Genomic DNA, 144,179 nt, shown 5'->3' with positions numbered 1-144,179 from the left:
TTACGATTTATGAATCTTAAAACATTTAAGATAATTTTCTGCTATCTTTCACATTTTCTTGCTGAGGACCCCACAATGCTTCAATATCATCTGCCATACTGTTGGTAAACTACTGCCATACGCAAATGTTTCTTTGTTGAGGATTAACCAGATAACCTTTAACATCAGAAAACGTTTGACCAAGCCCATTTCTCCCACTTGTATACCCTTGCACATAGGCACATGGACGCACAAACGCGCGCACACACATGCATGCGCACACACACACAAACACACACACACACGCACACGCACACACACAGAGCCTGAAGAAGTAAATCATCAGAACACACAGGTAGGAGGCACAGAGCCACACAACAAAGGACACAGTGACTTATGGATCACAGTGTATCGACCAAAATCTGAACCGTAACATTTTTCAGGACACCAAGGCCATAAGGTATATTTAAACATGGAATGAGAATCCCTGGAAGCTCCCAAATGGTATACCATAATAAAAATAAAAAAAACGATGATAATCCCCAAAAGAAATCCTATATTCTATTACACAGAGGTCCTACTGCATTGTTCTGAGGAGGTATGTGAGGAACACAAAAGCATTCCCTATTCTGTCCAGAGTAAGAGCAGCTCATGGTCACCAATCGGATGTGCAAAGGGTTTCCTGAACCTTGGTACCAGCAACACCCTAATCTCATTTTTACAATGGGCAATAAAACCCTCAATAAACCACTATCGGAGGCAGCGCAGAGCTGATCTGCCCAACTTATGTGCTTGAGTTTGGTTACATTTCCCTTCTGTGTTCAAGAAACCTGCTTACATCTACAAATGGAATCTACATTCATTCAGTGTTAGTCATGTAAATCAGGAGTACCTGGAGTCACAGCCAGACATAAACAGAGCCCACAGGAGCCCTGGCAGAGCAGTCAGTCAGAGATACACAGACAGACTGCTCACAAACCGCTTTAAAGGATTTGCAGCCAGACTAAACATGTACATATTAGGCTGGGGTAACATGGATATCATGTGCAGGTGTCCCAGTATGACAACATATTAGAGACAATACAATAAGTGAATGATAAACCAGACTGACCATTTAAGTGCCCTTTCCCTCAGTCCTACATCCCATCCCACTGTGGGTCCTTTGACTGGAATGGCCACAGAAACCCTACATACCGTGATACCCTTAAACTCATTAAACTCAGAGATGTCATACTTAAGAACGCATAACACTAATGCATAGTACAGGATCTCCCCCAGCCACTCCAGAGAAGATATTTCACTCCAACCAACAGATGGAGAACTGAGAACACAGGACACGATATAAAGTAACATTCAGAGTGAGGATGACGAGGAAAGCCTCTCCCTTCATCGTCTCCGCCCTACACGTTCTGACATCAGAGAGAGCACCTTACAGAAATCATCCCTTTGCATTTTCCCTCATTCTTCTCCCAGCACTCCAGGTTTTGTGCATTATGCCTGGCTCCAATACTGACCAGGATCCCTGGAGACGGGGGACGCCGATTGGCTCCCCTGACCGTCACTCAAAGTATCTCCCCTCGACCTCCACACTGCTATCAGGGTTGTCAGTTCTGCCAGCACTGCGTTAGAGGGGGTCTGGCTTCCCCCCAGAGCCATGAAGCCAGGGAAGGGGGTGGTGATGGAGGCAGCGAGGTGTGGAGAACGGGCAGGGTAGGATGGGTGGCACAGGAAGGGTCAGACAGGAAGTCCAAGGCGGTGCTTCTTCTTCTTCACGGGCTTGAGGTTGGTGAGCCTGCGCATGTCCTCCTCCATGTCGGACTCGTCCATCTCGTCATCGGCAGAGATCAGGACCTGAGGGGGCCGAGGGAACAGAAACGTGTTCCTCCAAAAACCAACCCTTTTCAGTACTTTGTGGACCCTCCCTTTGCCAGGATAACACAGTCGTCTTCTATGAGACTGGCGAACATTCGGGAGATCAAACGAATACATTTTCTACTACACGGTCTACGAATGTTTCAAACCTGTGGGCCCATGGTAAACTTGTGTATGCAAGTGCATCGTGTCCCAACAGTGAGGCACGCCCGAGTAAAGATTTATTTTTGCTGGATTTAATTTGAAGTCATTGTGTCAGTCAGTGTGAATAAGTGACACGACAGTTGTTCTCACCTCAGACTCAGACTCCTCGTGGGAGAGCGCCCGTCTGTAGCGCACCTTGCTGTTGCCACGGGAACTGTCCCCGCCCTCCCGCTCCTCCAGCTTGGCTTTTGTCCTGCCCTTCCTCATCAGGAAGTTATCCACCACCCAGAACATCAGAGCCTATGGACCATACACACAGTACTCAATGGGTCTTCATTTCATTACACATGTTATCCACCACCCAGAACATCAGAGCCTATGGACCATGCACACAGTATGTAATGGGTCTTCATTTCAGTCCACATACAGTTTACTCCTCAAGCACTGACACTTACAGGTACACATTTACATGCATACAATACCTCATCATTAACAGAAATTTGAACACCTTCATATAACCAATATGGCATTAATTCATCATTGCACCCAAAACACAAAGGATAATAGCCAAGGCACTCATCAGAAAATCAAATTTCATTTCACAAAGACAACATAATGACATTTTTTTTCACAAAAAAGAAAAATATGCACAGCAAAACATATGAATCACATGAAGCATAAGCAGACCGTTGCATGAGCGCAACAGAAAGAGCTAACAGCATTATATTGGACACACAGCTCTACACTGAGGATGATGATGGTCACTCACATTGACGAAGAAGGGGACGATGAGCATGACGATGGCCAGCTCCAACTCTGGGTTGTCTATAGGGTTAAGAAGAGCCAGCTGTAACACACACACACACACACACACACACACACACACACACACAGATGAGACATAAGACAAGAGAGTTCACTCAGACATTTCAGTTTTGAGAGCTGGAGGTTATAAAGGAATGCCAGCTATCATAGTCTGGGCACTTACTCTGAAACTTACAGGCTGCTCTAGGTTTGCCAGAAAGGTGAGCTTTATACACAAAGCTAAATTCTAAATCTAGCAGCCAGTGAGTCTGTTTAAATTTAACACCTCCATGAGACATTTTCCCCCTGTGCTGAATCAACACTTCTGCACCTTACCAGCAGCGACCCCCTTATTTCCAGCCACAAATTCCACAAGAAAAGAATGTGGACAAGGACAAGTAGCTAAAAACTCAAATGTAAATGAGTTAGCCTGCTAGCAACCTAAATCACTCGCACCATTAGACGGGGGGACTTGATTAATGTTAGACACATGAATAGAGTGAGTGAATGAGAGCGCTTTTCAGGACACAGCCTGAGTAAATCAGTTCAGCTCCCCCGGTTTTTAACACCTCTGAGTCAGCTGGCCTGACCTGCTCTTTTCCAGGGCACTCTCTGCTTTTCCCATCCTGCACCCTGGCTCACCTTCTTCCACTGTGGTATGAGCAGGACCAGGATGATGAAGACCTTCTCAAACATCATAATGAGAATGTAGAGGGCACACTGCCCTACCCAGGCACAGCACTGCACCGGCTCTCCTGGAGAGAGAGAGAGAGAGAGGGGGGGTGATACAATGAGATAACACTCTGCCTGATACAATGCTGCAGCATCACTCCAACAGGGCTGGTTATAAAATAGTCTGTTAGTGCTTGTGTAATGGCACAAGAGATTCTGTTTTATAATTATAGCATACAGCAAAGGACTTTGATGAGCTTCATTAAAACTGCTACTAAAGAGTATGGGAGCTTCAGAACTTGGGTTTGGGCCCGACCATTGTATTGGTTGTTAAATGTAATCTAGATTGATTCAAAATGCTTAACGTAGCTCCTGCTACACCTTTAGCTCCTGACCTTGCCCTTTGGTCCTGTGCCTATTTTTAGCAGCTCAGAACCTAGAAAGATAAAGCACACATTCTTTGTTGTAGTCTGCACTACTCAACAACAAAGCCTGGAACACTCAGGAAATGCTGCCACCTAGTGGCCATAGTAGGCACTAGGAATACAATTGAAATGGGGAAAGATGTTCACAAACACATTTTCTCTGCCCCTGCAATGTTATTGCATGTAAAAATACAAACTTTGTACCAAAGTAATTTCTATTAAGTCTAAAACCTCACATAATATCCAAGAACAACTGATAGTCTGACTGTTAACTTACTACAGGGAACTTCTTAGTCAGTACGCAGATATACAACTGATATCATTCATGAAAACAGATGGACAGGAGATAGAAAACAGCAATAATAGAACAGCTATAATTGGCATTTTGAAGAGGAAACAGACCACTTATGTGGCAATAACGATGACCTTTCAGAATCAATAATGAAAGTGAAAATCCACTGATTTCACAAGCTTATTTCCCATCGTGGACACACGCATTCCCTATTTCAAATTCCACGAATGAATGAAGAAGTCCATAAACATGATGCACTGACAGCAGTTAAAAAAAATAACTCAAGAAATAGGACAGTGAAGGGAGGGGACGGGTTAGTCCATGCCAATCCAGCAGAAAGGGGACTGAGCATATTTTAGAATTTGTATCCCTACAACAGCGCAGACAAATATGGTCCTGGATTAACACAGGTGACATATGACATGGAAAAGACTAAAACCTGTAGGCAACAAGACATCATTAACATACGATTTCACTGAGAGACATAGAAATTAAACTACACAACACAAGCAGAGAAAGTGACACAAGCAGTGGTCTGCTCCATGAGAGGGTAAATAAATGTTTCTTTGAAACTAAGAAATAGATCTGATGCGTTGAGAAATGCTCCTATAAACTGTTGCCCTAGATTCTCAACATTACACCATGCTTGAAAAGGTTAAAAACAAGATGCAACAGACCAAGACCAAAGGATCTGTTAATGGAAGGAATGCATGACCCTATCCTGGACAAAATCATTACAAATTACATTTCATGAAATTACAGATTAGAAGCCGAAGTGTAGATAAAGAACAATACATTTGTGTGCAAGGAGACAATAGCGGAGCGACTAAAAGCACCACTGAAGAATAGCTGCAAATCGTTTACAGAAGTAACCACAAATATAGAAATCGGATATCAATATCAATACCAAAGAAAGGCAGACAGTAAAAACAGGAGAGAAGCTCCTTTTATACCAGTCCACAGAAAAATAGTATGGAAACATCTTGATTTAATAAGCAGAGATGAAGTGGAATCAAATCTCAAGCAAACACACAGGTCCCAGAATGGTTAGGAGCAGAAACTAATATCATTTTCTGGGAAATATTACATAGCAGGCTTACAACAAGCAAACCTACATGTTGCTTTAAAGAACAGGCTAATCACATGGTGACAGTCTTTGGAAAATGAAGACCACTTCTGGAATACTAAGGGTGGTGCCCAAAATACATATAAAGACAACATGCACATTTGTTGAGAAGGAATACCGAAAGACTGGTTTAAAGGAATAATGGAAATGAAATAAGGTGATGAAGTATTAGATATCCTCCTCAATATAGACAGGGCCATGAAAACAACTCAACACAACAGGAGGTTAGGTGGAACCTGACCACTGAACTGAAACATTGCCATCACTATTTGAGCTCATATCAGCAAGTATATGTAAATTGAAAATCAATGTTCTTAGGAGCACAATCTGCAATAACAGCTGCATTCAGCAAACAAAAGTGCTTTGCCTCGTACTTGAAGAAACCTAGAAACTAGAAATTGTAATAACAAGAAATGCAGTAAAAAGCAAACCAAAGGCAAACTTAATGGATTCCTCCCCTACAGAGGCTATACTGTATCTCTGACTATCTTGTGTACATGGGCTCTGAAATAACGATCCTGAAAAAGGAAAAGCATGCAATATTGAAAGGATGCACTGTAGCTTTATGGAACGGTTGGTACGAACAGCGCTGGTAATGTAATTACAGTTAGCCAGTCATGCCAACTGGCCCAACATATGTGCATGTTGATTCTGTTCAATGCTATTATTGTATGCTTGAGAGTGGAACTCCACTGCCATCTGGAGATAGTGTAGTACAGCCATATGGACAGTCATTTAAATACAATTCAACTTGTAATACTACCTAAGTTTTGGAGAACAGTATTCACACTTCTGAAAGCAGAGAGAAAAACACGCTTGCCGGCTGTGTCTCGGTGCGTGGTCTTACCGTACTCCCCGAAACGCAGCGAGTCCCACTGCCTCCACTCCACCACCGCGCTGACCGCGCGCACGCCCGCGTAGATCACCAGCATGCCCAGAGACGCGTCCAGGAGGAAGTTGATGAGGTACCTGCGGACGCACAGCCAAACCCTTTGCAAATGATATCCAAATATAGCAGGTCAGCTTGTTGGATAACTCTGGCACATTTACATTCATGTGGAAACTGAGAAGTTGATTTAATCTGCATTGTCACGGTCAAACTGTAACATTCTACAGTGTCAAATGTACACCACTAAGGCCGTGGCAGGGACTCAAACTCTTTCTCCTTAAAACCTGCTCCTTAAAAACTGACTGACCTCATTTTGGAACTCATTAAACTCATTTTTAGTAACCCTTGAACGCTCTATGCTGCATTTATAAACAAGCAAAAATGCTTTTGGTAAGCATCGTAGGATTAAAATGAAGGAAACGTTTTGTGAATCCAGGAGTATCGTAGGTAACCGTGGTTGCGCGTGCTTACAGTGAGCAGGGGTCCTCCTTGGTAAGATCGGACAGGTAGACGTTGGCAAAGTGAATGAACAGCATCCCGATTGCTTGTTTAGAGGTGTCCAGGAACCTAAGAGAGGTGCAGCAGAGGGGTATATGCTCACACAGGGAAAAACAAGTGGGACATCCTGCTGCCTAAGAAACTTTTTAATTCTCACACACACATGCATGCATGCATGCGTACCCACACACAATCTCACACACACACGTGCACAAACAAAGAAGCACACACACATGCACGCATGCATGCACACACAAAAACAGATTTCATGAGTCGTAAAACAGACATGGTTAAATTATTGATGTATAACAAACATCCAATTTGAACCCCAGAAGGCAGCTTCTGTTTTGTTTGTGAATGTTAAACAGCGACGGAGATGGCAAATAAAGACATGATGAAGCTGTCCTTTTGGCGCAGTGGCTTTGATCCCGCGCCTCAGCGTGCGCGTATTGATGAACGGTGCCCCTCGCAGCGAATCCAAATGGGTTTGATCCGGCTACGCGTTACAAAGGCAGGGAATGAAAGGCTGCTCTTTACCATATCCTCCAGGGTCTTCGCTCATGTTTGGGCTCCCTGAAGCGCTTCACTGCCAAGGAGACAGAGACACCAGTCAATGTGTGCACAAGCAGGCCACAGGAGGATGGCTCCCTCTCTATACACACTCACATCTGGCTGCAGACCACACTCGACTTAACACTGACTGAAAGATCTGCGCCCGTCATCTCTGATCCTATCTCTAATTTAGGTTTTTGAAAGAATTCCACTTGCAGAGCTCAGATGAATTATTGAAATACCCAGAAAAAGGTTTCAAGAATAAGAACACTTTTTACACTTTTTGAAGTTTCTTTTGGTGGGAAACTTACAAGTGGAACTGAAAAACCAGGAAATGATTGGGGCTACATTGCCATATGTGACAAAACATGTTCCAACAGATCTGCAGATTTCGTTGGAAATGGTTAGATTTTTATGTTGCAGACCTGGATATTCCAGTTTTCAACTGACAAGGGGTACGTTAAGGCATGGAAACCTCCCGAAACACAAAGCCTGGCCTATAGTCTTCATTAACACTGCTTAAACGCACATCTCCAACCTCAGTGTATTTCCAAGCAAAGTGCAGGTCTACAAAGCAACTGCAATCGCAATGTCATACACACACAAGCGCATACGGCAAACACACAAACAGTAGGGGCTTAAAAGGCACAAGGAAAAGAGGCCATCTTTCAGTGTTCATTTTTCTCTCAGGCTCCAGGTGCAGTGAGACAGACAATAATTCTGCAGCAGTTGCCGTATGGATTTCCATCCAGGAGCAAAAACTGGAGGTAATTTTAACAGTACACTGCCTCGCAGAAAGGCCAAGCTATTGAGGGATTCTAAGACCAGCACATTATAGGACACAAAACGTCACAAATGTTTACTAAAAAAACATTTCCAAAAACCATCTCCATTCCCACGGGTACCGAGTTATCTCAAAGGCCTCTGGTTTTCGACATGATTGTGTTGTATCTTGCATCCTGCCAGCAAACTCCTGTTGTCTGAGGTGCTCTCTGGAGACACTGTGGTGCAGTCTGTAATAGGGGGCATGGAGCCTGACCACAACTGCCATCACTGCAGTGGCTCATTAGCTTTTACCTGCACACAGTCCCTTTATGGGGATAATGGAGCATGTGAGGATCAGCAGGAAGGATACAATATTACACAGGCCAGCTAGTACATACTAAATGCCTAAATGCATACTTTACATGGCTAATTGTCCATCGCATCAAAGTTTACAAAATCTGCTACAGGCAGAGATGCATCACAACAGCAATGCACAGAAATCAGAGGGCACACTCCATGTCAAGTAGTCGAAGCATGTTAACTTAAAGATTAATCTTGCTGTAAATAAGTAAGACAACACAGATCCCCTTCAGGGAAGACTTTAGCTGTGTTAGGAGAGCGAGGTTTCCTACCGACAGCACTCCAGTCTGTTGGTGCAGTCACAGGCAAGCTTCAGTAAAATACCGGGTAAAGACTCAAGTGAGGCGGGTGATGACAATGTCACACCACAATGCGTTTTCACTTTAGGCCAGGGCTGAGTTGGGTCTGCTCTGCTCTGTACTGACTCTCATGAAGCATGAAACTCCCATGCAGCCAGGGGAGAGCTAGAGCAGGGGAGAGTTAGCGCAGGGAAGAGTTAGCGCAGGGAAGAGTTAGCGCAGGGGAGAGCTAGCGCAGGGGAGAGCTAGCGCAGGGGAGAGTTAGCGCAGGGGAGAGCTAGCGCAGGGGAGAGCTAGCGCAGGGGAGAGTTAGCGCAGGGGAGAGCTAGCGCAGGGGAGAGCTAGCGCAGGGGAGAGCTAGCGCAGGGGAGAGTTAGCACCGTGGGGGATTTCAGACCCACGAGGGACATAGCACTCCATCTGCAGCGTTAATTCACATCACGTAAGCGATCGCCACAGGCCCGGCTGACCCGTTTCTTGGCTCTGGGGGAAGATGATGGGAGGGAAGCCGTTTATTCTGCCACTCGCTGCAGCGCAGTAGATTATTTTAAATGAACTATCCCGTAAATCCTTGGCTTAGAGGAGGGAATTCCACGGAATCCATTTACAGTCGTGGTTCCAGGAGGATGTAAATCTGAGGGCGGGGGGGATCGCGAGGCCGGTTACATCACCGGGCTGGCCGCGATCAACAGAGCGCTAGTGTCCTCCCTTCCCCATGACCTCAGCCCCATGACCCCTAGAGAATAGAGTCAAACATGCAGCGTGAAACACGCCCCAGCCACGGCCCTGCCTCCAGCCTGACCCACAACACAGGCCATGTTCCATTATCCTCACTTAATCAGACCTGACACCGCATACTTTCACTGGGCTCATATAACACACAAGAGACGTGGCGTGGCGCGCAATGTGCAAACAACGCAACCAACCATAACTCTCATCACCCGCCCAGCAAACAAGCCTTTTGTGTCACTCTCACGGGAGAGGCCACACCCTGCAGCCACCGCCTCTCAAGATTAGGGTGGTAAGTATGCGGCAGAGGGAAGGCAGACCAGGAGGGCCTTGCCTGACATTTCCATCCCTGTACGTCACACCAGAGCTGACCCGCCATCAGCCAGACACACGGCACTGGACAGACTGTTGCCCGGATACTTCCTGAAGCCATGTTTGGGGCGTATGGCCACCTGTGCTGGGATACAGCAGTCTTCCATGCCCCTGACCTGATGGTAATAAAACTTCATCACTTCCCCTTACCACCTTCCTGTTCCTCCGCAGTGCTGAACACATGACCAGCCCTGCTGCTGGGAAATAACAAGACTGGAAACTGCAGCGTCCAGCAAAGCTAGGGCACAACACAAAACAAATATCTGAGTATGTACACACTAAACCCTGTTCATTCAGAGCGATGCTTCAGCAGTGCGTGCCAAACGAATAAACCACAAAAACAAGTTGAGCTGGAAAAGCCAAATGATTGAAAGTTCAAACCAGGATGACTTCTGTTTGGCTCGAGATCGGTCAGAGGAAATTGAGCTGCATTTTTTAATATTGTTTGGAATAGCTTTTCCCCTGAACCGAAAGTGCTGCCTCACATTCTCCCCTGAACCAAGACCCTTATAAAAACGTATAAACATGCTTTTGCACCCTGGTACCTCAAGCGGGTTTACACAGGTGCTCAAAGCGCTGACTCCAGTAGAACTGTTTGTGAATACGTCAGTGAGAACTGACAAAAGGCAGGTTTTCCCCAAGTTTAGGAGGAGTGACCCACTGCACACCTCGCCCACCCCAAAATACACAGCAGAGCTCTTCTCATCCAGCAGATTTCTGTAAAAATGCCAAGGTCTGCTGTACGCTGCCTCGACACAGCGGAGGGAAGAGGGGGTGCTTGCGGAGCTCAACAGAGGTGGTGAGGAAAAAGCACAAAAGGTCGAGCGCACTGCTCACTGTAGTCCTGCCTCCTGTGGAGAGGTCACGCAGAGGGAGGGTGGAGGGCGGTGCAGTCTGAGTGGCAGTGCTGGTCAATGCGCATTACAGCCTGACAAGGCTCAGAGCTACATAATGTGTGAGTGCGGTGGGGTGTATGCTGGCATTAAGGAAGTAGCAGTCAATCACATGACTGCACATACTGTAAGAGGCCTGACAGAGGACTGCCATTGAAGTTGCTTTTGCCGTGTGCCTTATAAATGGTTAGCATTCATACAGAGCCTTTATTGAAAGCGCTGTACAATTTGTGCTTCTCATTCACCCGTTCATACACACACCAACGACGATTGGCTGCCATGCAGGGCACCAACCAGCTCGTCAGGAGCAGTTAGGTGTCATGCTCAAGGACACTTCGATACACCCAGGGCGGGATCGAACCGGCCAGATGACTGCTCTTATATATATAAGATATTTGGTATATTTGAAGCCAAGCCAAGAGGAATAGAAGCAGCTATGCCTACTCACAAGTAAAGCTGAACATCTCAGGCCAGCTAGCTTATTTACACATCATCTCGAGCACAGCTTCACGGCATGTGACTCAAACACTCCACACTTGTTGCGGTCAGCCTGATAAAAAAAGGTCAGGACCTTGTTCTCTGGCAGCTCCTGAGGCAAGGTCAGGAAATAGGCTGGCACGTCCCCAACCCTGTGCGAGTACGGGACAACATTTTCAATTTCACATTCAATATACAACATAACTGCACCTGTGGTAAAGTCCCAAACTCAGGTTTTACATGTGTAACTGAGCAATGCTTGTGTGCCCTTGAACATGTGCAAGTGTAGGTGAGCGTCAGCTCTTAGTAGAGTTCACCCCCGCTCACCCAACACACACACGGCCCTGACTGATCCCACTCCACCATCACTATCCCTTTCCCTTCTCACCTCTCTCATTCCTTTTCTCTCCCCTTTCAAAAAGCACACCTCCACTCTCTGAAGGTGGTGGAGCAGACAAGGAGGCGATAGATCTGGCTATTTAATTAGAGCAGCTCGGTGGATCTGCTTACAAAGCCCAATGTCTGCTGAGAGAGATGAGAATAATGCACAAGCAGAAAATGCAAAGTGCCAGGTTACACACACCATGTCTGGACTGATCTGGTGAGGTGGGGAGGATAATGCATGGCAATTCCACAGACCCTACCCAGAACAAATTACTGGATCAATAATACAGAACCTATCAACGTCGGCCCTGATCAATACACTGTCTGAAATCCACAACACTCCTGGTCAAAGAAACAGACCGACTGTAGAACAAAGATGCTAGACTCTGCTTTCGGTGCCACGTATTATTCTATAATGGGCTGACTCTGATCTATTAACTGCGCAGAACACAGAGAAGACCTTGAGCATATTCAACATCATGACTCCAGAGTTTCTATAGGGCCCACATAAAAGCTAATAAAGCATTAAAAATTCAATGCTGTATCCAGTTCCAGGCTGCGGTCAATCCAGGGGCGAGTTCAATAGGTAAACTTCCAGCAGTGTCTCAGATTTCCAGACTTTGCTTTCGGTCTTATTTTGCAACACCGCATTTGCAGAATACAGTTTAGCATTTGCCTCAAGTTGTTCCTCTGATCCCGAATAATTTTGACAGATTAACCATATTTTACAACCCTTCCTGTGCTGTGCCAGATCAAAATACATATCTGCATGAGGCCAAGACTATACAAACCACACTCATGAAGAGGTTGTTATTGCACAATTTAGAATATGGACAGCCAACAGGGGACCAACATCTTTGTTTCCTTTCCAAATTTGACAAGAAACTGAAGATAACGCAGGATAATTCTGTACTGTTACCAATATTTAAGACCAGGATTACATTCTTTATGAATCTTAAAGAATATGTATCCCAGGCATTAAATGCCTGCCAGGTTTGAAGCACGTAAGTACTCCATCCCCATTATCCATGTTGATGGTGGAATTGCATTGTTCCCAGTGTCTGGGCTCAGAGGTACATGGTTGAGCAGACAAATCACAGTGCTTGGACACAACGTTTCCTCCTGAGGCTATAACCACAACTAACATCTCTCCTCAGTTCAAGCATTTTTTGTTGAAGCTCTGCTCATTTGCGTGTCTCTACATCTTCACTGTTCTATAAAGTATTATACACATAATGGTTTCAATTAAGAACTGAATTCCCTTTGGCAAAGGCAATCTGATGGTAGGGAATGCATGGGGTTGCATAGCTAATCAGTCACTTCCCATATAAAGTGTAATACTGAACCAGTGACAGATACGAATAAGAGAATGGAACAATGCATCAACTGATTGTGTATGGTTCTTTGAGTATGTATTCATATCCCTTTCATGCCAGGTCAGTCACTCAGCACTTTTAACTGAACTGGCAGTATAAAGGGGGTCCAAAACATGCAACATTTGAAGTTTTGCATTTGCGTTTCTCCTAAGCCTAGGGCCAGTGACCTAGAAGTGACACCCTATGCTGACCTTGTGAACTCCACCCAATGACTTCTGGACTTGGCAAAAACCAATTGCAACAGATGGAAGCATTCTCTGAATTGGTCAGCTATGCAAACATTGATTTTACTACAAAGGGACATTTTTTTCCTAAAGCCTTCTAGTGCATTGTCGTATGCCTCCTAATGATTAAAGGGTTACTGAGCAAAGCAAACAGATGCAAGTCAGAATGATGTCGTTGACGTTCTCCTTTGAGACAATATAGCAATCTGACTGACAGAAAGTGAGTTGGTTTAAGGCATTCAATGAATTCGCAAAGCATGTTAATGTAGAATGTGGCGTTATACTCACACATCAGCGTGCTAAAGGCCACAACCGCCAGCAGTCCCTGAAGGAATATTCCGAAGGAGTCCATCAACGCACCATTCTTACAGCCACGGTAGTCAGCGTCAGGAGTGGGACTCACAGACAAGGACGAATTGTGGGGTGAAACGGCGGGGACCACTGCGCTGTGGGCACCCCCGTCCACAGATCGTAATAACATCTTGTCCCCGGTGTCCATCATGGTATCCAGAGAGGTCAGGCGAAAATTGCTGGACAATTCTCCGCTGTAATTGACAGCTGACAAGTAAAAGTTCATATGATGACCTCGTTCGGATGGAAAATACCCAGAAGTGCACCTTCGCCCTCCGTCTTGTGTACTTCTAACGATCCATAAGGCTGGTTGGAACGTAATCCAAGGGACTACACACATTGGATCCATGTTGACTTGTCGGACCCATCCTCACTGTAGTCAAAGGGGGATGATAATTTTAGCAAGCTTGCCAATCCCTAATGTTCACTAAAACTTTATCGAATTATTAGCATTCCTTTCAATATGACATGCTAGTCAACTGATTAAATAACGTTAGCTAACCAGCAAACACATTATGAGGCAACGAATCATCATGAGTAATATTATGATTGCTTGAAAAACCTGTCGTTTAGCTAGACCAACTGACGTTAGATTGCTAGCTACCACAAGGTACTTACTGTGATCCGGCAATGTAACAAGGAAGCTTTCTAGATAATGGTGAACAGGTTAGCATTACCATTTGCAAGCAGGCTTCACTCCGACCACATTGTCACGTCTGCCAATGCAATACGTGAAAGCGAATAGTCAGTTCTGTCAGGAAGTGCCTTGTTCCTTTGCTAGCTTGATTTTTTTGTTTTATCCGACTAGCTAGGAAGCTAGCTGTTTGACATAATCAAATCTACGCATAAATGTAAGCTAGCTAGCTCGCTTGTCCAATGTCGTTAGTTCCTTTCAAATATACCATTTAGCTATTTTTACTGATCACTAATCACTAACACCTAATCACAGCTACACTTGACTGGATTTTTTGATGAACGATAGATCAGCATAATACTAATAATAATACTAATAATAATACTAATAATACTACTAATAATAATAATAATAAGATAGATATCTATAGCAGCAACTTGCAGGCTGGCTGCGTTGCTTGTTTTTCACCTTCGTCTTTGCACACGAGGGTCCATGTAACCGATTCCAGCGGTCTTCTTCAGGCGTGAACGTTAACAGAAGGCTTGCAATTTTACCTCGTCAACCTAAGTTTTTTTTCCACCAGAAATGAATCAACATATTCTTCGTCATCCCTCTTTGCGTCTGCATGCGGACGTTTACTTGCTAACAAGCCAGCACACTGGAGTTTGGAGTTCAGTTAGCTGACTGGTTGGCTAGCCAGCTAGTCATGTCTAAGTTTTGTACCACGAGAGGCAGCAAATAAAGACAACAATAAAGAACAGCGCAAGAACAGCGATTTACACTCAACTTGCCAGAGGCATGGAGCTATCTAATTAAATCACGATAGAGTACAGGCAAGGTATCTACCCAGATTTCACTTTTTATGCTTTGCAGAGTTGAGACCAGTCGTTCTGGCCAGCTGCTCCTTCGTGTATTCCAAAATAAGAACGTCATGACGACATACGCTGTCCAGCATTATCGATTGAATTCTGGGAAATGTAGGAAAGAACGAGTATGGCTCGTTCTTAAAAACGTGATAATCGTCCATGTAGTACAGTATTAAATGGCCAGATTGATCACCACTTGGTAAAGCCATGCATTTTATTTAGCCTTTATATGGGAATATGCCATTCAGATTTACATGTAAAAAATCAGCTACAATGCATAAACTTCATAATTTTGTACATATGAATCTCAGTACTGTACCAGAGAGATCTGAAAGTGAAATGAGAATCCCCTGATTACCCATAATCCCAGCCCTATGGTCCCCTTGTGTTCAAACCCATTTTTATACAGTCTATAGTTCTAACATACAAGATCCCTGGCTATGTCAGTCCATGTTTATGATAATACATAAATCACTTATTGAAAATGAGATTCATTTTTATTGTCTTTTGGTTTTAAATATTAATTATATTCCACAAATGTATATACAATTTGCTTTACATACACAAACCAGTAACAACTGAATCACTGTTTCTCCATTCAGACTCCTTATCAACCTTAAATAACAGAACAGGAACATGAAGACAAACGGTGCCGGAATTAGAATTGTGTGAAAATAAAGCACATCACTGGAAAAAGAACAAGTAGTTCGCAAAAATAATAATAAAATAAAACAAATGTACAAATAAAACTCCACAAACCACTCAACAAGTGGGTGGAATGTAAAATTAGCAAACAGTCAGACACAACCTTGTGCATGTACTAATGGATTCATTAAAATAAAGAACCCTACCCCCGATGTTATTAAACCCAGATGAACTGAATGAAAACATAAATCATACTGCAAGTTGTATTGCATATTTGATTTGATTGTTTCTTTTGGCATCTCTTTTGCCGTCATATTTCTTCAGCAGAGAGAACATGCCACACACAGGTTATTCCCAAGGTTATCTCCAATTTCCTCATTCATTTTAATGGGGAAAACGAATAAGACTGCTCATACAATTTGGGAAATGTCATACCTCCCAAAGAGGTGCAAATATGAATTGCTAAAGTAATAGACAATGTATTTTGGAAAGGGCATTACATTAACTTGACACTAGTTCTGGATGGATTTGTGCCAAAGGGAGACCACAAATAAGAAATAGGGCTTCTTTGCTCTAAAGAAATACACAAACTTTTGAATCCGCCAGTACTTTACATGGGAGCCTCTCCCTTTTCACGCTTTAGGCCTGGACTCAAGCTGGAATCAGCCAAGCCAAAGCCTGCAGCATGGCAGAATCTCCAGTTACATCATGTACAACCAGGTCACTACTGCATTGCCACACCCAATGGTGCCATTTTCCCTGCTCAATGAAAATGCCTGGGCTTTGTCTGCTCTTAAAGGTTACCACCTAACACTCAATGAGTAACAACAAAAGCTGTCAGCACTGATACACAAATCAGTCCATATAACAAAAATTAGCAGGGGTATTCACTCCTGCCCCTGGAGAGTAGCAAGGTGGCTGGTTTTCTTTTAAAATAAAAACCTGCTAGACTCATGAAACCAGGTGAGGTGAGATAAATTACAGCAATTGCTTACCCAGTTATCAATTAAGTGCTAAATAACAACAAAAATCTGCTCTGTGCAGTGCTCAGAGTATAGTACATACTCTATAGTATAAACAGATCTCTGAAGTCGAAGGACAGACTGAACTCTGTCACAAGTATAGCAATTCTGCATTCAGAACACTTTCTAGTTCAGTCATTTCTTGCCCTTTCCGAAATGAACAAACAAAAGACAAATGTGAAATGCAACAAAAAAATCTATAAAATCCATGTGTCAATTATCAGATACACTTAGCCTTTTTCCTTCCAATCAATATTATTGCATTGCATGTATAGACATTAATGGCATTTCATAAGATAGAAAATCTATACAGAAGAGCTGTATGGAAAAGCTATTGTCATCCAAAGATCAACACTAGCTATTTTGATGTCAAGAGCATTTGTTCACATTAATTCTGATGTACGGTGGAAAAACACATTCTCATATCTGGTTAGGTTTTGACAGTGTTATTCTTAACTGAGTGTTCATGTCACAATTGTAGAAGTACAAATAGTGGATTGTGTGTTGGCTGTTTCAAATAAAAAAGGCCACACCTGGAACAATGCATATGAAGAAAAAATTCAAAGGACCAAATAGTTTGTGCTGAAATAAACAAATACCTTTCAAATGATAGAGCCATTACATGTAAAGCATATGTACAAGGAAAAAACACATAGAATTACACTATACATACCCTGCTCATCAAATACCCAATTTCCCCACTAACTTCCCTTCCTCATTTTCAGTCTTTGTGCTTAGTTTCTTGTATTTACCGTTTCACCTCCAAAGCTGATGAAGCAAAAAAGGAGAATAAATAAATAGGCAGTTCACACTGCAGCAGTAAGAAAAAATGAGACCCTAACAGAACTGCACTGATGAAGCTGTATGTCCCTCCAGAATCCGGGAGGAACTTGGATCGGTGCGAGTTCTGCCTCTGGCACTGGTACCGCTGTGGGTCGCAGGTCTCCCTGGCACCCTCAGCTTGCGAACTGCTGGTAGAATGCCAGCTTGACTCTCTCGATGTGGTGGCACAGCTTGATGGCTGGGCCCAACTTCAGGCCCATGCACTCCTGCACAGTCGGCAGGGTCAGCAGCAGCAGGGCCTGCCCATCAATCTCCTGACACAAGAGAGCACCGTCACAGGCAGGTAAATAGACATGGCTACAAATAGTACACTTTTACAGACGGGCTTCTCTGAAAGTACATTTCTGTATTACCAGATTCAATTTGCTGTCATAGTTCCCCAATGACAATGATAGGCACACATGCTTAATTAGTGCATACGCTGTCAGTATAATGAGGGACTGGATCTCAGCAAAGACCCTATATTCAATTTGAGTTAGAGTTAAATGCCTCAATTCATTGAAGGTTCAATGGTTCAAAATATTGGTTCAAAATATAACATTTTTATTTTCAATCTTAACATTAAATTGTAGCTAATAAAATGTATGTTGACAAACTCAATGGCTTTAAAAGTAATATTCAACCTGTATTCGATTCAACACGCTTGTGGCCAAATTAATCTGAAGGCTCATATTTCACATGGCTGAAAACAGTTCTCTCATAATCCTGCCCTCTGTTGCGCAGTTAACTCCCTGATAATGCCACGAGAGTGCAGTCATCCCTGTGTCCATAGCAGTTTCTGGTTCCACTGACCTACTTACTAAATATCATAAATGGAATTCTAAATAGAAATCGATATAGCTGTCCCATGTTTTTTTTTTTTTAAAGTGGACCATAAAAGGTCTGAAAGAAGAAAAGGCAAAGCAACTGAAACCACCATGTATGTTCTAGAGAGCGGAATGAGAGAGAACCAGAGATGGGAAAATGCTAAAACTGCGACCTCAGACTAGCCAGGATTCGCTCAGAGCGACATACAGTTGTGTCACGCAGGGAGTAAGGGTTTCGCTTGGCAGGGTATCTCCTGCTTCATTGCTCAATAGCACCATCTGTGAGGCAAGGACTAACTGCCTGCCTTTTGATGGATACACACCCGGAGGCAGCTGGTGCAGACAGATGTCTGGCTCTTAAAGTTTAATAAAGTTTCTTAGGCCAACACTAACATGAGTGTTTTTTGTGACTTTCATTCCCTTAAGGTCAACCAAGTAACTACTGCAAAAACCCTCATTGCTATAAGAGATCCACAAATATATATTTTACGCACAGTATCTGTGCTGACCCTCCTGAGCAGGAAGATGAAACAGTTCTCTGGAATGCTAGGTGTGATTTAAGTGCTTGGGTGCTAGACATAGCTAATTAAAGTAGCTAGCTTTGCGAACTTCACATTGTATGTTTATGCAAAACTTCTGCCCCATGAAATGCTGTGTAGCAAGTCATATTTGTTGTTTATAGCTACTGACAACCCTTGAAGCTGAGTCACAGTAATTCTGGTCTGTGCAGTCTCTGCTCAAGTTGCCAATGTTCACTCCATGTTAGTAAGTTGGTAGAATTGCCAGTACAAGTCTTCAACCAGTCAGTAAAGTTATGCAGGCCAGACTTCTGGGCCGTAGTTTGTTGACCCCTGCGTTCAGATCTCAGAACTCCCATTCCTATTATTGTCACATAAAAATTCCTATGAGCAGTATAATATTGAATTGACAGATTAGTACCTGGTCCAGGAATATGCGTGCCAAAGGGGAGCAGTCAGTGGTCCGTATGAAGCGCACCACATCTGCCACGGTCCACTCCAGAGGACTGCTGTCCAAGATCAGCTTCTCCGGCACCTCACCCCTAGGGCTCTGAAACAAGAGCAACATACAAAACACCAGTCACAACATTCACAGGCTTACAGATATACACAGGCACAATATACAACATTCACAGGCTTACAGATATGCACAGGCACAATATACAACATTCACAAGCTTACAGATATGCACAGGCACAATATACAACATTCATAGTATACACCAGGCACAGTCAGCACACACGGGTGCGAGCGGGTCACCTTTGGCGACGGGGGGCGGTTCTCGTTGTCGGAATAGGATGGGGAGTGGGGCTTGCGGCGACGGCGTGGGCGCCGGCCTGTCTCTGTGGGGGTGGGGGAGGGGGGCTGAGACTTCTTCTCAGACTGCTCCGAATCATCCAGCAGCTCATCCTGCGCCTCAGAGCCTGAATCCTCACTCAGGGAATCGTCCTCGTCCAAGTCCTCCTCCTCGCCACTCCCCTGAGAAATGAGAGTAGTGGAGTCAGGAACGGTCCCATTCCTTCCCAGAATGCAGCACGTTGGGTTTTTTGTTTAACTAGAGGCATTTGCCAGGCGGTTGGAGAGGTACCTGTGGGGAGCCAGCAGGAGTGTTGTCCAGCGAGGTGGAGCGCTTCTTTTTGTGGACGAAGAAATGCTTCCTCCTTTTCCTCCTCTTTCCTACCCTCTTCACCCCGCCCTCCAAGTTGGTGTGTCCGCCTGGCGGCCGTCCAATCCTCTTGCTCTTCTTTTTCCCATAATAATGAGCTGGAGAACAGACGTGTACACACACATAATCATACATACAGCACATTTACCTTCAGTCTCTCCCAGACAAAATGACTCTAAATCTCATAGCAGTGAGTTATAGAGAAAGCCAGTGACTGAGACCATGAAATATGGGGCCTGTTAAATGAATTTGCTGTGGCGAGTGAAAGGCAGACAGACAGGAGCTGAATGGCAGTACTGACTGTATTTGGTCTTGGTGAGCACAGAGCAGTTTTCTGAGCAGCGTTCCAGGACCATGCGCGGTCCGAACAGGTTGGGACAGCACTCCAGCCTGATGCAGGTCTTCCTGCAGAAGTCCGTCACTCGGTCCGCAGTGCGCACAATCTCCACGGTGGCCCGGTAGCTCTTCCCCTTGTACCTGCAGCCAGAACCGCAGAGTAGGTCAGCCAGGCCCAGCACTGCCCAACACGGGTCAACCAGGCCCAGCACTGCCCAACACAGGTCAACCAGGCCCAGCACTGCCCAACACGGGTCAACCAGGCCCAGCACTGCCCAACACAGGTCAACCAGGCCCAGCACTGCCCAACACAGGTCAACCAGGCCCAGCACTGCCCAACACGGGTCAACCAGGCCCAGCACTGCCCAATACGGGTCAACCAGGCCCAGCACTGCCCAATACGGGTCAACCAGGCCCAGCACTGCCCAATACGGGTCAACCAGGCCCAGTACTGCCCACGGTCACACTGCAAAAAAATACTGTCTTAACAACCGTTTAAGTCTCGTAAAATACAATTTTACTCTTTTCTCTGAAGTAGTAAATATTAGCTTGCTCATTTTCAACAAGAAAATTTCAAACTAAACAAGTGAAAAATGTCTAACTAGCTTAAATAATTGTCACAATGTTTGTCTGATTTAACGAAGAAGTCACAGAAATAAGATTAGGGATTGACTTATTCTTTGGTTTTTGCAGTGCGGGTGCGGTCACTCACTTGGCCTTGAGCGTCTCTCCATGGTCCTGCCAGCGAGACTCAGCGTCCAGCTGCAGCTCCCTCAGCACACGGCTGGGCTTGTAGGCCGCGTTAATCAGGAGAGTCAGCACCTGCACAAGGACACAGCCAGGGAGATAAGAATCAATTTAAGCCATAATAAAGGAGAGAACAATTCAAATCAGGAGACAGAGAAGGACAGAGCAAGTGATGAAGGAGAAAGAGAAAGATTGAGGGAATTAAGTAGGGAGAGAAAGGAGAACAAGCCAAGTGGAAATGGACAGGAAAAGTGAATGATTGTGATAGAAGGGAGAAAAGAGAAGGGGAATGAGAGAGATGGAGGGTGAGGGAGAGGGAGAAATCAGTGAAGTGTCTTGTGATACGTTCCGTGTTTAACGGTGATTGATTGAAATCGGCGTGTCTGGTATAGTCCAGCTGGGTTCTGACCTCTTTCAGAACCAACACGCAGTTTCCAGGTCCGACACTCTGAGGCAGCTCCGCAATGCGGCCCTTGTTCAGGTACGGCCCAGAAAAGCAGCGATGGTTGAAGTAGATTTTGGGGCAGCAGTACTTCCCATTGCCCTGTCCTGCTGGTGCAAAGACCAGAAAACAAAGTCACAGTGTCACTAAGGAGGCGGTGAACCACAGAATTCTACAGACTGTTTAGGGCACAGGCAAGGCATCAGTGCGACTGTCACCATTGGCTGAACACTCACCGCCATCTGATTGGCTGTTTTCCTGCTGCTTTATTGTGTCAGGAGGTGTGGCTCTGGGTGGAGCTCTGCTAAAAGGTCAAGCACACACAGGTCAGTGGGATAGGAGACCAAACCCAGGCTAAAATATCATTTAATGGCACTTCATGCAATCATTTTCACCCCCAAAACACTTACTGCTTTTCAGGCTGTACCACTGCTATGCGCCTCTGCTTCTGAACTGTAGAGAAAAAAATGAAAACCGAGATGAATAACTACAACTCTAGCACAAGGCTATGTGCAGAATCATTTATTCATCCTTCAGACTTCAAACTCTCACAATGATAAACAAAAACCGCACAACTCTTATCCCGGCCAGGATTTGTTAAGGCCCTTTTAAAATCGCTAATACTTTAAGTGGGAAGCAACGGGCCTAAACTTGGATCAACTCAGACTATTTTCAAATGGGCAAAGAACAGCCAACTGGCAGCAAAGCCCACAGATTTCCCATCAGGGTTGAGTACTGATGCCAGATAAAGAGACTGCTCTGAGGGACAGTGTGAAAGAGGAGGGGTGACACTCTCCAAATTACAGAATTACAGACAAAAGGTGTGTGTGTGGGGGGGTGGTTAATTTCATTGACAGATCTGAGCAATATAGGATTTCTTCAATTCACAAACAGTTAATTTCCTTTATATTTAAACAGAATTGACTCCGATCCAGTTCAATGTGTGTGTGTGTGCGTGTGTGCATGCTTGTGTGTGTGTGTGCATGCCACTGACCTTGCGGCTTGGAGGGATGTTGAAGCGAATAGCCGTTGGTCTCACACCAGCTGACGGGGAAGATGTCCATAGAGTCCACATGGACGATCAGCTCAGGAATGGCCTGCTTCACCCCTATAAAATGAGGTACACAGATACAGAAAATAAGCAAAACAGAAAGAATATATAACAAATGCCTTAAGAAAACAGCCAAACTGCAACACCACGTCTGAGACTCAATGTGCCACTGTTATCTCGGCTGGCCATTTCCCATAATCCTCAACCACACTGCCTGACCGAGTGCGAGAGGTGGATGGTAACACAGTGATATGGTAACACAGCTGGTGCAGATGAACAAAGTGGCAGTATTGAGAGCAGAAGGTTTGTTACCTTGGTGACTGTGGCGGGACTGATGCAGTAGGGGGAGGAGGGGTCCACCGAGTGCGACAGGTGGAAAGTACGTGTCTGAAGGAGTGCGCTCACCTTCTAGACGAAGCCAGATGTGCTGACCTCTGACCCTGGTGACCACCGCCACGTGAATGTGCTCGGGGGAGAGGGGGTTCACGGCCTCCAGCATCATGGACTCCCCGAGCTCGTGAGCCCCGTCCTCCTGGGGAAGAGGGACAGCGAGGGTGACACGGTGTCAGAGAGTACTGATGGAAGGTAAGCCATATGGATTTATTAAAACGCTTAAAACACTCAATCACACGTCCACACCGCTGGAGGAAAAGCGCTTGACGCAATGCAGAATTTACGACGCCAATCCGTGCGTGAACTGCAGACGCAGCTCCGTCTCAAGCTCCCACTGTATTCTGGCAAATGTTTCCTTTGATAAATGTGTCCTCTCTCGCTATGACATTCCAATTTTGTGCAATTCCAGATACGTGCGCGTTAATCAAACCGGGTAATGGTAATTATAATAGTCATCGGATGACAGTCTGGCATGGGGGATTCAAACAGGATTTACAGAAGGAGCATGAAACAGCCATCGAAGTTTCATTCTTTTGTCAGACAGAAAATACAGCCGTCCTCCCAAATGTTAGTCACAGGATGGTAAACGGGTCAGATGGCAACATTAGGCTCACTCACTGTGGGGAAGCAGTGCAGGGGGGCAGCCTCTGCACCACACTTTTTCAGGTAATCCGCCCAGTCAAAGTCCTGACCCTGGTACCCTGAGCACATGAACAGAGACACACACACACAGGCCATTAATTTACTCTCATTTACCACGAGCACCTTTCACCAGCACCCAAGGGCAGCCTGTTACAACACCAGCATTTTAACACCTAATGCGCACCTGGCAGAGACCTGGGACTATTCATATTTAAGCAATGTTTATGTCGTAGTCTGCAGTATTAGCACATTATAATGTGCACGATGATACATTTATCATTACGCTTTACTAATGGTATCTCCATATATAGAATAAATATGATGTGGATGGTTGCATTTTACATTTCCGTTCAGTCAGTTAGCAGATGCTCTCATCTATAGGGATTTACAAAGTGCACACAGAAAGGTTACATTCTTCTGTGCACACAAACATTTAATTCAGCTCTTTGTCTGCATATTCCGCTTCAAATAAATATGGGTGGCCATCAAAGGGAAGAGATGCAACAACATCCTAGTATTAGTCTGATGAATAATCAGCCATTGCAACAGGTTTAGGATTTTTCCATGTTATCATCTAAAGGGGGGCCACATACCACTTTAAACAATACATTTTTGTTCACACAGAATAGTGCTAGTATGTTCAATTCTGTAAGATGAAACTGAATTATTTTAACGCGCATTTTGACAAACACATTACACATTTTGCATTACTTGTCACTTCCAAATAAGTAAGCTAGACGTCTCCGAGGTAAACTGGAGAAAAAAAGCCTCTTAAAAAAACAAAAAAAAAACAACTCAACAATTAAATGAATGTAAGTGTGTAAAATACTATCAGAACTGACAGGAATGATGGAAAATACTAAGACGCAGACACAGGCTTATCCTTTTAGTAGTGGTGTGTACTATCATGACCCAGACGGGGTGCTCACCGGGCGGGGGACTGAGCTGCACTCCGTTCTTCAGGCTCCACTGCACAGGGAGGATCCCAGCGCTGCCATGGTGACACAGGAAGGAGGCGCCACGCCCTGCCCCGGCCTTCTCCCCCCGTAGATCATCCATTTCCACCAGGAAGAACTTGTCGCTGAACACCTGGACACGACACACGGTTACATCAACTGCTCAAACACCCAACACCACCCCAGGACCTGCACAGTGAGCTCCAACATTCAGACAAGGATTTATCAATCAACCACGCCAGCAACACTGATCTGTAGCTAAATGTTTAGTGCTCTTGCTGGATTCTGTGGTATGGCTTCATAATTCCCAAGGCCATAGGCCCACCTGTGTTACCAACTCAATAACTCCCTAGAGCCTCGGAAGTGATATGGTAACACAGCTGGTGCAGATGAACAAAGTGGCAGTATTGAGAGCAGAAGGTTTGTTACCTTGGTGACTGTGGCGGGACTGATGCAGTAGGGGGAGGAGGGGTCCACCGCCTCCAGTTTCATCCCTTCAGTGAAGCAGTGGGTGGTGATGGCTGGTCTGTCCTGCACATAGAGGGACACAGGCTGGCTAACAGGACTGTGCCGGATGCTTTAGTAAGCTGGCTAACAGGGCTGTGCCTGATGCTTTAGTAAACTGGCTAACAGGACTGTGCCTGATGCTTTAGTAAGCTGGCTAACAGGGCTGTGCCTGATGCTTTAGTAAGCTGGCTAACAGGGCTGTGTCTGATGCTTTAGTAAGCTGGCTAACAGGGCTGTGGCTGATGCTTTAGTAAGCTGGCTAACAGGGCTGTGGCTGATGCTTTAGTAAGCTGGCTAACAGGGCTGTGGCTGATGCTTTAGTAAGCTGGCTAACAGGACTGTGGCTGATGCTTTAATAAACTGGCTAACAGGGCTGTCCCCTGATGCTTTAGTCAGCTGGCTAACAGGGCTGTGCCTGATGCTTTAATAAACTGGCTAACAGGACTGCCTGATGGAAGGGAAAGGGGAAAACTACAAATTGCAAACAGAAAAAAATAGGGGAACCAGAACAGAGAACGGGACCAAATGAAGAAACAGGAAACCCCTGACAGGAAACTCGGAGGTTTAAAGCACCCAAGCCTGTGTCCGGTGGATTAAAAGGTCAAACAGAGGCCACAAAGGCACAGCGGAGTCTTCATATCCAGGATGTAGAAATGGACCTACATTTATAACCCGATGCAGAAAGCTCTGTGGGGGACAGAAGCGCTGCAGGGAAACGAAGACGGCTCTGCCTGAGATTGTTACCTTAAAGAGGTCCTCGGTGATGGCTGAGTCTTGCGGCTGTGCACTGATTCTCTGTCGAACCTCTTCCCACTCCTCCTCGCTGCGAAGGCCCCGCAGCGCTGCAACACACCACACCACAGCCGATCACATGGAGAACTAGGCAAACACTTAACACAGCATATGTACACAGCACACACAATAAACTGCACGGCCAAAGTACAGAGAGCCTAATATCTAATCAAATATATGACAGTTTCACACAGATGTCTAGTGAGGAACAATGGTTATTATGGCTGTCATACAGTTTTGTGATATAATATGCTGCTGGCTAATAGTCCATTCTATTGTAATCTCATTGCCATGGCATTGTTGTTTTATGGATTCTACTAGCATAAAAAAAGAAGTAATGTTCGTGAAGAAATTAATTATGAATTAGAATTTTTCAAAAGCATAAATGTGTTTACCACCTTGGCCTGGAAAGGCACTGATGGCTTTGCTTTTGAGGGAGTGGTCTATGGCCTCAGCATGATTTTTCTACCACAGAATTGGCACAAAAGGAATAACAAGGGAGATAATGTGACTGTCACTGACCAGCAGGTGGAGCCAGTGAGCAGCCGTGCTCTTGTGCCCAGCCGAGAGGGTGGAGGAAGGGGTGCAGGTAGAAGACCCAGCGCCGGGCGTGTTTTTGGGGTAGCCCCTCGGCGCCAGCGTAGCACAGACGCAGACGGCCCCCCACGTTCTCCTCGATCACCGCCACCCAAGCTGCCCCCGGGTCCTCCCCGTCCTGCAGCTCCACACTCGAACCCGAGGCCAGCAGGTCCAACGGGTTTTTACCTCGATGGGGCTGAGGCAAACAGAGAGACAAAGTGTTGATAATAATTACTACACCCATGCTTGGCTCAAAATAATGTTTGTTTAAGATCACAGAACAGGTCGTCTTCTGTGTCTATCGTGTTACATGCAGGTGCTATGCTCACTCACCCCCTCTAGCAGGTGGGCAGGGGCACTACAAGCCTCTGACAGAGCCGTCTCCAGGAGCGATTCCCAGTTCTCGTGCTTCTCCCGGACACCTAAAAGAAGGGCCAGCAAATCAGTGAAGCAGAGGTGTCATCTACTACTGTGCAAGAATCGGTTTTATCAATAGAAGTGGGACCCACATCAGACATTGCTGGGGTTTCCATCCTATTTTAATGCACATTTTGAATTCGCACATTGGTAAACCTGAGTGGAAACAACTGAAATCCAAAAAAGCAACAAAATATGTTGCATATGAATGAAAAGAAGATGGATCAAGGGTGATGGAAAGAGATTTTTAAAATAAATGATGACGAAACGGGGACCTAAGTACATGCTTCCGATCGAGAAAGCTCAGAAATGCAGGCTGGCACTTTGATTATGCAATCTTGTAGCACCCTCTGCAGAATATTTGCATAACAGTAGTTGATGGAAACACACACTGATTTGCATTTTGTTTTGCCGACTTTTTTGCCGAGAAATTTGCTTAACATGGGGAAACAGTTGGACGGAAACTTCGGGACACTTCTATGGAGAGCTTCCTGAAACCTTTGACATATCTAGCCAACACTTACAAGAGGTTCCTGCTCTCTTTGCTTTGCTGTGCTGCCTCCACTAGTATTTTAATGTATTTTTACTTAGAACTGGTACATAACAGCAGACTAAGGACAGCATGTTGTCAAAAGTACAGTGATGCCTGAAAACAAAAAGGCAAAAAGTGTAATATTTACTCCCATTAATTACATTTTTAGTATCAGTTATCCATGGCCATGAACATGACGTCTAACTGTACTGACTTGAGCATTGGCTAAGTCAATACAGTTATGGCAAGTCAAACTACAAGTGAAGCATGATTACAAGAGATATGATGGAGCCACAACAATCAAACATCAAAATGGAGATACGAGTGCAACAGGAAAGTGCTAGAAGTACAGGAAAAGCGATACTAGATTGGAGGCACCCTTGCAGTGGAGTAGCGTTAGAGCTAGTCGAAGTACGGAGATGCATCTTCACACTGCAGTGGAAAGAGTTCGTTCCACCACTGGGGAGCTAGGGTGGGGAAGCCCTGCGGTCAGGACCAGCACTGACCTTCGGGTGGTTTCAACGGTTGACCATGCTGTCGACTCCAGCCCACGGGGTGCAGGTCAGCGGTCATGATGTCGCACCAGAAGTCAGCACGGCGGTCGTCCAGGTAGCCCTCGTAGCGCAGGAGCAGCAGCTGGCTGCAGGTGGTGACGATGCTGGCGAGCCAGTAGCCCGCGTCAGCCTCTCCCCGAACCCGCACCTCCAGCTTCATGCCCGGGCTCAGGCCGGTCTGCAGGCTGAGGTCAACCTTGGGGGAGGGGTGGAGGGCACTGTTCACTCAGCACAGCAGTGGCCATGTGGCTGAACTGTCCCAGTGTGGGAACACAGGCCCAGGATTTCTCACATATAAGAACACCGAGGTGTTTTGACATTCTGGGTCAATGTTTTTAGTTACAATTACAATTTCACTTAAACTGTCACTGAAACTTAAAGGCACAATAGGTAAGATTTTTGTGTTAAAACATTGTTACAAGACCATTGTAAATCCCTTCCTATCATTGAAAAAAGGTCATTGACATGTTGACTCATCCTCTGCCTGTGTTTATAGTCCTAAAGATTTGGGTTTCAAAATATACAGCTGATGCTCCAACACTCTGTACCAAAACATTGTACAGTTGTACAATAATTCAAGCTCATAGGTTGAAAATTGGTTCTAATTGCCACAGCCAATGGCATTTCAACAGCAGTGCTTTCACAGAGAAGAGGGAGGGATAAACAGTATTGTGGTTTCTAGGGTGTTTGTTGCTGCAATTCCTCTCTTGACCATTAGGGGTTCGATACTACCTACTGTACTTTTAACTATTGGAGGATATAATGACTGAATCCAAGTTTAGCTCACACCTAGAGTGGCTTGAGCACAGGGTTTGGTAGGTTTTATTGTTCGTCAGCATTAAATACATTAATTAAACCAACTAACTATTCAGCAAACTGACTTACTTTAAAGAGTTGTTTATATTTGTTGTAAGACAAAACCAGCAAACAAAGTGGCTCACCTTGGCCAGAGTTGGCTATCCCTGGCTAAGAAGATATTGACATCTGAGGATAATGTAAAAAAACAAATGAAGAAAAGGCTTTTGCCTATTTTTGTAGACCTGTTTTTTCTGGTGTTTTCCTCAAACTAGAGTACATGTAAAGTGGATAGTTTGGGGAGGGACTCACATGTTTGAAGGCATGGTGGGGCACTGCCAACAAACTGTTCTCCTCCAGGAAATCATCCCAGTTGAAGTCCCCCTCATCCTGCCCGGAGCCCCCATCTGAAATGCGTAGTATTTATTATACCCTTATTGATCTGGTTGCACCACCAATCCAACATCACCTGCACACCCTCTCCTTACTCAGCAAATATACACACATTTACACTGACCCCACCCTCTGCTCATGAGTTCAAAGGTGATACATCAAGCACAGTAATACCTTGGTAACAAAAAGAACATCATACTGGTTTTCCAAACTCACCAGACTCCACTGGCTCACGGTTCATTTTGGCACCCCCTGGTGGCCACGTCCCAGTGTTGCAGGCCCAGCACTGTTCTCATACACCGGCCAGACCCTCTCACAGCTGTGCACTACAAAAGAGACAGGTGGGAAAGAGAAAGGAAGAGTGGTGGAAAAACCATTTAAATAATCTAAATGACCTTTACAATGGCTGTTTCAGCAAAACAATGGTTTCTCTGTTGTGCCCAAAAATTCTAATGTCATATCAACCCTACACTAACCCAGAAGGGCTTTGAATTAAACAGGGAAATATAACACATAAACAAACATGCCCATTCCCACAGGAAGCTCCTCTACTGTATCTCTTTAGCATTCCCCCTGGTTGGCAGCCTTTGGTTGGTACAGTAAATGTGTGCTGAAGTACAAGTGCGATGCGTCTGAAGTTCAAGGGTAACTCGTCTCCCTGCAATTTCACACTCACTCCCAGCGCCCGAAAATTCTTCCATCTGAGTGAACAAGGCCTTGCTGAAGTACTCCGTTACAGTTTGGTCAAAAGCTGTAGTAAATGTTTGATTTAGGGCAGGCCTGCGCGATGATCGGCGCTGAACACAGTGTTCACACTCTCTCTACCCCCTGTCAGAGACGATCAGCACTGAGCCCGTCTCTTGCGGGATTAGCGCCCAGCTTAGCCGGGACATCAGGGAGTGTGGCTGCAGGCCGCATCCACAGCACTGCGCAGGCCACATCCACTGCAGCGCGCTCAGACCGTCCCTCTCAGTGAGGTCTGTCCGGGGATGCTGGGGGGATGACGTCTAAGAGTGCAGCAGACACCGTCAAACGAAGGTTTTGTTTGGTGGGACTTTTGGAAGGGTGGGGAGTCCATTTGATTGACGTCATGAAAAATGGATAGCAGGTTGATAAGAGTGAGGGGGAAGGGGAAGAATGCATGCGGTCACATGAAGACGTTGATTGGAGGGGAACGGATAATTGAGATATATTTCATCAACACTATTGGTTTCAATTTTCATTTGCACCGATGATGTCATATTAAAAGTAAAGTAGTTTTCCAGGAAGTGGATGGAAAAAAACTTTAGTGTAAGAATACACAAGTCTTACAATTCTATGAATCTTATGGAATATATATTAAGACATGTTCATATGGTTACGAAGAATTGACCAAATTGAGGAAAAAGTGCATTTTGATTCAGTTTGTCTTTGACGGTTACTGCTGGAACCATGAAACACACGTCACCTCTCAGAGGGTAGGTATATGCTGAGAGAGACAAAGCAGAGAAGCACGCAGAACAGAGACTAGGAAACGCTCATGAGAAACACAAAAGACCTGCTAACTGTCATCCACCTGGTCACAGCGCACTACAGACTCAGCACAGAAACAAACATTAAGTAACAAAAAAACAAAACAAATAACATTCTTTCTCCTGCCAGAAGTGCTCACAACTGGGAGGTCAAAGTTTGTCAAAACAGACTTCTTTTACCGCATTAGTCACACTCCCACTCACGCTCTCCCGCCCTCGTTTTACATCTCTGACTATGGGACACAGGCACAAATGCACATTTAAAAGCCTTTTGAGAGATTAATGAGGCTTTTATTTCATGCTACTTGCAAAACAAAGCAAACTGCAGGAAATGCACACTGCGAAGGACAGCAAAAAGACGCAACAGGTGCGTGCTTCCAGCGGCACGCATGGGACTAATTGTGGAGAGAGTGTATGCGCACACGCACACACACACGCACACACAATATGCAGGCCCACATGGTGCGTACGGTCGGCATTCATGGACAGACCTGGACACTAAGTGCTCTGCTCTACAATCACTTTTTGAAAAGCTATTAGAGACTCAGCGAACAAAAGAACTACAGAACACGGGGAGGGCGAGTATTGGGGAGAGGGGGAAGAAGACAGAGAAAGGGGGTGAGAGGGAGAGAATATCAGACATTGGACCAAGGCTTGGAGTGGGAGCTGGGGAGGGCGATTGTTTTGATGTGGGGCTCTCATTTAAATGTGTAAGAGAGTTGTGGGGGTCCCGGGAAGCACAGAGAGCGAGCGAGGGGAGGCAGGATTAGGCAGGGTCTCCCCAGCCCGGACCCTCTGCTTGCACGCCCGTCCGGGGGGCTTTGTGCTACCACTCCAAACAACCAAAACCGGAGGGGTGCACCCTCCCCCTCCAATAAAAGAAGAGGGGACCCAAGCGCTCCGACTGGGAAAGGACATTTTCAACAAAGAGCACCCAGCCAGGCCCCAAACACATTCACTCTTTGGACTCTTGGGGGAATATGATGTCAAATGATTGCTAGCAGTGAAAATACCATGACCAGACCTCAACTAAATGAATAGACTACTGATATATGCTTTAAAAAGTCTCCCTTGCTCACTTCTTCACAGTTCAGAGAGAGATTCTACCAAGAATGAGCTGGATGTTAAAGCTGGAAGATCTAACAGAGTTACTGATATTCTACAAGGGGAGGTATGGAATACTGACTTGTAACATGCGCCATTCTTCAGAATGACACCTATACATTACCGTCTCTGTCTCTCCCAAAGTCTGAGGCAGCGACCATACCCATGAACCCATAATATTCCATAGAAAGGCAAGCACATATCCACACACAAAAAGCAGACAAAAACAAATCCAAGACAAAGTACAAGCACAACACATTCAAGGTTAGACCATACCCTTCAGAAAGAGGAGCCCATATGCATGTACACACACAGGGAAGACTAAACACACTCTCTCTCCACACACAAACACAATGGCTGTCTATTCAAACGGGCCGTCAGGTTGTCTTTGTGAGCACTGATATCTTTATTAATATTGAAATGAGTGTCCGGCAGCTCGGCTCATTCACCCTGCCCTTTCTGCACAATCAGTCAGGATCAGCCACAACAACACGTCCAGAGAACTTTCTTTGTGCCCGGCTTCAGCCTCCGCAGAGCCTCTTCTCAACACTACGGACAAAGGCCACTCATTGGCATCTGTGACTCCATCACATTGAAAATACCTATTTATCTCATTCATCTAGTTCTTGCAGCAAACAAAATGTTGCAGATCACATTAAGTACGTATATCTTTGATTACGATATTTGGGGATTACTTTAGTCCTACAAAATTGGAACAAAGCTATAGTGCTATATGCCTGGTTACAAAAAAAAAAAGCAAAGTTTATTTAACATTTATATTCAAAAACCACTTCGGTTGATATTCTATCATGCGATACACTGCAAAGTTCCAAAGAGACTGAGAACCCAGAACCCAAGAAAAGAAAATGGAAAAACCCCCAATTGCATCAGTGTTCAAGAATATCCAAAAATATTTTGACATCTAAAAAAGTACAGTATGAAGACGGTAGAAATACCAGAGCCAGTTCAAAGTCTGCCATCCCTGACTGAGTGGCTTTTGTATTGACAAGTTAGGAAAACCCGCAATTATTGACAGAAAGTAACAGACTGAACCGGGCAGGAGAAACACAACAGCGCAGCCTAGAGGTAAGGCTTCCCCGATAGCACACGGCACTCTTTAAACATGGCTGTTCTTTGCACACTGCAGTACCAGTGCAGCAGCAATACAGTGCACAGCACAGTGTTCTCTTAATGTGGAAAAGAGATGAACATCTCTGTAAAAGTCCCTCAGCTTCCTGATGTGTCAACAGCTCCTGAAGCTGGAAACACTCAAGCCATCCTTAGACATCCCATCCTTTCTGTAGGCTCTTTTCTTCAACACACAACAACAAAGTAATAATGCACTGAAAAAGATGGTGAAGCTTATCGTTGTATTAAACATTACAGACAGACTCAACACCTAAGACTCACCTCCTAAACAAGGCAGACTTTTACCATTTACCTTTTAGCTAGTTGAGGCTACAATCCTGGCCAACTACATTATAATAGAGAAACAAGCCTCACAACAAACTATATTGGAAGTGACTGGTCTAATCCGAGCCAGGGCTGCATGGAATAGACTAGCAGGAAGCAGACCTCACTTTCACTTTCATTCTCTTCTGTGTGCAAGTTTCTCTGAGCCTCCAGCACATTCCACTGCAAGAGCTAACAACATCCCATAACTGACAAGACAGCACACACTCAAACACATGAAAAGCCTTCAGACCCGTTGGCTCTTTCCTCAGGTAACAAGACTGGCAATCATCCTCCCACTCTCTGTAGGAAAATATGTAGGCTATAAAAAAAAAACAATTTGTGTTGTTATACCTGAATATTTTACTAGTTAACAATACAATTCTGAATTTAACAAACAATGTGTTTATATTTCCATATTGCCATTTCCAACAAAAGGATTTCAGCCCTTGTCCTAAAATGGGGTGAAATTTTAAACTATATTAAAAAGTGTTACATTCATATACTTAATCGTTATGCATAAACAGAACAAAAATCCAAAAGTAGCCTGCATAATTTTACACAATAAAATTATCAAACATCATTTTATGGCCAATCAGCATTTCTTCAGTTCACTCTCATTGCAATTCTCCAATTAAATGAAATGGCCCCTTCTTCAAAGATGATTTATGCATTAAACGTAGCCATTATTATACCCCCTGAACAATAGAAATCATGTAGCTGTGTCCTCGGTTTTCTGACCGAGTCCCGTTCGCGTGGAACGAGGCCAAGAGGGCGTATTTTCCATTTCTGCACACTAAATTGTTTTCAGATACCGGCCCATCGGCCGCTACATCCTAGAGTTTACACACAGGTGCTCCCGTTGTGTGCTCGCGGGCTTCTCAAAGGCCTCTGCAGAGACATCATCACGCAGAAACGGGAGTCAATCTGAACTTCGACCGTTGACGAGGACCCACGCGGGATTAGGACATCTCACGCCGACAAAGTGTGTTTGTTCATGAAGTTGCGGTCACGACAAAATATCGCAACCAGTAAACCTGGCAAGATAACTCGACAAAATGTAATGTTGGTTATGTCTAGAATGTTAATTAAAATTAAGAAGTCTAACTTGGAACGTTGTCTGACTTGGTCACAAACAATTTGGCTAACGTTAGCAAAGACTGCAGGACAGTCCTCGAGACTGCGAGCTTTATATTTGAGTTGCAACGTCAATGCAAAATAGTTTATTTTAAATTGATATTTGTAGCTGTAGAACAACATACTATTCTGGGTGATAACATTTACATGCCGTGGTTTAAGTGGACTTCAGGTTGACAGTCTTGTGATCCGAAGGAACAGGTTTTGAGTCGTTAGGCTATGCGGTCTACTTTGTACAGCAAGCTGGCTACCCGACTTGTCACCCTCGTGTTGATCACATCGTCTCGTGTAACGTTAACACACTAGGACGGAGCGTTCAGACGTATACTTTTCTATTAAAAATGGTCTGGACAAAAACATTAAATAGGTTATTTCAGATAATTTACATCTTGTACCGCCATTTTACGAGTAAACCACATTTGCTAAAGTTAGCACTTTAAAGTTGGAGAACCAGCTGCACAAATTATTGGTGTTATTTAACCACTAAGGTAAGCAATTAGCATGCTAGCTACAATTTCAAAATGGGTATAAAGTTAACGATGGGTACGGACATTATTATGGTTTGCTATTCAGCCATCTGCGTGGGCAGCATATCATTTTAAATACATGCAAATCTATATGAATGTCATTTATTTTGGTAAAACATGATTGGGATATTTGCAATGAATCTACAGAGTAGCTCAGTAATCAAGTAAATCAGGTACGAAATGGAGTTACAGTATGTTTAACCTTGATTTCGAACAGAAGCTTCCAGTCGCTGATGACTGATGACACAACATTCTAGCACTGTCCGTATATTCGGCTATCCACTTGATTTTAGCGATATACCGTAGCTAACACAATCGACGATCGTCCAACTTTAACACCCGAAGAAATGTCAGAATGAAAGGCATCGAACAATGAAAAGAAAAACAGAAATGTTCCATACATATATTTACATACATTTTCTATTCTTGCAGTTCGTGCAATGCATTTAAGAGAACTGTCCCTGTCGAGCGCGGCTGAGAAACTGCCTCAATTGACCGTGCTCAGTTAGCGCTTGTGACCAAGTTACTGAAACGTCAGAGCTTGTGCTTTAGCAATAGGGGCGCTTGCACTCTATTGAGCACAACCCAGGTTTTTAGAAACGGGAAAAAAGACACAGGAGCCACCAAAATGCACGAACTCGCATTCGCCCGTTAGCACAGGAGGTACTCTACTGAAGTAATTAGTCCCCAAATGTTTGTCTCACCTGTTCCGAGTTTTTCCAAGTCGATTTCAGATGCTGTGTCTCCGTCCGCCTCTCCGTTCACTGCCTCATTCCAATATGGCACAGTCTATGACTGCGCATGCTCAGCCGCCTAAATACACATCGACTTTCTCAAACTGGGGCTGCCAAAACCACACTCGGCTTCGCGCGCTGGAAAAGGACTTCGTCACGTTCACTTACGCACAATTTTTAAGAGCAAATCAGTAAGCCATATTTTAACAAAGGAAAAAAATATCCGCTGCAATTCATGGTGGATAGAGTTTGCAGTGAAGCATAATCTTTGTTTTCAACGCCGTTTATGATGGTAGCAGGCATTAAGCACATTGACCCACTCAGACGCCTTCAAGGATAAACCATTAATCATGTAACTACGTTTGATATAGGGATGCATTAATACAATATCATATTGGTTTTACTCTCGCAAAAATCACGCTAGAAAACAATAAACAACATGCATAAACCAATATAGTGAAAACGGTTTGTTATAGTCTTCTGAGATGTTTTGTGTGTTGCTGCTACGAATCCAATTTTTCCTACTTTTAATTCGCATTTTACAGAAGAACATCATTATGCATCAAAACGATTTTTTCTTTTTTTGTATTCATCAAATTATTATTTTTCTGCATCACAGACACCGCGGTTTAATTGTCTATTTTTAATTCATAATCTCCCCAAATATATAGGCTATCTAGGCTAATATCAGTCATGTGTTTTGTGTCATAAACAATTTTTAGGTGATGATAATGTACAGAAGCGCGTTGCACCTGCTTCATTCGTCTGCAAACGGTAGCCTCGTGTCAGGCTAGCTTAACGTTATGCAATATTTCCCCGAATTTAAAGTCAGGATTTGTTTGGTTTTGCAGTATAATAATCATCCAGACCTATGCGCAATTACAGGGCATTCGCGAAATTGGTGAGCGATTTGAAATGGCATCCCCAGTATGGACTGACTATTGGCCACAACACGTGTTTTATAATAAGACTGAACTCCTCCTTTCATTTTCACTATCAGGCTCTTGCGGTTTAGCCTATTCTCTTTTCCAGAACCTTCCTTTAGATTAAGGTCTAAAGGCGATTTTGTTTATTTTACCTGTCTAATAAAGTACACTAAGTATGTGTGGTCTTACAGACTGGTATATCTTGGTTATTGACGAGCAAAACTGACGTCCCATGTTCTGCCGCAGTTTAGTTTCCATTTTCGTTTCTTCCCCTTTGGAACGAAACCCCACCAAAATGTGGTGAATTTGTTTTCATTAAAATAAAAACGAGTCGTAATAACATGTGGCCTAACAAGGCAACACATTATAACAAATATTTCCATTTAGGCCACACAGTAGCTATGGTCGAAAAAAAAAAAAAATCAAGTATATGTATCATTTTTTACCGGAACTCATAACAGTTCGGATATGCATAATAACACAATAAAGAGCATTAACATGTCGAGCTTAAATTTAGTCCACCTATAGGACATTCTGAAGCGAAATTCTGTTCCACCACACCCCTTGCATTGATTGCAATTTCTCCTCAAGTCTATAAATGAGTGCTATAAGGTGTTTTTATTTATTTATTTATTTTTAAATATCATTTCAATACAATATTTTTTTTAATGTATATTGGCGACTTTTTAAGTTCCCTGTCTCCTCATATGTCAGTCACCATGCCCAATATTATAAAACAAAACAAAAATAAAACCAAAAAAACAGTGGCATATAGTGAAAAACTATTTGAAAAAATGGCTGGCATTGTAGTGCTTTCATTAATGCATTCTCACACTGTCTCACTTTATCACTGTGTACGATTCAGAGGTCAGTGTTCTGTAGAGCTCATTGAAGCTGAAAATCAAAACAGTCCACTGGAATTACGGCTTTCCATTTCTGTACATGAATCCGTGCGGGGAAAGCTCAAGCCAAGAATCATCCAGAAAGCTACCCGAGCTTCTTCCCACAACCATTTCAACCCATAACCATTACTCTAAGTATTCTAACCATATCCCACATATTTCATACATAAAATAATATTTCTGTTATTTCATGCATTATGTTCTTGTAGTATTAAAAAGTGTGTTTTACACTTGATTTTCTTTTCCATTTATTTAAAGCATTGTACATCAGTTTAAACAAGGGTACTCCTTGAAATACATCACTTTTTTAAACTCCAGTGCAGGAACAAAACTAGTGTAGGAGTATAAAGGAAAACAAAACAAAAAAGTACTGACTTGATAGTGCGAGTGGCAAAGGGGAATACAAGAAAGCTAAACAAACTGGCCCACAGCTTCTGGGTCTAACACTGAAAAGCATGTCTGCTGCTTTGTAACTCCAGTTGTTTAGCAGTTATTTGATGAAGTCTGAGATCTCAATCTCTGAATTGAATTATTCATGATATATTTAACTGCTGCAGCTCTTCTTCTTGCTTAAAAGATTCAAAGACCTATATACCCACTGGTGTAGCTCCTGAGGGCATGTGTGAACTTCTCCATTCATAGAGTCCGGCCCCCTTGCGGCGGAAGAGATAAGTCCTCACTGTGAATGATGTCTCTTCCTCGCAGTGATGCAAGGGAGATGTACTCCAGGGTGCAGGACCACGGCTCGGGCTCCTCCCCTGACAGAGCGCTCTGTGTGGCTGCATCCCATGATCATCCCAACACCAGAGAAAGAGAGGGAGAGAAAAACATCAGTGTTGCTCAGGTGGTGAAACGTGCCACCCCGCTGTGACTGACTATGAGCCTGATAATAATTCATGCTCAGTTCTTAGCATGCGCTGTAAAATAATAACTACAAAGCCTTCATAGTCTTCATATGTTTAGAAAAAAGGAGGAAGAGAGAGGTTTTCATTTGCTAGTCAACATATTAGTTACATATATACATTTTATTTTGTGAGTGTATGTTGCATTTGATTGCAGTAGTTATCATATTACATTTACCATCACGCCAATAAAGCATTTTGAATTTAAAAACTCAAGAGAGCAAAAGAGAGGAAATGGAATGACTTTCATTACATTACAAATCCATCTCTCTTCAAAATGCACTGGAAACACTTCCAAAAGAAGACATTTGCTTTGGGGTTGTTCACCTGCGTCCAATTGCATTCTCATTTTACATAAATTCAAAATGAAGAACTGTATGTGCAGAATATAAGGAATACCACAGCAGAAATTTTGAGATTTTGTGTTTTTATATGAATGGAGGGTTAGGGTATCAAAATCAGTCAAATACAGATCCATCAAGTAGAGTTATCCTGAGTTTACAGGATAGTGACTGTTAAACTCTTTCTACCTTGTTAATGAAAGCAAATGTATAATTCATGTCCATGAAATGTCTATAAAAGTAGAGAGCTATATGAACAAATTAATGTACTACAAAGACTACATATTTCTTCCCATTGATTTAGTACATATTTCATATTTAAATATTAAATGTATTTCTGCATGTTTAAATTGATTTATCTGTAGAAAAATATTTTTTGTTGTTGAAGGTGTGATCTAAAGGAGATCATTCTTAGCAACAGATGCATTTATTTATAGCTTTTGATGTTAATTACAAAGATTGTAGGCTCTTTGTCGAGTATTCTACACTGTCTTTTTGGGGGTGAGGGAATCTTAGGTCTGACCATTCGGTTTCTATGGCAACAACATCATGAAGAGTAGAATGTGTTGGGGGCGGGGGAGGCTGCACTGTAAATGACTTTGCTTTGTGGCTGGTTGAAGCTTCATTTTTACTCTATTGTATATTTTAACTTCAGATACCATATTCCATTAGATAAAATATGCACAACGCTTTTGTCCTGTTATTGAGTGCAGTTTTTCATGCTCAACAATACTTGAAACAGCCAAAAATAGTGTTGTGTAGTACATTGAATTACATTTCAGCATTTAGTAGATGCTCTTAGCCAGAGTAACTTAGTAAGATTTAAGTAAGATTACATTACATTACTCACAATCCATTTATAAGGCTGGATTGCTGAAGCAAGTGAGTATCAGTCGCTCACTCAAGGGTTCACTGGCAGCACCTCAGCTAAACCCACAACATTTGCGTTACAAGCCCAGTTCCCGAAATATTATAAAGCACTGTCATTCTAAATGGCTTGTTGTTGTTCAGACATTTTGTTGCTGCCATGTAATGACTGTTTACTCAGCCATAAGAAATGAACTATCCATGTATTTTATTGATCTATAATTGTGACCCATTCATTTGAGACATGTCCCATTCATTTAAATTTGACTCAAAATACCACTGCTGATTTATTCCTGCACTTCAGCATATTTATGAATGGGGCAAGTAAGATGGAGTATGACCCAGCATTCCATTATTCTGCAGTGACTCACACTCTTGTCTCTCATTTCAGCCAAGTAGTCATCTTCTATTTCCTTCCTCACTGGTCCCTCATTTTGCATTGCCACGCAAGGTCTGAGCCCTTAAGTGTCCTACAGCAATAATACAGTAAGTCCTCAACCTAAATCTCTATGTGATGCTACCAGGAATGACCATTCTCAGCATACCAGACAAAAGGCCACTGGAAGTATGTAGCATATCTATTCTTCCTGCTAAGGAGGCTCCTAGCCCAGTCTACCTGATTGAACTCATGTTGTCCAGTGGTTACCTCATTCCCTTGAAATTCCCTGGTTAAACCTGCAATGCTCACCTGCATACCCACATCTGCTGGCTAAAAGGACACACATATGCCTATACTTAAAAACAATGAGAAATGACAGAGAATAATAACAGTTAATAGATTTTCCTAATAATGTTTCTTAAATAGATGTTTTAACATGACATGTCTCAATCATCCAGTGGCCAATGACAGTGGACAATAACTGTAAGATAAAATAAATCCTGTATATCTGCAAGCAACGATTTCAGAGCTTTTTGCAGGCATTATGCGCTGCCTGTTGATGGCATGGACCACATTACCAACTTTGAGAATTATAAAATGCAGCAGTGATTTTTAGTGAATTAATTTAGTGCATGTATATGTATATCACCACCGTGTGTTTTGATTGGACCAACATCTTGACTGGACCAACAGGTTGGAGCCTTCATGTTATAGCTTTCACATTTCAGTATATCAAGTCAAACTCTTAAGGGATTATCAGCACTTTGCTATGCCACACCCACATGAAAGTTCACTGGTTTACATAGGTTTCTGGTGAAGACTCTATGGCTGGAGGTTGCTTAAGGTCTTAGAGTGTGCAGGACAAAATGAGTAATCAATGAGAAAATAGATGACTTAGAAATCTTGCTCAAATGTTTTCAGATGAAAAATGACTCAACATACCCACTGTACTTGCTGTATATTCTCATGCATGAATTAAGCATAATCTTTCATTTTGAATGAAAACGTTGTTGTTGAAGTTTGAATTTGTCTCACATTTGAACCTTATGTCCAGCGTCCAGTGCTCCAGTGCGTATGCTCAAATCTCACTATAGGACAGTTCAGCTAACATAATCCTACACAGCACTGGCCTGTCCTGTAGCTTGTTGCAAAGTGTGCACTTAAGACTGGAGATAAGCCTATTTCCCATCATAGATGGTCTGCCTCTTCCTCCCACTTCCTCTCTTTCTCTGTATCTCTATCTCTTTTACCCCCACTCCCTTCAACTCACTCCCTGCAGAGAATCCCAGGGGAATCACGGACAACAAGCAAACCAGATTCAGCTCACAAAGATCTGAAACACTTTGAACAGGGGGTTCTTTGGGGTTCCAACCAGAGGAATGTGTTTTATAGTCTGATGGTTGAAGGCTCATTGACAAAGTAAAGAGCAAATGGGGCGGGGGTCCCCAATGAAGTCCCAATTAAGTCTATTTATAATTCTGAAGTGCAGAGTTTGGAGCAACACACTTAGATCCCTACATATACATACTGTATTCACACACACACACACGTACGCACGCACACGCACACACACACACACACACACATACGTACAGGCACACACACGTACGCACACGCATGCACACACACACGCACGCACATCGTGTTGTATAATGAAGTGAGTGTTGCGTCTCCACAAGACATTTCTTACCACTCTCCAGTACAATCAAACGTTTCTGGAGTGTCCAATCAATACTGCAGGCAAAGCCTTTGTTTTCACTGAAACTTGCTGTAGCAGGAGGGTGATTGCTTCTCTTTCGCTGTTTAGCAGGAAATTGCATTGTGGGTCTGTGCAGCGTACTTGTACGATTGCCACGAGTGACCACACACATAACTGAGCTTCTGTTTAAACAGCAATGAGGAACGTGAGGTAATTGATACAATTATGAAATTATGACATCAGGCTTTGTTTTAATGAATTTATTTATTTGAAATTGAACTGGATGTTCATCCCAAAATTCAACCCATATTATGTGATATGAGTCTTGCTTTCAGTTAGCAAAGCCATCTTCTCATTTTCATTTATATATTATTTAATGAACCATGTTATTACTTGTATGCCTAATTCATTTGTGAATGATGAGGATTTTTTTGATTGATGTTTTCACACAGCTGTTACACCATTCCACTGCACTACTGATGCTGTAATTAAACTAGTTAACTCTCATACACTACATGTTTAACTATATACATATATATATATATTTTTAAATTGCATATTAATTCAATAATAATGTATGCTAGGAAATACATATTGATGTTGAACATCCACACCAGCAGCTTTTTTAACTCAGCATCCAGATTGGCCTGGGGATAGAAACTGTCCAACCCAGTTCCAGGAGATCCACTACCCTGTAGGTTTTCACTCCAACCCCAATACAACACCGCATTCAACATCTAGAGATCTTGTTGGTCTGCTAATTAGTAGTCAGATGTGACAAATTAGGTTTAAAAGGAAAACCTACAGGATGGTTGATCTCCAGAATGGTTGGTCACCACTACTGTAAGAGTTCCTGAAGACAGGTTAGGGCATTCCAAACTTTTTTTGAGGTTGAAAAGGTGGGCTTCCTCATCTGTGTCCACAAGCCAGGACCACTTCAGGTCCTCTGTGAAATGAACCCAGAGGAACCTGAAGCTCCACTGCAGCATATTAACTCGTGCTCACCTCTCTTCCTGAAGTCTAGGATGAGCTCCTTGGTTTTGCAGACATTGAGCTCAAGGCTGTTCACTTGACATCACGACGAAAGTGCCGTGTCATTATTAGCGATCAGGCCCACCGCTGTCAAGCTGAACTTGATTAAGGCACTGGAGCTGTACCTAGCCGCAGACTCAGAGATGGGATACAGGCAATCCTAAGTACACACCTGAGGGGGACACCTGTGTTGGTATTTAGCTAGGAAAAAATGTTGTTGCTTGCCTTTAGAGAGGACAGAGGTCTTCCCAATAACAAGTCCATAACCCAACTGCAGAGGGTGGCATTCACACATAAGACCAGTTTGGAGACGAGGATGGATAACAGTATGTTATATAATGCTGAACTGCAATCGATAAACAGCATTCTCACAGTTTCCCTTATTCGACCTTCAGATGAGAGAGTAAGAGTAGTAGCATTGTCTGTGTGAACTGCAGCAGGCCCAGCGTGTCCGGGAGGATGTTCCTTGATTGTCCGCTCAAAGCACTTGATGATGGGGGTAAGCGCTACGTGTCTGTAGGCATTAAGGCATGTAACTATGGGAATGGGGATGATAGTGGATAGTGGTCTTGAGGCATGTTGGATGGACAGCGGAGGTGAGGGAGAGGTTGAATGCCTCGGTTAACACAGGGACCAGCTGGAGTACACATGGCCTGAAGGCATGCCCAGGTATCCAGTCTGGGCCGCCTGACTTGTGTGAGGTTCGCTGACACCTCGCCTTTGTTCAGGTCCACAGGAGGGCTGTGGTGGGAGGTGGGGCGGCTAAACTGGGGAGGGGGTGTGGGGGTAGGCGGGGCTGTGACGCCGGGGATACAGGCAGAGATGATTTAGCCTCTGTACAGTCTGTTAAGAGCATTGAGATGGTTGGGAAGGGATGTGCCGTTTCGGAATGTGTCATCAGTGTTATAAAGTCGAAAACAATTGGGCTACAGAATTATGAAAAATGTGTTGATTGCAGGATTAATCATGATTCGTTGCAATGTTTTAATTTACTCAAAGTCAAATGAACTGTTGATTGTAAAAATATTAAATTGGATAAAAAAAAAAAAAAAAATCTTTATCTTGCAGTGTGACATCAGATTTCAGCAAGGACACCAGACACCAAAAGAAGCACCTGCAGAAACCTTTTTACAATGTGAGGAAGAGGTGTTATGATTCTTACTCTTTTACCTGCTAAAGCTGTGCAGATTTTTCCATCAGGATCTGTATCTCTTTCTCACACCCACACATACAGAGGTGTGTTTCCCACTCCCAGGTATGCTAATGCCAACAGCTGTTCCTCCACTACTCCTTTTAAGGCTTTAAATTATGCAGCCATTTGGCATTCCCTTTTACACAGGTCCTCTGCACCAGCATGGCAGTGTGGACACAAAGCCCTCAAGCCACGGGAAAGACTGGCTTACAAATACCAAACAAGAAACAAAACAGCTTCTTCAGACATTGCAAAAACACTGCATATTACACTCCTTCTCACCAAAATGAGTTTTCCACCACTCCACCTGTACTGTTTTCATGCTCGGTGGTTCCAGTCAGTTGAAAAAGATGGCTGCCGCGAGCAAGCTGAAGTGGAATTGAAGAAATGAAATGTTCCAAACCATTAACCCTTGTTTCTGGTGACAGCTTTTTTAAACCCACATCACCAACCCTCAACCCCCCCACCCTCCAGAACCCCAGAACCACAAACAGACAAAAATGCCAAACCAGATCCTTTTTCAGAGCTTCCATAACTTCATTTGTGGAAAAGCACAGTTACCACCTTATATTAGTTGAAACAGTGGCCCATTTATCCACAAAGGGAGTTTGTTTAGCCAGTTCCATCTCTTCTTGATTGGGATTACAATTCAGTTTCAGCCTATGCAAGCAGTAACTGAAATACCAGAATGTTCTTATGAAATGAAACAGCTCCATCCTTTGGAAAACTGAAGAAACTAATTCACAAACCTACAGTATTTCATTCATTATAAATGTACCAATTAGCATCTAGGTTGCTGGTCCAAAGTACATAAATCACCATCAACTAAAACTTCCAAAAAGATTACAGAAATACAGACCCATCTGTGTGATCTGAAATACTATTTCATCAAACAATTTCTTTAAAAAAATAATATTGTGTTCACAGGAAAATTATTTGACTGGTATCATTTACTGAATAAAAATATATAGTGAATAGATAATAAATTATATTCAGTGGTCCAATTACGACACCACGTATCACCGAATAACATTTAAGCCCAGTCTTAATCAGTGCGGGAATTACAGTCCAGGCCTGTGAATGTGGATGGGAGAATGGGCCGGGTGCAGCCCTCTGTAACAGCAGAACTCCTGGAACAAGCTCCTCCATCCCGGCTCTTCAGGCTCCACCCTCCAGCCCTGGTCTCTGGTGTGGGGTAGGTGACCACAGGGATATTTGGAGGTGGCAGACCGCTGCTGTGCATGGGGTCCTTTGATCTGCGACGGCCTTCCGAGCCTTTAATCTAAAACTCTCTCTGTTGCCTCGTTTCCTCACAAACTTTCTTCCCTAGGCCTCTTTCTTGGTGTACCGAGACAGCAGCTGTGTTCGGATGAAGTGAACGAGTTTGGTCTCTGTGAAGACGACCGTGGCCAGCACCGCCAGCAGGCAGACCGCGCCCACGCCCACGTGAGTCAGTCTCAACGCCCAGCCTCTGTCACAGCACAACGCCCCCTGTAACACACACACACACACACACACAGGGCTCTGAGCATCACCCCCTGTAACACACACACAGAGCTCTGAGCAACACCCCCTGTAACACACACACACACACACACATACACACAGCTCTGAGCAACACCCCCTGTAACACACACACACAGAGCTCTGAGCATCACCCCCTGTAACACACACACACACACACACACACACAGAGCTCTGAGCAACACCCCCAGTAAAACACACACACACACACGCAGCTCTGAGAAACACCCCCTGTAACACACACACAGAGCTCTGAACAACACCCCCTGTAACACACACACACACACACATACACACAGCTCTGAGAAACACCCCCTGTAACACACACACACACAAACACACACACACAGCTCTGAGAAACACCCCCTGTAACACACACACACACACACACACAGCTCTGAGCATCACCCCCTGTCACACACACACACACACACACACACACAGCTCTGAGAAACACCCCCTGTAACACACACACACACACACACACAGCTCTGAGAAACACCCCCTGTAACACACACACACACACACAGAGCTCTGAGCAACACCCCCTGTAAAACACACACACACACACACACACACGCAGCTCTGAGAAACACCCCCTGTAACACACACACAGAGCTCTGAGCAACACCCCCTATAACACACACACACACACACAGCTCTGAGCAACACCCCCTGTAACACACACACACACACACACACACACACACAGCTCTGAGAAACACCCCCTGTAACACACACACACACACACACACACACACAGAGCTCTGAGCATCACCCCCTGTAACACACACACACACACACACACACAGCTCTGAGAAACACCCCCTGTAACACACACACACACACAGAGCTCTGAGCATCACCCCCTGTAACACACACAGCTCTGAGCATCACCCCCTGTAACACACACACACAGCTCTGAGCATCACCCCCTGTAACACACACACACACACACACAGAGCTCTGAGCATCACCCCCTGTAACACACACACACACACACACAGCTCTGAACAACACCCCCTGTAACACACACACAGGGCTCTGAGACTGCACGGAGACACAAAGAACAGAAACCCAAAGGATATGCAGGAAGAGACATACGCTCAGTCAAATATTAATCCTGCAGGTGCGCAGCTAGAAATCAGCAATAGATAGAAAGAGCGGGGCGTGCACACACTGCAGAAAACCTCAGGGGTTTAGCAGTGAGGAGATTCACTGAAGTGTCCACTGCCATTTAAATTCCACACATGTGCACTTTGCACATTAAATTTTCACCATGTCAGCATCATAACATAAAGAATATTTTTGATACTGAAGATTTCTATGTTGGATTTTTCCTACAGTATGTGCAGGCAGGCCTGCTCCTTCTATTTCCGAAACTTATTTAAGAAGTGCTTTTCTCTCTGAGGCTGGCATCAAGGGTACTCTTAGCTCATGAAGACCCTGCTAAAATTGCTTTAGTGTTACAAATCAGGGCCATTAGTGAAATGCATTACTTCACTGTAAAAACAAATGAAAGACAGTTCAGTGAGACATACAGGAGACCACAGTGAGACATTTAGTTAAATGTACAGTACAACATACTAGGACCCCTAGACCACACTGAGACACACAAAACATGCTAACTGAAGGAGATAACTACTGAGACACAGAGGAGATCACACCACACTGAGACAAACAGAATAAGCAAATGGCATAAAGAAGTGTATTCCCTGCGTCTGATTGGCCCATTCCGACAGTGGGAAGCTCACCTCTGAGAGGGCGGTGAGGCCGGCGCTGAGGGCCAGGACGAGCAGCAGCACGGGGGAGGGGCTCAGGCCACGCAGCGGCGTCCAGGGGCTGTGCAGGAAGTAGCGGCGGATGAAGAACAGGCTGTGGCTGATGCGCAGGCCCATGTTCAGGCAGTTAGCCAGGATGAAGCCAACACTGCCCAGCCACCAGGTCAGGAAGTAGGACAGGGAGAGGAAGGACACGGACAGCCCCAGCATCACCAGGTTATACCTGTCCACAGGTAAACGGCACAGTCATACCCGTACACAGGTAAACAACAAAGTTATAACAGGAAAATGGCAGCCATATCTGTCCACAGGTGAATGGCGGTTATGCTCGTAAACAGGTAACTAACAATAATCACTTACCATAGATAAACAACAGACTTATATAGAGACAAATGGCTTTGTTATATATATCAACAAGTAACTGACATTAATTTGCAGCCCATGAAATACTTGGCACAACTATACTTAATTTGTTCTGTGACTTTGACTCAAGGAAAAATATTTTTCTTTGCTTATGATACTTTTTAATTGAAAATCCAGCCTTTTCAACTAGTTTATCGGGTGTGCTTTCAAAAAAAACATTCTCAGAATTCTCACAGTAATTCACTGGACCCAGGCAAAGTGAAAGAACAGGAGACAGATCAACAACCTTTTTTTTCAATTGAAAATTGATCCGATTCTGTGCCTGTGTGTGTGCGCATACGTTTTTCTGTGTGTGTGTGTATGTGTGTGTGCACATGGGTGTTTGTGTGTGTGCATGTTTGTGTGTATGCGTTGCCTGTGTGTGTGCATGTTTGTGTTTGTGTGCACACATGGGTGTTTGTGTGTGTACGTGTGTGTATGTGTATGCATGTTTTCTCCCAGCAGATTCTAACCTGTCCACCTCCTCTTTACTCATGGCAGCAAAGGTGAAGCACTCTGTCACTCCATTCACAGCAAGCAGGAGCACATAACCACTGTAGCAGCGCAGCAGACTGGGACCTGCACAGAGACACACACACACACACACACACACACACACACACACACACTTCTCTCAGTAACACACACCTGGTTATGCAACACTAGCCTCTAAAACATCTCAGTCTGTAAAACACACCCTCCCCAGTAATCTCCTGGTCTCTGTGACTGCTCCCTGACTCACCTGTTCCACTGCTCAGCAGAGATCCCCCGTATAAGTCCAGTGCCAGGTAAGAGTAGGCGTAGCCAAACACAGTGATGATCAGGCCAACCACAAGCACAAATTTTAGGAGACATTCCAACACCTCAGCTGCCATGGCAACCTCCTCCTGTAGACCAATCAAAACATTGTATAGTGCACAAGGCATGAAAGACATTACAAATACACATGAAATGTTGTTCTAAACATATAGTCATCATAAGTGCAATTATTATTATTTTTTTGGGGGGGTTAGACAAGAGGGATAGGGATATCAGAAAGGGGGGCGGGGGAAATAAATTCATCTAGCGAATGATTTTATCTAAACTGACATACAATAAGTGTAAACTGAAGATCAACGGAACAAGTCCAAACACAGGTCAGATAAAGTACAATTCTATCATAAAGTAGCAGCTATCCATAGTCATGAACATCAAGTCCTAAGGCTAGGACAATAATGCTGCGGCTAAAGACAGTCTAAAGACAGAAGTGACGCACAATTACAAAACACGTGATAAAAGAACTACAACTTCAAGATCAAGATGCAAGTACTACATGAAAGTGCTACTTGACTGCTGGGTAGCTCTGCAGAGAATTGTTGTATGAATGTCAGTCATGGTAGATTCTGAAGAGACCATGATGGAAAATAGGCAGTGACTGAGCAGTTTGTAGAGGAATGGAGAGTTGCACTGGAGAGGTAGGGTGGAAATGCTGTCAGGCAGTCAGGACAAGCAAGAACCATTCACACAAAAGGCAGGAAGTTGCCCTGCTGCAGTGGAGTGGACTGGTCGAGCTAGAGCTTAGTACTGACTTCCTGTTGGTGGGAAGTGGCTGTACTGTTGGCTGCAATGTAGGCCAGAGTCAGAACTTTGAACCACACCCTAATGGCGACTCGCAGCCAGTGGAGTGACCTCAGCAGAAGAGTGACGTGTGAGAACTTCAGAAGTTTGAGGACGGTAACCATGTTATACTGTACAATAAGCATCAACCTGGCTCTTGATTGGCTACATGTAAAAATCAGGCTTTTGATTGGTGGTCTCTTCTTCACTTACTCTCTTCTGGAGCTGGACCTCCTTTCCCCTCTCTAGCACCTTGGCGAAGAACACATAGAAGCTCTCCTCAATAGGCAGGAACACAAACCGAGCCACCATGGACCCTAGGTTGTTCACAATGTCATATATTCCTGTGAGGAGAGGACAGAGAGGGAGAGAGAGAAGGAGATTGAGGGAGATGAAGACGAGAAAGAAAAAGAGGCAGAAGACAGAATATCCTGCCATCATAAAATTCACAGATTCAAGGAAGACACAGTGTTCAAATTTACCAGGGCTCAGTTACTTACCCTGGTCCCCAAAGTTCAGCACGTTCAAGAAAGTCATTACGTAGCGCTCACCTGGAATATGGAAAGATGTGTGTCTGATGCATGACTGGAAAATTCAAAAATTCAGAGAGGGAATTTGAGGGAAGAAGATGCATTCATTGTACTTGTAGATTACAATGTGAATGTCTAAATCCCCTTGATAGGGGAAACTGTATGTGTAGACCATGACTGTTGACTATGTGCATGTATGTAGGACAGATGTATACAGCTGTATTCTGATACCTTCAGTGAGGATCTGCTTCAGAAAAGACTGCTTGAAAAAGCTCCAGGTCAGTCTGGCCAGTTTTGAGTTAACCACTGACTGTAGAGACAAGAACACAACATACTCAGCCACATACTGTACACACACTCACAACCCATTATATACTGTATATATATATATATATATATATATATATGTTTGGTGCCCTCTTGTTGAGAAAGTGAACGGGGTCAGCTGTAGGTGGAGGTCGATAGGTGCAGAATGTGATTGGTTGGACCAAGGCCTCACCTCCCCGCCTACTCTTGACGGCAGTAGATCACCCACGCGGCACAGGGGGAAGGCCTGTCTCTCAGCCTCCCCAGAGCTCAGAAAACGCAGGAAGAATACAGCATAGCACATCACCAGGAACCCAGTGTACACCAGCTGTGTGACCAAAGCAAGCAGCACATCAATACGTTCACCTGAGGGACGATGATCCTTACCACACAGCCTGCAATGCAGAATTAGAACTAGCATTGAAGTAATTAATTAGAATTAGCTCATTTTCAGGAAGGTACAGTATTTAAGCCATAAACACCTGACCCACATCGAAACTTGTTCTTCAGAAATAGCGTTAAATAGCTCCCATTCAAACCAAGAGTGAAAGAGCTAACATTAGACCCCCTGTTCCTCCTGACCTGGGCTGCAGAGAAGATGTAGAGCCCCCACTGCGGGGCCCACACCACCAGCACCATGGTCAGCACGCACCGTGCCACCATGGCCAAGCTCTCCGCCACCACCTGCAGAGAGAGAGAGTGCAAATACGTTCATCCTGGGGAAATATTCTTTATTTCTTTCTTCTGTGCACACTGGCATCCCATCCGAACACTCACTCACACACTCATACACACAAACACACACACAAAAAAGCACAAATTACCCAATCCATTATACAACTGACTGACTTCAGAGTCCCATATTACATTGAGGTGCCATAAACAGTCATGTCCCACACTACGTCACCTTGAGGCGCACGAACATGTGGGCCTGGGCCAGCACCCAGAGGGGCTCAGCCAGCAGCTCCTGCAGAGCGGCCAGGGCAAAGAGGCCCACGGCAGGGCCATAGTGGGGGATGGCCTGGGGATCCGGAGCCTCCAAGAGCCACAGCCACACACAGCCCAGCACAGACGCCCACAGCACACCCAGCGGCACCCTGGGAAGAGCAAGCATGGTGTGAGAGCTATGGATAGTGGGGCTACAAAGTGAACCTGCTGGATCTGTAACGGGTTCAAAGTGAGTAAACCAAAGACGTAAGGAGTAGTGTGAGCTTGTTGGATCACGAATAGGTGCTAAGAGAGTTCACTCTCACATTCACACCTTCCATAGGCACAGAGATACTATTTGGTCTTCAATTGGGCCCTCAGTATCTCTGTGGGCAGTACACTGGATATTTATAAGATGGGCAATGTCATAGCAAGTCACATCAAAACAAAAATATTTTGACCAGAATGCTTTCATGCTCACTGCTGATAATCTTTTTAAAAAACAACAAAGGCAGAAAAAAGTGAACCATTAAAACATCACAGTCATAATCTCCCAATGTGTAACTGCACTGTTCAGACAGGTGCATCCAGTGAAAAAACGTTTTGGTTTCCCTTTACAACAGCACCCTCTATTGGCCGCTCACACTCACGTCAGCCACAGCAGGTTGATGATCTGTCTCCAGTTGTGCTCAGTCTTGCTACTCAAGCAGGCCCTGCGGAAGGCCTCTCTGGACAGGAAGACCAAGGTTGAGTAGAGTAGCGTCAACCTGCACAGACAGGAACACAATGAGTATCGCTGGTACTTCACTTTCCCCTATAATCGCTTTATAGTTAGTTCACATTTACAGGAGACTAACATTATGATTAAAAAGGCATTTAAGAATGTCATTTCACATATAATGAACGCCAACTAATTGTACCCACATTAACTTTTTCTGAAACAGTACCAGTTGTAAAGGAAATATTGTAGCATCACTGATCGTGCCTGAAAGTTTTTGTTTTTGCAGCTATTCACAGCTGTGGCGCTGGTAAGAAATGGGATTCACCTGACATTAACCACACCGATCAGCTCCTTGGACACAAAGCGGAGGGTGAAGGCATTCAGAAGGAAGGTGAGAACACGAAACATCACCTGCCAAGACACATGGCCAATGTTGTTCATACACGGTGCAGATCTACGTATTCACAAACTTAATTACATTATATGTACACATTTATATATATATATATATATATATGCTATATATATATATATATATATATATATATATATACACGCTGAAGGTTAACAGAAAGTAACACAAACTCATCGCCATAACAACAGACGTCAATCTAGTCACTGATTCCATCACAAAACCTAGCATATAAACAGGATGAACAATAGTTCATAGATAATGAGGGATTAAAATAGTCTGCATGTGTGGTGCAATAAATTCCATCTAAATTAACGACAATAAAAGCATGCATTGGCACTGACAATTGACTTACTGCCTACTTACTGCTTCAGACAACACATTGATTGAAAAATGCAAGTCTGACCATTAGCCCAGGCAAACTATAAACAATGATCTGCTTTCCTTAAATTATTTATAAAAACATGCATGATGTTACATTTTGACTAATGGTTTTCTAAGCTCAGTTTTTGCTGTCCCTTGTTGTAAAAGGAAAACTGCATAAAACTATCGAATTCACTAGCCAGTTAACATTAGAAACATTGGAAATAATGTACTTAGCTATAGCTGGTTACTACTGTACCTGAAGCAAAACATTGTATGACGCGAGCGCTGTGGCATTTTCAAGCACATCTTTAGCTGTCATTGTGAATACTTCCTCGTCTGGCTAGCTAGCTAGCCCTACAAAACTACAGAACACGCGATATTCGGAGCGGCTTCAGCGCTGTCATAATTTTTAAGATATTGTTAAAAAAAGGCTAAGAGTATCGGCAGTATCTAGCAATAAAAGAAGGGGACCCGATCCACCACTTCACGTATTTGCACGGTATTTTGCGGTTTTCCTGAAATTGAATTCGCTTCACTTCCGTACACATGTCTAATGATGACAGTTCATTCGGACGCATAATAATGACGTCAAACAGGAGCTTTAAAAAATCCAATGACCGCAAGACGGCGCTGTGCTTTTACACTTATTTGGTGATTATTCAAAATGCATCATGAAAATGTGTCTAATGTGGTGACAAATAATTCATGAGGAACGACGTTTTATGAATCCGGTTTTCTTTCTACTAGGTTACGTCTCGTTATAACATTTGGATTTGAGGTATGCGTTTCACCAGATGCAATGAAAAGACTGAAAATAAATTATGTACTTGACCTGAATCGCTTCTGTCTCTATTGTCTTGGCAGGTGTCCTTGTCCTCTGTATGTTCATTCGAGGGCAATCTACGGATCACGAAAACATAACATAACATAACATAACATAACGAGGTGGACTAAATCTGTAGGGATAGATCTTAATCCAAATTCCTTTCAGGCTTTGCATTTTTTGTTTAGGCCCATACTTCTGCTTGCCTTTTTTTCCAATTCTCGCTCCATCCTGACTAGACTACTCTGGGAATCTCATATTCAGTGCTGTGCAAAAGTCTTAGGCACTTGTATAACATTCTGTACAGATAAGATTCTTTCAAAAATAATTCAATGAAAGGTCCTAAATAAACGTACTACACATTTTACATTACATTTTAGTGATTTGGCAGAATAGTTAAAAACTGAATCAATGTTTTTGTGACCACCCTTCGGTGTTAAAACTGCATTACTTTGAGATATAGAACTGTAGGAAAGCGTTGGCTAAGACAATCAGCAGGGAGTTGTTCCAAGCATGTTGGAGAACTTACCGCGGTTCTTCTGCACTTTGGTTCCTTTGGCTCCTTGCTTCTGATCTCAGACAGTCTTGATCAAGTTTTTATGTCAAAAGTAGTCAATTGCTTACAGTAATATGCCACTTTTAAAAAATAAATACAAAAATGTCTCAGTAAAATTAAATCTTTTGGAAAATGAATATTTGGAAATCTCAAATGTGTTTTTATACTAACACACACAAAAAAAAATATATATAATAAAGTCTAGGGTGCCTAAGACTTCTGCACAGTACTGTACCTCAAAATGTGTCACTGTCCAAATACTTCAGACTACATTAAACATTTGATTAAATTAATTAAAACACCCCCCTTAAATATCATACATTTGTCCCTATTGTCTCATTTTATCAGGAAAATGTCCCCTTTATTCTAAGATTTTGCACTTATTTTGTGGGTATAGCCTATATCCTCCCACAATAGGACATGGGACTGGGATTTACAGACTCCAGGCATTCCACGATTTAGAATCACATTACAATGGAAACGCTCCTTTTTCTACTTGCAACATTGCTGTGCCTTGTGTGCTTACATACATACCTCAGGAAGGCTTAGCAATACATCCTGTGCATAATATAGTCAGAGCCAGTGGAATGGGGAGTATAGTCTCCAGTCTGTATTTGGTTCTGGCAAATGTGTTATTCATCAGATATAATGTATCACTCTGGTCTGATGCTTTTGGAAGTATATGTATGTGGTGGTTATTATAATCTGTTTTTGGGTTTAAGAGGTCTTGTGGGTAGAGGGTGGGTCTCTGTTTTTTTTGGTCTGCGTCTTCATCGTTTAAGAACAAAAAGGCAAGTGTTTCTGTGGGGGCAAAGAAGGAATTATAAATCTTTCCAGCCACACACAATTAATGAGCCCCAGTATTTTCTGTGACCATAGCTTGGTACTTTGGGACCGACAGTGCAGGCCTGGAGTAACCATATTGTGATTTGTGTTTGCTGTGCTTTCTGTCACCTGTCATCACTTGTCATGATGAGTGACCCCATTACAGTCTGAATGTGGGGTGAAGACAGCCGAATGACCTGTCCCATCACTCCGCAGGATTCAGGATAATATTTCTGCACCATATTTATTCATGCACACCCAGAGGTTTCTCAATTGTACAACGAGCGCAGCACATTCAAATAAAATCAATCTAACATTGCAAACGAGCATTAATGAAGATTTTTATTAAGATGTAAAAGATGAAGACAGTAAAAAAGCACATCTTTAGCGCACCGATAATATGTTAGAACAAATATATATATACAGCATCTTACTGATTCTTGTTAAAATAATTACATTCAAGTAACATTACACACATTTACACTTATTTAACACAAGTGCAGGATTTGTCTCCAGCTCCCCTCCCCCCTTCAGAGTGTCATCATTTCCTGCAGCAGGGATTCCTGCCATATCCTATATTACACCAGCAATGCAGCGGAACATGCATCGTGTGGCAACAGGTCAGGGCTCAAACACAGAAGTGAAGTGAACTCCTAATGCCTAGATTTGAACCAGGACCGGACCACACAGGTGACAGACCCACGAGTGGGCTCAACTGGTGCACGCCAGACAGAATTACACACAGGAAATGACATACACAATGATACAGTTTTTTGTATTAATATATTTGTACCTGGGATGAGAACTATCAGGGCCTTTAAGACTAACATCTGTTCATAAAAATATATAAATAACTGCAGCTGTTCACAACAGCTGGACTCATTGATAGTTCAGCTGGACCAGAGAGCACTGGGTTGGACCAAACACCTGGGCAGAGGCTGCTAACTGAGATTTTCAGACACAAGGAGGACTTCAGCTTCTCCCTGCCTTGTGCTAGTAGTTTAAGTGTCTCATTAGGCCACTGGAAAAAGTGGGCCATCTCCGTCCAGCGACATTGGTCACTGACAGTCAGGTGATCTAGCATTGTGATGATGCAGGGTCCTGGGTAATGCCTGCAGAGGCCATGGCCTGAGACCTCAGCCATATTGATTGTGCTTCTTCACACAGCTGCTGTGGGCCCACCCCACCTAACCCTACCCCCCCGGTCCCCCTAACCTCCTGACCCAGAGGAACACTCCATCCCACGTGCCCCCCGGTAGCTTCGTGAGACATAACCACACCCGAACCCTGGATATCCTAGCATGCACATATGAACATCTAAACTGTACAATGTCCCATTTCTTTTTTTCTCTTCTTTATTTTTTTTCTTTTTTCTTTTTTTAAGTAGTAGGGTGGGTGTTCGTGCTTACACAAGGTACGTTACAATCACAATACAGTACATTAAATATTTCACTGATTTAAAGTTTGATCAAGAGATAAGGAAACCAAGGGTTTGAGAACGGTAATCTAACACTGGTGTCACCGTTTCCTCATTTTGCGAAGCTGCCTGTGGCCCTCACTTCTCCAGGAGGTGCTCCATGTTGGGGTTGATGAAGGAGAACCCGGCGAAGGCGGCCTGGTCCATGGAGTCGATGAAGGTCTTGTCGCTGTGCGAGAGGCGGGGCTTCTCGCTCAGGAACTCCCGGTCAAAATTGCTGCAGTCATTGGGGGCTTTCTGTGATTGGTAGAAATAACACGTCAGTCATGTCAGAGGCAGAGCTTGAGTGTGTAAGCAGTGACTGGATTGACTCAACCTGTAACTGCAGTGGCTATAAGACCAGAAGCTTGAAGACTGAGAGCTGACAAGCATTTCAGATGTGTATTACGCACAGAAAAGAGCAGGCTCTGCCGATGACACACTGAACACTACCGGAACGTACCACTTTGGGCTTGAAGGGGGGGTCCACTTCCCTCTTTTCCAGGGCGGTCCAGTTGATGGTCTTGAAGAAGGAGTGTGTGCGGATGTTGCCGATGACACCCAGCCTGCGGGTGGGGTCGCGCTCGAACAGCTGGGGGAAGAGGAGAGGAGACCACAGGGCTGAGTGAAGCTGTGGTTAAGATGGGGAACACCATTGACAGTTGGCTGGAAGGGCGGAACCCCGTCTGACACTGCTTTCTCACCCACGACCGCCAGCCAGAGACACACTAACTGTTGCATTGACAGACTGAAGCCAAGCAAAACACAGCCGGAACCAAAACACTGACAGACCGAGTGTCGTCTAGTATACACAGTGCATGCCGGGGAGCGTAGAGCGGACAGACTGGTGGACAGACCTTCTCCAGCAGGTCCTTGCACTCTTTGGTGATCCAGCGTGGGTAATGAGGGGTGTCCATGCGGATGGACTCGAACAGCTCGTCCTCGTCGTCGCCGTGGAAAGGCGACTGACCAATCAGCATCTCGTACAGCAGCACCCCGAACGACCACCAGTCCACTGAGAAGGTGTACTTCTGTCCCAACAGGATCTGAGGACAGGCACGCGGACATAAGCGCATAAGCACTCAGCGGAAACTGCCTATGTTTGCATACGTCCTCCCCAATTCCCCTGTGGCCAGGCGTGTTTACATTCTGCTCGTATCAGTCGCTGCAGTGACTCGCTCAACCACTGAACCGTAATAACAGAGCAGCTCAAAAGTCAAATGAACCAACAATCGTCAGTTCATGCGAACGCAATGTGAAAACACACATGGTTAACTTCAGAGAGACACCTGCACACACACCGCAGTGTTTTGCGCTTTATGAAAGGTTCTTTCCCTCATTATAGCTGTGGTGAACGCTTTCTGGGCATTTATACAGTGACCGTGCGTGCTTGTTGGGTGATGAGCTCACCACCTATATTTAACTGTACTGATCTTACCACATAATGACCAGTGTCGCAATAGTACAATCACACATCCAGAATATAAACAAAGTAATAGCAGTCACAACAAATTGTGAACACACAAACACCGACAAACAGACATAGGAGGAGTAGAAAAAAGATGAAAAGGACGTGAGGAAAGTGGTTGTTTCCTAGGAAACACCTTGCGCCTTCAAAGCTTGGAGACCTCTAAAAGCCATGCGGCTCTATGACAGACACACACCTCGGGTGCAATGTAATCTGGGGTCCCGCAGAAGGTTGTGGCGCGGTGCTCCCCGAACACGTTCTCTTTGCACATCCCGAAGTCGGCGATCTTGATGTGTCCATCGCGGTCCAGCATCACGTTATCCAGCTTCAGGTCCCTGAGGAGAGGGTGAAGGAAGAACGGGCGGAGGAAGAGCAGAAGGACAGGACGAGTGCGGCAGAGTTATTGATCCACGTGTCATATGGACGTATCAGTCTGTGTGAGGGCAGCTGGCTAGCGAAGCCACCTGGGCTTTCACGTAGCAGAGCGAGCCCCACTCAGTGCAGTGCAGCAATATAAATCAAACTTAAAACAAACCTAAAACCTAACCTGATTCTCTGGAGAAAATCACCCACAAAATTACCCTGTTATGATGTTTCGCTCTGCTCCAATACAGGTGGTAACCAACACTGGTGTGTATACAGCACTTTTGAGAATCAAGCCAGTCTAACCTGCAGACATGCACCCCAGTCCTACACCATTCCCTTGCTCAGTGTAACTGTGGGAGAGTCTAAACCAGTCCCACATTCCCCAGAGTAATCTAGCCATGAAAGAGTCCAGAGCAAGCTGAGGTTTGACATTCAGAGCGTGGAATAACATGTCATAGCTCATAATGTCCCAGAGGACAGCTGCACAGTGGAGAAACAGTAATTGCAGGGCTGCAATGAGGAGCAGGTCTTATGTGTATACTTATTTACATACAGTGCACAATTCTCAACGTGAAAGTCAGTATATGCCATATATTTACCTAGTCTACCTAGTCTCTGTGAATATTTGAACAACTCTACAGATATATTTCAAAGTTAAATAAAGACAAAAAAGAGGCTTCTCTGTGATTATAGCTGGCACTTGCTAATTACACGCAGCAGCACATTTAACATTCAAGTTGTTTGAGGAAGCGATAAAGGATGCCCTTGGGGTGTGTTTTACCTGTAGATAATTCCTTTGGAGTGGAGGAACTGTAGGCCACAGACTATCTCAGCTGAGTAGAACCTGTTAAGACAGAGGAGAGAGGGGTCAATCGCAGAGCGATGTCAGGACAGAGCAGAGAGGGGTCAATCACAGAGCAATGTCAGGACTGGAGAGAAGGATCAGTCACAGAGCGATGTCAGGACAGAGGAGAGAGAGATTAGTCACAGAGCAAAGTCAGGACAGAGCAGAGAGGGGGAACGCGCTCAGGCTGCTGAATAATTCAGAGGAACATTTCTCTCGCTAACGCGCAGCCTGCCGAAACCCAAGCCCGCCCGTCGCCAGCTGGCAGGGCTGCAGGCCATATTCCCATAACATAACAATATAAAAGACCAAAGGGGCTAAAAATGTAAACATTAGTGTGAATTTGTGGAGGTAGCCTCGCTAGAGGTTGAGCAGGGGAGTGGGGTGAGGGTAAATGCGGATGTCTTGTGGTGAGTTTCCTTTATTCATCAGCTGTTGGTGAACTAAGCTGAGGTTTTCGACGGAATCGATGGCGACCACCTTGTTCCTCATCCAGAGTTCAGCCAGCAGCGAGGGAAGCCAGGACACTCTCAGGACTGGCAAGTTTTCCCAATTCCTGAAACTCAATTCTGTAATTTAAATGACTCTGTAGAGCATTTTGGGCATTTTGACATTTAAGAGCCAAATTCATTTCCTGAATTGACTGAACTGAAAAGGAAGTGGGCCAGGTTACGAAGACGTCAGTGCAAGATGTTAAAAACTGTGTACCATAATCCACTGAGGTACCACATATTTCTTGTCAAAAAAAGACCAAAAGTTCTGCGGAAATGACTGAGTGAGCGTTTAATCTCAAATCCAGGGGGCAGGAGGGGGCAAACAGTTGGGCATGAGGAATGTGCCACGCCCCACGGTTGTGCCAACCGCCATGCACCACGGTTCTCCTCCACGCGTCCAGACACATCGCTGGGTTCGGCTGGCCAGTCCCGTCCCTCTGGGAAGCCTTGACTGATGATGACACGGCTGAGGAGGGGTGGGGGGCGAACCACAATCTCCTCTCTGTTTGAGCCGTTAGCAAAAGCGATCAATCGGGGTTTTTCTTCTTTGTTCTGCTCAATTTCCTCCGTCGTGTCGTGGCAGGTTTTTCGGTCTGTGGCCTCGTTGTTCTTCCTGAGTAAGTTTGGGAGCGGTGCCAGTCTCCCCCGCTCTCTCGGCGCAGACGGGGTCTATAAGGCGGACGAAGCGGAAGACCTGGAGCTGCGCTGAGAGACGGCCCAGCGCTGAACCCGCACGCCCCCCCCTTTGGCACGCCAGGTCACGTGACTGCATGGTTCAACCGTCTCCCCCGGCGACAGTGCGCCCTGCCTAAACGGAACGCTGAAGGAGGGGACGGTGGAAGTCCCGTAAAACACGCATGACAGTGGAAACAAACTCCCTCTCTTTACACAGCCGTCTGGTTTCCATCACGACGTGGCGAGAGGGTGTGGGAGGGAGAAGAACCGCCCCAAGATCCCAGATCACACCCTCCTTACTGCGGCGAGCCACAGACAGCTCCAGGGAGAGGGTTTGGTGTCTGGGGGGGCTGTGAGGGAGAAGCGGGTGTATTTGAAAGGGCAGGTTCAGAAAGCCTGTGTTTGTATATAGGCGGTTATGTTGTCACTTCCTGTGTGTACTGCCACACAGGGACACATTAACAGGAAAGGTAGTGTGCAGACTGAGACAGGAACTCACGTGGCTCTGTACAAGTCGAAGCGGCCCTTTTCCTGAATGTGGAACATCAGGTCTCCCCCATTGAGGTACTCCATCACAAAGAAGAGGTGTTCCTGTGGACACAGACGGCACCGTCACCACACACCCACAGCAGGACACCCGCTGGGAATACCTCTATAAGGATAGGGGTCGGAGGTTACCTTGGTCTGGAAGGTGGAGTACAGGTGTGTGAGGAAGGGGTTGTCCCAGGCCAGTGCCAGCACCCTCTTCTCCACCATGGTGCACTCCACGTCATCATCCATGAGAACCACATCCTTCTTCAGGGCCTTCACCGCAAAATACTCTCCCCGTCCCTTCAACTCCGCCAGCAGGACCTGGGAGGCAATTACAGACATGGAATAACGTTCAGGATCAAGGTAACCCAGAGCTGTGTTTGAAGGGCAAGACCAACAGCGGAGTAAGGGACGGCTACAACCATCGACTAACCGTAACCTACCTTGCCAAAGCTGCCTTTCCCCAGGACCTTGTGGAAGACGAAGTTGTCCACGTTGATGCGGCTGGGGGTGATGCGGGACACGGGCCGAGGAACAGTTCCATCCCACAGCTTCCCGTACGGGCTGCTGTCTGCTGAGCACACGCCATACGGCCAGACAAGTTACAGCACGGGCGCAAGCATTAGCAATCACTTTTTCCATTCGACTGCAAGTTCAGCTCGTGGCAGCGTACCAGTAACATCCAGTCCTGGCAGGGCTGGAGTCTTGAAGTCTTGGTAGATTCCAATGTCAGATAGGGAGCTGTCCGACTGCCTTGTGGATTTCTGTGGAAGTGTGGGAAGTATATAATGAGGAAAGGAGACTGAATACTGTAGAGGATCAACATATTCTCCATGGACACAATTGCAAATGTACTCCAGCTTAACGCCAACTCAGCACTGTTTAGTTAAGTAGGCCTAGAAATTGTAAAACACTGTACGGATTAGTGACAGAGAAATCACATGAATGCACCACATATAGATACGAAATGAACAGACTGGTCATGACCACAAATATAATCTGTGAAATGTCAGCTAGGCAGGCGGCCATATTGGACGGGTTTATTCTTAGATTTTACAAGACAAGATTTCAAGATTTTGCAGTGGTCACAAAGGGCCATATAAGAGAAGAATTTGAAATGCTCCTCAGAATACTGCTTCCAATCTAATCATTCTGTATCTATGGTGGTGACCTCACACAGGTTTTGGTCAGAGCACAGATGTGAAGCCCCACCCACATGCAGTGGGTAGGGGTCCAAAGGTCAAAGCAAGACAGCAGGGAACCTGTTGTACAGGTGAACACAGTGTGCTCTGATTGGAAGCCATTTTGAAGCTGCACACAGGGCTACTGAACACACTTTGCGAAGCCCTCTCAACACTCCCCTGCAGGGCGAGCTACACACGGACAGAGACAGACCAGCCAGCTGATCTGAACAATCACAAGTCTTACCGTCGATACAGTGTGCTTCTACCCCGTGCAATGGACATACAGGACAGCAGATACAAGAGAAAAGGTGAAAATGAATCATGTACACATACTTAAATGAAGAAATAAATAAATGTGGTGATTAGTAGGGGAAAACATAATTGCTGTGAATGTCTTTAGTGAAGATCCCACAACTTTTAATTATAATGCAACTCTTACACCATGAAACACAGATGAAACTAAAAATGAGTCAATTAAAGGAAAAAAACAAAAAAAAAACTACATTTTGGGAAATATACCTTTTTTCCAACATATATATTTGACAAGATGTGCGATTTCATTTTCATTTTTGTGCATTCACTGTCTTGGTTTCCATGTTATCATAATGGGCTAGGTTAACATAAAGACATGACACCTATAGGAGTCAGTAGCCTACCTCCTTCAAAGTGAAGAAATGAAGCAACTTCGAAGCAGTCTTATTTACACACATGTATCCAGCTCTGCCTGCAGAAGGTGTGTGGACCACTGCGCTCAACCAGCGGAAGACATCAGAAGATACATGTATGTTCAGAAGTTAGTCCAACCGTCTAACTTCTCCAAAAACAACGTCTCTCGTTTAAATTGTCACCTCGTGTAAACAAGGCAGCTTCAGAGTTGCTGTAAGGTGTATTAATTCACTTTGAAGGAGGTAGGCTACTGACGGTGGTTCTTTCGCGTGTATTCTCCTCACCTGGCTGACTTGGGTGAGGGCCTCCGCCAGCAGCTTCTGATTGATCCCACACAGGTTGGCCACTTTGGTCTGGCACTTGTGATGCACATTCATCGTACAGTCTGTGAGGAGGCAGAGAGATAGAGGGGTCAGAGATGAATCAGGATGAGGAACACAGTGAGCAGGGGGTAGAGAGGGACACAGAGAGACAGATAGAGGGGTCAGAGATGAATCAGTGAGCGAGGGAGAGAGACACAGAAGGAGAGGGAGAGATAGACGGAGAGAGAAACCAGGACAGAGGAGCCAGGGCCTGGTGTAAAAGGCACAGGGGGCAGAGCCTCAGAGACCCTGGCGTGAAGCAGCGAGCAGTGTGTCATGGCGGTCTTACCTTCACACTTGAGCCCCTGCTTGACCAGGCCCCAGAGCAGGCTGCCGCAGTGGTCGCAGAAGGTGGGGCTCATGTAGTTGTTGGTCTTGAAGCGGTGCGGCATGTCGATCTTGAAGCGCTCCTTCTGGAACTGTGTACACACGGGGGTCATGTCAGCCCACAGGGGCACAGCCCGCACCCGTCTGTGCCACCTCTCCTCTCGTCTCAACTGCCTCATAGCCTTCTACTGCCTCACACTCCCAGCATGCACCTCAGTCTCAGTCACCTGCCGCCTAACCCTGATACCTCAATTTATTCTCACTGCAGACGTTTCCTATGTTAATCACCTAGATTAACTTAACCCTTCAGCAACTGCAGTAGCTTCTGAAAGTTAAGGCTTATACCTTAAACGTACTATGAATGGTCCTGAAAGTATGTTTTCATGACCAGAGCAGAGTTCTAAATCCCCTGACTTCTGCTTTCATACAAGCACTGCAGGGGGTTTTTAAGCAGTGTTACACTAGCCAGAACACACCTCCGACCCTGCCCTTAAAGCGGACCCCTCATTGAGGTGGAAATTTCCATCCTATGTGGAGGTACACTCACACAGGGGGCAGGGGCCTGCTTTAAGATCCAGGAATGGGTTCTCAGAAACTCTCATCTGATACCAGCAGTGAGCCAACCCCTGCGGTCCTCTCTCTATTGATGGAGTTTCCTCTCTCCGATTGGTTGCCTGGGTGAGTGTACTTTGTGCCCTGACCATCCCATGCTGAGAGGCCGAAATGATATCACGGCTATCACCTCCATTGTTTACCTCAAACTTCAATCAATGCCATGACTGAATATTCATAATGTATCTCTTGTTCAAAGGAAAGCTTTCGTAGGAAATTCAATTTTCACAGGTTTTTCAATGATTGGCAAAAATGCTGTTACAAACAGGTTTACTTTCAGTTTAATCAATTACAGGTGAGGCTAACAAGGCTGTAATGCTTCAGAAGTAAAAGACACATGGGCCTAACGCACATCAAAGAAATGGCGTTAAGTGATTTATTTAATTATTTCCAAAACAATCACTGTAAGAGCAGCGCTAAACCCACAGCCCCAAACCCGTTTCAGCCGCTCAGGGCTGGAGGGGCCTGCAGCTGAGGAGGACTGTACTCACCACGGTGTCTCGGCTGTTGGCCGCTGTGCCTGTACATCTGCCAATGATTTTGTCGATGCATTTTTTATGGATAGCAGCATTACATTCTAAGAGGGAAAAACAAGTTTCATTCTTGTTGCTTACAGAGGCACCGGAGATGCTGTGAGATTTGATATTGCTCCCTGTGCAGCAATATTACTTCAGTAATTCAGCAAACCAGAAATAAGCTGCACTAGGATGTTCCAGTTAAGCTTTTAACAGTTTTACTGCTCATACTAAAACCTATATTCTACTCAATTCTTTTCCAGAACAGAATCGTAGTATGGTGGACACTTACGTCTGCACTTGTAGCCTTGCTTATTAAGCCCCCTGTAGAGGAAGAGAAACAGGGTGTACTGTCAATGAATCTGCTGTATGAAAATAGCCAACATAAACCACTGGCGGCAACAAAAAGTTCCTCTTCAGTCAGAAGTATAAGAATAGATGCCCCCACCACATACCCCAGGCTAGAAAACACAGAGACTCAGACTTTATTAGTGTGTACCTGTGTGAGCATTAGTATAAGAAACAGACTACACCTCAAGCCATGCATAGACAATGGCAGCTTATCAACATTCCTGGTATATTACTCTGCACGAGACAGGCACTCTGCCATATGGGAGCAGTGGTAGAAGTTGCAGTAGCCTGGCAACACCTGCCATGGCAATAGCACGTTATGCTGTGCTAATACTCCTTTCACCTGACTGAGCGAACAGCCTCCAGGACCGGCCTACTGTCCCATTACAAAGGCTAATCCAGCTAAAAATATTCACATTACTTTACACTATACAAACAAAAGTGCGACAGAAGGCACTCCTCCAACCTGTTGATTAAGAGGGAAAAAACAGCAGGCGGGAAAGAGTCAGCGCTGAGTCTTGTGCTGACTGTGCAGAAAGGCCAGAGGGAAGGCCCAAAGCCTGCACTCTCACACGCAGGGAACATACTTCAGCTCACAGAGTCAATATTCAACACAGCCTCACCCTTCACTGGCATGAAAATACACAATGCCCAAAAAATCGTGAACACGAAAGCCAAATTAGTGGCAACAGAAAAAAATGACAGCAAACTAAAGTTGTTAAATAATAATACTGATTTTTTTTTTTTTTTTTCAATGTTTTATGTCAGTTCGGGACATAATGACATGTTATCAGAATGCTAGAACTTCCTCTCTCACACAATTGTACAGTTTCTCTCATCCTGACCATTATCTCAGATTACAACAGATTTGATTAGATACAAGCAAGCTTTCTCAAGAGAAATGCTCAATCAATTACAAGGTGCAAATGCAACATTCATTCTCTAATCATTGATAATGTTCTTCCCCCTTTCTTTTTAACCTATTGAAGCCAGAGTAGTTCATCCAAGCATTTTGCAGAAGTTTGCTGACATTGCACAAAAATACTTTTGGCAAGGATTTTAGACCATTCCTCTACTCAGGTCCTTGCATGATCCTTCACATTCTTGGTTTTGCGCTTATCAACTGCCTTCTTCATTTCAGCCCACAGGTTTTCAATTGCATTGAGGTCAGCCGTCTAAGATGGCCATTGCAGATTTAGATTTTGTTGTCAGAGAACCATTTCAACCATTGATTGAAATCAATTAATTGATTTTCAACCAAAATTGCCTGATACTTGGTGGAATCCATTTTGCCATTGATTTTACCAAGAGCTCCTGGATCTCTGGAATTAAAATAGCCCCAAAATAGCACATGTATTCCTGAACCTTGCCAAGCATTGCAATAAAAGACTCCATGCTGTTAGCCTTGCCTGAGGTGGATGGACCAAGTACTAAATCAGCGGTGCTGATGATTATGGAACCTAGATTTTGGTGAGATCTATTTATTTTATTAAATTAATGTTATGTTTTGCTTGGTTCCATTGAAACATTAATAAAGAGTTTCTGAGTTTCTCAATAATTATATTGTCTATTTTTTATATGTATCTTTGTGCACTGCCAGTCAGGGGTGCTGATAATTCTGGAGCCCACTGTACATGTTGTTTTCAATAGAATGCCAACTCTCACACAATCTTCTTCTGTATACTCCATCTCTCTCTCCCTCTCATTCATTCCCTCTCTCCCTCCCTCTCTCTCATTCACTCCCACCCCTTTCTCTCTCATTCACTCCCACCCTTTCTCTCTCATTCACTCCCCTCTCTCTCTCATTTATTCCCACCCCTCTTTCTCTCTCATTTATTCTCTCATTTACTCCCACCCCTTTCTCTCTCTCATTTACTCCAACCCCTTTCTCTCTCATTTACTCCCACCCCTCTCTCTCCCTCTCTCTCTCTCTCACTCCCTCTCTCACTGACACTCTCTCTCTCATTCTCTCTCTCATTCCCTCTCTCATTGACACTCTCTCACTCATTCCCTCTCTCACTCACTCCCTCTCATTGACTCTCTCTCACTCATGCTGTCCTCACCAGACGAACTCGCGGCACACGGAGCAGAAGGTGGGCTGCCTGAAGAAGGTGGCGATGAACTCGTGGTTCTTGATGAAGTGGATCTTGGCCTGCTTGATGGCGCCTCTGCGGCGGTTCAGCGTCAGCGCCCCGTCCTCCTCCTTCACAGACTGCTTACACTCTGAGGACAGAGAAGACCGCGCGCGGTCAGTGCGACCGTGACGGGAAGGGTCATGAACAACCCACCATATTACTGCAGCGTAGGGCATGGCATCACCATTGAGTCTCAGATGATTACAAAGAGTCAAGGATAAGAGTGACAGAAATTCAGTGACACGAGGCGAGGGTTAAAGGTCACATTGGTGTCAAAGGGCAACACAGGGTATTATAATGGGAAGCCAAAGAACCGCAGAGGGAGGATAAAAGAAGAGCACAGCCTGTGGCAGGGACTGGGAGTGGGTCAAACCATCACACACTGAAGACGTGAAGTGTCGTTGTTGTGGTGGTTTTTATTTCTGTGCTATTGATGTGGTCTCTGTTTGGCAGTGTGACCGTGTCCATTCAGCCCCCGACAGAAACACACAGAGGAGCACTACTGAGAGCCGCTCAGACTCGTTTCCTAAAATACCCCTGGTCTGGACTGCTTTTTCGGAAACAGGGAATTCATGGAGAGTCCTGCCCCCTCCTACTGCCTCCACAGCATACACAGATGTCTGGTAAGTGAGCAAAGTCAGTCTCGCTTGCGTCAGGAGTCACACAACGCTCCCCTTGCAGTTGTTCTCCAAATCTATTTTTCCTCTGGGTTCTCCATTTCCCTCTTACCCTCTCCCTTCCCGTTCCTTCTCTTACACACTAAATGCACATCCTGCTTTTCGAAGTGACTTTCTGTTCTGCTATAGCTGACATGGTGAATGGCCCTACTCTCACACAGCCTGGATAGGTCACCGTTTGGCCATCTTCAAAAATCGGAGACAAAAAGAGCACGATGGGGAGACAGGAGAGGAAAAGAGGGAGGAACATAGAAAAATAAAAGCGATATACACAGTATAAGCCGTGTGTGACTGAAAGGGTGACAGTCTCAACAAAACATTCAGTCGAACAAACTATGGCATTCCAACATACAACAAAAGGTATTCGGCGTGGTTGACTTGCCTCCCTATGCAGGGGTTACTATAAATCAGAGCCACACTACAATATGGGCTCCATTTTATCAGCTCACTGCCAATTACAAGTCAAAAAGACAGAAAGAAAGTTTACTGAATCCTGAACATTATCGCAGCTTACAACATGGATTCAATGAGACAGGCACAAACAAAACTAATGTGTAAATGCAACACACATTCTAAATCAATTTACAATGCCTTTCTCCACTTATTTTCAACATACTGAAGCTATTTAAATTGTGTCTCTAGATTTTAACCAATGGATTTTCAGTAGTTGTGGAAATCAAATAATTGATTCAATTCAGAATGATATCACTGGGCTGCAAACATTTCTAAAACAAATGTGCCTGGTTGTGTGTAAGCATTACATTTAATTAAATTATGTCGGAGAATCAACGTGTAAAGGGAATATTTTTGGTTTCACTAAATGGTTTTCTGGAGAACAGGCCCAAGTGTGAATTCAGTTTGCCAAGAAATGAGTATCGGTCATGAGTAAGTGTTACTTACTCATGACCAAAAAACCACACATGATTAAAAGGGTAAACAATGAGTCATCAAATCTCTCCGGCATTGAAGCCTTTGTTTCCACAATCATCGGCAACCTATTGTTCACTGCAGTAGAGTTGAGTGACAAAGCATCCAGGATTTCTATTGGGTTAAGAAGAGCCAGCTCTGACGCACACACACGCACGCACACGCACACACACACACACACGCACGCACACGCACACGCACACGCACACACAGAAAACGAAAGAAAGCGAAGCGCGATTTGACTTTATTGACTCGATTCAGGAAAGCCGCAGTGCGGTCTGGTATTAAATATCAGGTTCAGGCTGGGTTACATTCCTGCAAAGCTGGTTCATCCCGTCTCTGGCCACCTCTGCTCAAACAGGCAGCAGGGCGCTCTGTAACACGGCCCTGCTCTCCCATGCGCCCTGCCCTCCGCCTGGCTTTTTCACATTTCACTTTCTTAATCCAATAAGAATGATACAGATGTATATGCCTTAATATTGCTTGAGCCGTTATGCTGAATCACACAGGTGAAGCAGGGGTCTACTGCTGGAGAAAAGCATTGGGCTGTGGGCTGCTGCCTGACTGCCCTCCACAGGCACGAGAAACGGAGGGACAGACTTTTTTGAGGAAAAATAAAAGATTTCATTACAACTGTAAGGGCCTGTCTTCATGGTCAGGTCTGAGGAGTATTACTGTGACACGTCAGTGTAGGACATTAAGGCGGCTGTTTGTTCAGGTAATGAGGTGTGTAAAATGGGGGGGGGGGGACTGAGTCTCACCATTGTCTGAGTCCTCCACAAAGTACTGCACCGCCATCATTACCTTCCCAGAGGGCTGCAGGTCCATCTGAAAGCACACAGCCTACATGTTACACACATACACAGCCTACCTGTTACACACGTACAGACTACCTGCCTGTTACACACGTACGCACACAGCCTACCTGTTACACACATACACACACAGACTACCTGCCTGTTACACACATACACACACAGCCTACCTGTCACACATGTACACTCACAGCCTACCTGTCACACACGTACACACACAGCCTACCTGTCACACATGTACACACACAGCCTACCTGTCACACACGTACACACACAGCCTACCTGTCACACACGTACACACACAGCCTACCTGTCACACACGTACACACAGACACACACAGCCTACCTGTCACACACGTACACACACAGCCTACCTGTCACACACGTACACACACAGCCTACCTGTCACACACGTACACACACAGCCTACCTGTCACACACGTACACACAGACACATTCTCATCCTGGTTTGGACCCTGGAAGCGCTGCTGGCATCCTTACCCAGAATTCGGAGTGGCCGTTGCCTTTCTTGCAGCGCTCGGCGAGCACGGACACGCCCACGGTGACCTCGGAGAGCGGCTCCTCGGCCGTCTTCATGAGGATCACCTGCAGCACGCGGCCCTCGTAGATGTGCGCGTCGAAGCTGGACTTCCAGGCCGGGTACATGGTGGGTTTCTTCTGCACCAAAGTCTTCCCGCGGGCTGAGGAGGTGTGAGAAACTCAGACGCAATCCATGCAACTGCATGACACCACGAGGGAGATCGAACTCCTCTGAGCTTTAATACATCCGCTGTATCAGCATTGTGTGAGAGTTTGTGCGTGTGTGTGCGCGAGTGAGTGTGAACGTGTGATTGCGAATGAGAGTGTGAGAGTATGAGTGAGTGAGAGTTACTGAATGCATGTGTATGATTGTGTGAGTGAGAGTGTGTGATTGTGAGTGTGTGTGGGCGGCCTGCAGCGTAGTGGTTAGGGTAAATGACTGTGACACGTAAGGTCGGTGTTTCTAATCCCGGTGTAGCCACAATAAACCACAATAAGATCCGTACAGCCGTTGGGCCCTTGAGCAAGGCCCTTAACCCTGCATTGCTCCAGGGGAGGATTGTCTCCTGCTTAGTCTAATCAACTGTACATCGCTCTGGATAAGAGCGTCTGCCAAATTCCAATAATTTAATGTAATGTAATGAGTGAGTGAATGAGGGAGTGTGAGTAACTGAATAAAGGAGTGTGAGTGAGTGAGTGAGTGAGTGAGTGAGTGAGTGAACACCCAGGAGTGACTGTGTATCTGCACATAGCTGAACGTGTGAGAGGAAGGCGGTGTCTGACAGAGCCGGCGGGACCCTCACCCGTGCTGACGGACTCCTTCATCTTGATGGCGCAGAAGGGCGAGTCCGTTTGCGGGGGCAAGGCGCCCAGATCAAAGGCATTGAAGGCGATTCGCAGGAAGGGAGCCATGGTGATCTGTCATCCAGCCACCTGCAACATAACACAACTGTGTCAGCACAGTTCTCACAAGACCAATCAACCAACCAGGAACCATCAAAACCGCCAAAAAGGAATGTGACGATTACAACAGATTCTGACTAATACATTGGGATATCCCTGCAAGTTTCCAAACTGAAACTGAAATAGAAACTTTTTTCAAATGTGGATGCAGCCAAATAATACACTAACTGGGTTTTAGTGTTTGAATGCCAGCAACAAAAGCAACTTTTAAAAACTTCAAAAGCAATAGTTTTTTTTTTGGACTGCCTGTGGACATGCATTCAATGTGGTATAATTTCAATGCATACTTCCAATGCATTTCAGACATACGAAACCAGTAACACAACATTTTCTTCTTTTTTTTTATTCTGTTGGCAACAGTTTATTGACAGTATCCACCATTCCCTTGCCATATATTCCATTTAATTTAGCACTAATGTTGGTGATATTAATTTTGCAGCAGTGTGCATACAAGCACACCCACACAACCCGTGTGTGCACGCACACGCGCACACACACGGTTTAGCAGGGAGCTCAGGAAGGAGTCAACAGAGCAAAGCTCAAGGGCTGCAGGGCAGAAAGCATCCAGCAGGCAGGTTAATGAAAGGGGGCAGTACCAAACGGCCACCAAATAAACACGCCACAACCCCCGGCCAACCCACTAACCCCCCCCTCCTCACAACCGCAGCGGAGCTGTGCACACAGGCACCTCTTTCAGCTCTACACGCTCGGACCAGGTGTCACCTTCCTGCGAGTAAATGACAAAAAGAAACCCGCTTTCCAGCTTTCCACCACAGCACAGCCTCCGGGACAGACCCACAGTGGTGAATTGACTGAGCCAGAACAGGAACGCGAGATTGAGAGGCTGGCAGAGGACGCAGGCTGTAGTTAAGGCACGCGGAGCCTTATTGACCTCAGGTTTTCGGCTGCATCGTGGGCTGCTTTACACAGAGGGTGGGGCTCGTCTTCACAGACAGGCAGATCCTGAGTCGGTGCGCGTAAGTGGCAGGTGGCTGAGTCAGGTGTGAGCTACGAACGTTTATCGTATGGCTTGTGAGGACGTCGACCGGCATACTCAACAGCTTTTCTGACTCAACAGTCGCTTTCTGTCTGAAAAGCTGTCCCATCGGGAGTGGCACCAAAGGCCTGTGTGCGTGCCGATTCTGCCAATTTGTTTCCAACAGCCTCATTTTCCACCCAAATTTCCCAACCCAACCCAAAACACAAAAAATGCAAAACATTCTAGGAGAGGAAAGGTAGTGTACACATTTTTAAACCTGCCACAGCAGAAAAGAGTGTCGCCTTATTTCTTCAAATGAATTTCACCATCAGAATTATTACCTGCTACAGCTCATACTCGAGTTAAAGATAAATATAGTCTCCTCCAAAACCATTAGAACAGCAAGGCCAATTCTTTTGTTTTTGCAATACAGTGAATACATTTGGGGTTGAGATAAAACACAAGACAAGAATTTCAGCTTTAATTACCTGGTACTTACACCTAGATGTTTTAGACTAAACTACTTAGAACATAGAAACCTTTGGTATCAGACCGCCCAAATATATTGGAACAGAGAGTATTTAACTTAATATTCGGTAGCATATTGATCAACTGCATCAAGCATGCAACCCATTGACATTGTTGTATTCTTCTTTTGTGATGCTTTTCCAGGCTTCTAGTGGCGCCTCTTTCAGTTGTTGTTTGTATTCATCCTAATTAAGTCCTTTGTTGTGTTGGCAGTTTTGCGTGCAATTGAGTTCCTCTCGCATTTCTCCGTAAGTTGGCAGACAGAATGTTCTTGTAGACTCCTGAATTCATCCTACCATCACAAGTTACATCATCAATAATGATTAGTGAGCCCACTCCAGAAGCAGCCATGAAAGCCCAAGCCATGACACTTCCTCCACCGTGCTTCACAGATGAGCTCGTATGTTTTGGATCATGAGCAGAGCACTTCTTTCTCCACACTTTGGCCTCTCCATTACTTTGGTAATGGAGGTTCATCTTGCTCTCATCAGTCCATGAAACTTTGTTCCAGAACTTTTGTGGCTCATCTCTGTACTTCCTTGCAAATTGTAATATCACCTTCCGATTCTTACTACTGATGAGTGGGGTTTGCACCTTGAGGTATAGCCTCTATATCGCTGCTAATTCTTCATCACTATGTTTGAATTAATTCCAGAAGTTTCTGGAATCCGGTGTTTTGGAGGGAAACGCTCCTGCTGACACCGCGTAACAGGCTGGGTGCGGAAAACAGCAAACATGCCCGTTCGCCACAGCAGTGTGGGTACTGGAAGCATGCTCTGTGCCGGAGGGCTAGCAAATGGACAATCAACCTTGACCTTCACCCAAGCCATTCATGCCCAGAGCAGCCTGTTTTCCCCCGCAGAGTGGAACAGAGGAATCCACTTGGTTATTCATTTGGAATCCGTGCTCCTGTGGAAGGGACACTAAATATTTGTGCAACATGCTTTATTTCCAGGAGCAATGGTCTGAACATTACAGTACTGAATAACAGTGTACCAACCTTGTTAATAATATAGTACTATTTTTAATATTGGGCAGGGGCCCTTACGCATTATAAGGATCTGTGGGGGTTGTAGGAACAGGCAAAGATTTGTGTTCTGCTGGCCTCCCACAAGCACTGAACTGGCCTGTAGCAGCAGTGTTATAGGCTGGATTTGGGCTCTATTCTGGTTTCTGAAGTTGACACAAGAGAGTCAGAGCCGCAGGAAACCAGACACCAGGCTTGCGGTCCTGCAATACGACTGGCCAGGCTGTGCACCACAGACATGCACACTTGCAGGTGAGGCGGGGGAGAAGGCCTGGTAAAGCATGCTGGCTGGAAGCCGACAGAGTGCGGAAATGCCTAGAAAAATCACAGTCGCTGACTCGCATACTGCCATGGATGGGGAAACTCATCTCCATCTTGTAATCGCTAATCGCACAGATGCATCTCCATGTGCAGTCACACAAACTGTCATTTCAGTTCCTTCTGTTGCAAACACGCGCTTGCAAACACCCTCACACACACACAATACAGAGTTAACACACGCTGTGCTCCAAACACATCATTCTACAACACTCCCCGAACACAGGAGACCAACTCCAGGGAATTGCGAGACAAAAACCTCCCAATGCCTCAATAACGTCTACCTCTACAACAACTATATCCATTCCCATCTATCAAACCTACATATCCACAATCTCCCCCCCACCCCCACCATAATAGCCCTGCCCCTGTCCCACAATGTTCTCAGTGTTAACTTCCCTCTCCCAAATGTCCTGCACCACCCAGTCCAAGTAGAGGGCTCTTTTACAGAGAAAACATGCTTTCTCTGGAGAGTGGAAAAAGTGAGCACAGCCAGCCAGAGAGGGTGTGAGGAGAGACAATCAGGAGCTTGTACCACAGACAGGGGACACAGAGCAGAGCGCGTACACACACGCGTGCATACATGCACATACACACACCCTTACAATCCCACACGCACATAACACACACACACGCATACACATTCAAGCACACATACGCACACTGTCATGTGCATGCACATAGAAACTGATTCAGTCACACTTATGCACACACACGGACACACAGAAACAGATTCATTAACACATATGCACACACGAACACGTGTGCATGCACAGAAACGGATTCATTAACACATATGCGCGCGCGCACACACACACAGAAACAGATTCATTAACACATATGCACACACAGTCCTTATGGAGGCAGGCACACACATTGGTATTAGTGGAAAAACCACTTTGCGGAGAAAAACAGGGGACTCCGGTTGGCTTTCTGGCAGCCCCTCCGGCAGGCAAGCACAAAGGCACACACTGTGCGGCTTTGTCTGTGGGGTACCTGACACAGTTCAACAGACAGCAGGAACAACTGATCAGTGCATTCCAACACTGCTTACAAGCCAATAATCAATAAAAAGCCGTCTTTGTACATGCAGTACTTTGTGAAAAAAAATCATTAAACAACATAAAGTAGAGCTTGATGGTAAGCTACTAATGAACAGCAGTAGACCGCAGTCAGCGAACGAACACTAATTCTAAAAGTGAATTATATCCACTACAAACGAGCCCAGAACTGCATCCAGTAACCGCAGGTATGGACCAGAACAGCCATGCATCTTGCACAGAACATCCGCCGTCATTTACATAGCTTAAACAGCTTCACACAAGTGCCCTACGGATCTGTTCATATCTCAGACCTTGTGAGAATCCTCAGATGTTTATAGAGTATATTTTCATAACTTCCTGATCGTGTTTATTTTTCACAATGCAAATTTTAATGCAGGCTACACTCTAGTCAAAAATGTTTCCCCACCTCCGCATAAAAGCGGAGCTCATGCATACGTGTAGTTTCTTGGTCGTTTCTGAACAGCAACAGGAAACTGCACCTGCTCAGAGCAGGTCCTTCTCCAGAGCGGTCTCGATGACGGGGAGAAATTCCAGATTGATTAATAAAACAATAATAACTGCACATTTGGCTTATTAAAATGTAATCCACTGTTGAGTCTCATCCTTCCACCGCTGGAGCCTAGTCTACAGGTCTGGGCTGACGCAGTGGAGTGGACCCGCGGGCTGAACCTCTGAGACCCCCTGCTACCCCCATCCTGGCTTTAGAGCTACATGTTCAAAGTGACAACCTCACTCAAAGGTGTGGATAAAACAAATCCACCTGTTCAAAGTGACAACTTCACACAAAGGTGTCGATAAAATCCACAACCAAATCCACCCCTTCGCAAACAGGGCTGTGTAATAAAAGACTAGCATCATATTTTTTCTAATTTTCATCGTTTTTCTAAGCATTTTAGCACTCATCAAATATTCGAGCTACTCCTTCCCCACCAAGGTAGAAGAACAGTGAGAAAAATCCAACCCAGTAAATTAACTTTATTGCCTAGTTGGACATAGTCAGCATGAGCAAGCCAGCTCTATGGGCTGCAGAGTTGGTTTGCACTTGTCAAGTTCAAGAGAGTAGTTTGTCTGGAGTTTGTGGGTTCATTACCAAGTTCTAACTAGGATCTTCCAGAAAAACTCACACCAAGCAATGGTTACACATCTGTGTTAAATTGTAACTGAAAGGTCAACTAGTGATCCTTTTATTAGGGACGGGTTCTTGGTGCCTGTTAAACTCCAGGTTGGCAGATGGGGGGGGGGGATGAGGAGAGAGGGTTGAGAAAGGGAAGGTGATCATGTAGGTGTGCTCTTGGATGGGTCAACAGAAAGCTGCGCCCCAGATTCTGTGATTAGCAGAGCGCTAGATAGAGAGCTGCCTGTGAGAGAGGAACCTTGATCCACTTCCTCTCTCTGCATTTCAAACCACCGCAAAACTGCAGCGGACGCAGCACTGGCACACACACACACACACACACACACAACCATGCACACACACACACACACACACACACACACACACCCACCCACGTTCGCACGGACACACACACGCACCCACCCACACACCCGCAAAAGCATTCACACACACACAGACAGGCACACACACCTGCATATGCGCACACACACACACACACACACACACAATAACCCTTTTCACTATGTCCTTGCGTTCCTCAGGCAGTTGACTGTGCAGCGTAGGCATATATCAAAGAGAGGGGAAAATGATCTGCTTCCACTGATGAGGTCCACTTGGACTGGCCCTATGGAAACGGGAGGGCCAGGAATACCTGCCGCCCCCCCCCTCCCGCCCTCCCACCCTCCCCCCTCCCCAAACACACACAAAAATTAGGTCACGGTTGCCATGACGACAGCAGTTCTCCCGGAGTTTGCCACTTTCCCATCAGGTGCGGAGTTAATCAGGCGAAATCCCGATTCATTTCACTGCACAGCTGACTGTTTGTACAATGCCATCACTCCCTTCAGTGTGCGTGACATGTGACCTTCTTCTGGCACGGCGTCAACGGAGAACAACAGCCCTTTAATCTGGCTGTGGCAGTAAATCTCAATGATATAAACATTCTGAGGCGAAGGTGCGGGGACATGCCACTGGACGGAGTGTGCTGACCCAACTGACCCAACCCAAGTCAGCACCAGACTCACTTCAACACAAACACGATAGCACTCCCTATCACATGTCATCCCTCACAGAACCACACCCCACCCCCATACCTGGAAACCCCCTCCGTTCACCAGCCCGCCAGTATCAGGGTCACAATGCCTTGCTTGTGGAAATGTGAACGCAGTACCAACCGAGCTCCAGCAATCTGGGTTAAACAAACTATTTAGAGATAACAACATTCTGGAATGCACATAGCACTCGTATGCAGACCAGTGGCACTTTGCCTCAGCTTTTCTAAATGCCGACTAGATTCCGGACGGATTACATAGCAGGCTGTTGTATAAGTGCACACTTACGTTTTGAAATTCTCTCGAAAGGCAGGCAAGGGAAACTATGCCTTTGATGATGCAAGCCACGTTGTTTTGTTATTAGGTATGTACTCTGGTGACACCTTGACCGAGTTCTCCACCTTCATGCGTCACGTCCACACAGAATAGTAATAGGCCTCCACTTTTTCCAGTGGAGACAAAAAACAGATTATGAATTATAGTCTCGCCGAGACTCGCCTCCTCGTTGCAGATATGCGAGTTTCTATCACACCAGAGTGTTACTGGGCTCTGAAAATGCGCTGTTGCACCCCCCATTCCAAAAGCCGAAGCATAAAACTTGAATAAACCATGTGGAGGGTAATAATTATCAGGCTCATTAAACATTTATTAACTGCACACCCACGGTAAACCTGCGTTTCTGCCTATCGCAGTTCCACAGAGTGATGCCATTATAGCTGGCTGTGGGGGGGAAACCAAAACCCTGGGGTGAACGCCACAGCAGCCGCGGGTCAACACTTAACTGGTAACCGGTGTGTGAACGGGAAACGCACAGTCCCTGCTCAAAACACGGCAAGGAGCCAGAAGAGGTCGGGCAGAAAACAGAGCACTGACGCGTTAGACAGGGAAAAACAGCAGGCAAGTTAATGAGTGCATTTTAAAACCAATTAGTTTAACTGGGATTCCAGACCACTTGCTATTGGTGGAGAACGCGGAGAGGGTGAGAGTGTGGGTGGACTGCTCCTTTCCTCCGAAGGAGATAAGGATAAAAGATGTGTAAATATGAGGTGAGATGAGTCGAAGGACAGATACGTGAAGAGCACAGGGAGGGGGAAAGGGAGGACAAAGAGGTGAAGGAAAAAGGCAAAACCTTTCCTTTCTGACTTCAAGCAAAACACGTTCCCGAGAGACACAGTTCAGCAGACTGTGGTGGGGCCGCCTCTGTTTACACTGCTTTGGTGAGGGTGTTTTCGTGCTGGGGATTGATTTGGTGAGAGGGCGGGCCAGGCAGTAGGGAGCAGAGTGCGTCCTGCGGTCAGGGTCGGTGGTGGACGCAGCGCTGAACACTCTGGTGCTCAGACAGGGACGTGCGTGCGGGCTGGGCGCGTGTGGCTGCCACAGGGACAGCAGACAGGATCGATGCCCTTGGAGTAAATGTGTCCTCAGCTCACACACTGCCGCTGCATCCCACAGAGACCTGAGGCCCATTTCTCCCTTCCTGCTCTCAGAAATCCTCGCCACACTGTTAAAACACCAGGGTGGGTTGTTTCCTCATTCCGACAAGTGACGTTTTTAACCCTCTTCAGAATCTGCAATGACCTCAAAAAAGTCTGAGTCCTGATTGGCCTGAGAGTGTCAGTGGTGGGCATAAGGTGTGCATAATTCCTGCATTGCCATCTGTACTCAGAAATATGGAATATCCTAATCTATTCTACCTAATCTACTAATCCTTGTATGTTCAGAATGAGCATCCCTGTATCTTCAGAAAGCATATCCCTCTATCCTCAGAAAGAACGGCCTGTAGCGTTGTGGTTAAGGTACATTACTGGGACCCCAAGGTCGGTGGTTCAATCACCAGTGTAGCCAAAATATGATCCGTGCAGCCATTGGGCCCTTGAGCAAGGCCCTTAACCCTGCATTGCTCCAGGGGAGGATTGTCTCCTGCTTAGTCTAATCAACTGTACGTTGCTCTGGATGAGAGCGTCTGCCAAATGTCATTAATGTAATGTAAAAGAACAGTCCTGTATGTTCAGAAAGAACAGCCCTGTACGTACAGAAAGAACATCCCTGTGTGTTCAGAAAGTACACACATGGATTTGAAACCCTTGCTGTGGTCATCAGCTCTTCTGATGGCCGATACTCTGCCATCAGTTCCTGTTGAAATGTGATGCTGTTATGACGCATCAGTCACTGTCCTTATCCCCCCAAACTGGTGGCAAACACTGCTTTTGGGGCAAAGGTGCCAAGCAGGTTTCTGGGTGCGAATGCACCACAGAGATGTTCAGATACACCAGTATACGTACGGAGTAAACACATTCAGTCTGCGTTTGATGGCTACTTTCCCCCGTCAGGCCTGACAAATCCCACAGGCTGGAACACAAGCTGTAGAGATGTCACCCAGCTGCTCACAGAAGGAGCGATATTATTCCAGCCCTGTGGGAAATGAGCACGCAGCCCGGCCCAACATTCTCAGCTTGTGCTTATTAAAAATGAATAAGTGAGGCTGGAAATGTGTTTGGAAAAGGGGGGGGGGGGTGCTGGATAACCAGGTGTGCTTACCAAGCTGCAGCAGCACTGTTAGGACGCTTGAAAAGCTCTGTTAGCCTGCAGGCTACCTCAAACTGAATAAATAATAACCCTCTAAACAAGCTGACTGTGTCTGCTTCCACAGAGAACAATGCAGGAGGAAAATTGTGCATGTGCACGGGCATCTGTGTCGTCCGCACAATACGCGGCTTTGTTGGGCCCGGGAGGGTTTCAGGAGCACGCTAGCCGGGCAGCGGAGACCCTCCAGCACACTGCAGGGGACCTCCACCCCACACCGTGCGTGTGAAGCCGGCCCCCCTAAAGGATGAAGGGAAGCGGGAGTATTTCCATCCCTGCCATGACCTTTATCGTCTGTTTGTCTAATCCGTCTGCCCACCTCCTCTCCTCTGCCCACTGCTCCTTGTTTACAGTGTGACTCCAGCCACCGCAAACTGCCAAACCAGGGCCAGTCAGGGGGTCAACCACGAGACAGACAGAGAGACCTACCACCCGCCCCCAAGGAAGCGCAGAACCCCATAGATCAACGGCAAGTATTGAGCAAAGTCATCAAAATGGGCATGCGGAACTGGAAGTGGAAGTGAAAACGCCCAGAGCTTTCCACACTTCCACCAACTGGAGATCAAACACACAAAAGTGTGACCTGATAACAGCCATATACTAATACAGAAACACACTCTGACATGCGCACACACAAACACACAAACACAAACATACATGCAGGGTTTTTTCTGCATAAAGAATTCTGAGGTGGCCGCCTCGATGGAATGCTGAGCAGCCTGCTCACTACTCTCACTGGAGTGGGCATCAGCATTGCCCACGTGCTGGATTTCTCTCCTTTGTAACTGCAATGGTGGCACTACTGCTGTGTGGCACTGTATTGCAATCAGCACAATGAACCAGGAAAGATGCTACTGAAAAAGGCAAAGTTACATCAACAAAAAAAAAGGAAGATGTGGTCAATTTCATGATTAAAGTACTGCCTCTGCCTGTGAGGCAGGAAAAGCCTGACATGAACACAGACAGGGCACGTAGGCCTGCATTTTCATACACACGTACACACTGAACATGGCTAACACAATCCATCATCATTTCCAAAACATCGCCACACATGCACAGGCCTCCATTAAGGGGAGTTTATGAATCTTCAATAGAAAAGACTGAAGTGAGAACTGCTACTACAACTGGCTCGATTGCAGTTTGCGATAGTCTTGTCAGTGTAGTCTTGTCAGACAGCTTATTACAACAACAAAACCAAAGGGGAACTACACAGCTGTTGCAATAAAGGCAGTGACTAAGCAACCTTTACAGATTCTCTATACATCAGCACTAGGCCAATTTGAAACTTTACATTCCAGACAATCCGAAAAAAGCTCTGTAGTACCCACTAAAAGATCTTGAATAAGTGGTCATGAAGGCCTTCATTTGCCAGAAAGCCATGGGTGCAGGATTATCGTTCAAATGGTTACATTACGAACAGCATTCAGCTGAAGGCTGACACTAAACCTCCTACCACAGAATTTCACTCTCCAGACAAGGGGGGGGGGGGCAATCTTATCCCATAAAGGCCGGTATGGGTGCAGGTTTTTGTTCTAGCCCAGCGCTAAGACACCCGATTCTGCTTATCAAGGTCTTGATGGGGACCATGATTAGTTAATTAGTTGGATCGTGTGTCATAGAGCTGGGCCAAAAACAAAAACCTGCATCCACACCAGACCTTTTCAGATAAGATTGGACACTTCTGCTCCAGGCTCAAAGACAGGCATGACATGATGGAACCAGTCCCCTATGGGGTGGCAAATTGCTTTTTTCCTAGTTCTTTCACCTAGTCCCTTGCCTGGTGTTACTACGTGTGTGAATTTTACATCTGATAGCTCTGAGCAAAGACAGCCAGATCACCAAAAACCCAGCAAAGACGGCAAGATCACTGGGAACAGCCACTATCAGCAGATTGGTACTGACCTTCCTGTGATTTTCAAGGTAATACACTATTATTTCCATCTCAACCAATAGCCCTGGTGATGGAAAAGAAGGTTTTGGGAGAGTCTGTGTGTGTGTGTGTGTGTGTGTGTGTGTGAGAGAGTGTGTGTGTGTGTGTGTGTGAGAGTGTGTGTGTGTGTGTGGGGGGGGGGGTATGGGCAAGGGTTCAGAAAGATGTGAGTTGGACTATTTATATATTTATATTTGATAAATAATTCCAAATTTAATATAAAGGAATTTAAGCTGTGCATATACTGCATAATATACTTAAAAAGCTAGACTTTATCCAATCACCCCAAGCATGACATTATATTATCAGCAAAATCTATTAATTGGGAAGACATCTGCCATGGTGTGCTGCGCATTCAGCAAGGGAAGCTGAAGAATTTGAACTTTTACTGAATAACACTCTTAAATGAATGTCTATATTGCATGTTTTCTTCACTGTGCGGTCATGTAACTACAGAAATGATGCATTACTATGCAATTCTTTTTTAATTGACAGCCACTGGAGATATTTGCCTTTGGCTGTGCTACTAATTTTCGGTATTACCTAGCTAGTAATTATGTCACCGACGATACTGGATTGCTTCAAATGCATTTAACGAATCAACGTGGCTTTGTGGGAACGATGCTGTGGAGAGTCGGCAGCAACAGGACCTTCTGGAACTGAGCCCTTCTGAAAGCAATCATCCGTATCGTCGCAGATCTGGAGCCCTGGCTTCACAGAGAGACCCGGGCTCCAGGCAGTGAAAGTGTATATTGGGCGGATGAAACTGACCCCATCGGTAAGAAAGGAGCCCACACCGTCCTGATTCAGGCTTTGTGCTGGGAGACAATTGGATGGAAATTACAGGCTCACCAATACTCTCGCAGGTGCCCTGCAGCTTAGGTTAGTAAACAGGCTGATGAGAAAACAGACTGACAAGCAGGTTTTCACCAACACACCAACCAGCAAGAACATGAAAATGGCAGTGCTTGTTTCAAACGCTAATTTTTTTACAAGTGCATCTTCTCTCACAACATGTTACTTGCTGTCGGGAAACAGCCCCAGGCTACCCAAGACCGTAGGGTACTGACCATAGAGTACATTAATAAAATTAGCTAAACACATTTAATCAGTGAGTGAAATGGTCACCGACTTCACACCTCGTAGGGAGTAACAACACATCTCAAGTTCACGCGAGCAAACAGCCACAAAAATAACATGGCCGCAGCCACATTCTTCTCATCTGTACGAGTAAACAAAAATAATAATTAACTCCAGTGTCCCATACCGTACTTATATACATGAGTTATAACCAGGGATCTGAAGAGAGTTGGATTTCTCAATGCTAAGCTTAGTCAATTATTTGTGCTGATAACACAGACTACGTGCTCTACGCCAACAGTTTCTTGGCTAAATGTAAGGATCAGCTCATTTCATTGGCTCAGTGCATTTCGATCCATTCTCCAGGACATAATATTTGGTTATTATAATTACACACTAAAACAACCAAATGTATTTGGTAACATTGAGGTAATCATACTTTCAATATATACAATTGTTATATATTGTCAATATATACAACTGTTTGAAAAAGAAGTCTAGTATCTGTGGGCAACGATAACCAGCATTGACCACATTCCGGACAGTAAAACATGCAGTGACAGACTGATAGCAAGTTGGTGGTCACAGCTGTAAGCAATGCCAGTTTGAAGTTCCATACAGATAGACTGCCGACAATATCAAAATAATTGTTAAGAATGTCGAGAATTATATTGCCAATATATTTTCTTCCAAAAATCATTAGTGATGTCAACATATTGAAAAAAGGTGATAAAGAAATTAAAATGGCTTTTTTTTTATTAATTGTTTTTACAATTTACAATACTACCTATGGAACACATGTTTACTAAGCATGTGCTTAAAAAGAAAATGTATAGAACATACCTGTGTTCCATCATTAAAAACATGGAGAGAATTAATGTGCACATCTTTAAATATTATTCAAAGAAGCATAACTTTGTTATTCGTAAGCCTTTGTTGTGACATTGGCTTTTCACTTGATATATCCATACAATTCAAAGGGTATCGTCGGGTTGTGCTAGAATGCGCGACTGCATTCCAAGACCAACAAATATGTTGGGTAGAAGTGCACGAGTCTGCTAACACAGTCAGTTAGCCTATGCAACTGTCTATATTCAACTTTTAGGCGATTATGATTCACCATTCAGCCTAACAAATTTGGCTAACGCACAGGCCTAAACAATATATCTGACTCAGCGAAGTGACTCACGAGCAGACTCTATTCAGGTTGAATTTGGGGGCTTTCTGGCCCGGTGATACCAGGAGGCTACAGAAATTGTCCTTGAGGTTAGATTTGAATAACAATATTCCAACCGAGCACTAAAAAAGGCAACCTCGTTGCAACCTTAAATGTTGAATTGGTAGCCTAAGTGATGAAAAGTGATTAGCGCTCGTTTTGTTTATTTTGCGACAAGTGAGTAGCAGGTGACATTACAGAGCTTCTGTAGATATTTCTTAAAAGAAAATCGACGAAAGTTTTCAAATCCATTCCAGTCGAACAAAAACAGTCAGCTCGCCCCTACATACTTAAATAACATAAATACAGCAGTCAAAAAGGAAAGCTGAGAACGGTGAATGAAACTTCCGCGAAAAGAGAAAATATACTGCTGTCACTTCCCTCGACATGGCTTAAGATGGAGAAAAATATGCCAAAGTTACAGTAGCCTAATTTACAAAAATTATATATTCCCCGAATGATTCATACCGCGTAATTGTTTTATTTTTGCTGGCTCTAGCCTGAGGCGAGTATCCAGAGACGTTATAAACTAATATTTACATAGAATAGGTTAGACTATATTTTGAAATAACTTCCCCTTGCCCATATGCACGAACATTCACGTTGCAACCTCAGAGTCAATGGTCCATTTCTAAAGAAATGTAGCCCACGCTCCGCGTAGAGACGTTATTTGTTCAACTCGACCTGGAAGTTATGAAAAAGCACAACGGTTGCTATGCAGGCTAGTTTCATTTGCGTTAAATATGTGGGATCATTCTGGTTTTCCTTATTATAATTGTATGGTACATTATTATGGCTAATCAACAAAAAGAGTTGATGTTTAGGATATTTATAACAACATTACTTTTTGTAGTTTGCCGTTTGCACGATTAGCTTCACCAAGCTATGAAACGTGTTAGAGCAGGCTAAGTTACGCAAAGAAGACCGGAGCGGTGGTTTTCAAGCAAACTTAAAATATTATCCTAACATTTAAGTTTATGTAAATATAGCTGTAACAATCCGTTATTGTAAAACACAAATATTGTTTCAACTCACCTCCTCTCGTAGTCAACAATGGACCCTTAACACTAAACGTCTTTATTTAATTTTTTCTCAACTTCGTCTTCTGCCTCTCTCTCGCTCGCTCTGAGATCCTGCCTTGTTTGAGGAAGTAGCGCTCATTCGTAGGCTTGTCAGTAGACTGCAGCCGTGACGTCGACCAGGTGCACTCAGACAAGCAGCACCTCCCCATATAGCATACTGTCACTGCGAGTACAGGAGCAGATGTAAAGCCTGTTCAAGTCTAATTCCACTTGGTTTGATGTGTGTTTAACGCGTTAACAACAACACAGTTTTGTGTTATTCGCTTGTGCTTTCCGCGTGCAGAAGTTGGTAGTTTCTGGTGTTTTTCTCAATTGTTGCTATGGCATGCTATTGAGGCCCATGAAGGCACGCGGGTTTACTGCATTCCTCTGGAACGAAACACATAGCTGAATGTGGGCTAGCTATAATTGTTCTCACGTATTTTGCAAAAAACAGTTGAATATTGAGCGATTTCCCGCAGCTCCTATTGTTTCGGCGAGTTTTGGTTTGGTGACGAGTAGAAAGACAGCAGACTGGCTAACACCTGCAGTAGCCTATATGCGGTTGGGTTTGACCTCACCAGAGGAACTTCAGAATTGTATGTCCCTCATGATCTCAAAAAATATCACTACTAGGTTTCTTCCATAATGTGATGTATTTATACTGAATTTTGTACCAACGCTGATTTTCCATCATCAAAATTAGTTAATGGGGGACCTGAGTAGAATGTATGAAGAAATTGATCTCTTGTTTTGCAGCACAAGTGTGTTTTGAACGAAAAATCGCGGATTGTCCCCGAGTGAGTTGTGTCAAGTACAAATGTATTGTCATTTATTCTCTGCCTGTCCCGACTAAGAAGTGACTGTTAATTGAATTTCTCTAACCAGGGGCGGAGACAGAGGGGCGTGGGGTTGGGCGTTGCCCACCGAAGCTTCTGTCTTGCCCAACCAATCAGAAAATTATGCATTATTTCACCATTTCACCATTGACAGGATGCCAATTTAATTTTAATCTCTTTGTAGGACCTTGTGCCAGTTTACACTCAATCCAGTCTGCGTGAACTTAATAGTTGCTGCCTCATGATTGGCTAATTAAATATTTGCATTAAGCTGGTGTACAGCGCTGCCTAATAAAGTGCTCACTGAGTGTATCGTACACACACCTGGTGAGACATGAAATAAAGATGCAACAAGACTGAACACATCAGAGACAATTCCCTGACTTTAAATCCAAATAGAGGAGTATGCTATTGTTCTTATTAATTAAGCTGTGTATTACCATGCAATGCACAAGTATCCTGTGAAACTATGTTGCATTCTTCCTCAGCACATAAGGTCTGGTGCTATGTGCAGCAGAGGCCCAAACTGGGACTCACTATTATTTTTGGATAGAGACCCATGTACTGAAAGCCAAGAGGTCATTGGCCAGTCTGGCTGGAAAGTCTTATTAATGGCATTCAGTCCTGTATCCTTTCAATGTCCAAATCTGCCTCTATTAAAAAAGATAAGACCATAAACGCAATGAAACAGTTCAATTTTAATTAAACTCTAAAATAGTTTATTTGAGCCTGGGAAGGATTAAACCTATGAGTAAAATCTACACTAACAGTTTAACACAGAATATTTTACTGCATAAACTTGCATACAATGTTTTTTTACAGGCAAGGTATTTCAAAATATAGAATTCAAAGAGCATGCCATAAATTGTTCCCCAAGCACTGATACAGGATGAGGTGAGAAAGCCTGAGTCCTGACCCTCAGAAAAATAGATGACATTAGACATTTTACATTACACAGGATATGATGTGCTTATAATTAGGGAGCTGTGCATAAAGGCCCAGCTGAGATGTTCCCAAGCAAGCATGGCTGCTACCAACCAAATAACCAGGCAATGAACAACATTATTAGGCAAAAAGGGTGCTAATGTGAGCATTTCACAGGGGTTGTCAAGTGGGCACCTTCCTTAACCTAGTGTTTTGTTGAGTTCGGCTCACAACACCCCCAAAAGGCTCAACAGCCTGGTGTCCCAGACCCCCATTAGGCACCCTTCACTTACTGCAAGTGTGCACCATGCACAGAACAATAACAGTACCACACAGACCTCCCTGGTGACTAAGGTTGTAACTAACCCCACTGGCACTGTGAATGCATGCTCAGTGCCACCAGTCCCATGTGGTTTTCTAAATAAACACTGGCCTTACCTGCCAACCATCTTCAGAACAAAACACTACCAATACATTAGTCCTCCAACCCACCAATGCAATGAACAACGATACTACCAAACAATAGTGCACACTCTGCATAGGCTGCCAGTACCACACAGGCCTCCCCAGTGACTAAGGTTTTGATAACCCTGCTGGCAGTGTTAATGCATGCTCAGTGTCACTGGTCCCATATGGATTTCCATATAATCTCCTGCCTTATCTGCTAGTCATCAGCTAGTTTAAGATGCCCCCAACTAGCCTGCCCTCTCTTTATCCACAACCCCTGACTTGCTCTTTCAGCTGCTTTGGATTGCTCTTTAACTGCTTTCCTAAGCGATTGACCACAAATATAAAATTCCGAAAGAGTTTATATCATAACGTGGATTAGGAGATGCTGTGGTTAGTTGTGCTATCTGCAAATATTTCTGCAAATACATTTCAGAAATACATTTAAAATCAATACATGAAATGAAATTTCACACCCCTAAATTGAAACTTTATTTTTTTTATTTCACAAAATATATAAAAACTGTAGCGATGATGTAACATGACAGAACACAAAACATTATCTACTTCAAAACAGCCATGGCCTATAATATCCCATGTTTGGAATTGTTGTGAATTTAAACCATTTTAATCTTGGTTGAAAGTGTCCTCAAGTGTCCCCAAATCTCTCCAAATACAAAACATCTGCATATGTTTTCGTCCAGATGCACAAATAATTTTTTGATACAAAATGTAAAGAAAATGTTTTATTCACTTATATGAGAGTATGTTTTTATAAAGCACTCCAAAGTGTTCAAAAAGCTCTCCAAAAAGGATTACTCAACCTAACGCTTTCTAACAAATCTGCATCACATTTAAAATGGAAGATTTAATATGACAATATGACACTCAACCACAAGGGGGAAGAGGGGATGGGGTTATAAACACTTTGTTTTATTTGTTTTCCTCTTTCCCATACTCTGGGGAGTTATGACTTAGCCTGAAGCTAACAAAGGATACCTTAGATTGACCTTAGAAAGGCTAGCAATTTATCACATGGGCTTTAAAAGCTATTTAACTAAACAAGAACAAGCAATCCGTTTAAAGAAGTGGGCTTGAATAATGGCCTCAAGTTGTAAAACGGTGCATCAAGGAAATATGCCTAAGCTTACTTGGCTTTCAGTTTCAGGGATACCTGGAAACTATGATGACAGCCCCTTTGACAAATCACTTCTTGGAGATTGTAGATCCACAATGGAAACAACCTCTTCACAGCCAGATCCAAAGGTCAAGAGACTCCGCCTTAGAGCACACTCTTCTGCTGCAAAACCCAATCATAATTTGCTATAGCTAGGGTGTGGCCAAAGCCAGAGTGGAACCAACCATCTTCACTGATAGGCACACTGGGTGTGACTGTCATGTGACGCTGACTCTGAAGTTTGCTAAACTTTTCCAGTGGTATTGCAGGTGCTATATTTAGACTGACGAACATGATGTAAGCTGACTCAGATGTTATCTGTCAAATCAGTGGACTTTTTTTTAAAGATTTGAAATGAAAGGGACTCTGCAATAGTACCACAGCCTGAAACCAAACTCAAGACTTGATCAACTCAAACCTCAGTCTTAAATTTGCGCCCCTCCAGCACTGAGCAGAGCAGACTGATACCCGATTGTGTCTGGTGCCTGGCGTGGAGGCCACAGCTGGCTACTCCGAAGTCAATAGTTTTCCCTGCGTGTGACTTCGCCCGGATTGATTTAACCGAGCCATGGAAATCTTGACGCTCACACCACAAAGGACAGGCAGGACCAGGCAGGCAGCGTGTTTTTCTTTTCTGCTTATCGGAGTTGGAGGGGGCGGGGGGGGAACGGGATGGGGCTCCGCAGAAGAGCGGGGGCCGGCGTAAATCAGGTAAACTGGGACATGAAACCACTGGAGCTCAGCCAGATCCCTCTCCTGCTCCTCTCTCCTCCCTCTTTCCTATCCTCTTTTCTCTCCCCTGCATTGCGGTAGAACGTCTTTGTAGACGAGGGTTGGACTGGAAATGTCAAGCCAAGGCCATCTATGCTCTCATTTTATGTATGTGCTTTAGTTTAGAAATGTGTTGCTCTATCTTCACACTCATTAGCATGGTTCAGGCAGATATAATCAACTGTGACTTCTTTTTAGCTTATTTTGAACTGAAAATCACTTGAAATGACAACTCAAGGTTATCTGTGGATCCACTTCATACATAAAAGCATATTATGTCACTCATTAGGTTCTTGTCCAAGCGGTTGTCCTGCTTGCCAAACATTTTGCCTTCCTGCTGCAGGTACTCATCAGATTACACAAGCTGTTATACAATCAAGGTGTTCTCCTTGTGCAACACAGCAGTGGAAGTAAAGGGTATTTCTTCACATAAAAACAGTATAAATTCACACACATACACACCATGTGCTTACCCATACACTCATTGAGCACATTATTAGGTATTTATTATATATACTGTGTATATATATATATATATATATATATATATTTTTTTTTTTTCTTTAACTTATTGGTCTTCTGTTGCTGTATTATATCTACTTAGAGGTTTCACACGTTGTGTCTTCAGAGATGCTCTTCTGCATACCACTGTTGTAAGGTGTGATTATTTGCTTTACTGTCACCTTCCTGTCAGCGTCTGGCCATTCTCTTCTCATCACATGATTCTCTTTTAAACTCCAAGCAGAATAGCAGCTTCTGAGATACTCAAACCACCCTGTCTGGGACTAACAATTATTATACAGTCAAAGATCACATTTCTTCCTCATTCTGACATTTGGTCTGAAAAACAGCTGAACCTCTTGATCATGTCTGCATGCTTTTATGCATTTAGTTGCTGCCTCATGATTTGCTGATTAAACATTTGCATTAACAAGCAGGTGTACAGGTCTACCTAATAAATTGCTCTTCAAGTGTATATGCACACACACAGATGTTCTGTTTCTGCATCTTTCTCACACAAATACCCATCACACACACATGCACCCAGGCACAAACACACACACACACACACACACACACACACACTCTCTGACACAGAGAGAGAGAGTTTGTCCTTTTTTATCCCACAGCAGTGTACATAATTAGCTAAGAGTTGAAATGAGCAAGGACACAACACCTGGGGAAAAGCTCGCAGCTCCTGCGCTGGACGCCGAGCTGGCCCGGCGTGATGGATGACTTGCGTGCCACCCGCTCTGCCCTGGGGGTTCACCCAATGGGCAGCCAGCATGGAGCGCACCCATGATTCCCGCATCAGCGCTGTCACTGCGCTGGCCAGTGCAAACACAACCCTGAGTAATGAGGAGCCAGGCCAGACCGAGGAGAAACAGCTCCCAAAAAGGATAGAATGAGCTCTCCTCTCACAGTGCTCTATCTTCCTCCACATTTGCCTACTCTTCCTTTTCTCACCAATTTAGTTCTTCCTCTTTTAATTGTTTGCTTCCTGTTGCCTCTCTTACCGAGTCATGCTCTGTGGTAGCACTTCCCAAACTGTGGGTCGCGTGTGAGGGACATGAGAAGCTGAGGTTGATCACAAGAGAAAAAAAACAAAACCATTTTTGTTATATGTTAAATGTTAAAGTTATAGATGTTAAAGTTTTATACTTTAACATCTACTATTCACACTGTGGAATGAGTTAATGTACATTCAGTTGCTTCAATGCATGCTAAGGATATCTTAATTCCTCATGTAAATGTGTTATGCATATGAATAAGGTATGGGGCACAGAGAATGTATTTCCTCATTAATTGCAGCATTATCTGGTAAAGTTTTGGAACAAAATTATATACACACCATAAACCAGAGCAGGAAAGCTTGTGTATGGTAAATTCTTCTTATATTATTATTATTATTATTATTATTATTATTATTATTATTATTATTATTATTATTATACATTCAAAGGTAATGATGATAAGGCTCATGATAATAACTGTGTTTGTGAGCAGGGCATTATTAAAGAGTGTCTGCAGGGGTAAACCGGGGCAGAGGACTGTGGAGTGGGTCAGGTGGAATTTGATTATAATACGCATGTTTCCCCTCTGTGGCCAGGAGAGCTCTTGAGCCATGAGCTGTGCCCGTGGATGGAAACTTGCGTTTGTGTATTTTAATTATCTCGATAATGACAATTAATGGAAGCTGGCTCAAAAGGCCTGGTTCTATCTTGACATTTGTGCCATAATACACGATGATGTATAATTAGCCCCCTTAGACCTCTTAACCAAGACAGGCCTACGAGAGGCCCATTACCCTCAGTCTGTGAAATCATTACCCTGAAGTATAAACGCTCAGTGCCAAGTGACTGTGTCTCATTAGTATATAACAGTTTTGATCCTTGGAACATGCTAAGCACACATACACGGCACTGCCAACTGAACAGGCTGTGTGCTTTGTGTCTATTACATAAATATATAATGAGTTAGTATACTACATTGTTTTTGTATGCGACTGGAATGTGAGCTTTCATCATAGTGGACATTCATCATTTGCTACAAAGTAAGTTCAAAGGTCAAACAGACTATACTGGCTTTTAGGGAAGAGCTCTGGATAAATGCTTTATTGACAAGGATAAAACAAGGATGTGCATCACCAGGGATAGAAATGTCTTATGCAGTACGTACTAGTGTATAATGAGCACGGGAGACAGGAACAACCATTTTATCAAACAACAAACGCTGTGTCACAAACCTTGTTTGTTTTATTTAATTCAGACAATACTGTCATTTTATTCGGGATAATTTGCTGGGCGTCCACATTCACTGAGTAACCCATTGTGTTCATATTGCAGAGCCTGCACTATGAATACTTGTACTGTTTAGCTTCACCACCCAGGCGTGCTTTTAAAGCTATGATATAGTGAGCATTCTACATTGTATATTGTATGTAGAATGCTTATATTCTTCCACATGTGTCTTTTGGAGTTCTGAGACCAATTATTAGCGCAATATTGCTCAGTCAAGAGGTCAACTTTGTCAACAATATTACCAGCAGCAATACATATTACGCTTATGCTCAAAATACACATTTCTATCCATATTTACAAAGGTAACCAGTCTAATTTGAATGGTTATTTCCTTGTTAACAGTATGGTATTATTCCTTTCTGCTGAGAGGAAAACTGCTTCATCTTTGTGAACGAGCAAGTCACCTGGAGACAAATGATAAGAATGAGTCACCATACGGCGTAATAATCTTGTCAGCAGCTAGATAGCAAGCAGTGCAGTTTATTATACCTTGGTCAATATCTCAGCCATTTCCTCAAGCTGTCATTTTTTCCAAATGGCCAAAACTAAATGTGTGTATCATTTCAGTCACAGAACTGTTATGAATTTAAAAAATACATTGAGTAAATGTTTTAATAGTTTGTTCTCTTATATATATATATAATTTTGAGGCAGCTAATCGAATATGTAGAATGTTTATTTCCAGTCATATCTTTATAGGTTGCTGTTTTACACATCCACTACATTAAACAATGGAGCAGGGAGAAATAAATTCAAACAAAACCTGTGCAAATAGAAAAGTGACTCCACTGGTTTTGAGCATTGCATGAGAGAAAACATTCATGTTTGATGAGGGAGACATTTGCTTGTACAGTTATTGGTGCCATTAAATATGATATTTGGCTCTAAAAGTCAAATATGGCATCTTATAATGACATTGTTTTTCATTTAATCACTTAATCCGTCAGCATGCTTAAACCAACAGCTCAACAGCTGCTTGAAAAATACATGCTTGGTGTACATACTTGGTGCTAAATTCTTAAACAATGTACTTGCCAATCTAAACAATAATTCTGTGATCTCTCACCACCCCCAACCCCCCCTCTCTTTCTTTCTCTCTCTCTCAATAGAGCCCAGGGTACTGTTAAGATATTCAAGATTTATTTTGGAAATATCTACAGGGAGATGGGAGCCTGACAGTTAACATTAGCTTTTGAAAAATAAATATTTAATCAGGGTTTGTTATGTGTTTGATCAGCCATTCATCCACCACAATAGCTTGAATGTTTTGTTCACAGTAGTCTTTAGCCTCCATTAGTTCATAACACGCTCTTCATGAAAACATAGTTCACTTGTGCCAGTGGAGCCCACCACCAGTGAGGAGAGGAAGCAGCTGTAGAAGAAGAACCAGGTCACCGTTAAGGGAGACTTGCTCTCTGGCCAGGGGAGCGATGGCATCTCCTGCAGTGAACTCATTACCGCTCATGATCCACACACTGGAGCCTCTCCATTCTCCCTCTCTTTCAGCAGGAGAGACTGCAGCTAATGAAAAGTGTGCTAATTTCACAGTACGCAGTACACACGCCGACTCTCCTGTTCGCTCGCACCTGTTATTCAAGCAGCCCGAATGTGGAGATGAAAATAGCTGTTTGCGGAAATTCATAAATGAGCGGACCAAGTACAGTTATTTCTGTAAATCTGTCCCTGTCTATTTTTAAACCTTTACACAATATCCAGAGGTATGTAGGGTGACAACATGAAAAAAAGGAGAGAAAATAAATGAACAAACCAAGCACAAAGATTAATGCTGTGGACGAAGGAAGATATTCACAGCTAGAGAGAGAGAAGGAGAGAGAGAGAGGGGGGAGCAGGGGGAACGGAGAGCGAGATGTGAAGGGAGAGGAGCGTGGATGATGAATGGTTCCATGGAAAGTGGAGCAAGGTGTTCACAACTTTCAGCTACTTCTGTAAAATAAACTTTTCTGCCATTGGCTCCCTCTCTGGATTCTGGGTCAGAGAGCTCCAGGGATGCAGAGAATCGGGGGCAGCTCTGCCCCCTGTACTCCCGCTCCACTCTGTCCTGGATACAGCTCTCACATGTCCGCGCTCAACCCCAGCTCCGCTTTCTGAGGGTCAGGACACAAGAAAGCTAAATCCATGATTCTTGTTACTTTTTCTTTGAAAGTTTGTAGAAAGAGCCCCCCTGTGTTCTATTTATCTCATAGTCATTAATATTACAAGAGGTGAAAATAAGTAGGCCAAACTGTTTAGCTGGCATTTTTTTATTTTCTTCAAATTAAATATTCATATCCTGAATTATTTTACAGTACTGTGTGTGTTTGCCATAACTAGCTTGAGCTTTGTGTAATGTGTTCAAATGGATCTTGACGGTTAACTTTTTTTTTTGAATGATGCATTTAAGTGTTCTTTTTCAATATTCTCTTTTTTTGTAATGGGACAGAAACATATGCAGATATTTAAGTTTTTTTGGAAGCTTGAATGTATGCTGTCTATATTTATCACAGAACTGATATTATGTTTTAAAATATTTAATTGTTTCCTTTTAGAACACCAAAGGTCTGATGGCATTTTTATTTTCTTTGATTCAATATTGTCGTTTGTATTGTTAAATGGCCTTCATGCTTTCTGGCACAGGGGAAATTTGAAAAAAGGCTCCCAGTACTGTTCTCCGTTGTTACCTTAACATAATTATTCAGAACATATATGTAATATATATGTAATATATGCAATAGGAGCATACCACACAAAATTAATACATAGAATTAACCCAGAACAGTGTTTTGTGTCTTGATAAAACCACACCAAGACAATTACATTAGTGGTCAGGGCTAATGCTGGGTATATCCCAACCAACATGTTCCCTTTTAATTACATTATTTCTTTGTGAAATATTAAATAATGTGCAGACATTCAAATGAAAAAAAAAAAAAAAAAAGTCCTCACTGGGCTTAATTTGTGTAGTAGCACTGCCACCTAGTGGATACCTTCAATAATATCCAAGGACAGTTAAAGCGTTACATTTGCAAAAGCAGGGCTGTACAGAGACCTTTTGAGGGGCAGGTGCTGAAACTCAGAAAATGGCACACCAACCACCAAAATAAGATTTCCAACACCCAGTTATTGTACAGAATATATTTTATCAAAATGAATGAATTAATGACAGCAACAATAGCAATACAAAGCATTTTTTTTCTTCAAATCAAAGTGGCACATCGGACACTATTCTGTACGGACTACTACACTAATTAACGTTTTATATTCTAGCATGTCCCCCACCTCACAAGTGAAAATAATTACACATTGTTAGAACATGTTAGGATGTTATTATTTTTTATTATTCTTTTACTTCATTTTGCCCACACATTTTAAATAATGTATCCATTCTATATGGATTATGTACAAACAAATAATGTTCCAAGCTCACTGTGTTGAACAAGAAGGCTTACACCACTGGAAAGAAAGACTGCTGGTTTAGCACAGATTGATTCAAAATGGCGGTCAGGAAATAACATCTCAGCAGCAGTAATTACATTCCAATTCTTATTCCTTCTACCAGTGCAAATAAAGCAAAAGAATGTTCATCTTTAATATTGTATTTATATATTTACATTTAGAATTATGCAAGGCTATTTCAAAAGTACAGTACATAACAAGAAATATACAATATATATGTTGCAATGGCAGAAAAAAGAAGTATGCTTCAGAACAAAACCTTAAAGGATTTTCATGTGAAGAATGATCCAGTCTGCAATGATAACTGAACATACCTGTCTATGTTTTGGCACTTTGTATGCTGTCAAAAATAGAACTCTATCAGATAATCTCCTTGTTAAAACTCTGCTTAAAGAACATACAATACTATATAAATGTAATCTACCCTTAGCCATCATCACCCCTTTAAAACATTAAACACATAATAACATTACTTGCCATTGTAAAAAAATAATAAAAATAATAAATAAAGTGGTGTTATATCCTCCATTTGATTATTGCCCTTATTGTTTGCATTTCTAGGACAGAATGTGAATAAATACAAAGAAGGTACTTCCTGGAAATGTATATTATCATTCAAGTAGCTAAGATATTTCACAACACCTCATACAACTTTCTTGTTACCAAATCTCATATTTTGTAAATGTGATTTTGAGTACTGAAAAATACATAGTATCTCAACAGTCAACAGCAAAAAAACAGTGTAAAGTTTGCCATACATTCCTCAAATGTTGACTCTGCCAGAATTGTTTATATTCTGAATAGCTCTGCATAAAAGCTAAATCCTCTTCAAAATAATAATAAAAATCACAAGCCAGTTTGAGGACATGCCGGTATGAACAATTTCTATTCAATATTTCCTGCTGTTAATATACATCCTAATGATCCAGAGGTGAAACTGCACTCAGACTGTGAATTACCTTCATACTGGCCAGATGGGTGGCTGTACCACTCAAAGGTGCTCTGCCACCCTCTCCCACCCTCTCCCTGATGCTGTTTTCATTTCTACCTGGCTGTATTACATCCTGGCAGACTGCCAGAACTGTGATTCCGCAGCCATTCATATCTCCGAAGGCTGCTTAATACTCGGGCTGGTTTATACTCCCTGCAACTAGCAACATCGTTGGTCGCAGTGACATTCGGTTCAAACTTCATAGATTAAATATATTTTTAATTAAACAACGACCATAGTCAATGTCAGGTGACGTTAGAACATTCATGAACATTCTGCGATTTCAGTCGAGTGATGGGGTATAAACCAGCCTTTAGACTTCAGCAGGAAAACAGAACCACACCACCCTCAAATGAGGAGCTAATAAATGTAATAGCAGGCACAGATGGGGAATTATTTTCAGTTGGCTTGATTTGAATCCCAAGGTATTTCGGGCAAAATAGGTAATGTGGGTTTCACAGTGCAATTCATTATCGCAAAGCAGGTGTATCTGGCTCATTAATGAGAAATTGATGCAAAATCTGTGCCTTGTCTCTCCATATAATTTATAATACCACTGATATGCAACGAGATCCTCCAACACTTCTCTCTAGTGTAGCCAAAAGAGAAAATGCAGTTGTCCAAATTTCACCTATAATAATATTTCCTTGCATTCATATCACGCCAGTGACTCAAAGCACAGTGACGAGGGAACCTACAGAATGTCACCTACATACTTTTGCGTGTACACTGCATTGAATGAGTGACAAAAAGAGTATGTCCACAGAGAAGAGGCAGTTTAAAGAGACAAGGCATGTCTTGGAGCTTAGAAAAGCGGTCGGAGACCGAGTGGAATTGCTGGTGGGCTGAGAAGCAGTATTGGAGTACTGGCACTTATAATCCTTTTTGGGAGGAGGCATAAAAGTGATTTTCGTTCCTCCAGACGCTGACATTCAGACAGGTTCTCTGTTCTCTCCGGGGAGAGGATGAATCATGGACATGCGGTGTCCGACACATGGGAAATCAGAGCTGGATAAAGCGGGGTAGAGTCCTGGCTAGGCTCTGGCCTCAAAGCTTGGGGCTGTTTACAGGATTACTGCCCGGGAGAAAGTGATGTGACAACGTTAGGGGAAAGCCATAAATGGCCCGAGATAAAAATAACACAAGCAGCGGCCGCAGATAGGTAACCAGGGCTGAATGGATTGAGAAACCAGGGGCTTACTCAACGGGCAGAAAGTTCTCCATCTCAAAACCTTCCATCTACTCAACAGGCAGGGGATGATGCATTGCAATGAGCTGTATAAAGGCCACAGCCAATCCCTCTTCAGCCACCGTACCTGCTGCATTCCGAACCAGAACATGGGTGGAACCTGGCACTGGTCAAAGAGACCCTCATCCTGAATGACTCCAGTTAAGTCAGAACAAACTAGCGGGCTCTTATGGTAACAGATTCATTTCCTTTCGTTTGATTTTATAATGTTGATTCCTTATTTAGTGTGACTTGCCAAATAAATGGAGCACTGTGCAAATTAAAATACTAAATAACTAGTGTACAAATATGCAGTGAGTTGAAAAACCGGCAATTCACACAAAACTAATCTCACACCTGTGCTTGGCTAAGAAATCAATAATTCTTAGCTGCACTTCAATGCATTAATTCAAGCCAATGCTAACCACACCATGTGGGTTTGCTGATAATGACAACCCAGGACACTGTCACAATGATCAATATTTGTAGCAGTAGCACTAGAACAGTAAATACAGTCTATGATGCAAGTGATGAACAATAATATTCTTTACTGTGCAATACTTTCAGGCATTTATATTGTTTATAGAATCTCTTTTAGAAACCTTTTCATCATGCGCAATCTTAAGGCATGAAAATGCAAGTGTGAGAAATGACAAAGAAAAAAACGAATTTGGTGTCCCATGGTTTAGGCTTGTAGCCCAGTGAGAAATCCTCCTCTTTATAAATACTTATGTTCTTGTTTATAAAAGAGGCCACAGTTCTGTTTCTCCCCAACATAAACCTTCTCTCCAAATGCCAGGTGCTGGCCTTTCATCTCTGCTACCAAGTAACACAATTAACGGTTGTGTCCCACTTGTTTTGCTTTTAAGGTAATCTCTGATTTAACTGCACACATCCGCTATAAAAAGCATACCTTCTTGGCAAATACAGACTGACTGATAGTATGGAAAATTTGTGGAGCGGAGTAGACCATTGGACTTTGGAACGTGGGTGCTGAGCAGTATATTTTTCCAGGAAGATTCCATGACATACTATATACAGCCATATAAAAGCAGTTTCTCTGTATAAGGAAATGGAAATCATGGAAGTAAATGTACACGTGTATGAAGCATAGGCTGTTACTTGTCTGAAAGTGAGGTTTGTGCATAGAGCTTTAGCATCGTATCCATCTGATTTGTCTGTATGATGTGTAAGGGACCAGAATGAGCAAGGGATGATAAAGTATAAGCAGTTTTTTACTTGATTCAGATCTAGTTCAAACTGGTGAATACGGCTCAGTTTATATCAACTATGAGAAGGCTTTTTCCTCACTCCTCTGTATTGATCATTCTGACCTTTAAAATTATTCGAGGTGATTCCACCACTGACAGGTTTTGGATGTTTCCCTTAACACTCGTATGAAAATGTTAGAGTACGGTAGGGGAACAGAATGAAACACTGGGTGTGATCCCCAGATTTTCTTACAGTAGAACAAACCAAACCTCTCGACCCCAGGCAGGCTGCTGTGAATGACAGTATGAAAGTAGCAGCATTACAGAAGTAAGGAACATGACACTAGTTGAACACACTGTACAAAACTGTTGCATTTGAGGTTGTGTTTGGGAACACTGTACAGTTCACCCCCAGTGGAGATGAGCAGCCAGTGGCTTCTGACCAGTGAAGACCATGTTGGTCTCAGTTTCATACTGGCATAGACATCGGGCAACTATCAGAGGACCAATTTAAAAATGGAAACCCAAGTAGCACCCCAGGTAAAAGAAATACTTCAGTGCGTAGAAACAGGTGTCTTTTGAAATTCCAGATGCGTCAAACGTCTTCTGTACAATCGCACATAATCCCCAATATGGAAAAAGTTAGTCTTTTCATTCTTTACATTTTTGATTTACATTCAGGCATTCTGAAGGATGACCATAACAGAAGAGAGTAGCTCAGAGGGTCCTCAGGCAGGTGAAGAGTGTAGTTCTGACACTTCTCCCGGTGACTGCTGCTATAAGACTGTGGCCTCCTCTATGGCATTGACCCATCTGTGGAGAAACAGGTAGAGGTTCTTCAATGACAGAGGAATACTTCATGGTTCAGAGGAACAAGCTAGACTGTCTGTGCCAGCCGATGATCACTGCGATAAAGGGCACTGCAATTTGTGGTGAACCACTTTTATCCTTTTGTAAAGTTCATTTATTATCCTCAATATGGACACTTAATTTCCTATAATTAATTATGCATGGGATTATGTTGCAAATCTGCTCAGAAAGTTGTCTTTTGTCTTCACCTCACCCATACAATTTATTTAAATGTTTTTCCACCTTTTCTTATGTGAAAATAAACAAATAAGATAAATCAAATATGAAAGTGCATGTTAACTTATAGACTTATTTTTAATATATATTTTTTTACTTAATATGCTTGCAGCGTATGTCCCATTTATAGAAAATCCTTGCAGCATATGTCCCATTATTCTCAGGCAACGACTTTCATATGTAAAGCAATATCTGCATTAGAGAACTAAAGAAATACAATAGTAAGTGTAGAGTACATTATCACATGGTGATGATTTGGTGTTTCTCTAACCTCTGCGCAGTGTGATTTTCTTCTCTGTAGGTGTAATACAGGGCCTTCTTCTGGTACAGCTGGAACACATTGGTAACTTCTTCTTCCTCTGGTCTGTCTGGCAGCTTTACAGTGAAGCCAAGGAGAGGCAAGCTCTCTGATGTCACCTTGTCCTGAATCAGGAGGAGTGTGAGTGTGTGTGTGTGTGAGAGAGAGAGAGAGAGAGAGAGAGAGAGAGAGCACAGTCATTCTCATTCTAAAGAGTGCACTGGTGAACAAGGGGGGCATCAGTGTTCATACAAACAGTACACTCAGGGAATTCTGGGTGAGAATGTGAACGGCAGTTTGGGGGGCACCTCCAGTGTTCATACAGACAGTACACTCAGGGTAAAGGTAGACATTGTGGGTGAGCGTGTGAACTCTGGGCAGTTTGGGGTGGGACCTCCAGTGTTCATACAGACAGTACACTCAGGGTAAAGGTAGACATTGTGGGTGAGCATGTGAACTCTGGGCAGCTTGGGGTGGGACCTCCAGTGTTCATACAGACAGTACACTCAGGGTAAAGGTAGGCATTGTGGGTGAGTGTGTGAACTCTGGGCAGTTTGGGGGACCTCTGTGCCCCCTCACCTCAGGAGTGGAGGAGACATAGGGCACCTTGTCTTTGAGGAGGAACCACAGCTTCTTCCAGTTCCTCTTGCTCCTCTTGCAGCGGTGCAGACCGCCGCTCCCGCTCGAGCTCTCCGGCGACTCTGCCACCTGTGAAGCATCGTGAGAGAGAGGCTCTCCTTCAAAATGGCCACTGCTAAAGGGGCCCATAAGCACTGAGAACCGTGACTTCAGCAGGGTAAAGACCATGCAGGCTGCCCTTACCTGGTTCAGTGGGACGGTGGTCTTCCTGTGCCTCCACAGGTTGGGCGGGTGAATGTTCTGGAAGACGGCGGAGAGGGGTCGGCTGGACCGGTTGGGGCGAGGACTGTCGTTGCCGCTGGCTCCTGCTACGCTGCCCCCTATGAAGGGAATGATTTCACACTGCTTTATCCGGAATCTTCTACTCTCACAGACTGTGGAAGAGCAGGGTGCTCTGGGGACTGGATACTCTACCTCGTCTCTTCAGCTCAGCGTAGCAGTGGTCACACACTTTGGCCGTCCTGTCCTTCAGGTACTTTAGGGGGTACTTGTTCCTCGAACAGCCGCGGCACACGATCTGTGAGTCACAGAGGTGCGCACGTGAGAGAGAGCCCGCGTTGAACACACGCGTCCCCGCAGGCAGACCTGACCGCAGACGGTTCACGGTCAGCGTTCCCGGGCACTGACCTTCCCGCATGCTGCGCAGTGGTGCCGGCGCAGGGTGAGGGAGAAATCCGAGGCGCAGTTCATGCACATCAGCACCTGGGACACGGGCACCAGGGTGGGAGCCGTCTCCCCCAGGGACATCCAGACCTTCTCCCGGGCCTGAGGGACACAGTGCACTGGGGTCACGCTACCCAGTAGCACACATTACCATGAAGCAGATAACAGGGCTTCCACTGACAGCGCACTAAATCAATGTGACGTCTAAGGGAATATGCTGATGGCTAGATTCTGACCCTGAACCCGTTTTACAAAACACCACGGCACTCCTTAAAAGGGATTACGTCTTTTTCGGAATGTCAGTGCATTCATAACTGAGCATTTAGAGCATATTTGTGTTACATTTTTGGTTCATGAAGGCAGAAAGAGTAGAAGGGCTGCTAAAATAGGGATATAAATAAACAAAATGTATTACAGCTAAAACTGCACCAGCTCAATTAGGCTCACTAACATCTGTCTTTTTATGTGACACATGTCTGATTTCTTCACTAATTCAGTATGTGTCACATATGGCGACTGTAGTCTAAACACAATAAATCACATAAGAATCAGATTTTTCTATTTGGACATAGTCGGGGTCATACTTTGCCAGTATGGAATATGAACATTCCAGCATACATCTTTTGCTGCCACTAATATTGACAGATAACATCCCACAATAGGCGTGAGAGTAGTACTGTATTACAACCTGTTGTCCAATTGCTTGCCAGATCACCAACTCAGACAATTGTGAGCTCAGTCTAAATGCACAGTCTGATACCCAACACATGGAAATTGCTATTGCAAATTGTTGTATACATAAAAATCCAATTTATATTAATATGAATGGATAAAGGGCCTTACATGCAAAAAAATGTTGCATAGATCTATAAGAGCAATGTGTAATACAGAAACAATATAATAGATTTGGGAATTAAGAATACAATAAAAGTATTTTGTTTATGTCCCTTCAGGCAAAAACACTATGACGTGTTTATGATTATATGGTATACAGCGGAGTACACAGACATTACAGATTTTATCTCATTTCATAAAACAGGACTGAAGGAGTCACCAGATCATACGTATGTATGTTCATGTATCATAAACACTGGATATGATGACCTTGCTATCCCGGGGACTGAGAGATACACACTTAAGAGATTATAAACATTTAATTTTTTGTATCATGAAATAAATAACTAGCAAACGTAAGATTATGTATCTGCACACTGTGTCATTTGTGAACTGCACTTCAGTTATGGAGCAGATGTTCGATGATCCAGTATCCTTCAATTAAAAGAAAAATAATAATGCATAATAAATGGACAAAGTCCAGGTTGGCATTGAGACACACAGGAGATATAAAAACACAGACCACTTTAGACTGCTGATAGCAGGATTTTGCTAGACTGCAATAAAATCCATGAACAACCCCCTTGGAAAATCCATCCTCCATTTTCTTTTGTGCCTCGCACATAACAGTAGCTGTTTTATGAGTAAAACCAAAGAGGTAGCTAGTGAGCTAATGAATAAATAAATGATTTTTTATATTTTTAAATAATTGAACAAAGTCATAAAGTACTCAAGTTTCTTTTGTATGTTGGCAATTTGGCTGATAATGTTTGGAATAAAAATCATCGGACAGCCTATGATCAAAAAGGATTTTTATTTCCACCTACATCATGTGACTGACGAGAACCTTTTGCCTCATTGGGTATGATAACGGGATTGTATAATTTATCAGTCCACAAGTCTGTGCTCCTATAAACACCCTCGTAAAACACCCAGTAATAGTCATAGCTCTTTTATAGTCATCACTGTGGTGTGATAGACTTTGTTAATATAAAATAGTGTGTATTAAAATAGGTCTATATAATTATCATTATCATTCCATGTGTGACTAGGCTTTAAAATACACATTACACTTGGAGAGATAACCACACACACTTGACTGCAACATTGTTTTGCTCAGCATCAGACCTGGGTCAAATATTTGCAATACTGTATTCCTTTTCCTCACATACATAATGTTTTGATGAAAATTCTCAGTGAACTGCAGGAGTGTTCTCAAATTCATCAGCAACAAAATAATTTTTCAGACCAGGTCTGCTCAGCCTGACTGACGCCTGAGCCCGTATTCATAAAGCAGCTGAGTATGAGTGCTGATCTAGGATCAGTTTATGCTTTAGGTTCATAATAGGCAAGGTAAAGATCTGAACAGGGGAAACTCATCCTAGATCAGTGCTCCTGCTCACCATGCAGGCCGTGAGCACTGCTGGCCCAGCTCCCCTCACCTCTGTGCTGGAGCTGGAGCTGGAGGCGCGGCAGGGCCCCTGGCCCCTGGCGTGGCCCTCCACCGTGTGGCTCAGCGTGTGGTACCAGTCCTCCCGCTCTCCACACGAGCTGCGGGGACACGGAGAGGTCAGACACGGGCGCGAGCACCAGCGAGGGGCGCGGGGACGCTGACCTCACCCACCTGGCCGAGAGTGTGATGGAGATGTCCGTCACCTCGATCCTCAGGGCGTACTGCACGTTCTCTATCAGCGGCCTGCTGACCTGCAAGCAGCACACCACAGCCGTTCAGCACACACTCCAACATACCACATTCAGCACACACTCCAACATACCACATTCAGCACACACTCTAACATACCACATTCAGCACACACTCTAACATACCACATTCAGCACACACTCCAGCATACCACATTCAGCACACACTCTAACATACCACATTCAGCACACACTCTAACATACCACATTCAGCACACACTCTAACATACCACATTCAGCACACACTCCAACATACCACATTCAGCACACACTCTAACATACCACATTCAGCACACACTCTAACATACCACATTCAGCACACACTCCAACATACCACATTCAGCACACACTCTAACATACCACATTCAGCACACACTCCAACATACCACATTCAGCACACACTCTAACATACCACATTCAGCACACACTCCAACATACCACATTCAGCACACACTCTAACATACCACATTCAGCACACACTCCAACATACCACATTCAGCACACACTCTAACATACCACATTCAGCACACACTCTAACATACCACATTCAGCATACACTCTAACATACCACATTCAGCACACACTCTAACATACCACATTCAGCACACACTCCAGAGTGGAGAATGCATTCCTTAGATCTACACTCAGTGTGCTTTCTATTAGGTAGACCTGTACACCAGCGTGTTAAATACTTAATCAGCCAGTCATGTGGCAGCAACTAAATGCATAAAAGCATGCAGACTTAGTCAAGAGGTTCAACTGTTGTTCAGATCAAATTTCAGAATGATGCAGAGAATGGTGCAAAAAGATTAGTGATTCTGCTGACCAATCACTGGTGCACATTTAATTCACATCTCACCTTCATCCCAACAAGTGTGAGGGCATTCTTCAGTCTGTACTTCCCATCCTGCTGTGGGTACGTGTACAGCATTATGTCGTTCATCTGTCAGGAAACAAAGCCCATAGGCATTACTACTTTCCTTGCATTGTCTGCCATCCTACCACTAGGTGGCAATGTAAGATTGAGATAAACGTTTCACTGCTGAACCGGCATGGCTACACAAAACTTGGAGGTAACCTAAATTTTCATGTTTTCAAAAAACTGGTCACAGTTCTGTCATGCTACATGCGGAAGCGATTTCACAGTAAACTGTTGCACACTCTCATACTTTGACAGCAATGGTACGTGGCAGCATCTACAAGACATTTTAACGCAAATGCTGATGTGCTTTTAACATTCATATAAAGTTTTATCCAGAGCTGACATATTTTTAAAAATATTACTGATTAAATCTTCCTATATCATTTTGTTGGAAGCTTAGTTATTAAACATACCTGTTGCATAGAGAAGATCACTAAATAAGAAGCTAAAATAAAAAATGTTTTGACACAATTCAAGACCTGCCCCTTTTCAGATAATTTACAGTACAACTTCCCGCCGTGTTTTTTTTTAAGGCGTATTGTAAGCAATAACAAGCTTCAAACTGCTGTTTTGTCGGGAAAGCCGTGTTTTGAGACGAAAGGAAGAGATGACATCATGTGACATGAATGTTCTGAATACAGCAAACATCCGCAGCTCATGAAGCGGCATCCAGGAATTCTCCTGCTGAACTGAGCGGCTCTGAGAACACTTACAACACGGACAACATCAACAACCCCGAGAGGGGAGAAGCGCGTTCTCCCTCCGCTCAGGCTGCCTCGCCTCTCTCCTCCTCCGTCCTCTCCTTTCACCTTTCCCGCTGTTCGCCCCTTTTCTTCTCCTTCTTCCCTGCACAATGCTACTGTCTCTCTTCTGCTCCCTCCATCTATCAAAAAGCCCCCTCCGTCCCTTTCATCAAATCACGCGCCCCCCCCTCTCTCCCCTCCCGGTTGTCGGAGCGCCCTTTTGAGCGGTTACAGATCTGACTTTCAATGCCAGGGGCTGACGGATGGCTTGTCTGGTGACTTTACTCAGTCTACTTATTGCTCCATAAATTACACTCTCCCTCAGATGCATCAATCCACCCCCAGCCCCCCTCCCCTGACAAACTCCTCATGCCACCCCTCAGACAGTGCTGCATCCCCAGCCTGAGATCCCTCATATGTGCTCTGATAGAGCATCCATCATAGCTCACTTATTGCAGAAACACACACACACACACACACACACACACAGAGGTAAAACAAAAGCTTCAGGCTCTGTTATAACCAGGTCAGAGATCACAACTGGCTTAAGTGGGACTTCCTTGATTGCTCCACAGCCGGGTTATTATTCCATGCTGTGACGCACACGTGGGTGGGGGGTGTGAGGCAGTAAAGGTATGTGTGTAAGGGGGCTGAATCTCTGGGGGCTGGAGGCCGTGGGTTAAACACAGCAGAGATACAGCCACACACAGTGCGGTTGTTACCCCGTAACCATCCCACCGTACAGCTGCTCTGCTTGGCTTGGCTCTTGTGCGCAGACCTGATGTCTTCCCTGCACAGACCGCAGAGCACTGCATCTCACCGCACATGCTAATGGGAGCACAAAACAGCACCTGTCCTGTGGTTCAGGAAGCTAAGAGGGCTATTAATATGGAGCTGAATCTAAACAGGGATATTAATGTCTAATATATTAATGATGCCAAGGTGAGGAGGCTGTGGAATACAAATAAGCCAGTGCCCACTACCTCATTTCCCAGACACCTTTTCACTTTTCTGCAGGGTGACTTTCAAATCGTACATTACTCCCAAACTCAACAGTTTGATGAATCGCTCCTGCATTGTTGTGTTTAATAGTTAATTCCTCGCAGTTGCTACTCGCAGTAGCTCCATCATTTCACATTTGGCCAGTGAAAAGCCCTGCTAGAAGGACAATATGATGGTCATGATCTGGCTGTGGCTGTGCCTCACAACATTAAAGTAGTCTGTCTTCATTCTGCTCTCACTCTAGCCTGCTCCTGTTTATGCTTGTCAGCACTGACCCTAGTGGCCTAGCTATGGTATTTTAGGTACTGAAACATCTCCACTGAGACCCAAACTCCTTATCCATTATAGGGCCAGACTAAGGTCCCCTCTTCCTCCCTATGTAGGCCTTCCCAGACCTGTCAGAGAGGTCCCTGGACAGGAAAGCGGCATTCAGTAACCCACACCAAACATCCTGTCAGGAAGTCTGGCTCTCAATAACAGGCAGGGCTGAGGGAGGCCTGGTGTCCTTGCATCCCTTCTCAGACGGTGAAACAGACGCAGAGAGTCCCGCCCTTGCCGCTGAGATGGGGGTCAGCACCACACCCTGCCCCACTTGCAGGGTGGCGTAGATAAAGCTCCTGGTTTTTAAAGCGAGGAGAGACACAGCGGCTGTGTCCTTGAGAGAGCTGCTGTACTTCAGCAGTGTAAAAACTCGACTGCACTGCTGGGTCATAAGCATTATGAAGACTGCCTGAACAAGGCCGTCTGCCAAACACATAGTTAACATACTGTAATGCTGTGCTGCCAGGGCTGCTGGCGTGGTCCGTTAGGGTGTGTGTGTGTGTCGGTGAGTATGTATGAACGTGCGTGTGCATATGTGTATGTGTGCGTGTGTGTGTGTTTGTGAGTGTGTGGGTTTATATGTAGTTGAATACTTGTTCATGTGTATGCATGAAAGTGCGTGCATATGCGTGCACGTGCATGTGCGCACGTGTGAATGTGTTAGCGCGCGTTTGTGTGTGCTTATGCATGTATGTGCTCAGGGATTAACACTGACACATGGCTGTTGAGGCCTGGCAGGGCCGTGGGTGGCACATGTAACACAACAAGGGAAGCGACAGAGCTATTAACATCCTGCTGCTGCAATCAAACATGTTTACGCCCGCTGTGGTACAGGCCTTGAGCACGCACATAGGTACATCAACACGCTAGCGCCCTGGGGAGAGAACGCCAATGTAGTCCCATTACATTAACCCCGATATTATTACATCATCAGTTACCATGGCAGAGCCTGTCAGCTGCTGTGATGCAGAAGCACTTGGCAGTTGGCACTTGGGGGATCGTTATGGCTGTGGTCCGCATACAACAAGCATACCGTTTGAGCAGAACGTAAAACCAGCGAACTGAAAACACTGGCAGATACGTATTTAGGGATTTAATTTTAAGCTGATTAAGTATCTTGTTTCATTATTGCTGAAACAAAAAAGCTCACAGCAGGGAAAGCCCAGCTATCTAAAACGAGAAGCGACACTCACCAGGAACAAGTGCCGTGGTTGGCGGCTTTTCCGCGAGACTTTCATCAGGGTGCCCTCCTTCACGAACACCTGGAACACATACAGCGCACCAACACAAAACAACTATTTGAGTGGCAGGAATACAAAGCACAACGGGGGTACAGAAATTCTGGGGGTTCTGACGTTGAACATCCTGTACAACTGGATAAAAATAGCAGTATCAGTATCAATAAAACCATGGCAGGGTGGGTACCCTGACTAATAATTAGGGGCACACATAAAATGATTTATGGTGAAAATGAAAATATGTATGTTGGTTTACTACCAATGAGGTGCTGGTGGTGGCAAGATAAGAATTCTATGAAAAGAACAGGGCGGAAAGAGTCTCTATGACTACCTCCAACATTCAAACCACACAGTGAAAAAATAAACAGGACTGACATTTTACTGCAAAATATTTTGAAAAATCTCATCAGGTTTACTCTGCAGAATACACAGCTAACTGATATAGTGGTGGAAAGAATCAATTAAACACTAAAAGGTAAGTCCTGAGAGAAACATTCATATTCCACTGACTTATGGTCTGACTTATGGTTAGTTAATAACTGCATGTAGACAGCTATCTCTGGGGCAGCACAGTTTCTTTGATGCAAATATTCACTGGTGTAACCAGGGAAACATAAGATGAACACAACACACAGTGAGTATTCAGCAGGGGCTGTTTGGGAGTATATTTTTCTTGAGTGAGGCGAGACACAAATGCAGCCAAGCCACACGTGTCAGAACTTTGCTCTCCCCTGAGGATAGCGTACACTGTGTTCCTGTATGTACCGTTCCCCAGATGCCCCCTACTGTTCCCCACGTTCCTGTCCTGAACTTCAATGACAGATCCTCAGGTCTCATCACATGCCTGTCAGCAAGTGTTCTCACTCCTGGCCTCGTTTTCGCTTGTGTTCAGCTCACAGTACCTGTATTCAGCTCACAGTACCTGTATTCAGCTCACAGTGCCTGTGTTCTCATGTTCAGCTCACAGTGCCTGTGTTCTCGTGTTCAGCTCACAGCACCTGTATTCAGCTCACAGTGCATGTGTTCTCGTGTTCAGCTCACAGTGCCTGTGTTCAGCTCACAGTGCCTGTGTTCTCTTGTGTTCAGCTCACAGTGCCTGTGTTTTCTTGTGTTCTTTCTTTTCCCTCATCCAGCATATGCACAGATACTGCTGTATGAGACACCACTGTGCCGTGCCTCTGTATCAGTCACCTACTTCACATGCATTTGCTCCTGATCAGAACACCTGGAACATAAAGGGGGTTTCCAGACTGTCCTTTTTAGAAACATACCCTCCTGCCAATGGAAGGGGGGCTGGATTCTTACTAATTACATAAGTCACAGAATGCCCTCCAGTGTTTACGGCCCAAAGCTCGTACAAAAACAATGTCCTTATCAGGCCCAGCAGAACTCACCCTTCCTGGCTGGAGCAAGTCTCTCTGGCCTCTGACACTGTACTCAATATGAACCAGGCGCAGCAAGTTCTCCTGAAAGACAGGGGAAGACAGATGAAGAGAGAGTGAGAGGGAGAGAAGGAGTGAAGCAGTGTGGGATGGAGAGAGATGCTGTATGAGAGAGGAGTGGATTGAAAGCGAAGACCTAGGACAGGAGTGGTAAAAACAGTAGGACTCCTTGTCATGGTCAAAAGAAGAGATTCCAAGGGGATCTTTGGTAGGGTCGGGTGGGCAGTGGGACAGGGTCACTAGTTTCCTAACATACCCCCTCTCACCAAACCCTTTACAGTTGCCACATGTGGACTGTTATTGGAATCGTTTTTTCCTGGTGCAGCTTGTATAAACATGGTAGGCCAGGCAGTGAGGGCAGCCAGGCATCTCCACACACGGTCAGCGTGCTGTTAGCTTCAGCTTTGAAAAGACACTCACAGCTGGAGATTTTCTGCTTTTTTAACTGCACTGTGCTGAGTAAAACAGCATGAGACAAAAATGATTAAATTCACAGCATGCAGAAATCTTAATTGTGATGGAGACACGTTTTGCCTGAGTGAGGAAATAGGCATGGTGACATAATTCTAAAACAGACATGCTACGTCTTCAAAATGCTCAGGACATCGTGTATCACCAAGCAAGGGATGAAAAAACACCTGAATATCAGCGTCTAATGCCTAGACAATGAGATAAATATGAAAATACAAACATAACTAGACAATAAATTCATCTGTATTCCGAATGGCATAGCATTGCGTGAATGGAGTGGTGACAACATAACAAACATCAAACATTCATTCATGCACGTTGGTCTGCACGAATCTAGTGGAGTTTATTCTCTCATTAATGAGTTGAATTGGACGTGATGCATACAATTTCTGATTCATAAAAACTATTAAGGTACTATTGCTGATCCGGAGGCAAGAGCAAGTGGGACAGACGTGAGTGTGAATAAATGGTAGCTGTAACCGTGTCCTGAGGTGACAAAGAAGAACAGATAGTCCACGGTCGCTCAAGGTCAGTCAGAGAGCGGTCACTCACCCCATCCCTCAGACAGTCATTGGCCTGGTCAGCCACCTCAGAGACCACCCCCAGAGCAGCTGAGAAAGAGGGAACGAGAGTGAGGGATGGGTGGGAGGTGCGGGGTCAGACATGCACCTCAACAGACAGCCAAATAAAAGGAGCAGACAGATAGATATAAGGGCAGGAACACACACAGAGCGAGCTTAGCCAGACGCCTGGCCAGACAGACCGACAGACAGACAGACGAGCTGAGACACACTGAAGGACACACACACAGCGGGTGACACACAAAATGAAAGCCACCGTGTGTGGGACAGAGCGCTAACCCCCCAACCTGTCTGTGGCACGTATGTGCCATGATGAATGCTCCGCTGCTCCCAAAACAATGGGCTCCTTTCTGCGCACAACAGTGTGTTTCTTCAAAGTGTCAGGGGGTAATAGCCTGGAAGTAGCTAACAGGCTGCGATAGTGCCAGGAGATACTGATGCGGCTACGCTTCATGAATAATCCATGAACTGAGAGATTGAGAGAGCAGCAGAGAGAGAGAGAGAGAGAGAGAGAGAGAGAGAGAGAGAGAAATTGCTCCAGCAGTACCTTGCGTATCTTCATATTCCTTGGAGTCTGGGGAGAGGTTGTTTAAGTAATCTGGAAGAAAAAAATAAAGACATTGACGCAACATATCCGCAATGGAGATATTTACAAATATTACAATTTGGTTGTTCTTTGAACAACTGCACTTTGGTAAAAACAGGAGAAATTGAAGATGTTAGGTATATGCTACAGCATGTGAAAGATGCTCATGTCATTAAACATCATTAAGGCCCTGCTCCAGGGAGCACATGTACCTGTGAGCAGCATACGGTACAGCAGCATACGCACGATGACCTGCAGCAGCTGCTGTTTCAGGGGGACCTTCCTCCCGGACGGACTCTGCAGCTGCATGGGGCAGAAGGGCCCATATTAACACCGATGTGATCAAATTTCTCTTTTATTCCACCTTATTTATGATCATAGACACTCATAAAAATTAATAGATGACTTTCCCAACTTCTGAGGTTATAAAACCAACTGGACAAATTGTTCAGGCCCTCTGAAATGTGTCTGAAATGGCTCCTTTTCATACTCGACCTTAAGAGTAATATTTCATACACATTTCCCAACACCCTAATTCCCAAAGTATATATTTTTACGGTAATGATAATAAAGGATCTTTGGAAAAATATGGCCTGAAGAATGAAACAAATGAAAAGATGTGTCTGACTAAAATGTTGGTTACTAGAGGGATGTGGGATTAGGCCTCCAGGACACACAGCTCTATTTCTGAGCCTGTCAAATAAGGCCTTTCCTGGATCATTTTAATGGACACGGGCGCCCTGCTCGGACCCAAAGAGAAGATATAGTCGAAAATGAGAAAGCCTCTCACTTATCCTTTTATTATAAAAAAACATCAAGAGACTTATGGAAACCTTCCATTCCATTAACTTACATCAATCATAAAAGGTTTGGGAGGCCACACAGTTCTCCCATAACATCAGTTACACACACAACAATAACCTTTCTTCTGCCCTGAGGGATCCAGGTTTTAATATATTGGTACACAGATGTCAATGGAGAATAGCAGGGTACTATTATATTTTGAGGAACTACAGTAAAACTCAGGCACTGGGAACACACCATCATAAACAATAGGTACAGTAGGAGCACTCTGAACACACTGCAACTGTCATTACTGAAACCCGTGCTGCTTAAACCCCACATTACAAATCGCCATATTGCAGACATCACGCTTTCCAATTCTAGGCTACAATATGTTTACAGCGAAACAAACCATATAACTCCATAGCTATGATAGCAATGATATTCTGTGGGCCTTGTTTGTCTTATCTAATATAGGTGTATACCCATAGGCCACTATTTACTGTCTTTAGTCTTCTTTCTAACAAGAATGAACAGAATTTCCAACCCAAATAAAACACTGATACAATCCTGAACACAATCACACTTTCAATATGTTTGTCCAAACCCCAAGTACCAATTCATTATCTCAATGTTAAAGCATACACAATCACAGAATCAAAAACTCTGTGTACACCAAAAACATTCAGACATTCAACATCCAAAGTGTACACCAAACACAATGGCTCATTTAACCTCCCTCAATTCACGGCAAATGGATGGCACCAAACATGAAAATCCTGCTCTTGGCACCCAAAGCATGCAAATTACTGTGCCCAATATCCAACCCTCACTATCACTCTAAATTATCTACTTCCATGCAGAATGCTGGCACGAGTGAAGAAATACTGAAGGACATTCATACACTCACAATCCACACAATAATTACCCAGCATCACTCTCACTCCTGACACTGGCATATTCAATGGAGTCCTACAGCAGTATAATAGCCGAGAGAAGTTTCAAGGTAAATTTCACCCGATTTCATGTAGAATGTATGTCAGTTGCCTGACTGACTTTAAAAAAAAGAAAGATAATCGGTGAATTAATTGAGATCACTTTAAAGACACAGGCATGGCACACAGAAAAGGAGAAGGAAATCGATGGGGGCTTAATTGGCTGTGACACTCCTTTATTTGTGTGGCTCCAGAACCCAGAGTGCTGGCCCCACACCAATCTACAGTTCAGAACAGCGAGATTAGGGATTTAACACCCAGGGACATGGCCCATCCACACTGCTGGATTCCTAATCCAACCGAGCTGTCCTGCCTAATAACATGACATAACTACAGAGCACACTGTGTTCCTGGCAGGAAGGCTGCTTTGGCTCCCCTTCATTCACAGTGAAGGCCCCCGTAGAAGCCACTTCCTGTCTGCTTAAAAGATAACACGATGGGGAGGATACGCTGATTTAAAAGGGTCTTTATTAAAAAAAAAAAAACTATGCTTCCCTAAGCCCAACGCCTATATGCAAGGTTTAGTGTGAAGCTAGTCCTGGTATAATTGTTTACAGATTACATTTTGTAACGGTTATAAAAGTGCTGATGGGAATGGGCAATGGGATGACAATTGTCACCAGAGAATTTTGATTAGTGGTCTGACAGAACTGAAGAGGGATGGGGATAGTGATTTTTTAGAAGAGCATGATTCAGTAAATCACTTTTTCAGCCTCTATGGATGTAATAGGATTTGCTTGATTGGACAAATATGATTTTTATCTAATGAGAAAAAAAGACAGATATTTCACATTATAGCCTCAACTCATGCTCAGGCACTCACATGTGGGAGAGCTAACTGGAGCTTATTCCAGTAAATATCCCTTGAATTTGGAACTTTCCAGTAGGATTCATCATGCGTATGAATTAATAATGAATCTGCAATCTAGGAAGTTTAATCACCACAGCTTCATTATTAAAACATCACTGACATAGGTCATCAGAGCTTAGACACATATTGACTTTAAAATAAAAAGGAAAAAAATAGAATTCTCTGAAAAAACCAATATATCGAGAGGTGAACATATTGTGTTGGAATGCAGTGTACCATCGGACAGGTAAGAATGCAATGGCACCATCACTTGAATTAACCTGCTTGTTAGCATAGCGTGTCTTAATGTCCCAATTCTTTTTTTGTCTGGAATACATTTATCATTTCAGTAGGTGCTGTCTTAGTTCAGGGGTCCCCACAGCACCCCAGTAGTTTAGTTCTGGGGTCCTCCCAGGCCAGTGGGATGAAACGCCGGGGCATAGTCGACTAGTAACACAAACTACTCAGGCTGAGACTGCTGATGCCTGGCTCCAGGGCTCAGTCTGTGATGAGAGCCCCATGTTACTCAGCATCACTCACGTAATGCAACATATCAGAGGATGAAAGAACCAAAGGCAGAGAATACATGTACTAGTATCTTAACGGACTGTGTCCTTTCATCTTTTTCCAGAATCCATCTCTTCAGTGCGCTTGTGTGGTCTTGGGTTAAAATATCTGACTACACTCTGCACTGAGAGCAACTGACATCCTGGTTCCAGGTTAAGAAAGCAACATCGCAACACCCCCCCCCCCCCCCCCCACATTGATAGAACGGCTCTTGAGAGAGGGCCATAGAAAATGCAATCCAGACAGCATTTTCACTGAAAGTGACTTTTATAACAGGTCGAGGCCGACGTTTAAAGACGTGCTGACCAGCACTTAGTGTCTTCTGCAGCCGCATCATGGCTTGCCAACAGCCAGGAAGGGCTCGCAAATCAATGCCACACGCCGCCAAAGCACAGCCTGTGCAATATGTTGATTTGATTGGGGACCTCTCTCTAATTAGCTTTTTCCCACTACTGTACCAGCTACTTCCCTGAATCTCTTCAGCACACACATATACAGGGATAAATGTTTACAAACAGACCTACATAAATAAACACATACACACGTATTCCTTGCAGGGAGGGGGGGTGACACCACGGTTAACACACTAACATTCCGGCAGTCAGCTCATAAATAAAAGACAGTGTAGACGCAACAGTGGCTGCAGCTTCTCTGATACTATCTGGTCCTTCCAGTGATACAATCATCCCATACAAACACTTCATCACTGTCACCCCTGCCCCCACAACAGAATTACACTCCAAAAGCACTTTCACATTCTCACTTTAGATGCACACTGTGCCCATCTCTAATAACAGCGGGAATACCAGCGGAATACAAGGGAAGTGAAAATATGTGCTCAGTGGCTCATATTTTACATGGGTAAACAATAATTTTTCATCCTTGTTAACAAGAAACAGCCAAATAACAATATCAAAGCCTTCTTGATCTTTACAGTCGTTGCAATTGGCTTAATTTCACATAACATGCATTCACCACCGCATTCATCAATATTCTACACATTCATCAATGTATCATGTCAAATGACTTCCTATTGAATTTTACCCCTGTGTTTCATATGTTAGAACTAATCCACAAAGATCTGTACTGGGAAATGAACTGCTACAGTAAGACTTCAGCCAAAGAGCCTGAGACAGTATTAATGTTTGTTCAGCTCATTGATCACTGTACTGTATGGGTGATTATGTGCCATCTCACAGGGGCTGATAGCGGTGCTGAAATATGTCCTGTGAGGTAGTCCTGTAGTAGACATGACACATCACCGTGCTCAGCCTTCCAGCGTCTGGCCCTGCAGAACACTTGATGTGATTAAATAAATAAAAAAATCACTTAATGTGATTAAATAAAAACAAGGCACCGTTCTGGAGGAAGTGACAATCAGACAGCGTTCAGTGTTCCTTTATCACGGCGGACAGGAAGCAGACGCACGGTGGGGTTTGAGACGCTATTCAGCCACTTTCCTCACACTGGGCACGCCTGTGCCGCACAGACTCCAGCGCTGCCCAGCTGCCCTTTTGGCCCACGCTCTGGTATTTCAGGTCGTTTCGGCTGCTGTGTGAGTCACGTGGATTTCTGCCCCGCTTGTGACTGTACTTCTCTGCGTTACATAAGCCAGGGAGAACAGGAAGAGCCACTGCTTCCGGTACACCGGCTGTGCCACTGCCCGGACCCAAACAAGAGCTGATTTCATTTTCTGGAACACACTGTACATAATTGGCCCTGTGTTTTGAATAGCTGTAAGAATTTATCCAGATGCTTCACTGGCTGAAATGAGGTCACCAGACCAGTGATTAGACCAGGTCACCGGCCTAAATGTATAAATACAAACTACCAGCAGCTGTACAAGGAGCTTTCTGTGTGTAAACAGAGAGGGTAGATTCCAGCAAAACAAAGGGAATGGATTTATTGATTACTATGGAACTGTTTTCTCAAGAAATGGAAACAATCATGTTTAACCCAGCATAATCACATCCAAAAATAAGAATCCTCAATACCTGCTTCCTGTCTTCCATACTGAGCCAGGCATCCCAGTGCAGCTCTGCAGGCATACAGAGCACCAATACACTACCCATAATGCACTGGCTATCTACCATATCCAAAAAGCACCATGCTCTCCATTGTACACAAAATATTGCACACACATTCAATTTCACAGACAGCGATTAACAGGCGGAACACTCAAATGCCAAAGGGTCACTGTCTGTAAGTCTCAGTAAATCACACGCTGTAAAGCACTGAGGATGTAGAGTCAATAATCCTTTTAGAGTCAACTGAAACTCAGGGTTATGCTTTGGTTGGTTTGTGTCTGTGGGCTCATTGCTCTTGAGTTGAGTTTATACTGTACACCTACAGTATACATTTGTGTGCATTATATTACGTAGCAGAGCTTATGCGGAATTCCACATTATATTGTGGGAAAGTAATCTTGGATTAGATGTTTTTAAGGAAAATGATCCCTGGTGATGAAAATGATCCCCAAGACGATGTGATCCTCACCTCAAACTGCCTGGCGATGGAGGCGAAGGCGGGGCTGTTGTGACAGCTGTCCTCCAGCAGGGCTGCGCTCCGGTCGTAATGGGCCATGTACAGGGCGAAGACGGAGAACTCCGCCCGGCGTGACAGGATGACATCAGCGATCCGCTGGCTCTCCTCCCTGAAGGAGTGGTAAAGAACCAGAACCAATGAGAATCACATATTACCCCCTTCACTGTGTACAGTGCATAGCCTCTCTGGGGTACTGGTATTGCCCAATGCACATTTCTCCTCCGGCTTCTATATAGGGCCATTTTAATACACATCAGAGAATGTCTCTCTATTCGTGAAAAGCTTGTCTAATGATTGAAACATGCTTCTTGCTTATGAAGCGAAATCACCCACCAGAAACTGGATGAGCACTGCACATGATATGTGGCAGACACTTTACTGATATCAAGTAACAAAGGATGAATGGAGGGATCAATAGGTGTTCTGTGGGTTACAGCACATGAGAGGGCATGGATGTGTGCTGGTATTTGTAGTGGTTAAGAACTGTACACAGTGTTTGTGTGCTTGTGTATGTATGTTTTGTGTGTGTATGTATGTTGAGTGTGTGTATGTATGTTTTGTGTGTGTATGTATGTTCTGTGTGTGTGTGTGTGTGCGAATGTATGTTGTGTGTGTGTGAATGTATGTTTTGTGTGTGTATGTAGGTTGTGTGTGTGTGTGTGTGTGAATGTATGTTCTGTGTGTGTGTATGTATGTTGTGTGTGTGTGTGTGTGTATGTATGTTCTGTGTGTGTGCGAATGTATGTTGTGTGTGTGTGTGTGTATGTATGTTCTGTGTGTGTGCGAATGTATGTTGTGTGTGTGTGTGTGTATGTATGTTTTGTGTGTGTGCGGAGGACGTATCGGCCTCTCACCACTGTGCGATGCGGTGCTCCAGCTCTGTGAGGATGTGGCAGTGCAGCTGGTAGATCTCGGGCAGGTTGCTCAGGATCTCATTCAGCCTGTCCTCCTGCAGAGCTGGCTCCCCCTCCTCTCCCACTGGAGCCCCCACCGTCTGCCTGAAATCCTGCCACGGAATGAAAGAGCAGGCCTCTATCAGGGCTCACAGTGCAAAACTCTCAGGATTACCCATAAATTACACCACATATGAGACAAAAACCGCCCCAGACAGCCCCATCTCCTCACCTGGGCCCCTGAACCTCACACAACCTGTCACAGATCCAACAGTTTTACTGTGTTAATATCTAAAAGGCTTAGTGTTTAATTTAATTCACGTTTAAATGTTTACAGACTTTGTACATGTGACTTTGTACATGTTTAACATCCCTCATGTGAAGGATAAGTGCTCAGGAGTCATTCCTGCAGCCCATTCCAGTTGCTACATTTAAGAAGGTTAAGAATAACACAGAATAATAACAGCTGTTGTGAGCCAGTCCTTCGGACAATTTGTTACATAAGTTTATATGCTATTAATATTGTTACTATCACTTAAACAAATGCCACTTGTTCTGACTACTCAGTGGGTTAATTGTAAATAAACACATTCATATTTTGTCAACTTAACATCCCCAATTGCAAGGAGAGCTTAATCAATCATTATTTGTCAATAACTGAAGGTGAAGGGGCCTCAGGTCAGTGACGTCTTTATAGCTGCCTGAGACCAATTTGTTTTTTTGGAAACAAAGGCTGAAAATCTCCTCCCGACTTCCCATTCGGGAATGGGTGGATGGTCTTTACTTTTTCACAGGCCAAACAATAGAACAATAGGCCGTGTGTTTTCTTCAGAATCTCTCACGCGGTGGTCTCAGATGCATGTGAGAGGGAGTGTTACTTGGAACATTCCAGAAACTGACAGCAGAATTTTCTGCTTTTCCACGCTACAGGTGCTGTACAAATCTCCCATGACCATCATCCTTTTAGAATGAGAATGACACTAATGTTATATTTATAAATGTCTTTCTTTCACAGTCCTGTGGACTTGTATAAAAGTACTGAGAATTATTTTAAAAGTTTCTGAGGGTTTCACCACATTTTAATTACTATGTACAGTACTATCTCAGGAATATGGAGGCCATTTTGTTAGGAAACAGATGATTGGACTCTACTGTATATCATAAATAAACTAAAGGAGATGGATGTAATGACCCTAAATCATGAAAAAAATGCCATCATATTAATTACTTTCTGGAGATTGCCTGAGCCATAAATACAGTGAGATATAAGTTTGATGTCTCAAACGTGGTTTGGAAATTAGTGTTGTAACATGAAAGAAGAACTTCCAGCTGACCTTACAAATACTGTGACCACAAAAAATCAACGGCATGAAGTAAACCTGATGCAGAGAATTAAACTGGGTACACACTCAGGAAAATGGCACATCTGCTCTCTCATAACACACTTTAACAGGGCAATTCTCCAAAAGAGCAAGGAACAAGTTTATTTCCCCTGACTAGTATTTGCATGGTAAAATATACCCAGTGTAAGGCACAGCCACAATGATTGCAAACAGAAAACTACCAGATGGCTGTTTACTAATGTTACACTCCATCACTTACTGCGCATAGCAGGGTCTCTGCTTCTGAATGACTCTACTTTCCCTCCACTCTACACCACTGTCCTGATCACATCTCTACTCTGTGGTATTCGACTGTTTTATCACCTCCAGCCTTCTATTCTGGCTACACTATTCTGGTCGCTACCAAACAAAACTATAGCTATGTGGACCTTTGGAAGACATCTTTCACCATTATATTGTCAGTTCACTATGGGCAATCCTATAATTAGAGCCAATGATACTTAGATAAAGTAATAATTAAAGCAGAAAGTAATCAAGGGAATCCTTCCGTCAACCGCTGTTTTTGTAAGGCTAGCACCATAAAAAAACTGATGACTTGTGGATCACTGTCTGTTTGGGAGAGTTATTGATCCTGCAATCTCTATGGAATGTGTGCCTCACATCCCTCTTAGTCTATGCATGTTTAAGTTCCATCTATTAGAAAACATTTTTGGGAAGGGGTGATAGACATTCAAAGATCACATGTGAACACCCCACGTGTGAAGATTACACATGTGAACTATTATATAAAAATAAATTTTTCGTAAGGGATTTTGCATCAGCTGAGCTGTACATGTGAATCTGCTATACTGCCAACACCACTTCAGACTGACTGATGCATTTGGCTTCCCCTGACCTCACCTTCACTCACCTCCTTCATACCCCCAGTTATGACGTGGGCATGCTTAGAGAGACATTACCCTGATAAAGGCCACGACATGACTAAAGGAGTTCTTCAGACCACCAACGTCACAAACAGGAAGCCCCTGCTGCTGAAACAACACTGATAAACACAACTAACCGAAGGCCACTGCTTCACTGCGAGGAATGTCATAACCATAAAAGAAAAGAAAGAGATGGATGCGTGGCAGAGGAAGTGATGCCACTGATGACTTCACAGGATTCCATTATTTCTGCATGGCTATTGGGAGCTCATTGGAGGACACTTTTTTTAAAATATAACATTTGATAATGGTTTAAAAAAGATTTAGATTCTTTGAAGAAAATTTGGGACAATAATGTGTCCTCTGAACATAGCCGGTTCATGCAGGTCTTACTAAACATGCTCTTCAAAGGTATTCCCAGATCCCTGAACCACTTTTTAACCACTAGAGTCATAAGTCCTTTCATTAATCCTTTTATAACAACAATGAAGAAAACGGATGAGACCTGAATGGACAAATACGTTTTTAATCTTTGAATCAAACCGAAACTAGGAATTCAAGGAAAGTAGACCAGCACTCAAGTTGTCAACATAGTTATCATTCTCTTTCTTAGTTAACTGGGTAATATCTCTCATTTTTGTCTATAACATCTCTCCTCTTTCAATTCTTCTGCTATTACACACTCCCACACACACATACACAATATATCTCTATCTCTAAGTACTCCTACACACAACAACATCTCTACTCTCTGAATACTCCTACACACACTGATATCTCTATTCTGAGTACTCCAACACACTGCTATCTCTATTCAGATTTCTTATATTAAGTGATTTAAAAAAGTAAATAGGATTTTTGAATGGGAAATTTTCTTTATGACCCAGGGGGCATGGTTTTGAAATCAGACTTTGGTACTCTATAGTGGTTTGATACTTGATCTGAACAGCAGATTGAACAGTTGAAAAGACACAGATCTGTGAAATGTCTGCATTTGCATCCCTACCTCCTGGAGCAGCTTCAATCCCTTTACATGTCTGCAAATAATGAATAGAAACACAGTCAACCAGCAACACAATGATCAATATAAGCATTGCAACTTAATTGTGTGATTTAAACACAGAAAATATTGAAAATGCTGGCTTCAAACCATTATGTAATGAATTAGCAATATTTATAAAGCTAAAGCCCAAACTGTATAGAATGAAACACTTTCAAGCAAAACTACAAAATAACCAAAATACAGTATTAGGCCAATTGACCTGAGACCTTGCATGTACATAATATATCCAATGCCCGGCCCCTGGGATCAATAAAGCAGTATAATCAGGAATAAATACAAAGGTACTAAAAAAAGTCCCCAAACCCTTACTGTGAAATTATATTGCTGCAATGTGAACGAAAGGTGATAAGATTACAATGTCAGTGTGCATCATTAAATTATAGACTGAAATGTAATAAAATTGGTACATACTCTTTCTCTGAATCCACCAGTTCTTTGGCAATATAGAATGCTCGGGATCGACCATCAATCTATGAATATGGAACCAATGTGAACCAATTATTTCAACAGAATTTATATCTATTTTATTCTGTTTTCATAGAACACCAGATCTAATATATGTCTTAAACATTAAATAATATGGTTACTTCACTGTGAAATACATTTAATGATCAGCATTCCTGTATCATGCCATACAGATAAATATTCACACATTATTATTCACATAATATTATATTACAAACATATTAAATAGATTTTTCACAAATAAAGATGAGCAGTTACAGCTGAAAAGAAAGCTGTAACTCTGTTACTCTGTTGTAGCATTTTTAATTTAGAGTCACTACAATCATGCTAAAAGGCATCAATTGTTCAACAACAGTACAGTATATATATCGTTCAAACATGGAAAACTGATCTCAGTAACATGCATGCTTTTTTGCACAACATACAGGCAGAAAGAGTCCAAATGAGGATCTTGTGATGGACAATTGGGTTACTGCGTGAGCCACTGACTGTGCATAAGCAAAGCTGTGTGAAACACGCAATAAAACATTCATGACTGAAAATTAAACGCCATGATTAATGTAAGTAGCCAATGAGGTGGTAAGGGCAGAAAAATCTATATTTTGGGTCAAAGTGACTATTAGGTCAGCTGTGATCCCTCAGACTGTTAAACATGAATTACCAGTGTAAATCAGCATAATTATGCAGTAGAGCCCACTAAAAATGCCTTTTGTTTATCTGCAATATAGATCTGGACATCGTATGAATCTTCCTAGACATAAGATTGCCATAGAGTGTCTGACTCAGCTGTGGCCAGATAGCCAGGCAGTGTGGCAGCAGCTCCAGGCTTACTGAGCAGCCATTTTAACAAACTGATAAACACATTCATGAAATCCAAACCCACCAGCCTAAACAAACACACACATGCACTCATGCATGCACATTCAGATTATATGCTGATCATATTTCAGATTAAAAGAAAATAATGTGCAGATATCTTTTGCAAGTTCTGAGGGCTTCCCTGGGATGGGTTCAAGTATTTTGCGTCCCTGAATATTTTCATGGAAACAAGAGAAAGTGTCACATAACCCAGGTCTGTACGGCAGTTGTTGCAAATGGCTGTTTGTCTAACCAGAGTCTGCTATTAATGGCCACACAGCAGAGGGGGAGATTTAGGCCCAGCCATTTCAGGCTCAGAGACTTGATGCCTGACATTAACATGCAATGTTGTGAAAGCAGTGTGATACAGTATGGCAGTGAACACAGAAACAAATATGAACAAAACAGATAGCAGGGACTTCACTTGCATTTCAATAATTCCTAAAAAAGTTTTAAAGATGATTCTGAAAATAATTTGGAGAATTGGGGGATACAGGGATTTTAATATTATTCATACAATGGCCCAGTGGTGTGCAATAAAACAGACCATTTTCGTGAACATTCCTCTGTGGGGGTTTGTTTTGAATGGCAGAATGCTCTGGATGCTGGTTACTGCATGACTGGTCATTGATTTCTTCAGATGCTCCTCACTGTCCTCAGCGCTACTCACCTGTCGGTCATAATTATGCTCCATCCCTCCCTCTTCCTCCTCTGAGGTGCGTCCCTGGTCATCCTCACCTCCTGCTGGCTCTGACGGTCCAACAGCCACAGGGCACACCTTGTAGGCCTCCGTATAGGCACTGCACAGAACATGACCCACAATATCACTACAGAATGCCAAACCTACAGAACCACATACTGTACACATGAACAAGGAACACTCAGGACTGACAATACCAATATGCAGACAAGCACTGACTGAGCATGCCTCAGAGTTTTACACTATAGTGTGGACAGGAGCTCTCATAACACAATTCAGTTTAATGTACAACACTATTCATCATCACTGTGATATGCAAGTCAGAACCCTCCTCCCATATGCACTGAACACATTTGGATGCCATGCATTCACTTTACGATAGGACCTTCAGGAATGGTAGTATTAGTGGCAGTTGCCTTAATGAGAGAGCAACTTAAACGTACATTTGGTACTAGTAACAATGCATGCACTGTATAATCTCTTTCCCTTTCTGTTTCCCTTTCTGTTGTGCTTCTGTCTTCTCCCAGCCAGTCTGCTTTTCTCCCTTTTCTTATCTTCCCCTTGTCTCTCCTCCTCCCTTATGCTTCTAACCCCTCATATCTTTCTTCTCCTTTTCTCCCCTACTATCTCTCCCCTCCTATCTTCTCCCTGTCTCTCCTCTCCTCCTCCCATACACTCCATAACCCCTGATATCTCTCTCTTCCCCTTTCCTCCCTTAATATCTCTCCCCCTCAGTCCCACCTTCTCCTTTTCCTCCTCTCCTGCAGTGATAAGTAACACAGATAAGCAAGGCCAGCCCAGAATGTGCAGACATAACACCCCCACCCTGATCAGAGCTCCAGAGCGCAGAGAGGACAGAGAGAGGACAGAGGGAGCAGAGCTCCAGAGCTTAGTGAGGACAGAGAGAGCAGAGCTCCAGAGCTCAGAGAGGACAGAGAGAGCAGAGCTCCAGAGCACAGAGAGGACAGAGAGAGGACAGAGGGAGCAGAGCTCCAGAGCTCAGGGAGGACAGAGAGAGCAGAGCTCAAAGAGGACAGAGGGAGCAGAGCCCCAGAGCTCAGGGAGGACAGAGAGCAGAGCTCCAGAGCTCAGGGAGGACAGAGGGAGCAGAGATCAAGAGCTGAGAGAGGACAGAGAGGGCAGAGTTCAGGGAGGACAGAGAGAGCAGAGCTCCAGAGCTCAGGGAGGACAGAGAGAGCGGAGTTCAGGGAGGACAGAGAGAGCAGAGCTCCAGAGCTCAGGGGGAACAGAGAGAGCAGAGGCCCAGGTGAAGCGTCTCTCTCCCTGGTGATGCGCTCAGTTGCCCGGGGCGGGAGCCTGCAAGGACACTTCACATTTCCTGATGACAGCAGCAGATTCCTCTCCAGCAGGGAGGACAGACCAGGAAGAGGCGGATGGCCTCACTCGCGCTCCACCCGCTACTGTGTACAGAAGGTTAAGAGTGTGCCCCGCCGGGCTTCACCCTGACAGCCAGAGACGCTATAATCTTTCACCAGACCCCCCTCCGCGCCCCCGGCCAACGCAAAATGCCAGGCAGATTGCGGCTTTGCCAGGGGTTGATGGCGGTCTTGCCTCATTACGTCCTCTCTGGTAGGAAGCGCTCTGTATGAAGCAGGGCACAGCCTCTCCAGCAGGGCTCACTTTGTGTGGCCGCAGTGACAGCCTGAGACTGGACCTCTGTACGCACTTGCCTCTGTCCCTGTAGTGCAGTATACTGTATGTGTGAAGGAATGTGATGTTTTTTTAAGCCTGTAATCTTCACTGAGTCACTGTGAGAAAATGGGAAACAGTGTCCATCTCCATCCTTGACTTGCTTAAGTCTGCTCTTACAGGAACTCAAGGACATAGCATTATATAGAGTACTTTTGGCTTTTATATTTACAAGAGGCAAATGGTTTCAATAAGCAGTAATCAAATTAAAAGGTTTTGTAAGTAAAAGCAAATCAGTAAATATACCAATATATAACCAATATAATTAATACAGCCAAGTTTTAGGAGAAGGATTAATGTGCAATATTTTACCTAATGGGCAGTCATTCAAAGTCATAAAGGTCTTGAGGCTTTGAGTGAGGAAGACTTAAACTCACCCCCCTCCCCCATCCACAAGATCGGGGATATTCAACAAAAGATGATGTATGCACAACACCCATACCGATGCCTATTAAGTTTTTAATTTTCACTTTAAACAGGATGTGTAAATTATAGAGCATGTTGCTACCACTCTTCTTAAATAAATAAATAAATAAAGAAGCGAGTCCCTGCATTACTCAAACCCGGAGTGATTTTTCACTGCAGTCGGGCCCTCTGATGATGAATGTGCAATAAACGCCGGGCCCTTCTGAGAATGAAAAACCTTTGTTGGGGCTGGAACAATGGAAGCGCACAAGCGATGCTTGGAGATATTATCTCCAGACGCCCAACCGCCCGAGGCCTTTCTGCCACCGCTGCCGTAACCTTCCAGTTTAGCGGCTGGACTGAGCCCTGCTTGAGTCTCTGCTCTTCATAAAGCTTTATTTTGCGCGTTATACGATGCGGGTTAATCGCTCGCCTTTATGTTCCTTTGCATTAAAAACGCTGTTGCGGTAATTGGCCATTTAGGTTGTAATACAGTGACAACAAAATGGCAGGAGAAGTAAAATAAAATGGAGAAAGGGGTCTTAGTTGCACTCCCCACCCACCTGCCCCATCCTCAGCCATCGGACTACGCTCCCAAACTGAAGCCAAGGCATACCATAAACTCTCAGAGCAGATTTTTAGAACAAGGGGCTGCCACTCCCTCCTGTAGCTGTACTCACTATCCCCCCCAGTGTCCCCCCTCCACCCAGCTCTTCTCATGAGAGCATGAAGTTATTTCTGGGGGACCCCCTACCGTCAGAGAGAGATTTATGTGCCATGCACCCCATTGCCCCCCTCCCCTCCCACAGAACAATGCCCTGGGCGCTTTTACCCAGATGCCACCCTGTAGGGGCCCTCCTTGAATATGCTAATGCACACAGAAGACTCACACAGCACAGCGTGACCGTACACGATTCTTCACCTCGTTTCTTTTTTTCAGCTGGGTGGGTTGTCCCCCCATGGGCTGGTGGGGAGCTGGTGGAGGGGGCCATGCGTAGCAGAAAGCCCAGCTTCCGTGACATACGGGCTGTTTTGCTCACTTTATGAGCTAATTTACGCTGTTTCAGAAATGCAACTCGATAGCACTGGCATCCGCTTTCTCCACACGCTGTCACTTCAGGTCACAGATGGAATGTACCTTTATAGAAACACTAAATCCATGAAAAAAACCTGGATGTAAAGCCAGAGAAATTAGACACTACTATCCCCTTCAGTAAGCTAGTCCAGGAATACAGCAGCGTTACAGCGTGGAACCTTCAGCAGAAGCTGTCATTCTGAAGGGCGAAAGCTGTTCTGTACAAAAAGGGTCTGTTATGTATTGTGATCGCTGATCGATCACTGTCATTGAATATTCCTTCATCCTTGATATGAAATATGCTGACTGCATGAAACTTCAGGTAGCTGCGTAGTGTAACTGATCAATTTGTGAATGATTATTTCATAAGGATTTTATGGCTGGCTTCACAAGGGGAAATGACAATCATGCTGTTAAAGCAATTTAAAACATGCCATTTTTACTGGATACTGTGACAGATTATGAGAGCCATGCTTTATTAACTTCAAGACATGTCAGTGTTACATGACACTCATCTCTGGCTTTTCAATGAAGGTGCAGACAGGGGGCAGCAACATGAAAACCACTGTAACCACTGTAACATTAGTAGAAGATATAAAGACCAGAAGATAAAGGAATTGAACAATAGGTCAGAAGATGCATTCATTGTATGCTCATTTGTAGTCATAAATTAGCCTAGGTGGAGGGCTATGTGGTAGCATTTAAACTACCACATAGACAAATTTAAGGTTTTCTATTCCCAATTCCCTTCAAATTCAACACATTCATTTTTGTAGGCCCATCTCATCACTGCAACACACAAAAGTACAAATCTTACTCATGTGTGGGCTGCCAGCTGATGTTTCTTAGCCATTGCCTCCAAATCAAAAATGATGCATCAGCCTTGGGCACACAGCCTTGGGCAAAAATTTGTGCACACCTGGTTTAAATGTCTGTTATAATGAATCTACATGTGATCGAAAGCAAACCTGAACTCAATGGTACAGAGTTAAACATGAGACCTTTCTGCAAGATTGCTTTTATTTTCATTGGAGGGAGGACAAGGCCAGTAGCTCATAGCCAAGGCTGTAAGAAACTGCAGTATGAAATCTCAAACCATAGACTTTTGCAGATCTGTCACGGCATATCCAAATGTTTTCATGATGCCTTTCACACGAAACACCTAACCTATACATCATTTCCTCTCGAATAGAGTGACTTTCAGAAAAGTTGAGGCACTCAGACAGCAGTCTTGAGGCAAAGCAATTACAGCAGAACTCACAGCTTCTGCAGCCATAATGTTTTATAATAGCCGTGAGCTAAATTTAACGAAGCAAATTACAAACGGACATAAAAAATGATTACACCCCGAAACCCTATTTATTCCTATTTCAAAGATTTTGGAGTGTGGTGTGATCTAAAATTCATGAAAGGTCCAGGCAGTTAATTGTTCCTCTCAGAAAGCTGAAGCAGACCTGCTGTACAGGGAAGAGGGGGGGGGGGGGGGGGGGGGGGGGCTCTTTCTGTTTACCAAACAGGGAGGGACAGTAAAAACAACCTCTGGTGTTTTCAAAGTCGAGCCATTCGTGACAGCACTTAACGCGGCATACAGCGCCACACCCCAGCCTTCTGCTCTAGCCGCAAGGGAGGCTGGGAACTCCGTTCCTCCCACACCCTGTCCCCCTCCCGTCCCCCTCCGACCCTGTCACAGAGGTCCCCTTGTCTCGCATTTCCTGTAAACAGTCAAGTGGAAGCTGGCGGGCAGGACCCCTTCCTCTCCGGGGGTGACCTGGCAATGACCTCAACGCGGCTGACGCGCTGCTCGGCCCACGCCCAGGCCTTCCTCCCCGCCGACGCCTACGCCTACGCCTACACCCGCTTTCAAGCAAACATCTACACACCACGGCCCCCTCCAATCAAACAACTCCCTAACACACAGCACTGAGCCCAAAACACATCACCAGACCCTCCTACCAGTAAATCTACTGTCCAGCTCAGAGGGGCAAACCTTTGTAGTTACTTTGTGACACCTCTTCGCACAATACCCATAAACCAGTACAGAGCAACTGACCTCTCCACCACTCAGAAAATGCAGATTCCCAATGGTTCGGAGATTTGGAACTCCATTCCAAACCACGTCACGCAGTTTTGTTTCAGGAACGGAAATGTTTTACGGCATACTGGGAGAGAAAAATAGACATTTGTTCTTCCAAGCCAACACGATGTGCTTTAAGAGACAAGATGGTTTATATGAAATGAGTCCTACAGTTACTGCAGCTGGGTGGGATTACAAACCAGCAAGACACAGAACTAGACACAGATTACAAACTTTTTATTTTATTTTATTCCTGTTCACCTAACTTCTGATGATATTCATTTGCATATTTTTGGTATTCTTTCTTTGTTTATAGAATGCCATTTATTGCAGAAACAAGGCATTGTGCATCAAATCTGCCAAACTATGCTACAGTATAGACTAGCCCGATGGACACAAACAGACAATGCAGAACTGCTAAAAAAATGTATAGTTATAACACAATGCTTCTGACCCCTCTTTAATCAACTACAGTCCAGTAATAGAGCTGACATCTGACCTGTCTCTAGATATAGGCTAATATGTGCAATCAAATACAGAGCTCCTGACCTCTGAGCCTTCACCAGACAATCCCAAAACCAGCAAAGTGCTCCTGTCTGACACAAGGAGCAGACTCATCACACTGGCTTAGAGGTGACAGTGAATGAGTGTAGCACTGTCATGCATGAGGTTGAAGCATACTGTTAGCAGACCCGGATGCAAAAGAACAATGGCAAGCAATTTCAAATGTACCAAACACAGTCATCATGTCTGGTTGCAGTCTTCTCTGCTGTGAAATACCCTGTGCAAAAATTATTAATGCAATATCCTTATCTCAGCTTTATTTGCACTGGCATATATAACAACTGTCATGTTGGGGCAGCTACTAAGACATGCAAGCTTACAGTACACTCTATGATGAAGGCGTAAAATGTGATAACAGGGAAATAAATTTGATATATTGTGAAAACCTCATACATGTACTTTACATGTATGACCTTTATAGTATCACACCATAGTCCAATAACCTGACATTTAGCAGTACTTTAATAAAACCGCAGCTCATCATAAACCAGCCATAATAATTCACTGCCTCGGATCTATCTTGAATACAACTGAACCAATTAATATCCCAGTTATGCAAACTTAAAACTGCTCACAGAGTAGAGCCATGCCTCTCTTTACAGCACGTTGCTGGCAGATAAATACATAATATAAGCCATAAAGACCTCAAATGCACTTACGCACTACAGTAATAAAGCATAGAATCCATCCATCTGTTCATGTCATATAAACAAAACTGCAATTAATCTTCTCGGTTTATGAGACTAGTTCCTTAACATGTTTCTTGTAGTCTAGAACTAAGTGGGCATACGGTAAGTTTCTTTATGAACTGTACAAAACAGGAATAGTATCAAATGTTAACTGTGTATACTGAGGCACTAATCTGAAAGTGCAGTAATGTGCTCTGGACCGTATCAGTGCTGACTGGGGTGGCACACAGTTGGAGATCCCCCCCCACTGGTCTAATAATGTCCCACTGGAATAAAAGGGTGGAATGGAGAAAACCCTCTGCTTGAAAAGACATCTTTGTTCAAATAGATAATTACAGCTAATGCACCGATGCACTTTAATAATTAGTAGCTGTTATCTGAAGGCAGTGTAAGCCTACCCAGGCTTGTTCTCACAGATACAAAGCTTATAGTAGAAACTAAATGCTCACACACATGCTGCCATCTTACTTTGGGTCGAAAAGTTCATGATATTTATTAGCTTGCAGCATTTCATACACTGCCATCTTAGTGTGATGTGTTGTCATACAATTCAGTCCTATAATTATTTAATAATAAAACAAAACTCACCGGCACTTTATTAGAAACACCTGTATACCTCCTCACTCATGTGATTATCTAATCAGTCTTCAGTTAATGTTCATATCAATCATCAGAATGTGGAAAAAAATTGATCTAAGTGACTTTGACCGTGGAATGGTTATTGGTGCTAGACAGAGTGGTTTCAGTTTCTTAGAAACTGCCCATCTCCTGGGATTTTAAAGCACAACAGACATTAGAGTTTACTCACAATGGTGCAAAAGTTAAAAAAAAACATCCAGTGAAGGCCAGTTCTGTGGGCCAAAATGCCTGGTGACAGTAACGCAAATAACCACACATTACAACAGAGGCATGCAGAAGAGCATCTTTGAACAAACAACGCATCAAATCTCTAAGTGGATAGGCTACAGCAGCAGAATAAGTATAAGTCTAATAAATACCCAATAAAGTGCTCAGTATATTATTACTTACTTCAGCCACCATTTAAAATGGATGTATAAAAGTACACTGGGTTTGGGATTGCTGTGCTCACCACTGACATAGATATAATCTGTAACACAAGCTCTCCTCTGATTGGCTGCGTTGCAATGCATGAGTCCTTAAAGCAATGACAATAAATCAGATGGGTGGCTGCTGAGGACAGGGGCAATGTCAAACTCGCACTGAAAACAAAAGGAGTAGTGACTACAGCCCCCGGCCCCCCTGGGAAAAAAGACAGAAATCCTGACACGTCCTTCGACTGCCCCTTCAGATCAGCAAGTGTCCAGAGGACAGAAGAAGCAGCCCCACAATGAAAAACCTTACTGACCTGCCGCTGGGAATGGACCTTAGACAGATCTAATTATCAACAAAATGGGAAATGATCAAACCTATAAAGAACACATAGAGCAAAGCTTAAAAGGTCTCTGCTCCAGTCAGAGAATTCAATAAACGTTTAACCAGATAAACCCTGTGAAACAGGGCAAACAATACTATTTCAGTACAGACAGCATAGAGAGGATCTCTTCTCCAAATAATTAAGGATGCATTGAAAAGATGCTTTTTATCTACAGATATTTCAAATCTGATTAGGCTACACAACTTGGCAACAACTGTAATAAATTATTCCCTAAAATGAAATTCCTGACAAACTGAACCACCGTAAATTTCCTATCAAGTGTTCCAATAATCTTTATTATCCACAGTTGCCTAATTGATGCTAAATCTTAGTGTCCTGCAACAAGAGCCATTTTAACAGCATTTTATTGCACTCTTGCTATTATAAATATTTCCTGGCTATAAAAAATTATAGATAGCTTGAAAGATGCCCTAGCTTTTAGGTAATAATTTGTCATGCAGTCATATGAAAAATATGTTTTCCTGATTCAGTAATAATCAAGTAATTAATACTGAATTGCTTTTAATGCAGCAGGGAACTGGCAAACAAACACAAAAGATGTGAAGTTCAAAGACAGGATCATGGGTACTTCAGTTCAAAAGATTCTCCAAACAAGCAAATAGAGTACAACTTAGTGTGATTTGGAACCAGCAATGACACGTGATAGGTAATTAATTCAATACAGTTTTTTGGTACTTAAACCATTACTAGGCCTTCACTCCGATGAAGGCCTAGTGCCGAAACGTCAGCACGTCTGCCAATAAAGTGGTGACTCTGTAACTAGCAATGTTGCACTTTTTCCTTACTTTTTCAAAAACTTATACCATTACAAACATAAATACCAAATGGCATTATTTATTCACTTAGTAAGCACCTTTTCAAAAAAGAAAAGTGCATTTTAAAATACACAGGCAGTGGTCCTCCTGGACGGGACCAAAGACTGGACCAAAAGTCTGTTGGTCACAGGCCTAGTATCTTGATCACTGCTCTGTTATTTCAAATTGTAAAGTGCAAATCCCTCTCTGTACTGCAAAAATATAAAGACTGCCATAAGTCATATCCTCTCTGGTCGACCCCATGAAGCTGTTGAATTGGATAGTAAATCATGATGTGGGCACTAACATTAAGTGAACACATGTAATTTGGTCATGGAACAGAGCTTTGTGTCATTTTATGCTGTTACACAAACATGCACACACACACTCGCGCATGTACGCGCACACACACACTAGGCCAACAGTAATTTAGCAGATGTCATGGTCAGATGTCTCCACATCTATCCCACTGCCATGTTCAGCACAAAGATAAATAGATAAAATAAATAACACATCTGCAAATTCAATAATTTCCAAGAGTATGCAAAGTTCCCCTCATTCCCCAGACCAAGGTGGCAATCCAGAATAGACCATTTCTGATATACAACTCTGGAATTCAGACCCATACATTTCAGACCAATTCACTGTTTAATTCAATTAACTGAAAGGGCAAACACTATTTTGTAGATTTTCCAGAATTATTGAAAACATTGCAATTAAAGTTAAAGTAAATAAGAACACACCATACGATTCTTGCAGCATAAAACGGAAGTGATGTAGGACCATTTCAATGTATAGGCTATGTTTGGACAGAACAAGGAGTGCACAGAATTCTTCAAGTCTTCAAGAACAACATCATTTCACAAATGATCTTAATCTACAAAAAACATTGAGATCTTTGTCACTCCTTCATCTATATAACTATATACGTATAAAGCAATACAATGGTTTACATTACCTTTCTGTTTCTTCTTCTGTTGTTTGAGGTTTGTTTTCAAATCCAGTAAAACTGCTCATATCTACATAGCCATCATTCTCATTGGCAGAAGACAGAGCCCGACTGGGGTCATCGAAGAACTCTCCAAAAGTCCCTGCTCGAGCGGGTCTTCTGGGTGGGATCTGGATATTCTCATAGTCAGAGCTCATGGCCGGAATGTTCTCATAGTCAGAGGTGTCTGCATTGGGGAAGGAAATTGACCTGGGCTTGGTCAGTGGGAGGGGCATGAAGGGGGGCCGAGAACGGTCTTCGAATGACTCCACTCGGGACACACACCTGTTGCTGAAAGTCTTTGGCCCTCCTTTTCTCTTTCCGTCTTTGTAGAACAGGAAAGTAGTCGGGGAGTCTGACAAGCGCTGCGGTTTCCCAGACCGAACCTTTAGGTGTGGAGAGCTGCCTATGCTCCTCCTGTCCATGTCCAGCACACGCAGGGGCCCATGGTGGCTGGACTCGGATGACGACCGCGACGAGGAGACGTTGACATCCACATGGACCTTGTTCTCCGTCTTCCTCCTAAACTTCAGTGTCAAAAAGCGCTTAAACGAGGACTTCTTCTTTTTCTGCTTGTCAGAAGTGTCACTCTCAATTAAAAGAGATGGAGAGCTTTTAGTTATGGGCTTCTTAGTAATAGAGGCAAGTTCAAAAGGAGGTGGAATATCTACAACTGAGGTTGGGGTGGACATACCACTGGAAGCAAGGTGGCTTCTCTGGGAAAAGCTGCCAGAAGATCCAATGACACAAGGTAAGGAGAGGTTGTCATCTGCTCTCTTAATTCTTCCGTCCTCCCCGAGAAAACAGTCATCCTCTCTATAAACAGACATTGGCATTTCCTGCCCCTCAACCGAGTAGGAGCGTGGATAGAAAAAGAAGCGCCGTGCTACAGTGGATGGGGTGATTCGATTTATCTCTAGCTGTTCGCTGTCACTCAGAGGATGACCACTCTTATCTAAGGCCACGGTGTAGTAGTCATGGGTTTGGGATTCAATGCCCGGCTCCTCTGGGACCGTTTCTGGAACATAACCAGGCACCTTTCCCGAGAGTGACCGTGACCGCGTCACAATACTCTTTCTGTCCATGGCAAGGAAGTTCTCACCCTCTGAATCAAGACCTGCTTCCTCATAGACATGTTCATCACTGACATTGTCCCTCTCTGTGTCTGTTTCCTCCAAATAAGGCACTATATGGCCTTCATAGTCTATATCATCCCCAAACACTTCTGCGGTGTCAGCGAACACCAGCCTGTCTGTTAGCTCTGGGGTACTGCATATATCCATGTCTGCAGGAACAGTTATGGAGCACAGCCTAAAGCGTGGCTGATTATTGGACTGGTTGAGGACAGCTTCAGCACATTTGCTGGTACATTTGCGTGTTTTTGCCACTCTTTTCTTGCTCACATTTTTGGCCTGGTCATCACTGTCACCAATCTCAACATAGTCCTCCGATGACACACATTCAAGTTGTTGTAAGCACTCAGCCTCTTCGCAGAGAGAGTCATTATCAATATCTGCATAGTGGTTGGCAGTGTCTTTGGCCTGTGGTATTACGACTATTTCCTCTGGAGGACTCTCAGCATCCTCTAGTTCTGTTTGGCTCTCCTCAATTTCAACTATGTCCTCAGAAGAGACATAGTATGGCTCTAGATTTTCAGAGTTTGAAGCTGGCTGCTCCTCTAGTACAGAGCACTGCTCGGATTTAGTATAGTCAGAAAAATGTTCCAACTTTTTATGTTCAGCCCTAATGTCCTTGTCATCAGCTACATCTAATGCATGGCAAGAATATTCAAATGAGCCTTTAGTGTTTCCTGTATCCATGTCACTGGAAAAGACAGGAATGTTCTGATCCTCCAGATCACAAAGGGCATTGCTGACATCATATGAACAGTCGTCATGCTTTGAAGGAGGTCCGCTCCCATTCACTCCCACTGAGGAAGCACTAGAGTCCAACACAGCCCCCTGACAAGGAGAACGATCTGGTGAAGTGTGGTCCCCTACTGAGCCTCCACTCTCTGGGTCCTCAATGACAGACTCAGGAATGGAGGCTCCATAATCCTGACTCTGCAGTTCCTGCACAGGATCCTCTGGGTTTACGGATGAATCCTCAGTAGGACTCTCTGTCTCTAGGCTCAGGTCTTCAGGATCGTCCTCAATGTGTGGGTGGTGATCGGTTCCTTCATCACCTGAAGCTGCATCACACTCAGAAAACACGCCGGTGTCCTCGGGCACTGCATCACACTCTGAACACACTGTGTTGGGGATCTCCGGCTCCTCATCGCCTGTGCATTCTGCGTCAGTGACCTCGGCTGCATATGCCGAGTCAGCAGAGCATTCAGTGTCGCTAACTTCCGGTGTGTCCATAGAATACGTTCCTTCCATTTTGGTAGGATCGGCCGATGCCTCCTCCTCACTGTCCGTGTCCCTCTCTTCCCCTCCACTCTCTGCAGAATCACAACCCTCCTGGTCTAGTGTGGGTTGCTGCTCGTCAGCCCCATCGCCTTCAGGCAGGGACCCTTCTGACTCATTCCCCTGATCCGGTTCCTCCTCAGAGAACTGCAGATCTCCATTGCTGCAGCCGCTGAGGCTGTCCTGATCATCCAGGCTGCAGGTCTCCCCTGGGGCATGGAGCACCTGGGGTTTGGGTGCCACGGGAGGCTTGGGGCCCCTGGCAGAGGCACGCGGTCTTGACATGAGGGACGAAGGCAATTTAGAAGACAGGTGACTGAGAATATTTGGTTTTGGAGCTAGAGGTGGCTTCTTATATTCTGAAAACAAACAAAGAAAATCCAGCAAAGAAATTAACACATTTTTCTGGTATTATTCTTATGTGGCCTACATTGTGATGTCTGGATCTATGTGGCACAGACATGAAACATAAATGACTGTAGCCAGTAACAAAAAATTTTGTAATGCATGAACACATACTACCACAGAGCAATCCAGACTGTGACTGTATTTTACTGGAATTGTACAGTCCCACACTTATATTTATCTGACAGAGACCACAGATAAATAGCATGGAATCAATTGCCAGAACACGTAAGTGAGCCAGAGACCTATGGGGTACTGAAATCCACACTTAATGTAGTACTGGACACTCCATAGTTTGTAGGTAAATGGTAAGCCTAGATGGGCTGTAATGTTCATATAGTCTGCATAACTTAATTTCATAACATTGGCTAAGTTTATCAGAGGTGGAAAATCCAAGTTCAGAAAATAAAAGTCCTCCCCAGTATTTTTTTCCCATCACCTGGATTTGCCCAGTAGCACGACTATTTAGCCAGGAGAACTAATTAGGTAAAACAGCTGGCCAAGTTAATGGCTGCCAGAACATTTTCTAACCCTGGACTTCCCCCATCTGATTTTTGCACAGACAATAATAATTTGATCTGAATTCATTCATTCATTCATTCATTCATTATCCTAACCTGCTTATCCTGAACAGGGTCACAAGGGGGCTGGAGCCTATCCCAGCATACATTGGGCGAAAGGTAGGAATACACCCTGGACAGGTCGCCAGTCCATCGCAGGGCACACACACCATTCACTCATACACTCATACCCATGGGCAATTTAGACTCTCCAATCAGCCTAACCAGCATGTCTTTGGACCGTGGGAGGAAACCCACACAAACACGGGGAGAACATGCAAACTCCGCACAGAGAGGCCCCGGCCGACGGGGATTCAAACCCAGGACCTCCTTGCTGTGAGGTGGCAGTGCTACCCACTGCACCATCCGAGCCGCCTTGATCTTAATATGATTAAGGACATTTATTATAAAATTAGAGAAGTTATAAAGGTATAAAATGCCTTTATGTGATTATCTTAATCAAATTACAGTCATAATCAGAATAAACATAACTTGATTAAGACACCTAGATTTATTCTGAATCTTTGGATTTATTGGTGCATGTACTGTAAATGTCTTCTGGCTCTTGAAAGGTCACAGGGCCCTGTTCCACAAAGCAGTTAGCCAGATAACTGCTCAAAGTAAAACCCAGAACAGCTTTTTACTTCAATCCATGTTCCAAATTTTGGCAGGCTCTGGATTTTACTCAGCGTTTTACTCTGGCTAACTCAGTAATCCTGCTTTATGGAACAGTGAACTGGATATTTGTTGTACAATTCAAGCTCAAGACAACATAGCAAACAACAACACACAGAGTGGTGTACGATGTGGCGGTGAAATTATTAATAAAAGTAATAATTTTTGGACAGATGTACAATTCTCTTCATGCTTCTCTTCAGTTGATTATTTTGTCAGTTCTGCAGAAATTAGACTGATTATTAAAATCATCCATGTAAACCAGGGTGTTAAGAGAAATTGCGTTATTCGACACCATTACCGAGTTTACAAAGCTCAGTTGCCCCTCACATCACAAAGGCTGAGGGGCATGCACTGTCACATTTTCAGGGTTCAGAACATCCTTCATGAGATCAAATAGCTTGTCAAACTACAAGACAGCTGAACATTTGAAAGCTGTCTGTAATTTCCTTTAACACCACTCTCTCCCCCAAGTCCTTACTTTGTACAAGCATCCAACATGTGTGAGTGGTCAAGGTGGGAGGAGAGTTTGTCCTATATCATGCCCAACAGCAGTGCTTGCTGCAGAAAAGCATGTTAACATCTCAGATGGAGAAAAAGTAAAGCACTTGGAAACCTGTTTATTTCGAGTTAGTGGATTATTGTGTGCAGGTAAGCGCAGACATTGCTATTAATATAATGTAAGACAAACTGATTCTTTATAAAACAAGACATTACATAAAATGGCTGTTACTTCCTTCCTGAATGTCTACAACCTAGCTATTAGTTTAAATGGGATTTCAACTAACCAAGAACAAGAACATACACTGATCAGTGTAGATCTTGTACACTCATTGGGAGGAGGGGGGTGCATTGTTTTGTTATTTAAATATATTGGTACGTACTGGTGTTCATGATCACCTCTATCTTAACTGGTGCTCCAGGACCTGCAGAATGTTTCTTTTTTTTAAAAAATGAAGACCACCCACCATATTTCAAAATACTTCGATTGATTGTGCCATGATTTTCACTACATGCAATACCATGTAATTCCAATGGAAATAAAAAGGGTGAAACTGTAGGATTAGATGCCAGGAATTTTTAAATATGGCAGGTGGAAAAATTAAACAGGCCCTGGAACATCTGTTAAGATAGATGTCATCATGAACACCAGTACGTACCACGATATTTAAATAACAAACAATTCAACCCCCCCCCCCTTCTTTCCAATGAGCTTACATGACTTCCAGTTTCTTGAATGCAATTCACTCATGATTATTTGCTTATATAAGTACACATATCACTTAATTCAATATTAAGTGTTAAATACAGCATTTTTAATCATGAAAAAACTGATTTAAGCAGGTGGTTTCTCTGTGTAGGATCACAACTTAAAACAGCTGGTCCAATCATAAATAAGAAGAAAAACTAGATATATTCCAGGCCAATAGAGCTGGAGTACGACATTAGGCCCATTTAGATCTATCCCATTGTATATCCATTGTATAGGTTTTGAGGGAGGGATGGAGGTTCCCATGATCAAATTAACTTATATTCTCCTTCATCTCTTCCTGTTATTCTGTACCTGCTAAAATGCACATCCTTTTAGCCAGGCTGTGTTTAGTCCTATTTCTGCTGATATCTTGTTTTCCACTCTAATTAACTGTTTCAGCAGACTCGCCTTGAAAGACTCCTCACAGGAAGTGGACAGGGGAAGGATATTAACAGCGTGCCCCTGGCTTTTCTGTGAACCCCCTGGAAGGACAATATTACTACACCACTGGACTTCCCTGTGCCACTTCCTGTGATTCACCAAGAAGTCCTTTCAGAATATGTTTTTTCCCTTGGGATGGTCTGTCACCATGTCAAAGGACAATAAGAGGCAGAAACAACAACAGCTTTGGTCTCACAAAGCCCTTGCTTGCAACAGGATATGCAAACAAGAACCCGATTAAACTAAATAAAACCAGGAATGACAGCTATACTGGAACCCTAAATGTACTGTAAGGTCTGCAGGATATGAGCTCAGATTAAGGTTGTAAAACCAGTAGCCTAAAATAATAATCACTTCAGATAGCCATATCTTCAAGTTACCTGAAGTCCATCAAATTTACCAGAAGAATGTAAGATATGCTAGCTTACTCTTTAAACCAACAACCGAAATTACTGAAATTGTTATACTGTTCCATGCTGTTCACAGTTAAAGCTGCCTGCTTGAGCTGGTACTGTACTTTACTTCCACTGTGTTGCTAAAACTGAGATGAAAGAAATTCATATTTTGATTATGAACAACAAATAATCAAAAATCTGTATATGAATCAAATAATTCAGGTCATTCACAAGCCAAATCAGTACAAAACAGTAATTGTTTAGTTTTCTTGAGAGATACACTTCACCAGTGATACCTACCACCAGTTAAAGTCCACCAGGTTTCATAGTTGGAATTTCCTACCCCCACATGAGATTGATAAATCAATGCATTGTTATCCATCTCCCCTTTTCTAGCCCTGAAGAGTACTTTTCTGCAAGAATCCATAATCATACAGTGCATTGTGTACTTTATCATTATGAGTTGACAGTCAACTGAATTTGATAGTGTGAAATATGGACTATGAAGATTATCTGCTAAATGCGTTCATATTCATTCATTAATAGTACACTTGCACCACAGTTTACAATGATTGACACTGATCATTACAAATCACATATTATTACATGCATTACAAATAACGATTTGGTTTTTACAACTAAGAGTATTTGGAGCAAAGAACAGTGAAAATGTTATGGTATTTTAAATCACTTAAAATACTGTAGCCTATATTTTGATATTCAAATAGCCATATGTCTATAGGCCAACACGTTTTTTATTTATTTATTGCAATATAGCCGACTTCAAAATACGCTAGGGGCAGCATCTGAATAGCATTTACTGATGATAGTCTACCAAACACAGTTTGGGTAATGATAATAATATGTACTTACATGTAGGACTAACTGTTAAAAAAACAAAAACAATCCTCATTATTAATTAGCCTTGAAGAATATACATTTTTCCTCGGAGGTTTTAACTTCCAAAATAACCTAATTGTCCAGTTGGTGCTGACAAAGTCATGTGAAAATATGTATTTGTATATAGTCTATAACGAACTTTTTTGCCTTCTTTTTTTAGTTCTTTTTTCACATCCACTGTCGTTGTAACGACTACTTCCTCGGTCATATCAGGGGATATCGTAAAAATAACTGATAAATAGAGAAAGTATATTTGTCCGATATTTGTCCGATATTTGTCCAACATGTTGTTACAAAACTTCAGTTTTGTTTAACAAAGAGCATACAAATAAGTAGTTAGAATGTCCAGTCCAGGAGCTTACCATCTCCACTAACTGTAGGTTCTATAACTAATACTCATCCCGTCCCGTTCCAAACATCTTTCATCATGTTTTTACAATATTTGTAAATGACTTTGGTTTTGCGCGTCCACATAGTTAATTTGTAGACGTTTTCAAAAGTCCGGTACAAAAACACACTCTTACCTGCGCTCATTTTGGGGACATAACCCGCATTACCACCCAAGGCATCTCCGCACCATTCTCCGTAATAAGAAGCGTGCACTGTACATCCAAACACTGCGGAAACTTATTCCACTCGAATTCCAGTAGTATTGTAGGCAGTGAGTGAAAAGAGAATACAATTAGAAAATGTCTGGCATTGTTTTACCTGGTGAGAATCATTTTGCATTTTCTTAATAGATGTTGTGGTCCTTAGCTCTCCATGCGCACTCCCTATTTACTGAACAACTGCTGGCGCGCGAGCACTTGGAGCTCGAACTGGATAAAGGAGGTATTTCCTCTAGTTTCCTGAAGAGGAAGCTCTTTTGCTCCGTCAGGGATTGTTGACCAAACCTGCTCGCCTCTTACACAGGCAGAAATACTCGGAACAGCTACCAGAAAAATATTTTTGTATTATTGTTTTGTATCAAAGCGACACAAATAGCATCTGGCAACTTAAGAATAATTAACGTAAAATCTGAAGCCAAACGAACTTTCAAAGGTAACCGGTCCACGTTGAGCGCAGGTCAGGTGGTGAATGGAAAACACAAGTCTCGTGTCTGGTTCTGTGATCATCGCATAATTATTTCTAACTCAGAGCAGTACTGATTGATTGCATTCTTGCTCACCTCCAATGTAAAGAAACTGTACTTGAGGTTTAAGATAAGACATTAATCACATTTTTGTCTGTATGCCAAAATAATTACCCTTGCAAAAATACTGTTGTTATTATTAGATAGAAAATGCTGTAAAATGTTATTATCCTTTTACAGTTTGTCCAAGTTTGTCAGTGAACGTTATGGCATTGAAGCAGTGATTGGTTTGAATAAAACCTAGTAAAATGACCACTGAAAGAATGAATTGTATTTGCGCTCCGTACAATTTTTTTTCAAGTGTCAGAAGTATGCACTCCACTGAGTGTCAACCCCACTCTACCCGGTTCAAATAGAACATATGCATATTTTTCACTCGCTTGCTTTTTTTGGCAGCCATAGCAGCCATACTGTAGCTCTCATACTCGTAATTTGGTATTTTACGTCAGCAGGGAATACATTCAATGCTCCTAAAAGCCAACACCCTTCGAAAACCATGTTTCACTCACCACTCTACAAAAGTACTGCATTTAAAAAATAAATAAAAATTCAATATACAGTAGTTTGAATATACATTTGTATTAGTCTACAATGTTATGTATGTGTTTTTATGGTACCATAGACTGTGTGTGCTGACATAGGCACTTGAAAGTGTGGTTAAGTTTCTTTCTAAATGGTTATTTGTCATCGATAACATATTCAGTCGTTTCTTTATAATCTAAAACCAGAACATGGGACTTCTAAAATGTGTCTTTAGGATGCAAATTGCCTTTTGCCATTGCAGACATGATTTCCTGACTAATGCATCTGCTGCCTGATTGGAGGAAAGCAGCCCTTTAAAACCTTTTTGCAAAACAGGAAACTTCCCCCCATTTCCTGCGCTACAGGCTCCACTTCCTTAGCAACAGATGGACAATGCTGGCACTATTCACCCCTAAGAGTCTCAAAATATTTACAAATGTGAAATATGATGTAATATTTAGTTTTTAGCATTTATTTAAAATTAACTTGCATGGCCGATGCCCATGGGACTTCCAAGAACTAGTAGCCTACCAAAACTATCACTATCACAAAGACAGTGCCTAAAGATTTGATCTTTCAGAGATCATGTTCCACTCTTGCATCAGATCTGAAACAATACACAGGTGAGAAGATAACTCTGGGTCTGGAGGATGTGTAGGTATCAAAACACCACAAAGGTGATAAGGAAATAAACAAAAGAGAAGAACATTTGTACACCAAAACTGAACATCTGGAGAATGGTTTATGGACTAATAAGTATAAATATAATTTGAGTAAGACAAGGCAGTATGTCGCTGAAGCAATGAAAGACATGTCTGCAACCATCACTGAAGCATGGTGGAGGATCAAGTTTGGGGTTGTATAACAGCATCTTCAGTAGGTGATTTGGTTTTGATTGAAGGCATCAGAAATGGTGATGAATTCAAACAAATCTTAACATCATTCAATAGCCTCTGGACAACGTTTGATTGGAAGCAAATTATTATACAGCAAGATAATGACCTCAAGCACACTGCTAAGAAGATCAAGCTGCTGGTGTTCTAGAACAATGGACTGGCCATTGTTTGATTCAAGATTTCAACATAGTGTAATTGAATGTGTTTGGGGTTACTTGGATCGAGGGAAGCAGAACATGCAGCCAACCTCCGAGACTGAACTTTGCAGGTGTTTAGAAGAAGAATGGAAAAATATCACTTACATACTATATATCCCTTTGAAAACAAGTCTCCCGAAAAAAAGTCCAGTGAAAGGGTAACATACCAATGAACCCACAGACATATACAGTAAATGGATTACAGAAATTAAACTGTAGCACTGTTTTTCTGTAAATCATTCAAGATAAAAAAAACATCTGCCTATGAAAGAAATAAATGTAGAGTAATGTACTGTATCGTAACTCAGTGATAACTTTCATTTATAAGTCGCATAGAACAGCCATCGTAAAGTGATGCTTAATCGGACTGAATTACCACTGCTGGGCTCGGTTCATTAGGAGAGATTTCCCCCTGATACAAGGCAGTGATTTAGTAGAAGGTCAAGCACAATGTCTTAGAACCCAATGAGGCTGATATAAAGTGTCAGTCATTTGGGAGCCATATTTGCCTTCAGGTACTTTTCACACTTCCTTGGCAGTTACACAAGTGTGCCGCTATACAGTATGCAATTAGTGAGGACTAATGACTGTTTTCACTCATCAATTCATGTTTAATGAGCCCAAAGAGTATTTTTGATGCAATGGACATTCATGAATGTGCTTGATCCTTACTGGTGATTGTAGAAAGGTATTGTTTCATTTCAAATTGTCAGTCGGTGTTGATGTTTTTTCTCTCTCAATAAGCTTTAATGTCATTGGACTGTGAGTATTGGTCTGGTTTTCTTGACCATAAACACTGATTGCTTACGTCACAAGATGCTTATTCTACAAGTAATGGTGTTTCTCCCGCAGTACCTTAAAACACACTTGGGCACGAGCTGTGGAGCAAGTGAACTGTGAGTGAGTTGACAGCCTGTTATGAAATATAAAAGAATATTGAAATGTGCAAAGACTAGCCACACCCAGTCCAACACTACATCCATCCATCCATCCATCCATTCTCTTAACCCACTTATCCTGAACAGGGTCGCAGGGGGGCTGGAGCCTATCCCAGCATACATTGGGCGAAAGGTAGGAATACACCCTGAACAGGTCGCCAGTCCATCACAGGGCACACACACCATTCACTCGCACACTCATACTCACAGGCAATTTAGACTCTCCAATCAGTCTAACCTGCATGTCTTTGGACTGTGGGAGGAAACCGGAGTACCCAGAGTAAACCCACGCAACACAGGGAGAACATGCAAACTCCACACAGAGAGTTTGCATGTTTGAGAGTCGAACCCTGGACCTCCTAGCTGTGAGGCAGCAGTGCTACCCACTGCACCATCCATGCCGCCCTCCAACACTACAGTTAAATGAATCCTGCTATCAGACATACAAGCTTGTATCCTTCTCTATATTGGTGGAGCTTAGGGAGGTTGGCCATGACTAGCACATGAAAAACCTTAAAGGTAACTAATGAACAGCGTGTTGGTGAGCCGTTATGGGGTTGTGTTTCCTCTGGACCGCTCAGATAATAATGCCCCAGTGCTGAGATGCACTGTGCTGCCAGAGTCTTACAGTTCAGACTCAAAGCTCAAGGTCCTGACTCATTACAGCAATGAGAGATCTCACAGCACTCATCACAACGGGTGTCCCTGCGTCCTAGCAAAAGGTTTAGGCCTCCCCCAATTTATTGGACACATAAATTACTGCTTTCCACAGCATTTGGGGTGTGTGGATGGAATAAGATAGGGAGACAGTGGCTCAAAGGAAAGAACCGGAAAACATGTCCTAAAGGATGTATAGTTAATAAAGTCTGACCGTGGATGACCCTTGACACACAGCATA

General features: G+C 43.8%; 5 protein-coding genes across 16 annotated transcripts in view; all 5 read right to left on the bottom strand.

The window, feature by feature from the left end:
• Positions 1 to 15,081, bottom strand: part of LOC133138181 (store-operated calcium entry regulator STIMATE-like) — a 15,891-nt gene extending 810 nt beyond the window's left edge. Inside the window, exons 1-9 of one of the 4 annotated variants that reach the window (XM_061256721.1) lie at positions 14,964 to 15,081; positions 13,421 to 13,856; positions 7,239 to 7,287; positions 6,675 to 6,770; positions 6,162 to 6,283; positions 3,442 to 3,554; positions 2,765 to 2,842; positions 2,146 to 2,295; positions 1 to 1,830 (exon numbers count right to left, since the gene is read on the bottom strand). The exon at positions 1 to 1,830 is cut by the window's left edge and continues 810 nt beyond it. In XM_061256721.1, the coding sequence (XP_061112705.1) occupies positions 1,714 to 1,830; positions 2,146 to 2,295; positions 2,765 to 2,842; positions 3,442 to 3,554; positions 6,162 to 6,283; positions 6,675 to 6,770; positions 7,239 to 7,287; positions 13,421 to 13,832 (1,137 nt within the window). In that variant the 5' untranslated portion in view covers positions 13,833 to 13,856; positions 14,964 to 15,081 and the 3' untranslated portion in view covers positions 1 to 1,713. Of the gene's footprint in view, positions 1,831 to 2,145; positions 2,296 to 2,764; positions 2,843 to 3,441; positions 3,555 to 6,161; positions 6,284 to 6,674; positions 6,771 to 7,238; positions 7,288 to 13,420; positions 13,857 to 14,101; positions 14,498 to 14,585 lie in introns of those variants that run through there. The other 3 variants (XM_061256719.1, XM_061256720.1, XM_061256722.1) reach the window with 3 other exon arrangements.
• A 95-nt stretch (positions 15,082 to 15,176) lies between these two features.
• Positions 15,177 to 35,628, bottom strand: LOC133138180 (scm-like with four MBT domains protein 1). Of its 5 annotated transcripts, none has more exons than XM_061256713.1 (21): positions 35,554 to 35,628; positions 29,335 to 29,444; positions 29,038 to 29,132; positions 27,883 to 28,126; positions 26,761 to 26,849; positions 26,371 to 26,623; positions 25,801 to 25,898; positions 24,979 to 25,080; positions 24,523 to 24,682; positions 23,570 to 23,652; positions 22,964 to 23,090; positions 22,502 to 22,615; positions 21,918 to 21,960; positions 21,744 to 21,811; positions 21,475 to 21,617; positions 21,031 to 21,140; positions 20,284 to 20,459; positions 19,905 to 20,080; positions 19,577 to 19,795; positions 19,239 to 19,367; positions 15,177 to 17,747 (listed from the first exon to the last, which is right to left on the bottom strand). In XM_061256713.1, the coding sequence occupies exons 2-21, from the start codon at positions 29,357 to 29,359 to the stop codon at positions 17,607 to 17,609; spliced, it is 2,595 nt and encodes an 864-aa protein (XP_061112697.1). In that variant the 5' UTR covers positions 29,360 to 29,444; positions 35,554 to 35,628; the 3' UTR covers positions 15,177 to 17,606. The 5 variants fall into 5 exon arrangements, with proteins under 5 accessions (XP_061112697.1, XP_061112700.1, XP_061112701.1 ...); XM_061256716.1 differs by having other exon boundaries at positions 21,475 to 21,614; XM_061256717.1 differs by having other exon boundaries at positions 21,744 to 21,808.
• Positions 35,629 to 44,336: 8,708 nt separating this feature from the next.
• rft1 (RFT1 homolog) lies at positions 44,337 to 52,944 on the bottom strand. Its single transcript, XM_061258269.1, has 13 exons — positions 52,645 to 52,944; positions 51,936 to 52,021; positions 51,540 to 51,656; positions 50,870 to 51,059; positions 50,545 to 50,646; positions 50,156 to 50,290; positions 49,888 to 49,966; positions 49,627 to 49,677; positions 49,340 to 49,470; positions 48,273 to 48,417; positions 48,004 to 48,109; positions 47,102 to 47,351; positions 44,337 to 45,314 (listed from the first exon to the last, which is right to left on the bottom strand). The coding sequence occupies exons 1-13, from the start codon at positions 52,705 to 52,707 to the stop codon at positions 45,150 to 45,152; spliced, it is 1,620 nt and encodes a 539-aa protein (XP_061114253.1). The 5' UTR covers positions 52,708 to 52,944; the 3' UTR covers positions 44,337 to 45,149.
• Positions 52,945 to 55,806: 2,862 nt separating this feature from the next.
• Positions 55,807 to 84,933, bottom strand: LOC133138376 (protein kinase C delta type-like). Of its 4 annotated transcripts, none has more exons than XM_061257079.1 (19): positions 84,427 to 84,933; positions 70,341 to 70,470; positions 69,499 to 69,698; positions 68,944 to 69,010; positions 66,507 to 66,666; positions 64,385 to 64,416; positions 64,069 to 64,154; positions 62,928 to 63,057; positions 62,561 to 62,661; positions 61,855 to 61,872; positions 61,100 to 61,190; positions 60,870 to 61,000; positions 60,574 to 60,747; positions 60,395 to 60,486; positions 58,664 to 58,726; positions 57,713 to 57,851; positions 56,906 to 57,094; positions 56,512 to 56,640; positions 55,807 to 56,306 (listed from the first exon to the last, which is right to left on the bottom strand). In XM_061257079.1, exons 2-19 carry the CDS (start codon positions 70,447 to 70,449, stop codon positions 56,148 to 56,150), a joined length of 2,070 nt encoding a protein of 689 aa, XP_061113063.1. In that variant the 5' UTR covers positions 70,450 to 70,470; positions 84,427 to 84,933; the 3' UTR covers positions 55,807 to 56,147. The 4 variants fall into 4 exon arrangements, with proteins under 4 accessions (XP_061113063.1, XP_061113065.1, XP_061113066.1 ...); XM_061257081.1 differs by having other exon boundaries at positions 60,870 to 60,997; positions 84,427 to 84,931; XM_061257082.1 differs by lacking the exon at positions 61,855 to 61,872 and having other exon boundaries at positions 84,427 to 84,932.
• Positions 84,934 to 94,528: 9,595 nt separating this feature from the next.
• LOC133139129 (FYVE, RhoGEF and PH domain-containing protein 5-like) lies at positions 94,529 to 140,242 on the bottom strand. Of its 2 annotated transcripts, none has more exons than XM_061258461.1 (21): positions 140,121 to 140,242; positions 132,531 to 135,327; positions 122,776 to 122,905; positions 121,194 to 121,252; positions 120,726 to 120,756; positions 117,415 to 117,566; positions 116,513 to 116,669; positions 111,034 to 111,124; positions 110,783 to 110,833; positions 110,207 to 110,265; positions 109,136 to 109,207; positions 107,697 to 107,765; positions 104,375 to 104,458; positions 103,439 to 103,518; positions 103,257 to 103,365; positions 100,945 to 101,082; positions 100,732 to 100,834; positions 100,501 to 100,637; positions 100,258 to 100,386; positions 99,652 to 99,803; positions 94,529 to 99,107 (listed from the first exon to the last, which is right to left on the bottom strand). In XM_061258461.1, the coding sequence occupies exons 1-21, from the start codon at positions 140,128 to 140,130 to the stop codon at positions 99,071 to 99,073; spliced, it is 4,647 nt and encodes a 1,548-aa protein (XP_061114445.1). In that variant the 5' UTR covers positions 140,131 to 140,242; the 3' UTR covers positions 94,529 to 99,070. The 2 variants fall into 2 exon arrangements, with proteins under 2 accessions (XP_061114445.1, XP_061114446.1); XM_061258462.1 differs by having other exon boundaries at positions 100,285 to 100,386.
• Between the last annotated feature and the right edge of the window lie 3,937 nt (positions 140,243 to 144,179).

Source organism: Conger conger, chromosome 10, assembly GCF_963514075.1.
Source record: "Conger conger chromosome 10, fConCon1.1, whole genome shotgun sequence".
NCBI lineage: Eukaryota > Metazoa > Chordata > Actinopteri > Anguilliformes > Congridae > Conger > Conger conger.
The sequence above is the reverse complement of the archived record's forward strand: the minus strand, read 5'-3'. Positions and strand labels throughout refer to the sequence as shown.

Bases quoted from the DNA above. Each gene is read 5' to 3' on its own strand.
- LOC133138180 (XM_061256713.1), bottom strand. From the start codon at position 29,359: ATGAACCGTGAGCCAGTGGAGTCTG. The intron at 25,081-25,800 runs GTAACAATCTCA...CTCTATGTGCAG, and splicing joins TCACCGAGGACCTCTTTAAG to GACAGACCAGCCATCACCAC. The intron at 24,683-24,978 runs GTAACAAACCTT...TGTCGTGTCCAG, and splicing joins GTCCCGCCACAGTCACCAAG to GTGTTCAGCGACAAGTTCTT.
- rft1 (XM_061258269.1), bottom strand. From the start codon at position 52,707: ATGACAGCTAAAGATGTGCTTGAAAATGCCACAGCGCTCGCGTCATAC. The intron at 49,967-50,155 runs GTGAGGCCTTGG...TTGTCTCTACAG, and splicing joins CGTCAAGAGTAGGCGGGGAG to TCAGTGGTTAACTCAAAACT. The intron at 49,471-49,626 runs GTAAGTAACTGA...CTCTCCTCACAG, and splicing joins GCTGAACTTTGGGGACCAGG to GAATATATGACATTGTGAAC.
- LOC133138376 (XM_061257079.1), bottom strand. From the start codon at position 70,449: ATGGCTCCCTTCCTGCGAATCGCCTTCAATGCCTTTGATCTGGGCGCC. The intron at 69,699-70,340 runs GTGAGGGTCCCG...ACACCTCCTCAG, and splicing joins GAAGGAGTCCGTCAGCACGG to CCCGCGGGAAGACTTTGGTG. The intron at 62,662-62,927 runs GTAAGACCGCCA...GCCTCCTCACAG, and splicing joins GCAGGGGCTCAAGTGTGAAG to ACTGTACGATGAATGTGCAT.
- LOC133139129 (XM_061258461.1), bottom strand. The intron at 122,906-132,530 runs GTAATGTAAACC...TGTTCTGTGCAG, and splicing joins ACAGAAGAAGAAACAGAAAG to TGCCTATACGGAGGCCTACA. The intron at 120,757-121,193 runs GTATGTACCAAT...CATTATTTGCAG, and splicing joins CTGGTGGATTCAGAGAAAGA to ACATGTAAAGGGATTGAAGC.